The sequence below is a fragment of the Peromyscus maniculatus genome, chromosome 4 (assembly GCF_049852395.1).
Source record: "Peromyscus maniculatus bairdii isolate BWxNUB_F1_BW_parent chromosome 4, HU_Pman_BW_mat_3.1, whole genome shotgun sequence".
NCBI lineage: Eukaryota > Metazoa > Chordata > Mammalia > Rodentia > Cricetidae > Peromyscus > Peromyscus maniculatus.
This window is the reverse complement of record NC_134855.1, coordinates 53506654-53650020: the sequence shown is the minus strand read 5'-3', so window position 1 is coordinate 53650020 and position 143367 is coordinate 53506654. Positions and strand designations below refer to the sequence as shown.

At 44.4% G+C, this 143367-nt stretch overlaps 2 protein-coding genes and 3 long non-coding RNA genes across 9 annotated transcripts; 3 read left to right on the top strand and 2 right to left on the bottom strand.

Moving 5' to 3' along the window:
* Positions 1–37024: 37024 nt before the first annotated feature.
* On the top strand, positions 37025–42848 carry LOC143272900 (uncharacterized). Its single transcript, XR_013050533.1, has 2 exons — positions 37025–39087; positions 41918–42848. It is a non-coding gene; the product is annotated as an uncharacterized LOC143272900 (long non-coding RNA).
* A 23439-nt stretch (positions 42849–66287) lies between these two features.
* On the top strand, positions 66288–93464 carry Nfe2l2 (NFE2 like bZIP transcription factor 2). 4 transcript variants are annotated; one of them, XM_076569721.1, is made up of 6 exons: positions 66413–66604; positions 79110–79200; positions 89593–89859; positions 90482–90571; positions 91243–91431; positions 91787–93464. In XM_076569721.1, exons 3-6 carry the CDS (start codon positions 89596–89598, stop codon positions 93008–93010), a joined length of 1767 nt encoding a protein of 588 aa, XP_076425836.1. In that variant the 5' UTR covers positions 66413–66604; positions 79110–79200; positions 89593–89595; the 3' UTR covers positions 93011–93464. The 4 variants fall into 4 exon arrangements, with proteins under 4 accessions (XP_006972523.2, XP_076425836.1, XP_006972526.2 ...); XM_006972461.4 differs by lacking the exon at positions 79110–79200 and having other exon boundaries at positions 66288–66604; XM_006972464.4 differs by lacking the exons at positions 66413–66604; positions 79110–79200 and adding an exon at positions 67028–67686.
* On the top strand, positions 67693–72379 carry LOC143272898 (uncharacterized). The gene is made up of 2 exons (XR_013050531.1): positions 67693–69077; positions 69269–72379. It is a non-coding gene; the product is annotated as an uncharacterized LOC143272898 (long non-coding RNA).
* Positions 86764–89596, bottom strand: LOC143272899 (uncharacterized). The gene is made up of 2 exons (XR_013050532.1): positions 87265–89596; positions 86764–87136 (listed from the first exon to the last, which is right to left on the bottom strand). It is a non-coding gene; the product is annotated as an uncharacterized LOC143272899 (long non-coding RNA).
* A 9795-nt stretch (positions 93465–103259) lies between the features above and the next one.
* On the bottom strand, positions 103260–110246 carry Hnrnpa3 (heterogeneous nuclear ribonucleoprotein A3). 2 transcript variants are annotated; one of them, XM_076569718.1, is made up of 11 exons: positions 110089–110246; positions 107788–107910; positions 107555–107701; positions 107265–107475; positions 106754–106843; positions 106572–106667; positions 106402–106482; positions 105274–105417; positions 103881–104003; positions 103728–103797; positions 103260–103630 (listed from the first exon to the last, which is right to left on the bottom strand). In XM_076569718.1, the coding sequence occupies exons 1-10, from the start codon at positions 110158–110160 to the stop codon at positions 103745–103747; spliced, it is 1140 nt and encodes a 379-aa protein (XP_076425833.1). In that variant the 5' UTR covers positions 110161–110246; the 3' UTR covers positions 103260–103630; positions 103728–103744. The 2 variants fall into 2 exon arrangements, with proteins under 2 accessions (XP_076425833.1, XP_076425835.1); XM_076569720.1 differs by having other exon boundaries at positions 110155–110232.
* Between the last annotated feature and the right edge of the window lie 33121 nt (positions 110247–143367).

The window sequence follows — 143367 nt, the reverse complement described above, 5'->3', positions numbered from 1 at the left end:
ACAGCCAGGGCAACATTGAGAAACCCAGTCTTTAAAAACAAACAAACAAAGAGTTGGCTTGGTCATGGTGTCTCTTCACAGCAATAGAACACTAACTAAGACACATATAACTATTTCTTCTCCCACCACAGAGGGGAAAATAACCAATTCACATTTATACATTTGTGCAAATGGGTTTTATGGCATCTCTTTTATCTCCAAGCTAAGGGGCAAAATGCTTTATGTTTAAATTTTGTAATATAGCTAGATGGTGGTGGTGCACACTTTTGATCTCAGTACTTGGAAGGCAGAGGCAGGCAGATGGATCTCAAAGTCTGAGGCCAGCCTGATCTACAGAATAAGTTCCGGGAGAGCCAGGGCTACACAGAAAAACCCTGTCTCAAAAAAAAGGAAAGAAGGAAGGAAGGAAGGAAGGAAGGAAGGAAGGAAGGAAGGAAGGAAGGAAGGAAGGAAGGAAGAAAAGAAAGGAAGAAAGAAAGAAAAGAGAGAAAGAGCAAGAGAGAGAAAGAAGGAAGGAAGGGAGGGAGGAAGGAAAGAAGGAAGGAAAGAAAGAAAGAAAAAGAAAAAAAGACAGTACTATAGAGTCCTGGCCTCTGTCAGTGGCCGACTGTCTTCACAGTAATGTGCTTCAGATGTGATTGACAAGAGTTTGCGGGGGGGGGGGGGGGGGGAGGGGGGCGGGGGGGCATATACATGTTTGCACATTTATGTGTAGAAGATCCAGAGCCTGGGGAGAAGGATGCACGAGGAAAACATCTGTCAGTACTTCCCATATCATCCTGTGGCACACTCTTTCCAAATCACAATATTAAATGGGTAATAATTCACTTGCTTGGAGTTTCCCATTGCCTTCAGGATAAAATCTAGCCTTTTAAACTTGACAGACGAGTTAAGATCTACCACAAGGGACTGAAGAGTTGGCTCAGAGGTTAAGAGCACTTTTTGCGCTTGCAGAGGGCCTGGGCTCAGTTTTCAGAAACTGCATGGTCTTACAACCATCTGTAACTCCGGTTCCAGGGAACCCATGCCTTCTTCTGGAGGCAAGCACCAGGCACAAATGTAATATGCATGAGTACATACAGGAAAAACACTTATATACGTACAATGAATAAGTTTTTGAGACAGGATCTCACTGTCTAACCCTGGCTGTCTTGGCAATTACTATGTGGGCCAGGCTGGCTTTGAACTCACAATAAATAAATCTCTTTAAAGTAACCTGCCCTTGGGGGCTGGAGAGATGGCTCAGAGGTTAAGAGTACTGCTACTCTTCCAGAGGACCCGGGTTCAATTCCCAGCACTCAACATGGCAGTTCACAACTGTCTGTAACTCCAGTTCGTTGGGATCTGACACCTTCACACCAATGCACATAAAGTAAAGCTAGAACAAAATAAAATAAAAATATAACCTGATCAGAGATTACTTCTAGCTTCTCATTTCCCATATTTCCTGCCTCTTCCTTCAGGTCCAAGTTCTCTGTGGCCTCTGGACTGTCTTCACATTTCTAGAAGACTTTCTCCGGTTTTTACCTGAATGTGGCTAATTCCTGCATGTGCCCTTGATGTCAGGTTAGCGGTCACCTCCCAGGAAGTTCTTTCTCACCCTTGACAAATGTACCATTGCTGCACATTCCCAAGCATATGCCATGTGATAGCTGCTCGGAAGGTATGACAGCGCTCACTCCTAGCCTGCAGCATGTACTCCATAAAAACTTGCTAAATAATAAATTAAGTAAGTAAATAAGAGCGCAAGCCGAATGTTGCATGGCCTCATGGCACACACATTCCCCAACACGCCCCTGTCCCCAATGAATAAATGTAATTAAGAAAAAAACAGCAAGTCGGGCAATGACATGTAAGCTCACTGGCGATGGAAGTGAGTCAGGCTGGTGAGGACAGATTGGAGAGGAGAGTGAGAGACAAAAAAGGGGTACAGGGCCTGGATGCTGGGCTGGGGATGTGGCTCAGCAGTAGAGCAACTGCCTATCATGCTCAAGGCCCTGGGTTCAAACCTCAGCCTCGAAGGGGAAGAAAGGTGGAAAGAAAGAAAAAAAAGCACAGAAGAAGAGAGGATTGGATGTGTTGATGTGAGAAGGAACCCTGGCACCATCAGAAACAGGAAGCAGGACAGCGCATCGCCACGTCAGCCTCGATTGTATAGGGAACAGGAGTTCACAGCATCCAGGACTTAACAGAAAAACAAACCCTGGGTATCTTCTTCCTCTGAAATAAGACAAAGCAACAGCAACAACAACAAAAAAAATGGTGTTCTCTTTAAATATTTCTCAGCAGAAAAGAAGCAGGAGGAAGAATGTCAGGCTGGAAAATGTTGATAATCTTATATTAAGCAAGAGGGGAAGTTGTATGCAGAAGTTGGATGGTGCTTGAGGGAACTGGGAGACACATAGAAAGGGAATTCCGGGGAATGTGGTAGGAAGGTGGGGGGTTTTGGTGGTGGTGGTTTTTGGGGTGGGCGGTTGGTTTAAGACAGGGTCTAGCAATGCAGTCTAGTCTGGCCTAGAACTCACAGCCATTCCCTTGATTTAACTTCCAAGAGCTGGGATTGCAGGCGCATTACACCACACCCAGCTTAAGAAGGCAGCTTTGAACAAGCAGAGTTATCTGGTAGAAGTGAAAGCCAGAACAAATCAGTTTACACTGGCTCGAAGCCATTTGTGACCTTTCCTCCCGCAGGGCAGAGAGGGAAAGTGAAGGGCTTCCTTCAGTAGTGGAGTTTAGAAAGACGGGAGACTGTCAGGATGACTACTGAAAACATGGCCAACAGGAAAGACGAGAGCAAGCCAAGGGAGCAGAATCCTTGGTACCGTGAGCTGCTGGAGGGTGGGAGAGCAGAGAAGGGCCCTGCTCAGTGAAAGCTCTGTGAGCCTGATAAAGCAATTCCAGAATCTTCTGGCATTTTCTCCACGGAGTGAAAAGGTAAATGTCCTTTTAAATCATTAACCTAAGTGGCACTCACGTCTGGGCAGACTCAGCTGGGCTGGGTGATAAGATTATGTGATCACTCCAAGGCTAGAAAGGCATGCCCCACCGCAGGCTGTCTGGACAAGCCCAATTCACCTCCCTCTTCCTGCCAAAGCAGGTCAGAGGTCTGTGCCAGAATCGCCTGACTCTTGCCAATGACCACATCCCAGGATATAGGACTGCTGGTACCGACTTCAGGCTTTTTAGGGAGTCCTGCTCCGACCCTCCTTGACTCTGCCCCTCACCACAGGAGACAGAGGCCAAGGAGATGCTCTCAAAACTCACAGCTTCCTTCCAGACCTCACTAGGGCATTACCTCAGAACTGCTTGTTCAAATGTGCCAAGACTAATCCCAGGGCCTGCCTAGACTTCTTCCTCAGCCATCTTTCTCAGAAGAGACTACAATAGTAGGGTGTGTGATTGGCCCCAGGCTTGCCGAGCAGAACCTACTGCAGAGAGCATGGTGTGTGGCCTGGGGCATCCGCACACAGGATGGCGAGAGAAGAGAGGAGCTTCAGATTGGGTCCTGGCTCCCCCAAGACTCTACTTTCTGGCCCAGAACCCTGAGAAGTCCAAGAATTTTACATTCTAATCTGGCTAGTTCTCTAGGAAGATAGTTTTTAATCAAAGTGGGAAAAATCTTCTTGAACAATTTCACTGATTAACTTCCCCCCAGTCACACATACGGATTATATTGCTCCACTTGTCTCCTTACCTTTGACCCTTGATGGACCAACCTGACTCCCTCTTAAGATCAAAAGCCACCTTGTTACAAGGTCAAAATAAATTCATTTCCATTTTCTGTAAAACCTGGGTTTGACCAGGTCTTGACCCATTTTCTGGAATTTGACGTGTTCCACACCCTATACCCTGACAAGATGTTCTGCCAAATAATTTTGAAATGTTTAGTCAAGCCCATACATAACCAAAATTCCACTGGAAATCCCCCAACCCTTGAAAACCCCCTAGTTTTGGGGGGCTATATAAACCCCACTGCCTCCTACGTTTGGTGCTATTTTCTCAAGCTCCACTTGAGGGAGATAGCCCCATCTGCCAGAAAATAAAGCTCGAATAATTTGACCAAAGCATTTGAACAATGGTCTTTCCTCTCGTTTAGTGGGGTTAACACTTTATAAATGTTAAAGTGGTCTGATCCCTATAATGTATTATTTACCTGCTAGGAAAAAACTACCCTTTAAAATGATCATCATTCTAAGTTTACTTGACATCAGTTAGGTCTGAATTGCAATTCAAGATGGAAAAAAAAAAAAAAAAAAAAAAAAACCCAGAGATCCATTTAAAATCCTGTTTGGATTTCTCTATAGATTTCATAGCTTATATTCTCTCCCCAGATTTTGTTAGCATTTGGTACCATTTGGCAGAGTGTGATTCTGTGTTTTATTAAGCTGCTCTGTTTATATTTAAGTTACCCATCTTTATCTTCCTATGATATTTAAACTACACAACAAGCCTTGTATAGATGCCCCATTGGCCAACTAACAGAACATGTTCACAGTCTGTCCCTTTCGAGTCTGAGGCTTGTTCATGGCATCTTTTTTCACACTTTAGATGTTTAGATGACACAGGCAATCTGACCAGTGCCATGTCTGAGTCCTTTCCTACAAGTTCCTGAGACATCCTCCTTCGGACTTAAAGGCACAGAATCAAGAGAGACTGACAGCTGTCGTGGCTGAACTAGACAGAAGAGAAGAGTGAGTCACCGGATGGTCCTACAGGATCCAGTCCTCACTGTCCTGACCAGCCCTCCACTGCAGAGCAACCTCAAACTGGGAGAGGACCTCCTGGGAGAATCTAGGCCAGGACTCTTGCAGGGAAATCTGCCGACACATCTCGAAGCCCTCTTTGGTTGATATCAAATGGAGAAGTAAACGCTCAGCTTCTAAAGAGTGAGAAAAGAGCAAGTACCTAAGCTGGAGCAGACTGACCTTCCTGACTGGGCTGCCTTTAGTCACCACGACACCAAGTGAGGTCATGTTACATTTCTCTTCCTGTAACAGAGGGTCCCTGTTACAGCATTACAGTTTGAATTTCATTGCTGAGAAGAGTTCCTAGAGAAGTGGACCCCGAGAATCTATTTACTCTTTTACCTCCCTAGCCAAGAATTATTCCATCCTAATGTCAATATTGGTAAAGAGGTTGAGAAACTCTAGAGCAGATAAACTGCTTCTAAATCTTCTTTCCGCAAAAACTGAATGGGGTCTTCCTTCCTTCCTTCCTTCCTTCCTTCCTTCCTTCCTTCCTTCCTTCCTTCCTCCCTCCCTCCCTCCCTCCCTCCCTCCCTCCCTTCCTTCCTTCCTCCTTTTTTTTTAAACACACAAAATCATTTCTCTTTTACTCAAAATCACTCAGCTGTGGGCCTGGGTCTCCAGAACCTTCCTTCCATGTGTCGGCTTTGTGTTTCGGCTGCTTCTTCTTTTGGCATCTTCCTATCTGTGTATGCTTCCGCCATTGTGCTGGCAAAGAGGGAGAATGCGTATAGAATGATGTGCCAGATCGCCTGTCACTGAACATGTACAGATAGGTGTGGTCATCACCATTGATCAATTTTAGAACATTCTCATCACGCCTAAAAGAAAATCTGTACCCGATAGTAACTTCTACTTACCCTTAACTCCCCACTCTATCCCTAGGAAAACACTAATCAACATTCCATTTCTACACAGTTACCTATTCTGAACCTTACACTCATGGAATTGTAAAGCATGTGTCCCTTTGTCCTGGGTTTCACATAGCAAGCCTTCAATGTCCACATGAGTTATATCTACTTTTTAGATGTCATAAATAATGTTGTTATGAACATTTATAGTTAAGTTTCATGCGGTCATATTTTTATTTCTTTGGGGTTATACATCTAAGAGAGGAGTTGTTGGGTCATATGACAATTAGATTTAGCCTTTTGAGAAACTGCCACCTTTAGGACCAAGATGTCTCAGTGGGTAAAAGAACTTGCCACCAAGCCTGGCAGTCTGAGTTCCATTGCCAGGACCCACAAAGTCAGTTACAAGTTGTCTTCTGATCTCCACATGCGAGGTGTGGCACATGCAGACCCACAAACAAATTAAGTAAGTATAGCCGGGCGGTGGTGGCACACGCCTTTAATCCCAGCACTCGGGAGGCACAGCCAGGCGGATCTCTGTGAGTTCGAGGCCAGCCTGGGCTACCAAGTGAGTCCCAGGAAAGGCGCAAAGCTACACAGAGAAACCCTGTCTTGAAAAAAAAAAAAAAATTAAGTAAGTACAATAAAAATAAATTAATTGAAACTGCCCCATTTCCCCCCTATAACTGTACTCTTTCCCACACCTGCCAACAATACAATGAGGGTCCCTGTTACAGCATTACAGTTTGAATAGGAATTTTCTCCCCTCACCACAGGCACACACATAAATGTTTAAACTGTTTTAAAATAAAGCTCCACAGCACACACTTCCACCACCATGATGCTTCACCTTGCTATGAAACTACAGAGCCAAGGGCTGAAGTCCTTGGAACTGTGGGCTAAAAGAATCTTTCCTCCTATGTCATTCACTCGGTTATTTTGGTCATGGCTATGCAAAAACAACTAATCCAGTCCCGGTGTCCCAAACCCCGTTATTATGGCTTTTGTCTCTAGCATGGCAGTGGCTGTCTAGCCCTGACCATTACAGTTTCAATTTGCCTTTTTCTGAAGATTGCAGACAACAGGCATCTTTTCCCGTGTTTATTGCTCATTCCCACCGTCAACACAGATTCACCAGCAAAGAATTCAAGAAGGCTTAGTTTAAAAAACAAGCAGTTTCTGAGCCAGGGAAATTCAGACTTTGGTACAAAATTCAAGTGTATCCCAAGGAACAAAGAAAAGGTTGGCTTATACTGAGACCATTGCCTACGTTCTCACGCCAATCTGCTTATGCAAATTAGGCTGCAAACCCCAGGAACTGCTCAGCATTGATGAGCTGATTGTTCTGAGAGGTCATTGGCCAGGAAGCCAAACGGTCTTTCTGGTAGCTGTTTATTTTGGCAATTGAAACAAGAACATGCCCAGGCAAGATACTCAAAGTTGAGTTTGAATTTCACCAAGTATTTGTGATCCCTCAATCAGTAAATGGCCACCAGGCTCTTCCAAATTGAGACCCAGGGAGCCACAGGGAACTCTTCTTGGAGTTCTGGCTTTTTCTTAAAGTTCACTGTGTGTCTTCTTTCTACAAATGTCTATTCAGTTCTCTATCCATTTTCAGGTTGGGTGATTTAATCTCTTCATGTTACCAAGTTGTAAGAGTTCATGTGTATATTCCCACATCAAATGGGGAAGATAAAACCTGGGACTCTAATCTCACAGGTGAAGTACAAGTTCATGTGTATATTCCCACAAAACCCACATCAAATACGTGATTTGAACAGTTCCTACCATTCTGTAAATTTGAAATAAAAAAGTTTAAGGTTGAGGGTAGGTTGTTTGTTTGGATGGTTAGTTTGATGGCTTTTTTTCCTTTTTGAGATAGGAGTCTCCTACAGCCCAGACTGGCCTCAAACTCAAAGCCTCAAACTCTACAACCAAAGCTGACCTTGAACTCCGATCCTCCTACCTCCATCTTCCAGACTCAGGGATTAAGGCATGGGACACCCAGAAAAGCTTTAAATTTGATGGAATCTACTTTATGCTGTTTTTGTTTCCTGTGTTTTGGCATCCCTTCTTAAAAAAAAAAAACATGTGAATAAAGAGGTCAGTGCTTTCTCCCAAATTTTCATCATCTGAGCCTTAGCCTGCCTGAGGCCTCTGATTCATTCTGTGCTCCTTTGTACATCTGGTGTGAAGTAAGAGTCTTTTGTGTATGGATGTAGTCCAGTTCCTCTTGCTGCTCTTTACCTGACAAATTCTCTTGACACCCTTATTACAAAAATAGTTGACCATAAAAGTCAATGTGAGATGAGTTTTATAAAACTACTTTTATTTCTACAATTTTTAAGGAAGGACACCATATATCATATCTCAAGTCACTATAACTCTTTTAAATAAATAAAAATGTTCAGAATAGAAACCACGTCAATGCTTGCATGTTTCCTCAAAGCCAGTTAGAAAATTCTACTTACGTCTAGAAGCAGTTTTTCACCAAGACAGAACATGGAAGTCAATAAGCTGCGGCACTGAGGATGTACATAAGGCTTCCCTGGTTTACACATGTGTGTTCCTCTGTGTGTGTGTGTGTGTGTGTGTGTGTGTGTGTGTGTGTGTGTGTGTGTGTGCTCATTAACCTTGGGTTCTATTACTGAGCTACACCCCTAAGCCCCAGCATTGACTTGTTATAAAACTTACAGAGATTGATCGCTTCTCTAGTATTTCGGCCTAGAATGCATTTTTTTTCTTAAGATTTATTTTTTATTTATTTAACTGTGTATATGTTGGCACATGAGTGCAGGTGCAGGAGAAGACCAGAGCCACCTGACATGGATGCTCTTGGGACCCCTGCAAGAGCAGCAGACTCCCTCAACCATTGAGTCAACTCTTGGGGCCCCAGAATGTGTTTCTTGATTGAAAGACCTCTTTGTGGCACTTTGGCAGGTGAGCGGGAGAGATAAAACCTGGGACTCTAATCTCACAGGTGAAGTACAAGGGTTGTCTCCTCAAATAAGATAAGGCTCAGGATGACAACATGGATGCGGGCTTATTTGCTAAGTTTGTTGACTTTTGGCAATGCTGGGAGTTGATTCCAGGGCCTGTGGCATGCCAGGGAAACACTCCAGCATCGGCCTCAAGCACCAAGGTCCTCTGCCTGGACGGGACCTTGTTCTAGAACAAGTGTTTTGTTTTTTTGTTTTTTTTGTAGACCAATTGATTCCCATTTTAGACTTATTTTTAATTTAACTATCTTTAATTTCCACTCTTATTTTTAGTACTCATTGTATTTAATTTCTCTTCATACTTATGAACAATAGAGTTAATGGTGTTTTGACATTTATGCCATAAATATTTTCTGTTGTTTTTGAGTGCCGTAACATTCTTTTTCAAACTTGTGCAAACATTGGACTTGGCAGTGATGTAAGCTGATTAATTCATGTGTCGGCTGTTATCAAGGTCCAGTTATTAAAGTCTACCTTAGAGTAAGTTATTAACTCTGCAATTTAAAAAAAAAAAAAAAAGCCCTTTATCAAGATGTGATAGGAACACTATTGACTGTGAGCAATCACCTATGTACTTTCACCACGGAATGAGGGGGCCGAATGGATGCTGGGATGTTCAAGGACCTGGTTTGATTGGTCCTTGAATGCATTCAAGTTGATGGGGGTGGGGAGACGGTGCCTTTGAGTCTTGTTATCTTTGCAATACTGTCTCCTTACATTTTGTAAAGTCTACATTTTCTCTGTTCAAAATCCTTCAGCTTCCGCCGGGCGTTGGTGGCGCACGCCTTTAATCCCAGCACTCGGGAGGCAGAGCCAGGCGGATCTCTGTGAGTTCAAGGCCAGCCTGGGCTACCAAGTGAGCTCCAGGAAAGGTGCAAAGCTACACAGAGAAACCCTGTCTCGAAAAACCAAAAAAAAAAAAAAAAAAAAAAAAAAATCCTTCAGCTTCTAAACTCAAAACACCCTATTCCTAAAGCAGGCACCCTCTCAAGTAAAAGAAGCCGCCTCTGCCTGCAACTCTACCAGCCACAGTTCTAGGAAGAGCTAAGCTGCAACACTCTCCTCCTTGGGGGCCTGACTTTTCAACATGGGCCAAATTTCCAAGCTGCATGAGTCAAGAAGCTGGGTCTGTGTTTGCACAAGTACTCTGAATAATGATGTGACTTCACTCCGGGGAAGGGTCACAGGGCGTTGCTATCATCCATATTCTAGCATACACCCTAAACTGCTTAAAACAAATGGATTCGGGTCCTGGCCAAAAAGGAGTGGAGCTCAGTCATGGCCCAAAAGCATGAGCCTATTACAACACCCCCGCATTTTCTCAGGGCAGGGTGAATAAGGCGGGGTCTAGTGTAATTATCTTTGTGTAACTGAAAATTAAATGACTGATGATTGCATGATTTAAATATCTATTTAAATACCTTCCTTTTGTTGCACTTATTTCTGAAGGACATGCTACTAGCAAATAGGCTATTAGTCGTTCTAGTAGATTAAAGTCTGAATGGGTACACGAAGAATGAGCAATGTTCCGATAGGAACCTTTCTCCGGGGATCATTAAGAGGGTTCTTTTTGTTTACTCTAGCTCCTCACACAATCTGCTTCTATAAGACCTGTAATAATATAGGCCCTGCCCTGAAGAGGTCAGGTGTTCTATGAATATAATGTAGATGTTAAATAATAAAGAGAACACCTGTGGTGCTTGTTGCTCTGTGTGTGTGTGTGTGTGTGTGTGTGTGCGCGCGCGCGCGCGCGCGCGCATAATTCTGAGGCTTAAACTCAGGTTTTCATGCTTACTGGCCAAGATTTTACTGACTGAACCATCTCCTTAGCTCTGGTCTCCAAATTTTAACATGCATGTCAATCATCTGCAGAGGTCATGTTAAAACACAGGCTCTATTTGATAAGGCCTGGGGCCTGAGATCCAACAACGCTATCCAGCTACCGGGAATGCTGATGTTGCCAGTGGGAGCCACACCTAGCAAAGGAGGCAAGTTGTAAACCAGAAAGCACTAAACCAAGACCTGCAAACACATCAGAGCACAGGTTTCTGGTCTATGTAGCCTCTTTCTAACACCCACTCCAATTTGTGTACTCCCATGCTTCAATAATTCCTCTTCAGCCATCATGCAGTTTTAATTTGGGCTTCTGATTCTCAGTGCTCATGTCGGCTATGTTAGGCACTGTTTTCTATTGGAAATCTGGGTACAAATGCCATAGGCTGGCACATTTTTGTTCTCATTCTTTTACCAATCTACTTTGATCCATGGAAGTCTTGGCTGATGATAATGTGATAGAGGGTTGAGGTCATAAGCTAGACTTGAGTCAGCAGTAAAGGGCTTTAGTAAAATAAGCAAGTGAGAACTCAGGAGGATGTCCAAAAGGAAGGGATAGCTAATCCCACCAGAATAGGAAGTTTTCATGTGACAGGGCAAGATGGTACAAAGGTTCTTCCATCTTGTTTTCTTGCTGATGCCATTTTAGGTTTGACTAGAATTTTATCTTCTGGGAAAGAATCCCCATGGAAAATTAGCCAACTCTATTCTAGGAACCAGAGGTCAAGATACCCCAGCTAACTTACCTTAGCATCTCTTAAACTGCTTGCTTGTGTAGAATCCCCTCTCCCAATTAACTGCTTATCTCAGCTTCTGTTAAACTGCTTGCTTTTGCAAAACCTCCCCCCGAAGCTTCCAACCGAGATATCAGGATGTGGTTTTTGCCTTCAAAACACTGGCACCTTTCTTTAAACACTGACATTACACTTGGGTCCTGAATATATGAGTATAGTCTCAGTCAGCTGGAATAAAGACTTCCAGTTGGCTATCCATTGTGTTCATGTGGTCATCTCTGGTGGGTTCCCTATGACAATTAATGAATCCTTTATTCAAATGCCCACCAGTGGAAAGAACTGCGGGGCATGTAGAAAAGAGCAAAGGCATCTGCACTGGTTACCTGTAAAGAGAACACAAATGACGTCCGGATAATTGCTATTGAGTGGCACCAGAAACCAGCAGATCTGGTGACAGAGATGGCTGTATGGCACATCAGGTAGATTTAGGCTAGCTCTAAAGCCGAATTTTCTCCTGAAAATGATGACCCTAGATGGTAGAATTTCAGGTGCTAGTTCCCTTTCTTAGAGAGTCTTAGAACCAACCACCACCTCCTAGCCAGCTACCCATCAGCTTGCGAGCTGCACACATACCACAATTACCACTGAATACCAGTCATCATGTGCTGGAGAAACCAGGGGAAGGGCTGGGAGAACAGAAGTCAGAGGCTGTCCCTAAGCTTCCTGTTCACGATAGAGGTCAAGGAGCTCTCTGCAGAGCCACTGCTGACATCACTGCCACTTACCACCAGCACTGGTCAGGAGTGGAGGCCCGGGAAACCCCATTTGACATTTGACGGAGCAAGCACCTCAGCACCTGCTGTGACCTCACAGAGGGGGGAAAACACCCCTCGTCTTCCTTTGGCCTTCCGATCTCCCATCGTTCCATCTGGCTGACAAAAATCTCAGGTGCATATCAAATTCCCTAGGCAGGACAGCCTAAGAATGGCACCATTCCTGTTTTAGCTGCAGATCACTTTGCACTGAGGCAGAACAGCTGTGCGTGCAAATGTTCAAGTTGTAGTCGAGGAGATTCATGCATTTTCGTAAAGTGAGCACACCCCTGTGTAGTCAGCACCCCGTGAAGGAGACGGACACTATCAGAACACCAGAAGCCACTGCATGTTCCTAAGTTTTATTCCCCCTTGAATCACTACAGGGGCTGGGGTAGCTCAGTGGGAGAACTCAGGCCCTGGATTCAACCTCCACAACCTAGCAACAAATAATCTAATCAATAAATGCAAAGGTGAGCTGAATAAATAGTGCTCAAAAGAAGTGCTAATGACCAATAAATAAACACACAAAAGTTCAGCGTCCTTAGTCATCAGGGAACTAGAAATCATCACTACACTGAGATCCCATTTCACCCCAGTCAGAATGGCTATCATCCACAAAACAAACAACAAATGCTGGAGAGGCTGTAGGAGGTGATCCCTTATACATTGTTGGTGGGAAGGTAGGTTAGTCCAGCCATTATGGAGGTTTCCAAAACAAAACAAAGACTGTGTCATATTGTCCAGCTGGTCAATTCCTCTAGGTACCTAAAGGAACTTGTGTCCGAATGTCACAGATATATTTGCACACCCATGATCGTTACAACACTATTTCACAACAGCCATGTTGTGAAATCAGCCTGGGTGTCCATCAGCAGATGAATGGATTAGGAAAAATGTATTCAGTGAGGCATGGTGATACACACCTTTAATCCCAGCTCTTGGGAGGCAGAAGCAGGCGGATCTCTGTGAGTTTGAGGCCAGTCTGGTCTACAAAGTGAGTTCCAGGACAGTTAGGGATGTTACACAGAGAAACTCTGATGAGAGAGAGAGAGAGAAAGAGAGAGAGAGAGAGAGAGAGAGAGAGAGAGAGAGAGAGAGAGAGAGAGAGAGAAGGAAAGAAAAAATGGGATCTATATACTCAATGGAGCAATGGAGTATTATCCAGGAAAACTGAATCATGTCATTTGCAGAAAAACAGGTAGAACTGGGAGTCATCATGTTATATGAAAAAAAAAAAAAGCCAAACTCAGAAAGACAAACATTACGTTTCTCTCATATGCAGAATCTATGAAAGTAGAATGGGGATTACTTGAGGGAAAGGAAAGGAACCTTCGAGGTAGGGGAGAGTAGATAATAGAGGGGATGAAAATGATGAAAGCACATTACATATGTGTATGAAGAAGCATGTGAAGCCTGTGTATGTTAAGTACAATCAACACCCACTGACAAGCACAGCAAACAATCAGAATCCTGAGTTCTCACACCGTAGACGGATCTTGCCTGTTTGTGACCCATAAATGAAATGGGATGATACAGAACACACCCTTGCCTGCCTGACTTTCCTGACTCAACATCCTGTTGGGAAAATATATCCAGGTTGCCTTGGAGTAATAGTAAGAGTCTTCCATGTGGGAGGTTGATTTTGTGGGATTTAGCTCAGTGGAAGAACTTGTTTTCAGCACTTGTGATGCTAGGTTCCATCCACTAAATCACACACACACACACACACACACACACACACACACACACACACACACACACATGTTTAAAGTAAGAAGGTTCATTCATCGTGGATCTTAGCAACTTCAGAATAGATTTTCTTCTTCTTCTTCTTCTTCTTCTTCTTCTTCTTCTTCTTCTTCTTCTTCTTCTTCTTCTTCTTCTTCTTCTTCTTCTTCTCCTTCTTAAATCAAGAACTTTTACCTTTTTGTGTAAAGAAAACACTTCATGGAGTTGAGGGTGTAGCTCAGTTAGTCAGTGCTTATCTCGCAGAAACAAGCCTGGGGTTTGACCACCAGCATCACATAAATTGGGTGTGGTGGTGAATGCCTGTAATCCCAGCACTCAGGAGTTAGAGGCAGAAGGACCAGAAGTTCACGGTCATTCTTGGCTGCATAGCAAGTTGGAGGCCAGCTTGGGGTACATGAGAACCTATTTCAAAAAGAAAGAGAAAGAGGGAGGGGGAGAGAGAGAGGAGGGGGAAAGGGAGAGGGAGAAAGGGGGAGGGAGGGAGGGAGGGAGGGAGGGAGGGAGGGAGGGAGGGAGGAGGGGGGAGGGAAGGGAACTACTTCGTCACTACCCTTTGTCATGTGCAGTTGACAGATTCACTGCCTTCTTGCTTTGGAAACCACTATTAGAGAAATTAAGTGAAAGGATGAACGGCGCTGGTTGGTCAGTGGAAGAGTCAGGGGCCATGGTTACCAGAGTTAGAATGGGCTTTATTAGAGAGACGAGGGGATAGCGGGAGAAGTCAGGCCTGGGGGGAGGGGAAGCAGGGCAGAGCAGACAGCAGAGAGGAAACAGAAAAGGGAGGGTGGGGGTCTGCGTCCAGCTTTTTAAGCTGGTACATAGTCGTGCCGATGACGTAAGGTGCCAGATAAGACCCCAAGCTGCGCATGTACAGAATCCTAACATTAATAGCCACTTGAACACCATCCTGGATTCAGAGTCACTAGGCTGGCGACTAGGGACTGACTGGCAAGCGGTCTGGCATACTTCCCATCCCAGAAGCAGCAGAATGGGACACTGAGATTTTATCAAGCTGTTCAGAATGCCAAGCAATTTTAAGCTTATTTATTACTCATTTTTGGAGTTTCCCATTAAGAATATTTGAACTGGGGCCAGCAAGATGGCTCAGTGGGTAAAGGTACATGCTGCCAAGCCTGATGACTTGAGTTTGATACTCAGATCCCACATGGTCGAGAGAGAAAACAGACCCATGAAACACACAATACATAAATAAATGTAATTTAAGATTACATTGTGGGTTTGGTTCCTATTTTTCTCGTCTCTAAAAAGAAGGGTGTTGTTTGGTTTGTTTTTTGTTTGTTTGTTTGTTTGTTTTGTTTTGTTTTTAGATTTGCTTATTTATTATATATAGTGTTCTGCCTGCATGCCAGAAGAGGGCATCAAATCTCATTATAGATGGTTGTGAGCCATCCCGTGGTTGCTGGGAATTGAACCGGGACCTCTGGGAGAGCAGCCAGAGCTCTTAACCTGAGTCATCTCTCCAGCTCCAAAAAAGGTATTTTTTCATACGCTTATTGGTCACTGGATGACCTCGTCTATGAAATGCCATTTAATTTTTTTTGACTGATTGTCTACCAGTGTGCTGCGTTTTTTTCTTGTCTTCTGATTCATTCATTTTTACCTCTGTCCACCTTCAGAAGTCTTCGCCAACTTCAGTGACCTGGAGCATTCCCTGGTTTTCTCATTAAACTCTTCAATGTTGTACTGTTCACATTTCAGTTTACAATCAACGGGTGTTGACTTTCATGTACAGTGAAAAGTAGGTCGTGAGTGCACCACTGAGTTTCCAGTTGCTAGGGTGTGAGTGTACCACTGGGTTTCCAGTTGCTAGGGCGTGAGCGCACCACGGGGTTTCCAGTTGCTAGGGCGTGAGCGCACCACGGGGTTTCCAGTTGCTGCGAACATCCATCTTCATGGTATAGTAAGGGCAGGTAAGAGCTTACACTGTGCGGTCATGGACTAGGGGAACTTAGTCCTGGGCTCCATCCCAAGCACCACAGAAAGAAACAACAACAACAACAAAAAAAAACTCCCAGGCAAACTCCCAGCCCTTGGAACCCTTTTCAAAGACATACTGTCTTCTGTGAGGCAGTTCTCCACATTCCACACTCTCCCAGGGCAGCTGCTCTGCCTCTTCTTTCTCACCCAGCCTCTCGGAATGTCACCATTGTCCTCCAGCCCAGCCTGGAGTCCTAGCAGGAAGAGATCTGCTCTCGAATAAATTGCAAGAAGAGCAGGGTGAGCTATGTTGTTAAACACGGACCTTAGAATACTCTCACAGGTCCAGTCCCCTCCTCCCTGCACCAAGTTTGAGCAAAGTGTCTCAGCATAGGCACTAGGTTCCAAAAAGCCAGCTCATGCACTAAGGACAGGTCCCGGTCTCACTGCCCCCTAAACAGTTCAAGCTAAACAACTGTCTCCCTTATCCAGAGGGCCTAGTCCAGTTCCATGGGGGCTTCTCAGCTATTGGATCACAGTTCATGTGTTTCCACTAGTTTGGCTAGTTGTCTCTGTACCAGGCTCTGCTGACTCCCCAGGGGAGACCTTGCTTTAGAGAGGGTGGGGATGGGGGATGGGTTGGGGGGGAAGGCTGGGAGGAGGAAGGACAGAAGAATCCATGGTTGATATGTAAAACGAATAGAAACATCTCTTAATAAGAAAGAAAAGGAAAAAAAATACTCTCACAGAGTGTGGCTTTGGCCTGGGAATTATAGCTTAGTAATTGAGGGTTTGCCTACTCTTTGGGTTAAAAGAGAAGAGGAGAGGAGGGAGAAGAGGGGAAAAGAGGAGTCTTAGAGCTTAATCAAAGAAAGTAAGTACAAGACCAGAGGAAACGTTGGGCCTCTCACCATATCAAGGCTTCTGGAAGAGGAGGCATCTTAGTTGGTCCTTAATGAGTTTGCAATGATATGCAAAGACTGTGGACAAGGTGAGCTCTGGGACCCCCTTATGGGAAGGGCCCTCCATCATTTCTGGGCCGCCCCAGAGGTCTGACCCCCTGCATAACTCCTAAGATCTTGCCAATTCTGTTTTCCAAATACTCTACTAATTATTCTACATGCATTGTCTTACTTAAACCCCTTAATAACCCTGCATTACAGTTGTTCTCGCTGCCTACACTTTACAGATGGGGTTCTGGAGGTTAGGTAACACACCCCAGGCCTTGTGTCTCAGAAGTGGTAAAGCTGTCCCTGGGGATTAACTCCCTGACTCTTGTGTGAATGTTCAGCAGTACACTCCTGCTCTGCCTTGCAGAGCTGACGCTAACCACTTATTACCATCTCAAAGAACTCATCTCTGCAATAGCCCATTGCACCAAGGCATTCCAGTCATCTCAGTAAATCCCCTTATTCATTCCATGAAACAACCACTTTTGGGCACTGGCTGTGTGCCCAGCAGCAACTCTGGTGATCGGGGAGAGAGCAAAAGAAATAGGAGTGCAAATAGTGTCCACATTACCAATTTTCGCCCACTGACGTTAAATGACCAGGGAGAAGCCAAATCTTCCAGTCACTGGCCCGTGGCCTTGACCACGGGGACTCAGACAGACGAAGAGCTGATTTGGGTTTTGGTGTCCCTGACTTCTGTGTTTTCCCACAGAAACAACCTCAGTTTCCTCTTGAACTCAATTGAAGGTTTCCAAACTCAGAAGGAGCCAGGCTCATCATCACTAGGTTCAGCTGGCCTCAAGACTCAGTTTCCCGGCTGCGTGCAAGCCTTCTCTGAAGATGGACCCTCAGGGTACTTGAAAATGCCATTTTAGAGTGAAAACAGTGGTGTTTCTTTTTTTTTTTTTTTTTTTTTTTGGTTTTTCGAGACAGGGTTTCTCTGTGTAGCTTTGCGCCTTTTCCTGGAACTCACTTGGTAGCCCAGGCTGGCCTCGAACTCACAGAGATCCGCCTGGCTCTGCCTCCCGAGTGCTGGGGTGTTTCTTTTTTTAATTCATTAATTTCATGTGTGGTTTGCCTGCACATGTGTGCTGGGTGTCCTCAGAGCACAGAAAGGGGTGTCAGATCCGCTGGAACCAGAGTTACAAATGGTTGGGAACCAAACCTGGGTCCTCAGAGAGGGCAGACAGTGCTCTTAACCACTAACAAACCTGAATATAAGTTTTTATAGGAAAAAAATCTGTTCATGTCTGCAAACAGCAGTTTTGAAAACAGTCTCACACAGCCCTGGTGAGAACCATGGGACACTCCTTGTATTGCTCAGGTGCCTTAACCCTTGCAAGCCTGGCTACCCCAACATGGAACTCTTGCTATTCTCCCTGCTCTTTGCTCTTCCAAAGTAGATACCTCTGCCCTGACACCGGTTCTAAACCTGAACAGTGTGTGCCTTTCACACTTCTGGGGCAGACAGCACTCTGGTGTGGATTCCAGGAGATTTAATAGCATTGCTTTCCCGAGTTCTAGCTATCCCTTTTCTTAAAAAAAAAAATCTGGAATCTCCCGGAAATGAATCTGCGACTGGCTGAAAGTAGGAAAGCCTATCATGGGAACTAGAGCTACTGAAACAGTCTGTCTGAGGTTTCTGAGACTGTGTGTATATGCCAAGAGAGGGAACACGAGAACGTTCGCCCTGTGGCAGGTGGGTCTGGGAACTGTCGAGTTCACAGTTCTACTGGAGAGCATAAAATCCCTAGTTTGGGAGTTGCCGGTTGGACTACTTGCTTCTTTCTCCTTCAGCAGTGAGTGCCCGGATGTGGCACCCTGGCACACACGAGCACACACACACACACACACACACACACACACACACACACACACACACCCTGGACTTTGACCTCAGCAGTTTTTAACCTCCGTCCACTACAGTTTTGTGATCTGTAAAAGGCAGTCACATTGCCTATTCTGCAGGCTGTAAGAACACATGACTTCAGAGCTGCAGAACGCTGCAGGGGTTTTGAAACTTTGTTTTTATGTTTCTTTAGCTTTTCAGTCTAGAAAATACACTGACCAGTCATGGTGGCCCCATTACGTTTTAAATCCACTGCTACATCGCAGTGGGTGTAGTGTGGACAGTAGCAATAAAAAGAGGAAGGCGGGTGGCTTGAATCCTGTGTGCCGATGTTCCTAGGCTCGTGACAGCTAGGAGATGTTCAAATCATACAAGGAATGTACTCAGTGGCAATCCATGTAAGACTTACTGCCCAAATAGATGTCCACCCAAGTTCATCTAAAATAAACAACCACACAGGCTGGGCCTGTACCTCTGTGAGGCCTTGGTGTCTATTCCCAGCATCTTTTATTCTGTTTGCCACGTGGAGATCTTCCCCAGAGCCGTGTGCACTCCAGGTATAGGTCTACCATTGAGCAGCAAGCTCCAGTCCTCACTCTGGAGATTTTCCTCCCTTCCGTGAACTTGACTGCTCAAAGCAGCTCGTAAGATAAAAACTTAGCACGGCTCTGTCTTCAGAGACAAGGTGAATTCCAGTCTGAAAATAATAGAATAGACACCACTTTCCACTTCTATTTCAGTAGAACCTTTAGGCTGAATTCCACTTGTGAGAAAAAAAAAAAAAAGAGAGAGAGAGAGAGAGGAGAGAGAAAGGAAGGGATGTGTGTGGAGTCAGGAAGGGTGGAGAGAGGAAGCGGGAGGGTGACTCAGGCATCCTTTGAGAGCAGGATTAGGCCTCCACCCCCACAGCCTGATGCTGTCAACTCCCACGTTGGAAAGCAAAGCAGATCTTGACACGAAAGCAGTTTACAGTGGCCCAACCAAGCAAAGGAGCTGGATTTATTGTTAGCATCCAGCTCGCAGCTTGAATGTGGGAACACGCCTGGGTATCGGGACTCTGTTCCCAACGGCTAAGCTAAGCCGTCCGCTTAGGTGGTGAGCAGGGGCTGCGCAGAGGCAGACAGCGGTGGCGCATGCTCGCTGCGGGACACTAGCCTGTCTTAAAGGGGAACCGGATCCCGTCATCTGCAGCCAAGTGAACAGCGCTGGGAGACGCTATGCTAAGTAAAATAAGCCAGACATAGAAAGCCAAGGACCACGCGTTGTTATAACATGGGTGCTAAGAAGTTGATTGGGATGTAGAGCAGTGTTTGCTAGAGTTTGGGTAGAGGGGATAAAAGCAAGCTGGATTGATGATGGAATGCACTCGATGTTCGCACAATGGAATATCACACCACACCTCACTAATAATCCCTCTTTATAAATGTATTTAAAATAAAGAAAAAAATGGAAAACAACGTACATGCAAGAATAGTAAGTGCTGAAAGGCCTTCAAAATGCAGCTGCTGGGGAGTAGGCTGTGTGAGGCCAGTGCTCAGTCACTAGGTTAAGGGTGGGGACAAGAACACTTACTGTCCCATCTTTATTACTCTGTCCTTCGGAAGCAATTAAGGCAGCAATTAGGGAGATATTCGAGCTATGTTCATCACACAGAAAGAATAAAGCAACCTGAATCCACCAGTAAGAGTTCAACCAACACGTCCTTATGATGATACGCTCTTTATATTTAAAATAAGATTCCAAATATTTGTGCAGGAATAAGATGTCTCAGATGTCTGAAAGACAAACATAGGTACCAGTGTTTGTACTCACATGGCTTAATTCTGATAAAGCAAATAAATGTGTGAATATATACGTGTGGACTCCCTAAAGCTCCTAAAGAATTAGACATGGCGCTGTGTGTCTATAACCCAGCATTCAGGAGGGAGAAGAAGGAGAGCCCTGAAATCACAATCTGGGCTGTATACATAGTGAGTATGGCTAGTGAGACCCAGGATTGCAAGGCCCTGTCTCAAAAACAAAACGAGACAAATCAAAAACTCCTAAAAGCCCTGGAAGGGCTACAAGTTCAAAATGGTGGACTGAATTCATGATTGTAATCTCCCCATTTTCCAGTCCCTCTGAAATGCTCTAACCACCCCCCCATACACACACACCCACAGCCACCAAGAGCACAGTTGGTAAAAGTTCACAAGGGGAATCATCCCCACCCCCCCTTCCCCCAGCTCTGGCTCTGGGTCTTGCCTGCTCTGTAGTGGGTAGCCATTCCAGCTTGGATCTGGAAGTTCCAACCCCCACTGAGACTCTGGCAACTGTCACGCCTACAAGGTAGGGCCAGAGGAGGTGACAGGAGACCCGAGACCTGGATGGGCGAGTGCGCTCTCTGTTCCTGGACCCTAGACAGTGGAGGTTGACTGAGCAGAGCTCCAGAGAACACCGCTGGACTGCGATACACCTTCCCCAGACCCCCACAATCTACCTATTCCTTCATTTGTAAGTCACCCACTAAATAAATCTTCCTTTTAACTACGTGGAGTGGCCTTAATAATTTCACCAATATTTGGCGCCCAACGTGGGGCCCGAACCCACGACCCTGGGATTAAGAGTCCCATGCTCTACTGACTGAGCTTAATTTCACCAATACTGCTCTTTGAAAAGGAGAGGATACTAGGGACTGAGATGGAAGAATTTTTTTCCTGCTTTTTGTAATGTGAGAGCCTCTCCTTCCTGGTACTAGTTACACTCCAAGACCCAAGGTGAATGTCTGAAATGTCGGCCGGACCAAACACTAATACATTCTGTGTTGTTTCTACAAATGCACACATTGAATGCTTTTCTATCTTGTGGGCTTTCTATCTTGAATGCTTCTCAATCTAGTGAATTCACACTAGAATTCACCTAAACGTGAGAAGGGAAGGGTAGAAGGCAAATGAAAAATATTTTTTTAAAAAGGGGAGGGGGAGTAGGGCAAAGAGAGAAGGAGGGAGCAGGTGAGAACATTGGTTCTATGTCATTTCTTTCTTTCATCCATTCATACTGAAGATGGAACCTATAGCCTCACACATGCTAGTCAAGTGCTGCGCCCAGTTACGTCTGTAACTCTTTAAAAAAAAAAGTTTTCCACTAGGCCTGGCTCAGAGGAGATTTTTAAACAGCATAGTGATTTCTGCCTTGCAAGGAACCCAGACTAAATCTGAAGAGATATTGCAAACTCGATCCGCTCTGGTCCCATGGGCTTTTTCTACACTGAGCATCTGTCACGCTGAGCGAGTCCAGCGCTAACCAAACCTTTTCCTTTTGTTTGTTAGAACGTAAGTGACATGGCGTATACCCATTAGTTGTGCAAGGACAATGCAGTGTTCTCTCCCAACGCTGAGTGATCCAAGGTGTTTTCCAGAGTCATTCTTCTAAAAACACCAATTACATTTCAATTTTGCTGTGTGGAGGAGGCTGGGGGGGGGGGCACATGAATGGAGGTCAGAGAACAACTTGAGGAGCTGGTTCTCCCCTCCCATCCTGCGGGTCCCGGTCTTGACAACAGGTGTCTTTACCCACTGTTGTAGCAGGCTTTTTCTCTTACGCCACCAACCAGCTCCCAAATCATGATTTCTTCTATTTATTTATTTATTTATTTATTTAATGTGTATTGGTGTTTTGTCTGTGTGCGGGTCCCCTGGTCCCTTGGAACTGGAGTTACAGACAGTTGTGAGCTGCCATATGGGTGCTGGGAATTGAACCCGGGTCCTTTGGAAGAGCAGTCAGTGTTCTTAACCGCTAAGCCATCTCTCCAGCCCTCATGATTTCTTATTAGCTATGAATGCCCAGCCTAGCTTAGGCTTGTTTCTAACTAGCTCTTTTAACTTAACCTGTTTCTCTTCGTCCATGTTTTGCTATGGGGCTCTTTATCTTTCTTTCTATATGTCCTACTCTGTGTCTGCTTCTTCCAGGCCCTGGCTTCTGACCTCAGGCATCTTCCTCTCTCCCTCATTCTCTCCTCTCTCTTCTTCTGCCCTCCCTCCACCTGGATTTCTTCTCCTATTTATTCTCTTTGGCTGCCAGCCCTGCCTGTTCCTCCTCTGCTTAGCTATTGGCTGTTCAGCTCTTATCAGACCAATCAGGTGCCTTAGGCAGGCAAGGTGAAAGAGCAACACATCTTTTCATAATTAAACAAATGCAGCAAAAACAAGTGTAACACATCTTTACATCATTAACAAAGGCAGCAGAAACAAATATAACACACTTTTACACAGTTAAAGCAATAGTCTGCAGCATAAACAAATGCAATATATCTTTACCTAGTTAAAATAATATTCCTCAACATGCTGAGACCCCGGGCCACCAGGAAACCTTTCATTCTCTTGAGAATTTAGAAATAAACTTCTAAGAAAATGAGAAGTTGGGGCCCAAATTAATAATCCTTAATGATAATGATTCTCTCTCTCTCATCAGATTTTCTATTTTGATAACAAGAAGTGTTCATTTAGTAACAGGAAAACCATATGCACGTTGGATAGCCCTTATCCAAAAGCTTGCAAACAGAAGGAGACCAGATTTTAGAGGGTTCCAGATTTGGGGGTATTTGCATACACTTTACTTGTTAAACATTCCTAACTCAAAACTCTGAAATATAGATTTTGGAGCATTTCCGATTTTCAGATAAGGCATGCTCAAACTGCATTGCAAGAGAAAGAAAAGGAGGAAGGGAGAGAATACACATGAAATTGCTAAATATTAATGAAAAAGAGAGATAAAAGGAGAAGATAAGGCAATGGTAGCTGCTGCTGGCCCTCCACCTGTGCCTGCTGATGACCACAGTTGACTCATTTTTTAAAGACAACAAGATTGCCTAGTGACTAGATTCTCCTGACCAGCTCTTTTCCCACCTCTGCCCCATGGAGCTCTGTTTAGTGAGAAGACATCATGTCATCACATTTTATACTCTTCCTACCAGATACAAACTTCAGCCACAATCTGGGGCAAATAATGTTTGTTACCAGCCTGTTAATGGTTTTATTTTCCTTATGAACACAGAGTAATGTACCTTATGAACTTATATGAAGCTCAAATTTACTTCGATGTGATATTTTTTTTTCTTTTTCAGGATTTGAAACATACTTAAGAAATGAAATTTGAACCAGGCGGTGGTGGCACATGCCTTTAATCCCAGCACTCGGGAGGCAGAGGCAGGCAGATCTCTGTGAGTTCCAGGCCAGCCTGGTCTACAGAGCAAGTTCCAGGTGCAAAGCTACACAGAGAAACCCTGCTTGGAAAAACAAAACAAAACAAAACAAAAAACAAAAAAAAAAAAAAAGGAAAGAAAGAAAAAAAAGAAATGAAATTTGAGCCTGGTGGTGGCGGCACATGGCTTTAATCCCACCACTCGGGAGGCAGAGGCAGGCGGATCTCTGTGAGTTCGAGACCAGCCTGGTCTCCAAAGCAAGCTCCAGGGAAGGCGCCAAAGCTACACAGAGAAACCCTGTCTCGAAAAACCAAGAAGAAGGAGGAGGAGGAGAAGGGAAGGAAGGAAGGAAGGAAGGAAGGAAGGAAGGAAGGAAGGAAGGAAGGAAGGAAGGAAGGAAGGGAAGGAAGGAAGAAGAACATTTGAAAGAAAAAGAAAGAAAGAAAGAAAGAAAGAAAGAAGAGAGAGAGAGAGAGAGAGAGAGAGAGAGAGAGAGAGAGAGAAGAAAGAAAGAAAGAAAGAAAGAAAGAAAGAAAGAAAGAAAGAAAGAAAGAAAGAAAGAAAGAAAGAAAGCTAGTGGTGGTGGCACATGCCTCTAAGCCCAGCACTGGGGAAGGCAAAGGCAGGCATATCTCTGAGTTCCAGGCCAGCCTGGTCTACAGAGCAAGTTCCAGGACAGCCAGGACTACACAAAGAAACCCTGTCTCAAAAAAAAAAAAAAAAAAAGGCAAAAAAGCAGCAGTAATGTGAAACAGGCCGCTGCTGCATTGTGTAAGCTCAGGTCAGGTAGAAACCCCAGCTAGTATAGAAGAGAAATGCTCACGTGCCAGTAATTAGTAATCTGTGCTTCTGTGTGAACAATTGAGCAATTGTGGCTGGGTTATCCCCAAAGAATGTCTTTGAAAGCCTACATCACAACCAGGTGTTTATCTTTGATGTGTATGAAGCAACCAAATCCTTTGGATCTGTTTGAAGATAAGGAGTAAGAAGCCACTGAGCCAGGCTGAGCCCTTTGGAAAACTATCCAACCTGGCAGTCTAACTAGCCTGTGGACTACTGGTTCCAACCAGTAGAAGGATGAGACTGTATGGTGCTCACAGAGGAAAAAGACTTGGGCAGATGCAGTTATAGGCAAAGGAACCCTGTTGTAATATCTTTAATCTCACACTTTGAAACCTTCTTTTTTTATTTTACGTGTACAGGTGTTTTAAGTGCATGTGAGCCTGGTGTCTGTGAAAGCCACAAAAAAAGGCATTGGATCCCCTGAAACTGGAGTTACAGGCAGTTGTGAGCCACCATGTGGGTGCTGGGACGCAAACTCTGACCTGCAAGAGCAGCCGGTGCCCTAAACCACTGAATGATCTCTCCAGCCCCATAATCTCATAAGCTTTTAATGTTATAGGTTTGCAGTGGAAATAATTCTATTAATTCTTCAAATTAAATGAGAGGCTCCCTGTGGGCATGCAGTGACAGGGTCCTAACAGGCAAGGACAAGCTTTAAACCCATGTTTCTCAACATGTGGGTCATGACCCCCGTGGGAGTCAAACAACCCTTTCATGGGAGTCTTATTTCAGATATCCTGCATATCAGACATCTAGGTGACAATTTATAATAGTAGCAAAATTATAGTTATGAAGTAACAACAAAATAATTCCATGGTTGGGGGTCACCACAACTGAAGAACTGTATTAAAAGGTGGCAGCCTTAGGAAGGTTGAATACCACTGCTCCCCAGCAAAACACACACACACACACACACACACACACTGGATAAAACATCTATCTTTATCTATTGGTCCTTTTCAGTGTGAAAGGGGCAAACAGTTCCCAGTGGGAAGCCTAGAAACATCTTCACGTTTCCCTTTAGCATTTTGTCAATTGTTTACTTATTCTTGGCAACAAGAATGTCATTTTTCTTGCATGGACTCCATCTCTAAGAAAATACCCACTTGGAAGCCGTCAACAACAATGAGCTTGCCCAGTTGGAATGAGCCCATTGGCAGACTTGGCATGGATCAGCCTTAATCCTTTCTCAGGCACTGAAGCAACGTGTGCAAGCGGGTGCCTGTCAGGAGTTGTCAGGTGAGTCCCATTCTTCTTGGCCGTCCACGGAAGGCCACAGCCACATCCCGTGACATCTGCAGTAGGAGGGCTGGCGGTGCCTCACGGCAAGTCCCAGTGAGCCAGTTTCAAAGGATCTCAAACAGCGCAAGTCCAGATCTGAACCCTGAGAATTCTTCCCAGACCAAGTCTCTCTCAGATGCACCGCTACACCAGTTCCGCCAGGGTCTCTCTGTCATCACCTCTGTGACCTCAGCCTGGCGGCTAATCCTCTACATACCTTCCTTTCCACATATCACACTCACCCCCAAATTCAGCACAACTTCCCCAGGACATTCTGTCCTTTGTATCACTGCACCCCAAACTCTCAGGGACTCTAAAACGCGGCTTGGACTACGCTTAGCAATCTCACTGCCGTATGAATTTCCACTGCTCCCGCGCCCCAGGCCCACCGAACCTGCAAGGTGGAGACTATCCTACATCTCTAGGCCAGGCCCCCTTGAGACAGGCCAAAGTGAGCACTCACGCTTTGTGTCACTGTTTTGGCCGTGTGTTGAATACGGTCATGTGTTGACGTGTCCCTTGGAGTCTACAGTATTTGCTAATAAAGACAGAATGGGGGCACGTTTTCCACTCCCCCTGACTTTTCATGCCTCCTTCAGTCTCTGCTTCTGACAAGAGAGCTCACGGGGGAGTTATCAGATTGATCTGGAAAGGATGGGCTCTCAGATCATGGAGTCTGACCTCTGAGGGGAGGAATACGCGATACTCATCCACCAGTCTCGTCGTGATATGTAGTCATAAGGGTTAAACACTGGAGTTCGGAACAGCCAGGAAAATACCGGCCTTCTTATGAGAGCAAGCTCGTCCGAGGTCGCGGCTGCGGAAGTGCTTTGCAAGGGTAACTAACCTATTTGAAACAAATCATGCTAAATCTGAGGTGACTTGTTCTCCAAGGGAAGCAGGTCAAGACCTTGAGTGAGCGGAGGTCAGTAACCCCTCTCCTCTCACCGCTGCCCCCTCACTCCCTCACCACCACCCCCTCACCTCCACCCCCTCACCTCCCCACCCCTCACCCCCCCAACCCCCTTACCCCCCCAACCCCCTCATCACCCCCTAGCCCTCCCCCGACCCCTCCACTACATTCCTCAGCTCAGATCGCCTCACCTCCTCATACACCAGTAGAAACCTCTCAACTAGCTCCTGGGCTCATCATCAGGGCAGAGAAATTGCCAATGAAGGTGAGTGGAGGCTAATCCTTCTGGAACGTATTCACACTTCAATTCCGTTACATAAAATAATTTCATTTGGATGGAGAGAAAAGAAAAACTGAACTTTTACTTTAGGTTTTATTTTTTTCATATTTTAAATGAATATGTACTCCGGTCAGCAAAAAATGTATTGTTGTTTTTACCCCCCCCCAAAAAAAAGTATTGAAATATCCGTTGGTGCTTAATGTCCTTATTAATTCATAAAAGCACAAGCCAGAAACAACCTCGGTTTGTTTCTAATCACACGAAGGAACGCTATGCATCAAGGGCGATGAAGAAGCTACAGTCCACCAAGCTGGGATAAGGCTCACACGTGATGAGCCAGGCAAGCCCGATGCAGATGAGAACATGCTGCATGACTCCATTGCCGTGAAGTTCAAAATCTGATGGCACGAACTGATGACAGGTAGAGTCACGTGATGCTTATCTACGGGAAGGGTGGGACTGGTGAGTGAGGGTGGGCACAGACGAGCTGCAGGATGGTAAGTAGTGTTCTGCTCTTCATCTGGGGACCGGTGACTTGAGTGTGCCGATTTCATGAAAATTAATTGAGCTTTAAACATACACTTTATGCTTAAAAGTTTACTAACACCTTTAATCCCAGCACTCGGAGGGCAGAGCCAGGCAGATCTCTGTGAGTTTGAGGCCAGCCTGGACTACAGAGCGAGATCCAGGACAGCTAGGGCTACACAAAGAAACCTTGTCTTGAAAAACCAAAAAAAAAGTGAGGCTGGAGATATGGCTCAGGTTTAGAACACTTGCTTGTAGATGAATTGCTAAATGGTCTTATTAAATAAAAGCCTACAGCCAGAAATTGGGGTTAAAGCCTGAGAGAGATCAAAGGAATAAAGAAAATATTTGTTTTAAAATAAAGCTAACCTCACCTCACCAACACCTCAGTCTCCAAAGAGAGCTACTTCCTGTATATCCACACCTATATGCCTTTCTGTTCTGTTCTCTCATTGGCTCTCTCAGCCCAGCTATATCACTTCCTCTTCCTGCCCAGCTCTGTCACTTCCTGTCTGTCTGTACAGACCTCCAGACCTCTATGGTTAATGCTGGGATTGAAGGTGTGTGTCACCACGCTTGGCTCTATGCCCCAGTGTGGCCTTGAACACACAGAGATCCAGACAGATCCCTGCCTCCCAAGTGATAGAATTAAAGGAATGTGCTACCATTGCCTGACTTCTAGGCTTACTATAGTGGCTGGCTTTTCCTCTGATCCTCAGATAAATTTTATTGAGGGACACAATACATCACCACACTTGCTACTCTTCTAGAGGGCCTGGGTTGGTTTCCCGGCACCCACCCGGTGGCTTACACCCTTCATAACTCCTACAATGGAGAGACTTAAAAAGAGGAAGAGGAGCAGAGAGAAAGGAAACAGAAAACGATACACTCATAAGATGGCTAGGCGTCCATTCCTCTTATACCCACTGTTGCAGGTGTCTACACCACCTGTCTACACCAGCTGCCTGTCTGTATACCGGTCCAGGGAATCTGGAGCTCTTATCTGGCTTCCTTGTACCAGACAGCACTCGTGATGTGTAGACATGCATGCAAGAAAACATTTATACACACAAAATCAAAATAAATTAAACCTTTAGAAGTTGACCTCAAGTAGCAAAGCATGTTTTATAGAAAATGACAACTACTTCCTAGAGTGTAGGGGACACAGAGTGGTAAAGAGCTGTCTTCAAAGTGAGGCCACATTATGACCACATGTAAACATAACACGAATCGGGCCACGAATGTGCCTCGGTGCTGCAGGGCTTGCCTAGTATGCATGAAGAATTGCTAAATAAACACTCACAAAGATATCATTTCAAATGCTAATGAGAGAACCAGGAAGATGTTGAAGTCAGTTCAAATGGGATTTGATTTATGGGCAATGATACAGATCTAGATCTGGCTCTAGAATGTGTGTGTGTGCCCGTGTACAGGAGTGTGCATAGACGCCAGGGGTCTACACCACTGTCTTAAAGCTCTCCCCAACCATTTTTTTCCACACCATACTTTTTGAAACAGGATCTATCATTAAAGCTGGAATGCATTGATTGACTAGACGAGCCGGCAAGTGAACTTCAGTGATCTACCTGTCTATCTACACACACACACACACACACACACACACACACACACACACCACACACACATATACACACCACACACACACATACACACCACACACACACACACACACTCACACATACACACACACATACACCACACACACACACACACATTTTCTTTAAGTTTCCTGTTTTCATATTGAACCCATTTATTTTTCTTTGTTCCAGAAAAAGTCTGTTCTGGTTTCTGGTTATATTCTAAACTTTCTCAGAAGGGATAGTACTAGATCAGAAGATATGATCGTTTTAAGATCTCTGGTAGATTATGCCAAGGATTATAGGAAGACCTTGGAGAACGTGGCTGGATTGGAGGGTGGAAGGAAAGAAAGATCTTCCTGGCTGCTTAAATATTGGAATTAGTTTCAAATAAGATTTCCAGGCTTAGAGTTAATGTTTACTGTCTCCCAACGACCTGACTCCATCCCTCACTCACCTACCCCATCCCCCACTCACCCACCCCATCCCCCCACTCACCCACCCCATCCCCCCACTCACCCACCCCATCCCCCCACTCACCCACCCCATCCCCCCACTCACCACCCACCCCATCCCCCCACTCACCACCCACCCCATCCCCCCACTCACCACCCACCCCATCCCCCCACCTTCACCCTGTCTCTTTCTTTGCCTTTGGACTTTGTGCAGAACCGGTCCTTGCCTGAGGAAAAAGTGTGGTTTGGCACAGCAAACCACAAAAACTTCAAGTTCAAACCAAATCCCAGGCTACCACAGGTTCTCCCTGCGGATGGCTTCAATAAGGATTAGGGGACAAATTCCTGAAGGGATTTTTCCAGAACCAGATTTCACTCCCACCTCCTCCAGAGCAGGTCATGTGTTAACATGAACTTTCTGATTAGTCTTGTCAGTCTTGATTTAAAATCTTCATTAGCCACGTGCATCTCACCAAGGTACTTGACATCTCACCATGGCTTTATCGGTTGACTAAGTGTGAGGCACTCTGGTGAGGACACCTGGGCAGGCAAAGCGGTCTTGCTCCTGGCCTGTGCGGTCAAAAGGCATGTCTTTCATATAAAACACCCATATACGTCCAGCGAGCATTGTCTATCTCAATGCTGGGCTGTCTCTTACTTTGTTGTACGGGTTGACAGTTCTCAGAGGGCCGGTCCGAAGAGTCTTGTCTCTCCTCCTCTAACACCCACGGAAGTGCTGAACACTTAGCGCACACCTGGCTGAGTCCAACCCTGTTATAAATGTCAGTGTCTCTTATTCCCACCAACCAAGCTTTCCTGCTGGCCCCTCGGGTACTCTCTATGGGAGTACGTGACAAAAGATTCTAAAACAGGAAGTAACTTATTTACTGATCTAATCATTTTACATTACATATCATCACCTTCAGTAGGACCGCCAATTTAAAAATTGCGTTTTATGGTGGCACAGCCCCAAACTCTAAGTATTTGTGGTATTCATTCAATGGATACTTCTTAGGTTCCTTCTACACAACAGGGGTGGGTGAGTGGGGGGATGGGGTGAGTGGTGAGTGGGGGGATGGGGTGGGTGGTGAGTGGGGGGATGGGGTGGGTGAGTGGGGGATGGGGTTCCTTCTCTTCAGCCAGCCACTGCTGACATAGTGAGCGTGTAGATACTCTTACCATGCTTGTGTTTCCAGGAATAGGGCATGCATTTCCTTTTTTATTTATTTATTTATTTTTTATTAAGTCTTGTCTTTTTTTGGTTTTTCGAGACAGGGTTTCTCTGTGTGGCTTTGCACCTTTCCTGGAGCTCACTTGGTAGCCCAGGCTGGCCTCGAACTCACAGAGATCCGCCTGGCTCTGCCTCCCAAGTGCTGGGATTAAAGGCATGTGCCACCACCGCCCAGCTTAAGCCCTTGTCTTAAAAAATAATGTCTAGCCAGGCAGTGGTGGTACACTCAGGAGGCAGAAATGAGAGGATCTTTGTGAGTTCGAGGCCAGCCTGGTCTACAGAGTGAGTTCCAGGACAGACAGAGAAACCCTGTCTTAAAACAAACAAACAAACAAAAACAACATACAAAAAATGTCTAGCTGGGCATTGCACTTGGGAGACAGAGGCAGGTGGATCTATGTGAGTTTGAGGCCAGCCTGGTCTAGAGAGAGTTCCAGGACAGTCAAAGCTACACAAAGAAACCCTGTCTTGAAAAACATTATCATCATCATCATAAGAATAAGAATATCGAGGGGCGGTGGTGGCGCACACCTTTAATTCCAGCACTCGGGAGGCAGAGGCAGGTGGATCTCTGTGAGTTTGAGGCCAGCCTGGGCTACCAAGTGAGCTCCAGGAAAGGCACAAAGCTACACAGAGAAACCCTGTCTCGAAAAACCAAAAAAAAAAAAAAAAAAAGAATTAGAATATCTAGATGAATGTGGTAGCTCACATCTATAATCCCAGCACGTAAGAGTTCAAGCCTTTCTCAAAGAGGGGAAAACAACCTTGAAAAATAAAAATAGTACTATCTAGCCAGTAGTGGTGATAAAGACCTACAATCAAGAATTTGAAGACAACATGCTATACTGTGAGAGTATGTCTCAAAATAACAAACCAAATAAATGAATAAAATTTTTAAAAAATCTAAATCTTGGATTGTGACTCAAAAGCAATTTAACAATTTTGTCCCTGTGTATATACCAGCCCAACCTAAAATCTCATTTTGAAAAAGGAAGAAGAATAAAAAAGCCAACAGAAAAATCTGGGTTGTTTTTTTTTGTTTTGTTTTGTTTTGTTTTGTTTTGTTTTTGGAGGGTCTCTCAGCAGAACTAAATCCACGCTGGCTTTTAGTTACCACTGTTTACCACTTCTCAGTGAAAGGATCGTTCCTGTTCGGGGAAGATAAGGCAAGTGTGGACCACAGCTGGATCCCTTCCAGGGTTGCAAGGCTGCAGTACTCCATCTGGAGATGGCCAAAGGTCTGGTTCTCAGGTTTGCTTGGAGACAGCTGTCCCCTAAGCAACCTGAGGTTACAATTTCCGAGTGTTTGCCTGCTGCAGAGGGCTGGAGCCGGGGCACAAAGAGCAGGCATCTGCTCCCAGAACCTCTGGGAGTTCTTGGAAAAGAAAGTGACCCGACCACCCCTCCTGACAGCACTGTGTTCTGTACAGGCTGAGGACAGAAAGTGGAGCGGAGACAGGAAAAAAAAAATGGAGAGAATGGTGAGAAAATGGGCCCAAAATATAGTCCATACTGCCATGTAACAGTCACTAATTTCCTGGGTGGCTGGCGGGAGGAAGGGAACATTGACACATCCTGTGCTTCCTTTCAGAACTTTAGGGACTCGGGAGAGGGGTGGAGATGGAGCAAGCTGCAAGGACTTCCAATCTAGGAAGCCACAATTGTGTCTCAGGCAGTTGAGGCTACAAGTGTTGATTCACATAGTAGGTTACATAAGCTCTCCATGTCCCTGCCTCCTAACCTTCAAAACAGGGCTAATACTATGCCTCATGAAGTCCTCTGGAGGATTAAACAAGAAAACATGCCTGATCCTAGGGTTGCAGAAACAGCAGGATCTTGTAAGTTCAAAGCCAGCCTGGTCTACATACCAAGTTCCAGGCCAGAGCTTCATAGCCAGACTGTCTCAAAAAGAAAATAAATCACAGGAAAATGTTTAAAGACTTTAATAAAAGAGGGTGGGTGTGTAACTCACTGCTAGAGTACTTGTCTAGAGGACGCCAAGCCCTAGGTTTAATATCTGCAAACCAAAATCCAAACAAAAAGAAATGAACAAAAAAAATCCCCTAACTAAGGGATAGCTATTGTTATTAGTACAAGCAACTTCAGCACACACAGGAAAGGCTTTCATGAGAGAGGTCTGGAGAGTTCAAAGAACTCAGAGGCAGAGGGGGTAACTTGGTAGCTTGGACTAAGGAGACTGGGCGGAGCAGTCGGTGGTAGCTCCGTGAACGTACCCATTGGCGCTGAGCTCTCAAGGGTGAGCAGAACTGGAGGTACAGAGCTGGAGACCACGAGGAGCTAAAGGTGGTGAGAGGTGTGGTGTGTTTGCGGCAGAGGTGGTGGAATTTAACTGCTGTGATGGTCACATGAGGGGGAATGATATAAAAAAAAATTAACTGTGAAGATAGGCGTGGGCAGGAGGGCCTGGAGAGGAGGCTTGGTGCTTAAGGGCACACACACTGCTCCTGAGAAGGACTCAAGTTACGTTCCCTGTGTTCGCACCAGTGGCTCACAACCACTGCAAGTCCAGCGGCAGGAAATCCCATGCCCTCTTCTGGCCTCCTTAGACACACACACACACACATATGTGGCATACACTCACATGGATATATATAAAAATAAATAAATAAATAAAAATCTTCAAAAAAAAAAAAAAAAACAAAGAGGTTGGGGCTGTGTCCAAAGCATAGGCCAGACAATAGTCTGAACTTTGTGCTTCGGGCAAGAGAAAGAAGTTGGAGAAACTGTCAATAAGGGAAGAGTTAGCCGGGCAGTGGTGGCGCACGCCTTGAATCCCAGCACTGGGAAGGCAGAACCAGGCGGATCTCTGTGAGTTCGAAGCCAACCTGGTCTACAGAGTGAACACTACACAGAGAAACTGTCTCGAAAAAACAACAACAACAAAAAGCCACTGGAGAGATAACTGTAAGGAAGACAGGAAATGATTGGTTCAAGTGCTACAGAGGAGACTGGGAGTGAAAAATGAGGAGAAATGATTAGGCTGGCAGCTAATAACCAGCGATGCCTCTCAGTTTAGCCAGGACCCCATGGAGGCTAGGCGAACATTTCCCCATTCTTGTAAACCCTGCCTTTTATGACAGGATCTAAGTTGTTCAGGCTGGCCACGAACTTGCAATCCTCCTGCCTCCTGCTCTCAAGTATCTAGGATTGTAGCCATGCGGCCCCTCACTCAGCTGAGGCAAAGTATTGGTTTCAAACCAGGCGTCCTTCTTCGGCCAGGTGAGAATTTCTGCCATACTTAGCTGTGTGTGATGAAAGATTGCTCAGGCTTAGAAAGGAGCGGCTGTGGTCTGAGACGGTGATATTGCTGTCCCTGGGACAGTTAGCGGATGGACTGCGTCCTGTCCAGAGGTAGGGCTGGCTGCCTGGTTGCATGGGTCGGGAATGAGGGAACCAGGGGTGAGTATCAAGGTCTGGGTCAGTGTCTCTGCTGTAACTGGGTGAGGTTTTCTTTCCATCCATGGATTGGAAGTGTGGCCCTCAGAGTGAGGTTGGCGACGTAGAGGACCTTTAAGAGGAGGAGCTTGGACCCTTAAGAGGCGGAGCTTGGTAGACTTGTTCCTGGCCCCTCCCTGCTCAGGGGCTTCTTTTCTGCACTTGATCTTAGCCAAAAGGCCGAGAAGCGATAGGGGCTTCTTTTCTGGTTGGGGTTTCCCTCCTTCTCTCACACACTTCTGCCATTCTGTGATGTGATACAACCCATGGTCCTTTCCAGGACCCACACTATACTTGTTGGACTTTCAGCCTCCGAAACTCTGAGCTGAAATCGTCTTCTCTTTATAAGTCCCCATCCCTAGTTATCTCATGATCGTATCAGAAAAGTGAACTAATACGATCTTCCGAACAGGGCATAGCCCAGAACATGGCTGTCCATCCTTGCCTTAGCTTCCGGCGCTGCTGGAACAAAGCACTCCGTGGGTGACTTAAGCCAACCATCACAGGTACTGATCTGCTCAGAAATGAGAGGTTAAGGAACTTTTGTGTTTTGTTGCACACCCATCCTATTTGCATGAGTTTTTACTCTTTGGGGTGACCAGGGATTTGGGGAGCTGTGGAGATTCATCTCTAGATTATCCTGTCTTCTTGCTGGGCGTTTAAAAAGCCGATTCCACGCTGGTCAACAGAGAGAGACAATGTATGTTAGTGTTCGTAGCTGGTGGTCGGAGCACTGTACACAGCCAGCAGCAGCAGCCTTGCGTAATGGTGAAAGCATAGACCTTTGCTGTCCTTGGAAAAGGAAATATGAAACCCTACACAGCACAGCCTGGATTATATACAGTTGTATAACTCACACAAACAAAAGACACATTAAATACAGGAGCACAGCTGCTCCTAGGAAGAGACCAATGTGGGTGGAAAGACAAATAGATGGGTGATAGATGACAGACAGATACCATAAAGATACAGATAAAATGAGAGAGGCTAATGAGAGACTAAGGAAACAAACGAGAATGGATACTATAGTCTAAGGCATATTATTAATCAACTTTTGTGCACTTGAAGTTAAAAAATAGTTGGGGGTGTAGTTCAGTGGGAAAGCACATACACATAAGAATAAGTAAATAAAAGATCTTTTTATTATTATTTTTTATGGGTACAGGTGTTTTGCCTGCATGTATGTCTGTGAAGCATGTAAATGCCTGGTGCCCACAGAGCCCAGATGTAGCTAGAGTTTTCCTGCCTTGCCCACAGTCAGGACAAATCTTTGTCACCTGCCAGTCCCACAGTCGCTCAGACCCAACCAAGTAAACACAGAAACTTATATTGCTTACAAACTGTATGGCCGTGGCAGGCTTCTTGCTAACTGTTCTTATATCTTAAATTAATCCATTTCCATAAATCTATACCTTGCCACGTGGCTCATGGCTTACCGGCATCTTCACATGCTGCTTGTCATGGCGGCAGCTGGCAGTGATTCCTTCTGCCTTCCTGTTCTTTCTTTTCTCCTCTCTGTTAGTCCCGCCTATACTTCCTGCCTAGCCACTGGCCAATCAGTGTTTTATTTATTGACCAATCAGAGTAATTTGACATACAGACCATCCCACAGCACCCAGAAGATGGTGTCAAATTCCCTGGGACTGGAGTTACAGAGGGTTGTGAGCCAACATATGGATGCTGGGAATCGAACCTGGACCCTGTGGGAGAGTAGCCAGTGCTTTTAACCTCTGAGCCATCTCACCAGCCTGTAAATTAAATTGAGGGGGCTTGAGGGGGAAGACACGTAAAGTAGTAGGGTATCAGACTCACCCTGAAGATTCTAGTCTGTTTCTGGGTTCCCAAAGGGACCTGGCTAAACCTGACCTCCTGAGGAGGCCAGCCCCTGCCTGCCAAACTTAGGTTGGTGAGCCTGAGTGCTTCTTCTGTGACCACCTCTGGAACTAAGGGCTTGAAGAGCCCTACCTTCCCAGAAGAAACTTCACAGCCACCTACCTGGCTGTTGACTAAATCTCAGGTTACAGATCTCTCAAGTGGATCCGAGCCCACGGGGCAGTCGGGTTCTGCAAGAAGAATCAAAGCTAAAACAGGCTGCTGTTCTCCTTTGTTTTCCATTGCTGTGGTAAGCAGGCCATTCCGGAAGGAAGGTTTACTCCACCTTACACAACAGTCCTCAACCTGGCCTTCAGACGACCCTTTCATGGCGGCCGTCACCTAAGACCATCAGAAAACACAGATATTTACATTACGATTCGTAACCGTAGCAAAATTACAGTTAGGAAGTAGCCATGAATATGATTTTATGGTCGGGAGGTCAACACAACATGAGGAACTGGATTAAAGGGTGGTAGCATTAGGAAGGCTGAGTACCTTACAGCTTACAGCCCATGGTGAAGGGAAGCCAGAATAGAAACTCAAGCAGGAAGTGGGAGGCCGGGACTGAAGCAGAGCCCATGGCGGAACTTAATGGCTTTCTCCACATAGCTTGTTCAGCTTACGTTCTTATACTACGCAAGATCACCTGCCCAGGTGTGGCACTGCCCAGAGTGGGCTAGCTCCCCCCTCCCCATCATTAATCAAGAAAATTCCCCCACAGGCTGGAGGTTCCCAATTCTGAAATGGTCTAGTTTGATTGGCAGACAGAGAGAGGCTAATCCCCCAGGCTTTCCCTTTCTCATTCCATTTAGTTTGTTAAGGACAGTGAGTATCTCCCAGACCAGACATCTTCACAGTGTGGTCCCCAGACCAGTGGCACTGTCTGAGAAGCCATAAAAAAATCCAAATCCCTAGACCTACTCCAGACCTGATCCCCAAACTCCAGTGATGGACTCCAGAGATCTGGCTTGAATCCACCATCCAAGTGACTTTGGCACCTGTTAAAGCTTGAGAACCATGCTCCTAGGCCAATGGCTCCACCCAGCAAGCATTTCCAAATGCTGATGCGTGTGCTTCACGACATCTTAGAGACTCTGATTTAACTGGTTTAGCCCACACAGAGATCTTTTTAAAGCTCCACAGGTGATTGACCACTGCAGTCTAGACTTTCTGAAGCAGTGACTTTTCTCAGGAACAACCAAAGGCACCTTTGTAGTCTCATGAAGCTGCAGGGACTAGCAAGTGTGGGAGCATCCTGATTCCCAATGTTGAGTCCTAGCTCTTCGAGTCCACGCCTGCCCCAGGAGGCACAGCTGGAAATGCTCTTGGGCTAAGGAGGCACAAACTTAGTAGTCTGAGCACTTTCCTAAGCCTTGCTTCCTTTCAGCTCATAAATTTAGTCTTTAGTGAATGTTGAGAACATGCAGAGGAGAAAATACCAATCACCCTGGGAATAATTTAATAGAGGAAATGAGATCTGTACGTGGCGTAGTAAAAGGTTAATATTACCAGCTATTACCATCTCATTCTTCCTTAGATTTATGTGTTTTGTGCTAAAGCTCTTGTCACCTCACTTAGCACATCTCCGATATTAGTAGGGTCCAACCAACACTTGTCTAATGAGTGGATTCACTAATCAATCAATCAATCAGTCAGTCAGTCAATCCACAAATTGTATCCCTGAGGGAGAAGCTGAATCTGTCTTTATTTGGCGCCCAAAGTCCGACATGTCACTGCTCTTGGAGTGAAGCACAGGGAATGATAGATAGTCTTACAGCAAGGATTGTATGCGGATCAGTGCGCTAGGTCTGAATGTCACTGGGGGGATACTATAATCCCAGAGTGGGCAAGAAGGAGTAAGGAGTGTGGTAGTCATTAGAACCAGTGACTGATGAATTCCAGGTCTCTATTTCAGAATATGAGGATGCCCCCTTCCCCTTCCCTTGGATGCCTCCATGGTCACGTGAGTTGTCTAGGCCATTGAAATGAACCAACTGTTGCTTTGTCTCCATTGATAAGCTTTAAGAACCAAGTAGGGGTCTGGGGAGTAGTCTAGCAGTAGCATGCTTATCTAGGATGTGCAAGACTCTTGGTTTGACCCCAACACTGAAAGAAAAAGAAGAGAAAAAATAGATATGGAGAGACTAATTTTCCATAGGGTAGCTGATCATCCGGTTGACTTGAGGTCAAGGTATGGCATTTTCAGCGCTAAAACTGGCTTAGTTCCGGACAGCCCAGAATTAGTCAGCCACCAGGACAATTATGAGCCTTTTAGTTATCATCACTCCATCAGCATGGGTTCAGGTATGGAGGTGAGCAGAGCCAAACTGTTATTGGAGTCTCAAAATGTTTAAACAGCTTTCCTGTGGGCACGTTGCTGCTGAAGATCAGAGGGAGTAGATTCCAGACTGTATCTGCCTCATTTCAGAGATTATATTTTTATGTGTTTTTGCTCCTGGATACTGGTAGTGTCTATTTTTGGATTTTATTTGACTATTTGGGTATAAGATACAAATCTCTGTTTTGGGTATAAGACACAATGAGTACTTCCATTTTGTTTCTTTAAAAAAAAAATAAGTGTATGGTTGGATGTTTTGCCTGCATGAATATCTGGGCACTGTGTGTGTCTGGTCCCCGAGAAAGCCAGAATTGGGTAACAGGCCCCCTAGAAATGGAGTTACAGATGGTTATGAACCACCATGTGGGTGCTGGGAATCGAACTCAGGTTCTCTGTAAGAGTAGCCAGTGTTCTTAACCACTGAGTCATCTCTCCAGCTCATCTATCTTGTTCCAGCTTTTATAGACAATGTTCTACAATGGCGTAGAGAAGGGCTATCCTCTAATCACTGGATGTCACTCTTTTATGAACACATGGTCCTTGTGCGGCTGTTGTGAGCTCTACAGAGATGGAGGGAGGCCATGCTTCCCTCAAGAGCACACAAAGCAGGAAGAGATGTGTCCGTGGCTTCCTATATAACACAGAAGCTGGTGAGTGTTATTGAAATGTTTTATGTATGGCTATGTTTTGAAATTTTACTACAATAAGATCATATTAGTTTATTATTTATTTATTTGAAACTACATCCTGTAGGCTGGGGAGATGGCTCAGTGGTTAAGAGCACTGGCTGCTCTCCCAGAGGACCCAGGTTCAATTCCCAGCACCCACATCGCAGCTCACAACTGTAGCTAGAGTTTTCCTGCCTTGCCCACAGTCAGGACAAATCTTTGTCACCCGCCAGTCCCACAGCTGCTCAGACCCAACAAAGTAAACACAGAAACTTATATTGCTTACAAACTGCATGGCCATGGCAGGCTTCTTGCTAACTGTTCTTATATCTTAAATTAATCCATTTCCATAAATCTATACCTTGCCATGTGGCTCGTGGCTTGCAGGCATCTTCACATGCTGCTTTTCATGGCGGCGGCTGGCAGTGACTCCTTCTGCCTTCCTGTTCTTTCTTTTCTCCTCTCTGTTAGTCCTGCCTATACTTCCTGCCTAGCCACTGGCCAATCAGTGTTTTATTTATTGACCAATCAGAGCAACACATTTGCCATACAGAACACCCCACAGCACACAACTGTCTGTAACTTCCGGTTCCAGGGAATCTGACACCCTTACACAGACACACATATAGGAAAAACACCAACGCATATAAAGTGAAAATAAAATACTGAAAAGAAAAAAGAAACTATGTCCTGCATAGCCCAGTCTGGCCTGATTCGCTATGTAGCTGAGGATAACCTTGACTTCCTGACTCTCCTGCCTCCACAATAAAGTTTTCTGGATAGTTTTACAAATCCATCTGAGCCTTTATTTCAGTTCCTTGAATAAGAAGTCAAGAACTTTGAAACGCTTGGCCCAGACCCCAACTACAGGTAACAAGCAGCGTGAGCCACTACGCTTGGCTTAAGTGTATATTAGTTTGGGGTATTTGTTTTTGAAACAGGGTTCTCTCTATGCAGCTCTGGTTGGCCTGGTGCTCACTATGTAGGTCCAGCTATTCTCAAGCTCAGAGACCTGCCTCCCTCTGCCTTCTGAGTGCTGGTATTAAAGGAGTGCACTACCATGCCATATAAATATAAATATAAATATATATATAAATACACACACACATATATATATATATATATATATATATATATATATTCTCATTGCCATGATAATACCTATAGAAAGTGCACCAAGACCTTCCCTTTGTGAAGGTCAGTACCATTTGTTTGAAAGTGATATAACAAGCTGGGCCTAGTGGCTCATGCCTTTGTTCCCAGCACTTGGGAGGCTGAGGCAGACAGATCTTTGTGGGTTCAAGGCCAGCCTTGTCTGGATAGTGAGTTCCAAACCAGCCAGAGCTACATAGTGAGACCCTGGAGGGGAAGGGAGAGCTGCCGCACTTACCAGCCTTCTTCAATAGGAAGGGAGCTCAGATTGCCACTGTGTTATGGTTCCTCTTTTACCCTGTGTGGCCCAAGTCTGCACGCCCACTGGGCAGGAATCTCTGCCCTGGGTCAAAGCCAGCTAAGTGATCCAAACAAGAATATCTGTGACTAATGATTGCTTGACCCTCCCTAGGAATCCTTCCCACCCATCTGCAGGCATTCACAGAAAGAAAGCCTTATCTAGTGAGAGGTGGTGACCAGGCGTGTAGCAGGGGTAATTGGAAGCCTAGTCCTCAAAGATAACTGGGTTCTCTTTCCTGCTCTGGAGAAAGCACTAGTTGGGCAGCCTCCGGGATAGAGTGAGGTTCTGCTCACTGGCCTGAGGAGACAGTAAGGACCGAACACACGCGTGTTAAAACCATTTGGGGAATTCGTGAAACAATAAGCAAACAGGCAAAACCTGCTTTGAAATGTTTTATAACTTGGATGCTCCTTGCAGGATAGGTTTTCTTCATTGTCTGGATCGGGCATCCCCTGGGTCTTTCCCGTTAGAGTGGTGAGTGTCCTTGGAGAGTTTGAGATGAGGAGGGACTAATGCCGAAGATCGTGTCATGAAGAGCCACAGTAGCTAAGTATAGTGCAGAGGGCTGGCATGTCCTATTCCAGGCCGGAGGTCTCTCAGCTTCTTTTGTTTGTTTATTTGTTTGCTTGGTTGGTTGGTTTGGGTTTTTGGTTTTTTGTTTTGGTTTGGTTTTTTTTGTTCTTTTTGAGACAAGAGTTTCTCTTTGTAACAGTTCTGGCTGCCCTGGAACTCACATTGTAGAGCAAAACCAGGCTGGCCTCAAACTCACAAGAGATCCACCTGCCTCTGCCTCTCCCGAGTGCTAGGATTAAAGGCGTGTGCCGCCACCGCTCGGCCTCTCCCAGCTTTCTGGGTGAATATTTACCACTGATTAACCAGACACACACTCAAGTGTCATGTGTGTGGCATCTTTGCTCCAAAGCAGCACACAGTGAACCTTTGCATGGGTTGCTGAGCATCCGAAGTCCAGTCCTCACCTTTACAGCTAGCACGTCGTCCACTGAATCATTCCCCCAGCCCTCAATTCAATAATCGCAGTGACTGAATTTCCAGTTCACCGGGGGCCTGGTCGTCTCAGAAGACTTACGTCTATGAAAGTCTATCCACGGGCGATGTGGTTGTATCAAAACCTTTCCTTATGGCATTTGTTGATTTCATGTGGGCACACACTTGCAACAGAGCACATGTTGGTCAAAAGACAACTTGAAAGAACTGGCTCACTCCTTCTACAGTGTGAGGATTCCTTGGCTTTACTGCTAAGCCATCTCACCAGCTTTACACTGCACCCCTCTGCCCCCCCAATCTCCCCCCTTTGTCTTCCAAATATAAGAAAACGTTTTGTTTCTCGGGCTTTTTCAGGTGCTTCTCACTGCCTCTGCCTCAGTTGTGAGACATCCCAGAGTGGGCCTGTTGGAAGCAGTGGTGGGGTACGTCCACGGAGGCATGAAGACAGCTTAGCAAAGGGTGCTTGTAAGGGCGGGCAAAACCCAGACCGAGTAGCTAGTAGTGTGACACCCCATGGAAGCAAAACATTTTCGTTAAAAAAACAGACAAAACAAAACAAAAAAACCAGCCCTGAAATGTACCAGTGTACCATAATCTATTTATGAAATGGATTTTAAGATCATTTCAATGCATGCCAGACTTTCAAAAGATGTTTGTTTTAAAGAGTAGAGTTGGCTTTTAGTCAAAAACTGGAGTTTCGGTAATGCACCAAGACAATTGTAGAGTAATTATTGGCCACAAACGACCAGGTGCCCAACTAAGCCTTTTCTACTCTTGTAAGAGAGTGAAGCCAAGTCAAAAAATGCCCTGCCCACCTATAGTCAGAAGTTCAAAAGCCCAGCCTTTGTCATCAGGGAGGAATCAATTTAAAAAGCAAAGCCATTATTAGGGACAACCAGGCACCCTGTGGGAAATACCCACATTGAGAGCTGAACTTTCTCACGTTTGATAGAATCCTGCTGCCAAGAAACCTCAAACCAAGCAAGGTCTAAGGTTCTTTTCTTTTCTGGATGTCTGACATCAGCTCTGTGGGAGGTGCACGATGGGAAAGTACTGACTCTGGAGACCCATGGTTCTCCTAGCCATCATCTGCAAACAAAGGCCTGGGCCCTGTTCTCTCTTGAACAGCGTGTATTAGCATCAAAGTATGACCTTGAGAGTGTCCTGGGGAAGAAAAATATAACTTTTTCAGTCTACATAAGGAAGCTATTTCCTAACCCCTGAGCCATAAAAAGCCCAAGTAAATGTATTTGAGTTCATAAATTTTACTTAATTATGATGATGACATTGTAGTAAGTCTTTGTTTCTTCCTATTAGTGGAGAGAACTCCAGTGTGACACCTTTGCACTTTGTAATGACAAGGCTTTTGTATGTGTTTTCGGTGTGCTTGTCAAAGTGTGTATATTCTATATGTGTGTATAATTAAATTGAATAAGACAGCCTGTCACATGGTTGCTACAAGCAGATGTAAGGCTGGAGACCGGGCCCAAGATTAGAGCAAACCTCATTCTTGCCCTTGACCCTTGTCCTGTGAAGGGTTTGGATCTCCCCCAATCAGCTGGGGGGTGCAAAGGGTCCTGTGTGTTCTTTCACCAGTAACAATGGTGAGCTAGCTGGGCTCATCGGTTGTGAACTGTGAGTCAGGAGCTGCATGTGTGTGTTCTCTCAGAGACCTCATAGTGGCCTTTCTAGGTTGGTGCCTTTCCACGTTTCATACATGAGAAAGTCAAGGAAAAGAGAACAGGTTATTAAACCGAATTGTGCAGACCTCTCTTCTTGATTTACTTCTGTAAATCAAAAAGGGCAAGTATCAGCAAATTCATGTTCTTCAATCACCTACTTTCCCAGTAGCACAATGAGTGGGTACAGTGGGAGGAATTTTTTGTGGTTGTGGAGGTAAGAGGTTGGTGAGAGGGTATCTTCCTCAATCTCTCTACTATATTCTTTGAGATAATCACTCCCTGAACCTGAAGCGTCCTGATTCAGCTAGTCTGGCCGTTCACCACACCCCAGGGACCCTCCAGTCTCTGTCTTCCCAGTGCTGGGATTACAGATGGGTGCCGGGGGTCGAACATGGGTACTCACGCTTGTGCGGTAAGCACTTTACCGACAACCATCTGCCTACACCCCCAGCTCCAGAGTTTGAACTCTCAAGTTTCCAAAAAGAGAGAGCTCCATATTTATTCTTCAGATGATAGGCTGGGCTTGGAGCAAACACACACACACACACACACACACACACACACACACACACACACACACACACACACACACAGATACATGACTCTCAGTAGACTGCTTCCTTTCTTCTGCTCCCATGGAATCTTCTGATTGCAACTGCTCTCTCTATTCGGGTCCCTGTGTAAAAGTTGACAGGGATTACCCTGTCTATGGCTATCTTAGTTATATTTCATTGCTGTGAAAAGACACCATGACCAAGGCAACTTTTGTAAAAAAGCATTTATTTGGGGGCTTGTATACAGTTTTGCAGGGTTAGTCCATCATCATCATGGATGGGAGCAGGCAGGTAGGCATGGTGCTGGAGCAGTAGCTGAGATCTCACATCTGATCTGAAAGTTGCAGGTGTGGAGAGAGAAAAACTGGAGATACACCTCTTCCAACAAGTCCATCTAATCTTCCTAAATAATCCACAAACAAGCATTCAAATATATGAGCCTGTGGAGCCATTCTTATTCAAACCCCCACGGTGACCTTGTCTTGCCCTAAACTAGCCCATCAAATCAACTGTTAATCTGGTTCCCCCACAACCTGCCCATCTAAAATTATCTCCCTCTCACAATGGCACAGAGCCACAGCCTTATCCCCAGGGGAGCTTCCCACTGTGTGAGCCATCAGAGTGTAGCTATGACCACGTGAAGTCTTCCGGAGCCACTGTTGACAATTAACTTATAAACCTTACAACTCTCCTGCTTACACACTGCTGATTGATTTTGTGAACTCGGGATTTGGATCAAGTGACTGTTCCTTGGAAGTTGAGCTGTAGGTAGGTAAGACTGGAAGCATGGAGATAAATCAAGTCTCTCAGACCTGACAGTACCATTACAAACTGTACTAGCCAGTCCCAACACTTTGCGGATTAGGAAACTGATATTCAAGTACTAAATCCTAAGAGTCTTGATTTTAGGGTGACCATTCCTGTTTGCAGAGGCATGGGGTATAGGATTTCTAGTGTTCAAGTCAGAGAAAGTCCTGGACAAGCTATGGCGAGTTGCCCACCTTCAAAGATGTGAGGAAGTCTCGTACTCTTCTGCCTCTCTGGACAGATGGGGTCTAAGCAGGCTTGTCAGGCTCCCGAGTTGCACAGCATAGCTCAAATGCAGGTTGATAGCTCTGCTGAACAGCCAGTTCCCCAGGCATGGGTGTGGATGTCAGAGGGGAGCAGCCACACTGTGTCTGACTCACGACTGACCAGACTCTTAGCCAGGGCAACGACAACATGTGAGAAGGTTGCTTACATGGAGTCTGTCTCTCAAAATGAGGCTGTGGTCTCGAGTATTCATAATATGTTTTTTTTTTTTGGGGGGGGGGTGACTGCTTGCTGCTCTAAGTGGTTTCCTATAGGCCAGGAATGGAGAAGTGTGGAACAGAGAGACGGATCAGCAGGATGCCCCATGCTCTGACTTCCTTTTTCAAAAGTTTTCGTCATTTGGAGGCTTTGAGTCCTGCAATACTCAGTCCTCCTTGGCCAACTCTGGACTTTTTCCTTAAATGTCAAACCCCTCATTTTAAGTTTTTTTCCTGGTTTTACTTCTCCTCCTGGGCTATTTTACTCCTAGCCTTCGGTTGTTGGGTGGTTATTTCCTGTTCCCACAGCCTCCTCTGCTTTGTATGCTTCACATCCAGGCTCCACCTGATCCTCCAACTCCTATGGACTGAACAAAGCGAGGCAGAGGGGGACACGTGACAAAAATAATGCCAAGGCTTCAGGCAAAATGTTGACTGCTTGGGTTATCTGTATCTATGTCCTTTCTCTTCCTTACGAGCATCCTTTCAGATCATCTGAACATCCTAAATTCCATCCTTCTTCTCCTCGTTCTCCTCCTCCTCCTCCTCCTTCCTTTCTTTTTGAGACAGGCTGGCCTACGTCTTCTTATGTAGTAAGAATGAGTTTGAATTTCCTATTGTCCTGCCTCTGCCACCTGAGTTCTAAGATTATAAATGTTTGCCATGATGCCTAGTTTATGCTGTGCTGGGGAATCGAACCTATAGGCTTCATTATTGCTGGCAGACACTCCCAACTGAACATTATCCCCAGCCCCTAAAATCTAGCTACTCAATAATTTGTCCTTGTTGTCAGCTACCACCCAAATGTCCTTAGTGCCCATGTGACAGATTTACTAACCTGACAAATTAACCTTGGATAATGACTTCAAAAATGAACCTCAACTATGACCCACAAATTTAATACCCCTAATGGGCTATCTTAACGTGTTAATGAACCCAGCCCCAGAGAAGGGATTTTGGAGTTGGGAGAAAGGGAGGTGGTGGTGGAAAGTAGGCTTGGTTATTTTTGGGAAGAGGTTGATGACAGGGTTTGTCAAATTTAGCAATGAAAAATACGGAGCAGCCAGTTGAATTTGTCTTCCATCTAAACAGCAAACGTTATCTGGTCCAGGTATATCCATGAGTGCTACTTATTCTCAAAGTCAATTTTAGCTGCGCATCCCGTATTTTATTCGCAACCCTTTCGCCTGTGGTATAGAGAGCCAAGATCACTGTGGAGTTTGGGACAACTTCCAAGAGTCTGGCAGGAGAAGAACAACCCCATCGGTGAGGGGATCACGTGGTACAGTCGGGTGAAGTAGCCGCCCCCAAAGCCAGGCGAGCTGATGCAAGGGGGCATCTGAGGCCGGCCTGAACGGAATGCTCCTGGAGCCCGGCCTAGCTGCAGGAAGGCAGGCATGCTCGCTCTGCTGGATCCTTCCCAGACGGTGGAGTATCTGGTTCCAACAACTGAGCTGTCTGATAGGCACCGACCTAGAACGTTATTTTTAGGCCCAAGAAAGGAGTGGCAAGGTTTTAAAAATAAGGTAACAGATAAAGGGGGGCTGCATTCGGGCAGCTCACTCCTGAAAGAGAATTCAAGACCAGGAACCACAATTCAGGGGCCTACTCCAGTCAAATCTGGAAATGGTTAGTGCTGACAGCTTTCTGTCACGAAATGTCATTGACCCCACAATTTTCCTTCCCTTTTGTCACAACAAAGGTAATCGTACCAACTTCAAGAAAACTGCGTTTGCTGCCCGTATCCTTTTGTTTTCAACTAATAAAGAGGCTGATTTGCTATCTGTTGTGTCTGTGCTGGACACACCCAGCCTGTCCCTTCCAGATCTATCTCTTTGGCCCTCCCCAGCCAGCTCTGAATCCTTAGAAGGTACTTTTCCCTCCATGTGCTTAGGCCCAGCCAATGTCGGCCTTGTGCAAGCACTTGGAGCGTGGAACAGCAGAAGTCTAGAATGCTGTTGTGTGTGTCCATTAAGATGCTCCTGGTTGGGCAGGGTGCAGTGGTGCTATACACCTTTAAACCCAGGGCTTGGGAAGCAGAGGCAGGTGGGTCTCTGTGTGCTGGAGGCCAGCCTGCTCTGTATGGTGAGTTTCAGGACTGCTAAAGCTACATAGTGAGACCCTGTCTAGAAAACAAACAAACCAAAACATTGCTCATGGTTCAGCAGCCTGGTAAAAAGCTCACTTAGAAAGGAACAGATGAATACTTCAACGTGGATGAATAATCTCACTGCCTTGTGCTTGCTGGGGAGATGACAGCACTACCAATGGGCACGAGGACAGGAGTGTCCTCTGTCACTATTGTTTACCAACCTTTACTAAAGGCACTAACAGTCGTGGTTGGACTCTACAGGGACTTCATGGAGGTTAGGGTGCAGCTCAGGGGTAGTTAATATGCAGAAGGCCCTTGGTTCGATTTATAACAGTGTTCCTCCAAATTCCAAATAGAAAAAATGGAAAAAGAGGAAACATGTTTCTTCATCTTTACATAGGGTGTGAATATATGCTTTTGGACTTGAAACTCAACAGAAAACTGCACAAATAGTATGACAATTTGATAAAGCATGCAAAATTAATATGTAGACACAATCAGCCTCATACACACAAGCAAAAACCTGTCCAACAACATAAGGATGGGCCTTGCTTAAGTAGGAAAAAACAACAAAAAGGGAAATGCCTAGAAATGGACTTGACAGGAAATGCACAGTCCTAACTGGAGAAAACTTTAAAAGAAAAAAAAAACAAAGGCCTCAAAAAGTGTCAAATGAGTAGACAGACATACACGGATATGAAGTATTTTAATGGTTAAAATGTCACCTCTCTTTTAATGACTATTTTAACATGATCCCAATTAAAATACCAACTTATTTTCCCTTTATATTTGACAAGATGATTATTAAATTTTTTTTTAGAATGAGGGGGGAAAATAGAAATATTTTGGTTTGGGTTCTGTTTGTTTTTTGAGACAGGGTTTCTCTGTGCAGCACTGACGGTCCTGGAACTCACTCTGTAGACCAGGTTGGCCTCGAACTCACAGAGATTCGCCTGCCTCTGCCTTCTGGGTGGTGGGATTAAGGGAATACACCACCACTACTGGCTGCCAGAAGTATTCTGAGTGTTAAAAGTCTCTTATCTGCTTCCAAGGACTACAGCCTTTAAGTATACTACAGACTGTGGACACTAGTTTTCTTGTCTGTTCAAGGATATGGGAAGCTTATTTCCTACCTTACCTATTTCTGTATTATGGGAAAACTTATTTGTGTTCTGAAAGGTTCATGTGGCTCAAAATCTGAAAGCTATGTATTTTAAATTTGGGGGCTGGAGAAGTCACCAAGTGTTAGAGTGTCTAGCCACAGAAGGCCCAAGGTCCTAGGTTCAGTCCTCAGCACCATATAAGACAAATAAATAAATATGACTATGTGAAAATTTAGAATCATAAAGTTAAAAGGCATACTAGGAAAAGTGTCTTCAGCTCATATCCTACACAAAGCACTAATTTCCTTTATATAAAACACACTGCTAGAAATATTGTAAAATTAAATACTTTTTGTACACAAAACATTACCAGAAATAAATTAGATTAAAAATTGGCAATCCCATAGAAAAATGAGTAATAAGTGTTTATGTATCTATTGGTATATTCTAAAATCTGTCTGTGGTACTACAAATTAATACTATTCTATGGGAGGCAATTTTGCAAGATCCATTAAACTAATAACCACACATATTCTTGACTCAAACCTTTATAATTACTTTATCATTTGACTAGGCAAAACACTCATACACATAAAATAAATAAAAATTTGATATACATGCAAACAAAATGCAATTTGTAAAGAACTGCTTGAGTAAGATTTCTATTTGAATGTTAAAGCTTCAGTTCCCTCATAGAGAATGTCTTAGAGATAACCACACCATAAGTGTAAATGCAATGTGTTTCTGAGGTCTGCGTTGCTTGTCAGATGACTGGGTCCCATTAGCACCAATCATTACCTGTCTTATATTAAATGCAGTTCTGATCCCCCTGTTATACCTACCTGCCTTTTATCCTCAAAACTTCTTGGAACTTCATCTTTTCTTTGACCTGCTCTGCTCTATACCTTTTGAGTAGCCACTTCAAGTATGTTGTGTCTTTAAAGACACTATTGCGTTGAAATATTATTATAGTTTTTTTAAGGTACCTAATTATCCTTTTGTGTTTATATGTGTTCATGCCTTCTTCTCCATCTCTGTCTCTCCGTGTCTGTCTGTCTGTCTGTCTGTCTGTCTGTCTCTCTCTCTCTCTCTCTCTCTCTCTCTCGTGTGTGTGTGTGTGTGTGTGTGTGTGTGTGTGTGTGTGTGTGTAAGATATTACTCAATTGCTTCTCCACCTTGTTCTTTGAGACAGGGTCTCTCTCCGGACATGAAACTCAGCGGTTCAACCAAACCAGCTAGCCAGCAGACCACAGCGGTCCTCCTCCTCTGCCTCCCGGGTGCCAGGACTGCAGGTGTACTTCCCACCCACAGCTTTCGTGTGGTAGACCAAACTAAGGATTAAACGCAGGTCCTCAGACTCACACGGCAAGTCCTTTACCCACTGAGCCCTCTGCTTGGCCCCTGATTGTCCTTTTAACCACACTGCTGTATCTCCACTTACAACACGTTGTTTTCCCTCTTCTGCTCGAAACTTCCAAGACACAGTCTGTTCTTTTCTTTCTTTTTTTTTTCCTCTGTGTTTGTTTATCCATTTATTTTTGAGACAAGGCCTTATTATTTAGGCCAAGGAGGCCTGGAATTTGTCATCCGCTCTTGCCTTAGCCTACTGAGCTCTGGGATTACAGGCAAGTGCCACCACACCTAGCCAAGACATTAGCTCTTTGGTGAATTACCAATTCATAGTACACTCAGAACAAATGTAAATATGATATTTCAGATAAGAAATTGATCCTTAGCAATCCTGGAGCAAAGTACCATGATCCAATCTGGTATTGACTGGAGGTTGGCTTTGAGGACTTTGGACCATGGACTCAGACTATGAAGTTGGAATCAAGTTCCTTTGAGTGATATTCTTCAAATTCACCCATGAACTACTAACAATCAGATCCAGGGTTTTAGAGGCCCTTATAATTTCCTATTATGTGTTTACAGATTTGGCCAATGGCGGAGACTGACAAGCAGGGATCAAGGCAGGGTATAGGAAGCAAGACCCTTACGCTCTCCCAGTACGGCTTCTTTTGCTTCCCTGATGGAGTTCCCCTTACTATGCCCACCCCAAAAATAAATTAATAAATAAATGCCTACAGAGAAAAAGAAAAGGAAATAAAAGTAAATTTATGAGGATCTTAATTTGAATTTCAATATGAAAAACACAGCTATTATAGCTTTATTACACCCAATAGTGTAGAATTATGTTTCACCCTTCAAATTATGCCACATACTAAAGGGTCAGGGGCAAAATTATGGTATAGATCATGAGCTCTATGGTGTTTAATTATTCACAAAGCATTGGGGAGGTATTTCACGGCCTAGCCCGATCCCATGAAAAGAGCAAAGGCTTCTGGAACAAGCTACCCTAGGATTGCACAGGGGTTCTGCCTTGGAACTTCAGCTGAGTGACTGAATCACAGAACTATGTGACCTTGGCCAAGTTCCCTGATCAAACCGAACCAGGCTTTATCACCTGGAAACGGTCGGTCGTTGTGAAGATTAGTAACGGATTACTAAAGGCAGCAGGAAGCAGAGCTTTCCTCACAGTGCTCAAGGAAGCCAAGTCTCCCCAGACCCTTCCCACCACAAACATAACTTGATGGAGTCAAATTGAGTTTGAGAAGCCTGGCTGTTTGTATCTGACCTGCCAGCTGCAGTGGACAACCAAAAAGACAAATTTACTGCTGCTCAGAATTCAAGCTCCTCAATCGCCTGGAGTGGGTGAACTTCAGAAATGCCTCCCTCCCTAATGTTCCTTTTTAGAAGAATCAAAAGCAAAGTATCACTCAATATTGTCACAAAACATAAAGCCTTTTGTTGCTGTTTGCTGTGGTCCGAACAGCGTCTCACTTCATCACCAGGCGGACCTCCGACCTGCCATCATCCTGGCTCAGCCTCCCAGGTCCTGAAACACAGATACACAACAGCAAGCTGGGCTCGCAAAACATCTACCCATCTAGTCAACATTTAAAGCCTTTCAAGAAGATATAGCTGGGCCTGCTAGATGGCTCAGCATGTAAAGGTGCTTGCCACCAAGCCTGACGACCTGAGCTTGATCCTCAGAAGGAGAGAAGTGACTTCCGGAAGTTGTCATCTGGTCTCATGTGCTGTCTGTCGTGGCATGAATGTGAAAACACACACACACACACACACACACACACACACACACACACACACTAAATAAATACAATGCAAAAAGGATAACACCGGAAGTGATAGTGCAGGGTGCTTAGTAGATAATTTGAACCAATCTGATAAAAATTGTTTACTCTAAGAACAAAGAGTTCAGGAGGGATTAGATAGGAAAGAAAAAGAAATAGATAATAGGAGGAGCTTTTTAAAAAATACAGTTCAGGGGGCTGGAGAGATGGCTCAGAGGTTATGAGTACTGGCTGCTCTTCCAGAAGACCCAGCTTTGATTCCTAGCACCCACATGGTGGTTAACTACTATCTGTAACTCCAGTTCCAGGGAATCTGACACCCTCTTCTTGGAACTGGAGTTAGAGTCAGCTGCGAGCTGCCACATGTATCCTGTGCTGGGAACTGAACCCAGGTCCTCCGGAAGAGCCACAAGTGATCTAAACTGCTAAGCCGTCTCTCCAGCCCCAACAGTGGTTTGTTTGTTTTGCTTTTGAGGCAAGGTCTCACTGTGTAGTCCTGGTTGGCTTGTAACTATGTAGACCAGGCTGGTCTTGAACTCATAGAGATCTATCTGTCTTTACCTCTTGAATGCTAGGATCCTTTTTTTTTTTTTTTTTTGGTTTTTCGAGACAGGGTTTCTCTGTGTACTTTTGGTGCCTGTCCTGGATCTCGTTCTGTAGACCAGACTGGCCTCAAACTCTCAGAGATTTACCTGCCTCTGCCTCCCAAGTGCTGGAATTAAAGGCATGTGCCACCACTGCCCAGCCGAGTGCTAGGATTTTAAAAGGCATATACCACCATGCTCAGGCCCCCCAACAGCAGTTTTTTTTTTTTTTTTTGGTTTTTCGAGACAGGGTTTCTCTGCGTAGCTTTGCGCCTTTCCTGGAGCTCACTTGGTAGCCCAGGCTGGCCTCGAACTCACAGAGATCCGCCTGGCTCTGCCTCCCGAGTGCTGGGATTAAAGGCGTGCGCCACCATCGCCCGGCCAACAGCAGTTTTTGATAATGAAATTTATTGTAAGGATATAGTTCTTCCTCTCAGTCAATATACAGAAAATATTACATTATACACTAAAACTATTGTACTATGAAAAGATAGCCAACATCTTGGGAAATTAAAACCATAATTATGAGTATATATAGATACATGTGTAATGTTTGAGTATATATACTTTAAAATGACTACACCAGGTAGTCTTTTTAAGGGCGGAGAGGACTTTAAACTATTAATACTTTGTTGGTAGAAATATAAATTGGGACAGCATGGAAAAATGTCTGACACATTCTTCCAGAGTGAAAAACACTCATATCATCTAGTATTTACCCCAAACAAATGTCATGTGTGTTCATGTAAAGACTTGTACATGAATGTTTTATATAGAATCTGAAGCTTTACTTGTAATTTACTCCAAACATATGGAAATACCCCAATGTCTGTCAACAGGTAAGCAGATAAACACACGCTGACACACTCACACAGTGGAGTACATGAAAAAAGAGTTTACTATTGATATACGTAGTAACATAGCTGAATCTCCATGATGTGGTCAAAGAACCCTGATTAAAGAGAGGCCATATTAGAGGATGCTGTTTGTGGTATTCTAGAATATCAAGATAGACATAGTTACCTAAAGTAGACCAGTAGATACCTGGGAAGGAAAACAGGCAGGAAGAAGCAGGATTCAAACTGAGCCCAAGGCAAATGTCCTACCCCGGAAGTAGTGCAGTGGTAGAGTTCTTGGGTAGCAGTTCTGACGCCCTGAGTTCTGTCCCCAGCAATACAAAAAGAGCACACCTCTGGGATGCCGGATGATTTATTGTCTTGATTGTGGTAATGGCCTCATTAGTGTGTGTAGGTGTGTATGTGTACTTACCAAATTATGTACTTTAAATGGGTGTCATTTATTGTATGTCAGATATCCCTCAATAAAACCTTTTTTTTTTTTTTTGAAAGAAAAGTACCTTGCATAGGTAAGGCCCTGAGTTCAACTCCTAGAACCACCCAAAAGGGAAGAAAGGAAGGAAGGGAGGGAGGGAGGGGGGAGGGAGGGAGGGAGGGAGGGAGGAAGGAAGGAAATTATATCAGTTTTGTGTAAAAATTTAAAAAAGCCCAGCCCTCTGTCATGAGGATGAATATTCATAACTTCCTTACTATAGGCAATTGTGATGTTTTACTTCTGGATTGTTGGGCCTTAAAAGTAAAATCTTTATTTATTTAACTCAAGCCCCTCAAACCCTACCCTGTCCCAACCAGCAGGCTACTACTCACAAAATATTTGACTTGGTTTTTTTAATGAATAAAAAATTGTCTAGATACTTTTTTGGTAAAACATGCAAAGAAAAATTAAAACAGTGCTAGACAACTTTCCACTATCCCCTTGCAGTTGTTTGAAATGTCCATGGTTCGGTCATCATCACACATAAGAACATTAGTGGCACATGTTGTCCCAGGCCTGTAATCCCAGCACCTGGGAGGCAGAGACAGGAGGATCATTGCAAAGAGAGGCCAGCCTTGGCTACAAAGTCAGACTCTGTCTCAGAGACAAAAACAGACAAGAAGTGAAAGGCAGTGCTAAGCTACTTACTGCCTGAGCATAGGGGGGAAAATACATTTTTTTCCTATACTGTAGGCCTCAGTTTCCTTAGTTCTAAAAAAAAAAAGATGTATCGTGTGTGTGTGTGTGTGTGTGTGTGTGTGTGTGTGTGTGTGTGTGCCACAGTGCTTGTGTGGAACTTTCAGGAGTCAATTTTTTTCTTCCAACTTGTGAGTCCTGGGAATTGAACTCAGGTTGTCGGGGTTAGCAGCAAGCACCGTCACCCGCTGAGCCCTCTCATTCACCCCTGCTCAATTGTTAAGAGGGGTAATAATATACCATGTCTCTTCCCCCGCCTTTTTGAGTGTCTCAGAATGAACCAATTCATACAAAGTGATCAAGAAATATTTCTTTTTATTTTAGGTTATTATTACTATTCATAGGTCCATAGGTCCAGTATTTTTTTGTTTTGTTTTGTTTTTGGTTATTTCCTTCCTTCCTTTCTTTGTTTCTTTCTCTCCTTCCTTCCTTCCTCCCTCCCTCCCTCCCTCCCTCCCTCCCTCCCTCCCTTCCTTCCTTCCTTTCTCTCTTTCTTTCCTGTTTGTTGTTCAAGACAGGGTTTCTCTGTGTAGCCCTGGCCTGGCTGTCCTGGAGCTCACTCTAGACCAGGCTGGCCTTGAACTCAGAGAGATCCACCTGCCTCTGCCTTCCAAGTGCTGGGACGAAAGGCAGGAGCCACCACTGCCCGACAGGTCCGGTATGTTATAAAGAAAGAATCTTTAAAAAAAAAAAAAAAAATGTAACTATTCTAAAAACTGGTCAGCATACATAGCAAACATACAGTGGATGCTAGAAGAGAGAAACGCCTGTCCTCATATTTAGTTGCAAGTGAATGAACACATCTCTAACACAAACATTTTAGTTTATGAACTCTGCAGACAGACATAGCCCATCTTTCATTAGGAGAGGGGAAACATGAATGACGGTGACCTGAACCTTCCCCAGAGGAAGGAACCATTCCAAGCTGATATTGAAGTTCATCTGAAGGTTAGGCTTTCCAGAAGCATGCAACTAGAGGAATTCAATTTATTAGAACAATTGCACAAGGCGCAGTAGCTTATGGTCTTGTCAACATATTTTATACCTTGTCCTCAGACCTCTTCATGAGGAGAAAAATGAAAATCCTGCTGTTGACTTTCTCTTTGCCCTCCAGTTTGAAGTTCTTATGTGTGGAAATCCTCTTCTCAGATTTGTTTGCAGGTTTTCTCTGGTGAACAACACTATGCTGTTCTGTCCTCAGAGAACTAATTAAACAGAACGTGGAGAAGTGGAATCTTCAGGGAGCTCTGCTGTGGGTGAGCTCAGTAAATATAGCGTGAGCCAAGAGACTCCAGAGTCCCCCACCTCCCGTGGACTAAGCCTGGGCTTTGGAACCAACCGTTTTCAGTATCAATTTTTCTTGAGCTTTCTGAGTTACTTAAAAATAGTCTGTCATTGTCTAATCTGTATTAGGTCCAATCACACCTCCTGAATTTTTAGGGAACATTTATAAAATATATACAATAACTATTATCCTTAGTAAACCAGGTTATTAACCCCCCCCCCTCAAAATCCAAGATTTGATATGTGAATAGTATTTACATCTGACCATTTAAGTATGGTTCAGTACAGCTCATGTAAGTATGGCCTTCAAAGCGCAGCTCAATTTGTTTGTGGGAGATAAACAGAAGACCAGTAGTTGAGAAATTTCATTCTATTTCTGATCTGTGTGTAGCAGGTGGGTGGTCGCTGCTAACCAGTTGACCTCTCAGTCTCCTCAAATATAAAAGCAAAAGCTTGACCAGGATAAATGCCTAATAAATGCTACTAGTCCTATAATCGTTATGCCGTTGCAGACATTAATAATCAATCACCGGCCTTTTATACCAAATTAGGAAGCTAGGAAGCAGACTGCAGTATAGACAGCTAACACAGCTAATATAGATGCAGTGAATCTCTGGTGTGTGTGACGCTCTGGATTTGATTCTAACACAGGGGTAGTGGGGTTGAAGGGGGCTTCACGAAAGGAATGTTGGATAGCCAGCTGCTTCCAAACACTCGACAAAGTATTGTAGGCAGCCATTGTGTAACAGACTCGAGTTGACAATCTAAATGAAACCCACTTTCTTTGGTAGACTGGTGCCCACCTATCATCCCAGAACCGGTGAGGCTAATGAAGAAGATTACTGTGAGTTCAGGGATAGCCTGGGCTACATAGCAAGAGCCTGTCACAAAAATCTACAAGAAAGAAGAAAGGAAAGAGAAGGAGAGACAGAGAGAAGGGAGACAGGAAAAAGGAACAAAGACCAAAAAAAAAAAGAAGAAAGAAAGAAAGAGAGAAAGAAAGAAAGAGAGAAAAAAGAAACTAGTCATTCCTGAGATGCAAGATGGCTAAAATTTCTTTTAATTTTAATATCCAAAGAGCAAAGCCAGCCAGCCAGGCAGTAGTGGTGCACACCTTTAATCTCAGCACTCAGGAAGAAGAGGCAGGCAGATCTTTATGATTTTGAGGCCAGACTGATCTATAGAGTAAGTTCAAGGACAGTGAAACCCTGTCTCCAAATAAATAAATAATGGAAAATAAATAAAATAAAAAAACAAACAAAAAGGGCAACACCGTGGGGTAAAACCAATGACAGAGGACCCCTCCCCCACAGCTGTGTCTTCCCTTTACACCTTTGCCCACGCTGAGTCCTCTCTGCAGGGCCTGGTCACCCCGACACACTGCTCTCTCACTCCCTGCCTCCCGACTTCTATGTGTCCAAAATGGAAGCCATTTAATTACTTTCCCCTTCATTCTAAAATTATTTTCTGTAAAAATCTGTACCTAGAACAATATAACAATCGAGGCCAGCAAGAGAGCTCGTCCATTAAAGATGTTGTCACTGTCCCCAAGGACTCGGGTTCTAGCCCTGAACCTATGTGGCGGAAGGAGAGAACCACACGTTGTTCTCTGACCTCCACACACGGCGTGCACACGCCTGCACACAAAAGAAGTAAATGTTGGTGTGAAAAATGTAGGAAGGAAACTATGAAAGTATCTGGTCTTCTCCCCCGTTGTTGACTCCTGCAGAGCATCAAGGCAGACCTAGGTTCGCTTTCTCCACACAGCAGTGTGACACGTGGGATGTTCTGCACCTCGCTCTGAAGATTCAGTCCTTTGTCTCTGCTCATAAACCACCATCTTTATCCGGGAACTCCCGTTTTGCTGCACAAAACTTTGCAAATACAGCAATATATTGAAAGAGGAACGTCTCTTTAGGCCCTCAAAATATAAACACAATTCAAGAAATGATCCATTCTCTGGGCTCTATGCAAGTAAATACAGATTGAATGCATTTGCAAAGTCTGTGATTTAAATCCAGTCTGAAAATACAATAGGCCCAGTGGCTTAGGAAGAAAGGGAGCATTACCCTTCTCTCCTCTGCGTCTGAGCCCCCAACCACCACCCCATGCTTCTTTTCTTATGAAAGTAATTTATTAAGGAAACTATAAACAGGCAAAGAAGAAGAAGGAGAAGGAGAAGGACAAGAAGAAAATCATGTCTCCAGCTGACACGATTAATCGATGGACATTTTGGAAGGTATTGATTCAGTTCCTTTTCCATCCGTGTATATTTTTGGGTCAACAGGCGCAATTCTAAGAACTCTTTCAAACTTCTGCTCCCTTTCATTCCTCAATGCTCCTCCTGCAGGGCTCTGTTTCTACTGGGAACAGGAAACTACACTGGTTGGAACCGGCTTTGTAGACTTTGTAGACTTACGCAGCTCTTTGTACCGGCATAGTGAAGTGTCTTAAGTCCAAGAACCAAGGTTATGGGTGTGTTTGGAAGTTAACACCCCAATTATTTCGATCCCTGCCATGCTGGAGTTTAGTTTATCTGCTGGGCAGGCGGCTCCTCAAGTTCAAGTTTCCTTAGTCGCTGTTCACAAGCATCTTATATAACAGGTATAAATGAGGTCAAGCAGGGACATTTCCTTGATATACGTTTACATCACCATCTCCTACTAAGCTGATAGAGTCCATGCTCTGTAAGTGCGTTTTAATGAGGGTATCTCGCCAGCATCTGTCTATTGGACAGAAACTAATGCCTGGTGTCATGAGGTCATTTACTCTGTTGGTAGCAACAGGTATATATTATGGGGAAAATATTTCCCTCATTCTCAGAGAGGTTAATTCTTTTCGGAGGGTCTGAGACTCTGTAAAGCAATCGCTAAGATCAGTCCCTGTGCATGCTCTCAGTGGCAGTTAATAAACAAGGCGCCCAGGAGACAGGCTGCCTCTGAGGTTCACCATATGCTCTTCTAATCACCTACTGTTATGAAGCAAACTACCTCATACTTAGTAGTGGGAAGTAATTTATGTAATCTGCCACAGGTTGACTGGGCCCAAACAGGCAGGCTTCTGTTAGGTGGCAGCTGTCTGATTGTGCCTAGGGCTGGAATCCTCCAGGGACTGGAGATGGTAGGCATGGAAGGAGGGCCCGAGGTCCAAGGCAATTTCTTCCTTTTTTTTTTTAATCTAAAAAATACATTCCATTTTATTTAGTGTGTGTGTGTGTGTGTGTGTGTGTAGCATGCTGCCCACAGAACAAGTATAGAGGTCAGAGGTCGGAAGACAACTTGCAGGACACCTCTGAGCCACCGTCTGCCTCATTTCTTCCCTCCTTCTCCCTCCCCCCCCCACCTTTTTTTTTTGGTTTGGTTTGGTTTCTTTTGTTGTTTTTGGTTTTGAGGCAAGGTCTCCTGTGAGGATCTGGCAGGCCAGGACCTTAGATAGACCAGGTTAGCCTCAAATAGGTGACAACACTCCTACCTCTTGATTGCTGGGATAACCTTCCATGATGCTTTCTTCATTCACATCAAGTCTAGTTGACATAGCCTCCCTACTCAGGTTCACCCTTCACGGCTTCTCTTTTCCCCTAGTGAGTCAGACTTCTAACAAGATGGCCGACTTCCAAGAATCTAATACTGAAAGTTATCAGGCCTTTCTCAGGCTTAGGCTGGGATGTGGCATAGTGGTGTTTTTGGCCTTCTTCAGTAAATGAGCCTCAAAGCCAGCCTTGATTCAACATGTGAGGGATGGGGGCACATGCACCGTGATATTAGGAGGGCTTTCCATTGGCTGTTATTTGCAGACTTGCTACTCAGCATACTGGACCAAAGAGCGTTTCGATTGTAGTTCCAAAAGGGTCTGAAGATTTTCCAGCTCAAACACGACAGAATTGAGAGGGATTCTTCAAGCTTTGAAGCGTTGGAGGGTATGAACCAGTCCTGACTTTCCTCAGGCCTTGAAACTTGGTGGATCACAGCAAGTGGGAACGATGGGCCAGTGTGCATCACCGGCATCCGATCTTGGTGTCCTCGGAAGCCTTCTTTGATGACGCTTCCTGGGACACTGTGGACTGAGGTACAGCAGTGCCGACACATCCAAACTCAACAAGGAGTTCAGTGAACTCCTTGTTCCCAGTGAGTGGAAATGTGCGAGGACCAGCAGAATCAAACTAACTGGGGCCAGTTTGGGGTGAGGATGAAACAGTAGGACTAGGGTGTAGTTCGGTGACAGAGCACTTGCCCAGCATGCCCAGGGCCCTGAGCCGGATCCCAGCACTGCACCCACAAGGCCCTTAAAAAAAAAGTGGAGAGTCTGGTAGTAAATCAGCTCTCCCTATACCAGGACAGGGGGTGAAGCCAGCAAATCCTCTTTCCTGTTCCCCTGGTGCTTCCCAACAAGCAGCCTTGGTGCTCCCTCAGCACAGTGTGCAGCCTTGGTGCTCCCTCAGCACGGTGTGCAGCCTTGGTGCTCCCTCAGCACGGTGTGCAGCACTGGTGCTCCCTCAGCATGGTGTGCAGCCTTGGTGCTCCCTCAGCATGGTGTGCAGCCTTGGTGCTCCCTCAGCACGGTGTGCAGCCTTGGTGCTCCCTCAGCATGGTGTGCAGCCTTGGTGCTCCCTCAGCATGGTGTGCAGCCTTGGTGCTCCCTCAGAATGGTGTGCAGCTTTAGTGCTCCCACAGAACGGTGTGCAGCCTTGGTGCTCCCACAGCATGGTGTGCAGCATTGGTGCTCCCTTAGAATGGTGTGCAGCCTTGGTGCTCCCTCAGCACGGTGTGCAGCACTGGTGCTCCCTCAGCATGGTGTGCAGCTTTGGTGCTCCCTCAGCATGGTGTGCAGCTTTGGTGCTCCCTCAGCACGGTGGGCAGCCTTGGTGCTCCCTCAGTATGGTGTGCAGCCTTGGTGCTCCCTCAGCATGGTGTGCAGTCTTGGTGCTCCCTCAGCACGGTGTGCATCATTGGTGCTCCCTCAGCATGGTGTGCAGCTTTGGTGCTCCCTCAGCACGGTGGGCAGCCTTGGTGCTCCCTCAGCACGGTGGGCAGCCTTGGTGCTCCCTCAGTATGGTGTGCAGCCTTGGTGCTCCCTCAGCACGGTGTGCAGCCTTGGTGCTCCCTCAGCACGGTGTGCAGCCTTGGTGCTCCCTCAGAATGGTGTGCAGCATTGGTGCTCCCTCAGAATGGTGTGCAGCCTTGGTGCTCCCTTAGTATGGTGTGCAGCCTTGGTGCTCCCTCAGCATGGTGTGCATCGTTGGTGCTCCCACACACGGTGTGCAACATTACAGGACAAGGAGAGAGCCCGGGCTTTCCTGTGAAGATAACTGCATTTCTCTGTTCGCAAAGATTGGGAACCTCCTTGACTTGGGTGGTCTGAGACTGAGGTTTCCTTTTTTTTAAGCTGTGTTTAGCTTTCTTTCTTTAACTTGTTAAGACTCTTATCACACAGCTCTCCTCTCTTTGCAAGTGTGTGCTCTGCAGTTGCCTGAAATAATACAAACCCAGAAAATTTATTTTGTGAAGGCAATGGTTATTTCCTTCAGCCCAAGCTCAGTGGAAATACTGCTTAACAAGGAAGTGAAAATGCCCTGAAAATTCCTTCAGGGCAGTGGCTGTGTCACCCAGGACTTTGGTAGTCTACCTCCTGGGCTCATTGTCCACCTTTCCACCCGCAGTGGCTTTAATAAGTAACCTGAACCGTTAACATTATGCACTTACCTCTTTCTCTGATGCAGAAATGTCATTTCATTATTACATCGGAGCCCTCTTTTGTGTCAAAGTCTTCGCAAACAATTTCTCCCAAGCTTGTTTTCACTGTGCAGAACATTTTGCAGGCTTTTTATCTAACAGATGAAAGGTTTAATTCAAGTCAGAGAAGCTCGCTTCAATTAGAAGTAATGAATTTAGGCTCCATTTATCTCAAGGAGTATTTGAACATAAAGTTTACAAAGAAATCCTGGGAGTGTCAAATTGTGCAACTAAGAGAAAGGAAGTTGGCAATTTTCTGAGAGTTGATCTGCCATAGTAAGTGTGCTTACTCTGTCAGGTTTTTTTTAATGAAACAGTAAAATGACTGGCTTCAGTTGTTTTTTAATAGTTCCAAGAAGTAAAAAAAAAAAAACAAACTCTAAGTCACATTAAAGAGTTAGATTGTTAAAATTTAAAAACACAAAACCCAGGGGTTGGGGATTTAGCTCAGTGGTAGAGCACTTGCCTAGAAAGCACAAGGCCCTGGGGCAGTGGTGGTGCACACCTTTAATCCCAGCACTTGGGAGGCAGAGGCAAACGGATCTCTGTGAGTTTGAGGCTAGCCTGGTCTACAAAGAGAGTTCCAGGAAAGGCGCAAAACTACACAGAGAAACCCTGTCTCAAAAAACAAAACAAAAAAACACAAAACCCATCCTTTTAAAAGAATTTATGAACTCAAATTATGTTTTGAAATTATTAGTGTTTTCTATAGGCAATGATTTCTTTTCCCCTTTTAGACAGGGCCTCACAGCGTAGCCCTGGCTAAGAAGGAACTCATTATATAGACCAGGCTGATTCCAACTCACAGAATCCACCTGCCTCTGCCTTCCAAATTCTAGGTGTTGTGGTATTTACAGGGTATTTAAGCTCCGGTCCATAGAAGTGCCACGTGATTTCCCCCCCTCCCCCCCCCAGATCACCAGGGAGTGTTTTGCTCAGATTAAACTTGGTCCTTTACTTTTTAATTTGGCTTATTGCCTTAGCGGAGAAACCTGGTACCAGGGATTCAAAACATTTACTACCCCCCCACTGCCTGAACCCCAAACCCTTGGCCTTTGACTAGCATTTCAACCTTCATGGGTCCTGACATTGACATCCTGATCTCAGCTGAAAAGCAGTTACAGAAGAGAATAGGTTACCCTGTATCCTCAACCAAAGGCTGGAATGTTAGGTCTAAAGGAGACTAGGACCACACTGGAGGGGACTGCGCCTTGTCATCCTTACCACCCTCACTGCTGTCACAGTAGACCACATCCGCACTTGGATATATGTATGCATCACTTGCTACAGAAAAATGGACCGTCACCATGGCCTGAGAAGATCCACTAAAGATAAGACTGATGCAGGTTGTAAATTAATAGTGTTTTGTCTGACTATGTTCCACCGGCTCTTTCATGGGGTATATGTCTAGATGCCCCTTTAAGAGCAAATGCAAACTTGCCATAAACGTCTCACAGCTCCTGGCCACACCTTGTCAGGTGGACATCCCTTCCTTCACCTCTTCCGTTTGCATATGGTGATGGATTACATCCCTGCTTAGCTTTTTGGCATATGCATCAAGCCCCCCAAATTTTGTATCTTAGTGCTCCTGTTTCCCTGGATGTTTATATATGACAGTGTAGCATGGAGAGAGCACTTGTAGTCACAAATCTTTGCAGCCCCCGGGGCAGAAAGAAACATGCAGTTCCCCTTCTTACACTCCTCACAGCCATTCTTGGGGCAAGAGACACAGCCATGGTTGATGTCAAGAACAAAAACTTAGGACATCAAATAGCCCAGGATGTATTTGCATTAAAAAAGCCTACTGTAAAATTAGAACAGGTTGGCTCAGTAACTGAGGTAGCCTTAAACCATGGTAGGGTGTTGTGGGATATTTGTACACTGTGTGAAGATGTGTTGCTGTGACTGGTGTAGTCAAAAGCTGAGTGGCCAATAGCTAGGCAGGAGAGAGACTAGGTGAGACTTCTGGGCTGAGAGACGAAATCAGAGGGATGAATGTAGGTCTACATGAGAGGCCAGCAGGATGCGGAACAAGTAGGGCATGCGGGACTGAGAAAAGGTAACCAAACCATGTTGTAGAGCGTTGATTAATAGAAACAGGTTAATGAAGTTGTAAGAGCTAGTTAGAAAAAAAAAGCCACTGCCTCTCTGCACACCACTCAGGAATTATTGGGATAATTTGGCCAAACTTCAAAAACACCTCACAGAGAGGGAAAAGGCCCTAGGAGGAGGAAGTAAATGGCTCCCATTTTCTTTCTCAGGTTCTTCCTGGCTAGTAACCGCTGTCAGCCATCACAGGACCCTTAGCTCTCCTGCTCCTACTGATTACAGTTGGCCCCTGTATCATTAATGCTTTAACCAGATATTTAAATTCCCACTTAGGAGCTACTAAGCAGATGGTAATTAAGTCTTAGTATGAACAGGTACCCACCACAGAGTCAAGGATTTGGCTCAGGGTATAACTCAAGGGGGGTGGGCAGGGATGTGATGGCTAACATTATGTTTAAAAGTTTAAAATCGGGCCGGGCAGTGGTGGCACACGCCTTTAATCCCAGCACTTGGGAGGCAGAGGCCAGCCTGGTCTACAAAGCGAGTTCCAGGAAAGGTGCAAAGCTACACAGAGAAACCCTGTCTCGAAAAACAAAAAAACAAAACAAAACAAAAAAAAAAGTTTAAAATCTCTGTGCTTACGAGAACTATAAAGCAAAATTAGATCTCCAAATGGAAAGGGCCAATAAAGGTTATATTTTTTACTGCTATTTCTACTTCTGTAAACAAGCTTTTTTTTTTTTTTTTTTTCATTAGAGGACCTTCTGTTTGCAGAGAACAAATCAACCTTGTATTCTTTGCCTTTATAAACCCCTGACTGAGGTGGCGGGGCACTGCATTTGAGAATTCCCAGTCCTAGGTGTGTAGGGGTATAGACCGGCGCTACTGGCATCATTATCTGAATAAAAGCCTCTTGTTAAAATTTATTAATGGTGCCGGGCGGTGGTGGCGCACGCCTTTAATCCCAGCACTCGGGAGGCAGAGCCAGGCGGATCTCTGTGAGTTCGAGGCCAGCCTGGGCTACCAAGTGAGTTCCAGGAAAGGCGCAAAGCTACACAGAGAAACCCTGTCTCGAAAAAACCAAAAAAAAAAAAAAAAAAAAAAAATTTATTAATGGCCAGACTGGTAAATCTCTGAAGGACCACAGACTCATAGCAGGGTAATGGTTTTGTTTATTTATTTGTTTGTTTGTTTATTTATTTATTTTTATTTTTGTTTTTTTGAGACAGGGTTTCTTTATGTAGCCCTGGCTGTCCCGGAACTCTGTAGACCAGGCTGGCAGAGATCTGAACTCACAGAGATCTGCCTGCCTCTGCCTCCCGAGTGCTGGGATCAAAAGCATGGGCCACCACCACCAGGTGGGTAATGGTTTTTAAATTACATTTCGAAAGAAGATATTCATTGTGGATTTCAAACATACTTTTAAACAACAAAGAGAAAGATGGAAATCCGTGGGCTTTCAACTATTAACACATTAGTAAACATCCCTCGATTCTTTTTTCTAGGCCCTTACGAACTGTTTTATAGATTGAATTTTTTCAGGGGCTAGGAAGTATGTTTGTGAATGGATGTTGTAAAAACAATCACCACCACCACTACCACCACCTGAACCTGTAACATAGCTTATAATGGAGTGGTTCTCAACACATGGGTCGTGACCCCCGAGCCAACCGACTTTCACAGGGGTCGCATCTCAGATATCCTGCATATAAAATATTTACATTGCCGGGCGATGGTGGCGCATGCCTTCAATCTCAGCACTCAGGAGGCAAAGGCAGGCAGATCTCTGTGAGTTCGAGGCTACTAGCCTGGTCTACAAAGCGAGTTCCAGGAAAGGCGCAAAGCTACACAGAGAAACCCTGTCTCGAAAAACCAAAATATATATATATATATATATTGATTAATAACAGCAAAATTACAGTTATAAAGTAGCAACACAAATAATTTTATGGGTGGGGGTCACAACAAGAGAACTATATTATAAATGGTTGCAGCATTAGGAAGGTTGAGAACCACTGCTATAATACCAGCCCTTGGGAGGTGGAGGCAGGAGGATAAAGTTCAAAGCCACCTGGGCTTCATGAGACCCTCTCTCAAAATTCCAAAATAAAGTAGTAAAAAAAGAGGGGGGACTATATCATGAGTACACGGGAAGGAAAGGTGTGGCGAAGGATGCCTGCTTCGTGTCTGTTCTGGATGGGCGGCCGGGTCGCACACTCCTCCAGCCCGGGCCGCTAGCCGAGGGCACGTGGAAGCGCAGGGGAGAAGTAGAGGGCGTTCGCTTAAGTGAGCACGAGTTTGCAGCATGGCCGCATCTCCCCGGGGCAGAGCCGTCCTGCACCAGCATGAGCGGGACCGGGGGCCAGAGAGCAGTTGGCTGCCTGCACAGTCCGGGTCCCAGCCCAGAGCCCCAACCCCCGCGCTGGCGCCACAGTCAGCCGGTGGGGCGAGATAAAGCGGGCAAGGTTCTGCGGATCCGAATCAGGGAGGCGCAGCTCCGATAGCGGGGCCCGGGCCGGGGCTCCCGGCGTGTTTGCTCCAACTGTTTAAACTGCTTCAAAGCGACAGAGCCCGAACGACCTTCAGCAAACAGCTGCTAATCTCTAGCAAGGGAGAGCTGTCCCAGGGAGCCGCGGGCCTCTCGCCCGCCCCCCCCCGCCCCCCCCCCCGCCCCCAGAGGAACTCAGCCCACCAGACCTCGCCACACCCAGACCGCTAGAGGACGGTCAGCCGCGGATGCCCAGGGGAACGCGGGAACTCTGGCCGGAAGCCCTCGGGTCCTTGCCCCGCCCCCAGGCTCTTGCTCCTCCCTCTGGCCCCGCCCTGTCCCTCCCCTTATCCTTGCCCCGCCCTAGGTCTTTGCCTGGCCCGCGGGCCCTTGCACGCCAGACTCTTGCCCCGCCCCCGGACTCTTGCTCCTCCCTCTGGCCCCGCCTTGTCCCCCCCTCATTCTTGCCCCGCCCTAGGCTTTGCCCCGCCCTCGGGCCCTTTGCCCCGCCCCGGGCCCTTTGCCCCGCCCCGGGCCCTTGCACGACTCCAGGCCCTTTGCCCCGCCCTCAGGCCCTTTGCCCCGCCCCCAGGCCCTTTGCCCGGCCCTCGGGCCCTTTGCCCCGCCCCGGGCCCTTGCACGACTCCAGGCCCTTTGCCCCGCCCTCAGGCCCCTTGCCCCGCCCCCAGGCCCTTTGCCCCGCCCTCAGGCCCTTGCCCCGCCCCTAGCCCTTGCCTCTTGCCCAAGTCCTCACTCCGCCCTTAAGCTCTCGTCCCTTCCCCAGGTCCTCGTTCCGCCCCCAGGGGGCGGGGGCCGGGGCGGAGTGAGACCGGCCGGACACTCTAGCGAGCGGGCTGTCGGCTGGATCCCGGCAGCTCGGTCGAGTTACTGTCGCCGCCTCACCTCGGCAGCCAACACAGCCTCGCCGTCGAGGATTCCCCAGAGCAGCGCCCGCCCTCAGCATGATGGACTTGGAGTTGCCGCCGCCAGGACTGCAGTCCCAGCAGGTGCTGCCCCGGCCCTCGGTCCTCTCTGGGCTGTGCCATCCGGCGGGCAGGAGCTCGAGGGGACCCCGGGAGGGAGGGACGGTCGGTCTGGCCCCGGACTGCGACGGCCGGGCCGGGCAGCTGCTCCGCCGGGTCGGAAGGGCAACGGGGGGATGGTGGGGCAGCGACGAGAGTAGGAACCGAGCCTGAGGTCCCCCCACGGGGCGCCGTTGGGGTTGGGGTGCGGAGGAAGCCCGTGCTTCGTGGGGCCAGGGGGCGACACCAGCACCTCCGCTGGGTCGGATGCTCAGAGGCGGCGGGAGGGCTGGACGCTGGCTGTCTTCGCCGGCGCCGCCCGGCCCTTTCCGGGCCTGCGTGGTTCCCCAGATTCGGTGCCGGTAAAAAAAAAAAAAATGTGCCTAGTCACGGGGCCGCGCTCGGGGGAGCTGAGGTCTCCTCGGCGGCCGCTCCGGAGCCCGTCCCCGCCCCTGGCCGCGACCTCTGGCGCGCTGCGCTAGCCCACTTGGCCGTCTGTGGCTTTCTCAGCCCCGGGGCTGGTCGTCCGTGGGCTCACGCCAGTCCGGCTTGATCTAGAAAAGAGAAAAGCCCAGCCCTCCGGGGGCGGAAGAGAAAGTCACCGGTGGCCCTCGTGCTCCAGCGCCCCGACGGGCGGGCGGGCGGCCGGCCGGCGGGCAGGGCTCCTCCGCGCGCTTCCTCGGCCCGGGAGTCCCGGGTTGGCCTCGCGTCAGGCGAGGACGTGAGGACCTGGGCGGGCTCAGAGAAGTCCGAGTCCGGCCGCGCGCGGGGCTGCGTGTTCTGAGCGCCGTGGCTCGCGGGGGCCCCACGCTGCGTGCGTGCGTGCGTGGCGGTGGCCTCCGGGTGGGTGCCATGGGCCGGTTGGCAGTCACAGAGGCCCTCGGTTGGCCCTTTCCTGCTTTATAGCGTGCAAACCTTGCCGCTCTGGGGCCAAGGGACAAGTTGGAGCTGTTGATCTGTTGCGCAATTGTTATTTTCCCCTGGGCGGCTTTGTCTTTGGATTTAGCATTACAGAATTGGAATCCCAAAATGTGTAAAGCAGGATATTCTGTTCCTTGCCGTCAAGGGTAAGAGTTGTAGATTAGAATTTGTTGCTTTTTATACTGTTGGTGAAGTTTTGCTTTTAGCCATTCTCTCTCCCTTGTGTCTTTAATACATTTTCCTTTGCTGTGTGAGATTTTTGCCTCCTCGATTCCTTACATGTTACGCACTTTTATGAAGACAGAGAGGATGGGACGCTTGCGTTTCATAACCCTTTGTTGATAAGTTTTGAAGATTGTTATGTAAGTGAAAACCAGTTTCTGGTCATACTTCAGGCACTTTTAAAGAATGCTTATGTTGCCAAAAATTGTGTCGTAATTGGATTTTTTTAAAAAAGAAAACATTTAGCTCAAGGGACTACGTAACTTGGTACACAGTAAGTTAATTTAAATGTAAAATCTTAGGCTGACCCCGAAGGTCCTAATGTAAGCATTTAGTTACTGACAATGCATTAATTCTACTCCCCCTCTTGAACTTTCCCCCAGAAATGATTGGGGTTGTAGCCTGGTTTTCATTAGGATGAATAAGTAAACTGTACTTTCTGATCTTCTGTTCTTCATTAGTAATCAAAAGGAATGCTTGTCTGGCCACAGGATACACGATGCAAACGAACTTTGATTTGAAAGTTTTCTTCTGTTCTGTGCAGCGTGTGGCATAACATTTCATGTACAGAAATGGCAGATATACCGCTTTCTCTTTCATGTGAAAGTTTTCGTTTGCCAACAACAATTCTTGTTATTTTCAGACATTGATTTAGATACTTGAAGACTGAAAAAAAGAACTAAAAATAATAATTCGTCTTAAAGTCATTGTTTGGTAGTCCAGAATGATTTGAATTGAATTGAACAAATGTTTGGGTAGTTGTAGGAGGATATGGTTTTTTAACATGATCAATGATTCTTCATCTCAGGGGGAAAACCATCCATTACTCTGTCAGTGGTGTCTTGGAAAGATAAAATACTTTTGAAGACAAGAGATGAAGTTGATATTGAACGAGACAGATGAGATTATTTTTAAAAGCCGAACAAAAAGAGAAAGTGGACAGGCCTTTCCTCCAGAATGAATGTTAAGCAAGAACATCTTGACTTTTTAGATAGTGGAACATCTCTGAGACATTACAGCAGCCGAATGTAGGTTGATAAATGCATGACTACATCAGTCTTTTCTGCCTTAAAAGTAAGAGGGCCATTTTGAAATTCCATTTGCATCAACTTGGGTCCTTAAAAACAATGCTGGGAACAACCCTCTTTTTTAGGATTACCAGGGAGAGTTGAAGCCAGATACATGGTTTTTCTTAATATTTATTTTTATTTAGGATGAGTTATGCTCAGCAAAGCTTCAGGAGGAAGGAGCACTTGAGCAGTTACACTTATTTATGGATATTTCCTTCATCGATATTGAGCGTATTTAAAAGAAGGTATTCATAAATCCATCCTTCTTAGTTTTTCCCTGAATCAGGCTTAGCTTGAGGATGCAGGAAGAATTTGGGACTTAGATACTAGATAGTAGGTAAGCAAATAGACACTCCTTTGCAAGCCAAGCAAAATGGTAATTGCCTCGGATGTATAATTTCTCAGTAACTCCATGGGGATAACTTTTTATCTTCAGTTTTCAGGTGAGGAGAGAGGCATGCAGAGAGGCCAAGACTCCTCCAACTGTTTCATGTTAAGATCGAATTCAAGCTTAGCCTGGCTGCTGGGGCTCTGAATCTCCACTTCCAAACTGGACCAAAGGGAACTTGAAGCAGGGCCACAAAGCCTCCCTTTTAAGTGGGTAGATTTAAAAAATAAAACAAACAAACAAACAAACAGGGAGGAGAGGCTGGGAGAAAAAAGGCTAGTATCTGCACCTTCCCCTCTTACCTAGGAAGTTAATAACCATGTGAGAGGGAGCAGATCCTTTCAGTGATCCTCACAAAGAGTGAGTAAACCGTAAACCGGCAATGGGATGGTGCCTGTGGTCCTGTCCAGGAAGACACAGAAGCAGGCCTAGGCGGCTTTCATTTGGAGAAGCAGGGTGTTTTTTTCCTGTAATTATCATTTTAAAAACAGTGTCTGACAGTCTGCTTCACATTTTCCAATGACCATTTTCCCTTTTTCTTAATTAAATCTTTAAGCTGCCAGGACCTTTGCCTTTGTCTGCCTTGTTTTTGGTACGTTCTCCTGTGTTTGCTTGGGGGTGGTGATCAACATTACATTAGTAAGTAAGGGTATGTTGTGCAGTGTGACCGACAGGGTTAAACTAGTTTGATGGAAAGTGGATTTGGGATTGGGGGTGGGGTTGAAAACGGCCAACAGAAACCCATTGGCTCAAACTGAACACGAATCCTGTCTTGGTACCGTTGGTTGAAACCAGCATTAATAGCTCAAGTCTAGCTGGTGTGCCTGCAGCTTTGAGGCAAGTACATTCGGAGATTAACTACTTGGTTTCCTGGTCTTTATTGTTAAATCTTGTTAGGAATTATTATCTGGTTTATCTGAATTAAATATGCTTCAGGACCTTCGGAAGGGTTTAGTTGGATGATTTACCTGAATTTCGTGTAGGTGAGCCCAGATATTTGAACTCTTTGGGTTACCCACTTCAGAATGTGCTGAACACTGGGGTGGAGGCGACTTGCTAGAGGTAGTTAGTGGTTACCCTGCTTCACTCCATTGTGGCTGAAAAAGGAACCGTTTCACTGTGACACGGAAACCAGTTTCTATTTTGACAATGTGATCTCCAGAAATTTCATTACTGTTAGTGCCAATAACATTTTGCAAAAAAAGGGCTTTAAGGTACCACGCCAAGACTTGGACAAGTTAGCAATGGCATGGTTTATAAACAGGAGAGCAAAAATGTGTTGAAGTTTATGGAAAATACAAGTGCATTCTTATGAGAGTTTGTCCCTCAGAAAAACGAAAACAAAATCCTAAACTGGAGTCTACAACCTTAAAAAAATCCTAAATTGGGTTTCTCTGTATATGCCTTGCTATAATAATTTTAAGAATTTTGAGGGGCTGGAAAGATGGCTCAGCAGTTAAGAGCACTGGCTGCTCTTTCAGAGGACCCGGGTTCAATACCCAGCACACACATGGCAACTCAGTTGTCTGTTACTTCAGTTCCAAGAGATCTGATGATATCTTCACACTAATGCACATAAAGTTAAATAAATTATTAAAAAAAATTCAATAAATGCATCGGCCGGAAGCAGTACAATGCTAATCTATCATTTTTCTAGTGTATGAACAGTAACACTGTCGTCACAAAGCCTTGTTCTGAGGATGGATGGTTAGGGTGTTGGGGATCAGATCCATGTCCTTGCATGTGCTAGGACTCCACGATTGAGCTTACCTCTCCAGCTGTGAAAGTCCGTCTGTGCCAGAATGTAAGCACATTTTGCACAGACTGTTGTAGTGTGAAGACAAATCCAGGACTGGCGGCGGTGGTGGCACACGCCTTTAATCCCAGTACTCGGGAGGCAGAGGCAGGAGTTCGAGGCCAGCCTGGTCTACAGAATGAGATCCAGGACAGACTCCAAAGCTACAGAGAGAAACCCTGTCTCGAAAAACCAAAAAAAAAAAAAAAAAAGACAGATCCAGAGCCTAGGAAGGATTCTGAGCATCTTATCCAGGCCTCTGATGACCGACTCACTCTCAACATTATTACAGGCCAGCAACAGCTGCCTTCTGAAGGATCTGTTTAAGTGAAATATAATCCACCCACCACACAGTTCGCCCATTTAAAGCCCATTCAGTAGTCCAGGGTATTTATAGTTATGTAATCGCCACTAGGGTTAATTTTATCACTCCTAAAAAACCCCAGGCCCACTAGTAGCCACTTCTTATTTATTTCCTCCAGTTCCCTAAACCCCTGATAACCACTCATTTGTTTTTTTCATAGAAATGAAACATTGTATGACTGGGTTGGCATGATGCTTTGAAGATTCACCTTGTTCTAACATGTGTCCTGTGTCATTGTTCCTTTTTATCCTGAATACTATTCCATTGTGTGGACATACCACATTTCACATTGTGGAACATTGGAGTTATTCTACTTCTTATACTTCCAAACTTTGTTGTTTACCAGACTCACCTCCAGTATTTCAAAATTGATGCCCAGGCTGAATCCTCGCTGCAGCTGGAATCCAGTGGGATGGATGCCTTTAAACACAGCACTAATGCCTAAACCCATGCCTAGAGATTTTGAGTGAATAAAGAATTCAGCCTTGGGGACCTAACTCAGTGCCTGATGCACATTGGAGTTAGTATCCTCTGTGCAGTGATTTAGAAAGGCTGGTTGGAATGCTTTAGTTGTGAAAAGTTCTTGTGTTTGATCACAGCCTGTGTTTCAAGTCACCTGGAGAATGTTTGAAATGCAGTAAATATGGCCTGAGTTCCTTAATACCCCATGAAGATTTGCATGGTGACTTTGTTACCAACAGGCTTTCCCCAAAAGAACCAGTAGGACTTTTCTGTGAGGTTTTCAGGAGCATAGATAAGCTGCAATAAGATCATTGAGGAATGGCATATTAAAAAGCTGGGGGGGGGCATAGAAAGATGGCTGAGGAGTTAAGAGTGCTTGCTGCTCTTGAAGAGGATCCGAATTCAGTCCCCAGCACCCTTGACAGATGGCTCACAACTACCTGTAACTCTAGCTCCGGAGGACCTGAGCCTCCCGCCCCCACCCCCGCACCTGCATGCATTAGCATATACCCCTGCACAGACACATTTTATTTGAAAAGGCAGTGAGAGTCCGGAGTGTGGTGGGTCATTCCTGCAATTCCAGCCTCCTAGGGAGGATTGCTGGCCGTTGGAGGACAGTCTGGCCTGCAGTGTAGAACCCTGTCTCCAAACAGGAGGAGAATGGAATGCTCATGCTGGCGTGGGTGTCGAGTGTGGATCCCCCACACTTTTCATTCCTGTGCTTTGTTTTCTTTCTCCAAAGAAAACTCGAATCTCCAAGCCGACTTTTAACACCTCCACTCTTTGATTGTGCCTGACTGTTATAGGCAACTTTATAATCCTGACCACAGTGATCAGTACTTACATGGCCGAGCCATTTCTGATTCACACATCTGGAACTAGAGGCTGACTGTCCTTGTGGGTGCGTGAGGTGGGGTGGGGGCTACAGTTGTGCCCTCTGCGGCTGGCCAGGACACTCCTTGCACACTTCTGCCCTCACAGCTTCTCTCTCTCTCTCTCTCTCTCTCTCTCTCTCTCTCTCTCTCTCTCTCTCTCTCTTTTTTAAGATTTATTTATTATGTATACAGTGTTGTGCCTACATGTATGACTGCAGGCCAGAAGAGGGTACCAGAGCTCATTACGGGTGGTTGTGAGCCACCATGTGGTTGCTGGGAATCGAACTCAGGACCTCTGGAAGAGCAGCCAGTGCTCCTAACCATCTCTCCAGCCCCATCTCACATCTTCTCTTGCTCAGTGCTGCCCGGCAGAGCTGGTTGAGCTCCACCCCAGCCTTCTCATGGCTACTTGTTGGGGTATAGTTAGTCACCTGTTAGGAAGCTGGTAAAAGTTTCTGACTCCTGTTGCTTTAAAATTTTTGAAAAGTGGTATCTTATTTTACTTTTATATTTGTTCTTAAAAGACTTGACATTTGGAGTGGGTTAGTACCTCCTGGATTTGTTGAGAGGAAGGGCATGAATGTTGGGACTGTGTTGACTGTGTGTCTTAAGTGACTGACCCACTGAAAAGGGTAGTTGGAATTTTCCTTTGTCAAGTCTGACGGTCTTTCTGCCGTTTTAGGGGGAATGTGTAGTACTGCACATGGAGGCAGAAGCTAACCTCTGCCCAGCCCAAGGCATTGAATCAGAGGGGAAGTGGTTGTGGTTGGCGCCTGCTGGGAGCAGAGCCTTGCCGAGCTGTGACTGCCCCGTGGAATTACTCTGCTGCTGTGGTTCTTATGGGTGACCAGGAATTTGGACTCGGTTGGTTTGCTGTACTGGAGCCAGGGATTCCTTTGTTTTGTTTTTTCTTGAGACAGGATCTCACACTGTAGCCCACGCTGGCCTTAAATCCACTATGATCCTCCTACTTGAGCTCCCCATGCTGGGTTTACACCACCTTGTGAGCTCACCTTGCCTGGCAAGCCAGGGAATCTTCTTGTTTCTGTGAATAGAGAATGTTGGAGAATCATGAAATTTTGTTGTTAAACCATTAAAGTCTTGGTAATGAAAATCACCCAGAATTAACAGACCGTTTTTGTATCTGCAGTAGGAAAAACTGCCGAGTTTTGAAGGTTTTGTTTTTGCTGTTGGCAGTTCTCAATGAAACAATGAATATACATTCAAAGACAGCCTTAAAGGTCAGCTTTACTTTGTGCTGCTGGCTGGGGGGCCCTGCATCAACTCTTATGTTCCTAGTGGGTTCCCAGGCTGATAGCAGGCCTTCTCTAGGGACAGTCTCACATGTCACTAGAAAGTCTCTACCTGGTTTGAAGCAGTTGGTTCTGACTAATTCAGGGGCCACTCCCTGGAATGTGGGGGGAGGTGACTAGGCACCTTAACACTCTTCTCATTGACCTTCACAAGTACAGCCCTCTATCTCCAGAGATGTGGGTCAAAATGGTTTCCTTCTGTCCCAGCCTGCAGGAAGTCCAGAGCTCAAGGTCTGTGTCTTGTGTGATTCAGTTGTTCAAAGTCCATGTGATAAGGCCGTGGCTGTAAAGTGTCGGTGTGCACCGCAAAAGACAATAATAGAGAGAGGGGACACCTGTATCTCTGTCACTAACTCAGCCTCTCCCTGTGAAGATAGCCAATCTCAGGTGTCCTGAGGTGTCTCCGGGCATGTAGTTCTAGAACCTGGGGGTACTAAATTCCTCAGATATTCAGGGCCTCCTTGTAAAATATGCACGCTCTATACACATCCTTTCTTATTCTGTAAGTTATCTGTAACTCCCTGACACTGCCTAATGAAATGTAAATGCCCGTAAAGAGTTAAGTTGTTAGGGGACAATAAAACATGCACAGTACAGACAGGTTAAAGAATTCTCTCAGTTGAGGGTTGCTTGAATCTGCAGTGTGAAAGTCCTGGTTATGGAGGGCCAGCTACCCTGCAGCACTGGCAGTTTCCGGGATGGGGGAGATGAAACTCTTGTTTGTTGAAATCCTGCTAGTACCAGGCCCTAGATGAGTTTGGTACTTGCCCTTAACAAAAATCTACGTAGAAGCTGGCAAGATGGCTCCGTGGGAAAGGAAAGCATTTGCTGTGTGAGCCAGACATCATGAGTTCAGTCTCTGGAACCCATGTAAAGGACATGTCAAAGCTGTCCTTGACCTCCACACACGATGATGCACACACACATGTCTACAGACACACGTCATATGACAGTAATGATAAGTCTATGTAGATGTCCCGTTACAGGTGACAGAAGCTGTTTGGAGTGGTTAAGCTCTTTCCAGGATCACACTGGTGCATGTGACAGACAGGGAATTTGCATGACCCCAATCCCTGCTTTCTGGCTCCTGGTTCACTGCCTCACTCCTTTTTCATTTTGTCCTTCCCTAAAGGAGAAAGTACTTTCTTCTGTTAGCGGCCAGAGAATGAAGGACTCTTCACAGAGTACTGGAGAGTTCTGCCGAAGGGGCAGTGTGTGCGCCTGTGCCCGGCTTCTCCGTGGAGAGCAGAGCCATGGTACAGCAGCTACAGAAGGCCCCACCCTCTGCCCCCGGTACTCAGAAGACTCCTGGCTGCGGAACACTGATGGGCATTTACTGTCCTGTTTGTAGGGAAGCCCACCATCTCCTCAGAGATGAACTGCTTGTGCCTTTTTCTCAAGGAAAGGAGGCAGAGGAAGAGAGACCAGAGGTGGCTCTAGAGAGCAGGCACGTTTTCCTGATTCAAGAAGAGTGACTGGCCCGCTTCCTCTCCTACCGAGGACAGTGTCCCCTGGTTGGTTTGGACACTGACACAGGAGTCTACAGCTGCAAGGAGGCGGCCCTGAAAATAGGACTTAACATTATTGTTTAGTGTATAAGGAGAGTTAGGGGCTGGAGAGATGGCTCAGCGGTTAAGAGCACTGACTGTTCTTCCAGAGGTCCTGAGTTCAATTCCCAGCAACCACATGGTGGCTCACAACCATCTGTAGTGAGATCTGGTGCCTGCACATCTTCTGGCCTGCAGGGATACATGCTGTATACATAGTAAATAAATAAATCTTTAAAAAAAAGAGAGAGAGATAGAGTTAGAAACCATGCCATATTTGTTTTTCCTCGTGTTCTTTTCACCTGAAGAAGTCTGATACAGAGTGAGGTCAGAGCGAGGAAAGCTGTGAATGGCTGACTAGGTTGCGATAGCAAGTTAATGGCGAGGCCATGGTAATGGCGAGGCCAAGGCAACAGCTCAGTGCTTTAGAAAAAGCTAGTCTGTACCAAGTGAGTTCCAGGAAAGGCGCAAAGCTACACAGAGAAACCCTGTCTGGAAAAAACAAAAAAAAAAAAGAAAAGAAAGAAAGAAAAAGCCAGTCTGTGGGTGTAAGCTCCCGTTTCTGAGCACTGTGAGGGAAATAGCTTAAAGAAAATCACCTGGTCAGGACTGTAGACTGATGGATTAATTTATTTTCACTGCATCCCCGGATTGCACATGTCTGACGTTTGCTTTTTGAACAGACTCTCCATGGTGGCAAAGTTAGGCTTGAATGCTCTGTGAAATCCAGGATGGTCTTAAGCTCGCAAAGTCGTCAGGCCTCTACCTCCTGAATGCTGAGATTCCAGGTCTACAGCACGTGCTCAGCATCCAGAATTCTTTTAGTGGACATCCCAAGACTCTTTCACAGTTGTTCTCTTTTAAAAACTAGTGCTAAGGCTGGGAATCTAGTGGGGAACAGTAGAGTACTTGCCTAGCATGCACAAGGCCTGAGGCTGAGTCTCCAGCAGCATACCCTACTCCTCCCAGAAGATAATTGTTTGTATCTTGAAAGGTGTGTGCTGAAGGGGTTGTAGACTAATATTCTTAAGATACATTAGTTCTTAGACTCAATTATGTTCAAGTATTTCTACAAGAATGGAGTTGAATAATTTTCCTGTGACTGTTATTTGGTCACGAATAATATGAAAAATGTGCTTTGTTACTTTGGTAATTTGAACTGTAACCTCAGACCTCATGGTTTACAATGAAAATACTGGATTCTGAGACTAAATAAGGTATACTTATTGCACAAGTATTCGTGAGGTCTACGTCCGGACTGGCACGGCACGAAGGTTTGCTTTAATCTCTCAAGATAGTACAGCAATTGTTCTTCAGGGACGAGAGTTTCTGAAATTGCCCTTTCTAGTTACTCTAACCCTTTGGCTCTTTGTCCTACTGAATTACAGGGTGTGTTTTATGCGGTGATTAGTGTGATTCCATTAATGGTGTCTGTTCTGCTGGGGTATGCATTCTCAGGGTGCTTGGCGTTTGTTTAGTAGTTGCTCAGTAAACACGAGGAGGCAGGCTGAGCTACTGTCTTGACACTTGGTACTCTATACAAACACTGAGGCCTTGACAACATCACATAAGAAAATGTCACTTCTGCCTTGGTGCTGAGAGTATCTAGGAGGTGGTAGCATTTTGACAGGTTTTTGGATTTTCTAGCCTGTAGATTTCATGTTTTCAGCTTAGAGGCCCCTTAGTAAACCTGGGCATTTACAGCTCGAGCAGGCATGAGCTGGACTCCAGCGTCTAAGGTGCTGAGAAGGTTAACCTGGCGGGGTGGGGGGTGGGGTGGGATGGCGGGCCTCCAGTTCTCCTGTGTGCTACACCACACCTGGATCACAGCGCCCTAGCGGCCTTGGGAGGTTTTAGGAAGGACAGAGGACCTGAGTTGGGTTGGTGAAGGAAGCTCTTGTGGGTCAGAAGGCGGACGGGCAGGTCGGAGGCTAGGGGATGGTGAGAGAGGCCTGTGCTGTACAGGAGATGTGGATGATCTTCTAATGGCTTCGTCCATTTGCCAGCCCATGTACTGAGGAGCTGCGGTTGTGGCTAGGTTGCCCTTTTTCAGCTTTAAAACCAGAGATAATGGCACACGCCTGCATTTCCAGTATGTGGGGGTGGAGGCAGGAAGGCCTGGAGTCCAGGGCGAGGCTGTGCTACACAGCGTAGGCTGAACCATGTGAGCGCCTTTCTCAGCTCCTACCCTCGCTCCCAATTCCCCCAAAATACTCCCCTCCCCCTAAAGACAGGGTTTCTCTGCGTAGCCCTGGCTGTCCGGGATCTCACTCTGTAGACCGGGCTGACCTCAAACTCAGAGATCCACCTGCCTCTGCCTCCTGAGTGCTGGGATTAAAAGTGTGCATCTGGCCAAAAAATACTTTTTAAAGCGAGTAGATTGTCTTCACAGTCACAACATGAAATCAGCTGTCCCTGGTCGGCCTCACAGGGCCCACGGTTGCATGTTCGAGCAGAAACCCACATTCGTCTCTTCCTGAAGTGAGTTGTGGTCTGCCATAAATGTCCTGTTTTCCGCATCCTTCCCTATGTGCTCTCTGGCCTTATTATAGAGCCTGGTTGGAAACTAAGTCTCCAGAGACTGAATGCCAATCCCTGGACAGGCCTTTTGAGCCCAGCAAAGGTCACACACTGGCCAAGCTCCCTTGAGGACCCTCCAACCTGTTACTGGATTCCTTATCATTAAATGGGTTAATAAGCCATCATATAGGATGCCTCCCGATCCTGTCTCTTCACTTGCACAGAATTTCTTACTCGGGATCCTGACCTAGGAACCCTGGGTCCTGTCCGAACAACTGGGTAGAGAAGTTTGGAGAGCAGCAGTGAGTTTGGAGGGAGGTTAAATCCAAATGCAAAGAGAGCAAACTCATCTCCTTGTCCTCTCCTCACCCCCACCCCTCCTCTAAAGGCTTGAAAGTATTGTTTTGTAATGTCTTTTCCAAAATAACTTTGGCCTTTAAAGTCAGCAGAGCCGTGGAGACAAAGAAAACCTCCTGGGATCCCGAAAGAGAGCTGGCCCAGCTGAAAGGCATTTGTGTTGCCATAAACAAGTTATGGTCTCACCTTCTATTTTTCATGCAGTAGCTAGACCCGGAAGCCTAAAACGTAGCTGCTTTCGGTCCCTGACATTTGTTACAGGAGATAGACTTATTAATAGTGTTGCTGTCATGCCCTGGCCTTCTCCTTTACAGTTTAAAGACTCATTTACATACTTTTTCATGGAAAAGATGGTTCTGTGAAGACTGGAATCATCTTGGCTTTCTGTTGTGTTAGACCCCACTGTGAGGGTGGGTGGATGGGCACCGCCACCTACACGGTTACTAGCAAAGCTGCTCAGTTCTTCCAAGCCATAGGGTGCTGTCCATTGTCTGAGCAGCCTCCCCAAGGAAGGGGGCGGGGAGTTCAAGCCTTGTGTTCTAGAGTGGGTGAGAGCTCTGCATGATCACTTGCCTGCTTTGGATCTCACTGTCACTGTATGAGATGTTTGCTGGCAAAGTACTAAAGCTCTTTGTGCTTCCGTTTCCTTACTCCAGAGTGACGATGACGTACTGCCCACTTGGTGGATTGCTGTGCATCCAGACGAGGCGGTACACATTTGGAACACGGTTTTTGAGCACGTAGAAAGTATGTGGTCAGTGGTGGCTGTTATTGTTGCAATGTAATGCCTACTTTATTGGGACTATCCACTACTGTAACCCTCCATTTTCAAAGCTCAGTGTGACCAGTGTCTCACGCAACTATAGAGTGGGTTTAATTAAAAGATGGACCTCAAGGAAAGGATGCCTACATTAGTTTTAAGAAAGTGAACCTTACATACTTTAATACTCCTTTTTTAAATTTATTTTTATGTTTATGGGTTGAGTGTTTTGCCTGTATGTGTGTCTGTGCATCATATGTGTGCCTGATGCCTGCCGAGGCCAGAAAAGAGCATCAGATTCCCTGGGAATGCCGTTACAGCTGTTGTGAGCCGCTGTGTGGGTTCTGGAAGAGAACCTGGCCTATCTGGAAGTGCTCCTAACAATTGGTTTAACTGACTCTCCATCCCCTAATAATCCTTTTTAAGAGACCCAAATTGCTTTGTAGCAATCAGTAACAATGGTGAGTACCATAATGCATTTTCAAGCGTACACCTCTGAAAGTAGCTGAAATAGAATTTCCAAGCTCAGGGTTAGTTTATGTCTTCCTTGGGGACAGAGTGTAGGATACCAGCCAGTTAGTCATTAAGAGCCCGCTTTGTGATTCAGATTAATACCGGCTCTTTGAGGTAGTTGCTAACAGATACCTGGGGTGTTTGGAGGGCCTGGTGTCCACACTTGTAGCACACAGAAGCATCTGCCCAGATGGAGGACTCCTAAGGAGTGCAAGGGCCCACGGGGGGGGGGGGGGGGGGGAGCACCGCAGAGCTGTGCTGCTCAGCGTGGCAGTCACTAGCCACTTGGCAGGCTTGAGGTGCGGTGGTAAGGGAGATTGAGAAGCTGGAGTTTTCGTTTTAATGAACTTGGCGTTTGCAGAGAGTAGAGACTACTTTTCTGTTACTATGCCTTAGGCAGCGCTCCACAGCTCAGGAGTGGGGCTGGGGTCCTGGAGGCACACACCTTGGTCGTTTGGCTAGATTGCATTTCCTGCTGGCTTGTGGGTAAGATTATTGCCTTGTGCTGGAGTGTGTTTGCCACTTCTAATATCACAGTAATTTTTGTTACATGTTAAAATGATATTTGAGCAAATTGGATTAAATACATAGTTCAAATTAAATTTATTGTGTTGTTTTTGTTAGTGTGCCTAAGCTGCAAACAATACCATTACATATTACTCACATTATATTTCTTTTAGAGTTACTTTAGTGCATCCTGTAAGTACTTAAAATTACTGTATTTTTACATTAAAAAATAATTTTCAGTTGTATTTGGACATCATAAAATCAGAAACATTTAGAGGAATGTGTTTTAGAGGTCTTACAATCCAACCCCATCCTTATAGGCGCAGAAACCAAGGCCGAAGGTTTCTATAAGTCAGTGGCTCCCAGTCCCAGGTAGGGCTGGAACCTGGTCATCTTTACTGTGACTAGGCAACAGAGCAGACTGGAGCGTCAGTCATTCTCTTCCCGTTACAAACTGAAAACGGGTCCTTAACCCATTCCTTACCACACACAGCATTGCGGGTGATAAGGAATGCTGCCCCCCTGCCGTCCCCCCCCCCACCTGCACCCCCACTACCAGTGAAAGGATGGTTGTGTTCAATAGGTGTTCACCACATGTGTCATTCCTGGGCAGCAAAACACATGAGGGATGGGGGCGACAGTAATGTTCATATTCCCACATTTTGATCATCCACTTTGGAGAACTCCATATTGGTTTTCCTATTCTAACTTCTTAAGTCACAAAGTCAGAGATTTTTGTTTGTTTGTTTGTTTTTTTGTTTTGAGACAAAGTTTCTCTGAGTAGCCCTGGCTGTCCTGAAACTTGCTTTGCAAACCAGGCTGGCCTCAAACTCAGAAATTTACCTGCCTTTGCCTCCTGAGTGCTGGGATTAAAGGCTTTGAGCCGGGGACTGCACCATGCCTGACTCAACGCCATAGATTTTTAACCAGAGCCATAGCTTTAGTCTTGAGGGAAAAGAAAAGAATGGGACTTCGTATGCTTCCATGCTGTCATCACTTAGCAGTGTAGGCCTGGTTTTATGGTGCTGTTTGCAGAACTGGCTGAAGAGGTCGTCTGCAGCTCCATTGAACAAACCTAAGGGCAGATTAGAGGTTTACTTTTTGAGGAGTGAGAGGAAAGAGAACGGATGTTGTTCTGATTTCCCAGGCCGGACTTTTTTGATATCGCTGACCCGAGCCCTCAGGTGTGGAGATGGGCAGCTTGAGCTGCAGGCCCAGCCCGAGTGCACGCTTCCTCTTTCTGTTTTCTTCCCCTCACCCTCTCACAGGGAGGCAGAGGAATTACATGACGTAAGATGCAGGTGAATGTTTGTGGCTTTCAAGCTCACGAATGTCAGGGCCAGTGCCCAAGAGCTGTCTTTCTCAAGGAAGACAAGGACTGTGCCTGATCCCCACTTTGGGGGAGCTGCGGATCATTGAGCAGTCAACTTTGGTTGCTGTTAGTGAGTAGTGGCCTGCATCGCCTGACTGGGGTCCACACAAGCGAGTTTCAGGCAGTTTGTTGGAGGTCAGCTTACTCTTGAGGTAGCCGGGCTGTGGAGGCCGAGGGTTGAGAGGCTCGGCTGGGTTAAGCGGTGGGGGAGCCTTGGAAAACCACGTGCCCTTCAGAACTGCAGGTGGGGAAGACAGGCCTCCTTGGAAGAGTCAGGGTTCACGGAGGAGGCTCCTCGGATCAGATGTCAGCTGGGTTTCTGGTAACACCATTTCTCTCTCAGGCTGTTAATTTAGCTTCCCAGGTAAGTGAACAGCCGGGTTTTGCTTTTTGTTTTCTATTTTAATTGTTTTTTTGGTTTTGATGTTGTCCTGTTTGGATTGGTTTTTGCTCTGTAGCCCAGGCTGGGCTCCAGTTTACATCAGTTCTTCTTTCTGCCTCTGTGTCCTCGAGTGCAGGGTGACAAGATGTGTGCCAGTACACCTGGCGACAGTGTTATCAGTGTCTTCTCAGAGAGATGCACGGCAGTTGTTGAGTTTCCTTTTTTAATAATTTATATAGGCCGGGCCGCGGCGGTGGTGCACGCCTTTAATCTCAGCACTTGGGAGGCAGAGGCAGGCAGATCTCTGTGAGTTCAAGGCCAGCCTGGGCTACAGAGTGAGTTCGAGAAAAGGCTCCAAAGCTACACAGAGAAACCCTGTCTCGAAAAACATATATATATATATATATATATATATATATATATATATATATATATATATATATATAATTTATTTTATGTGCATTGGTGTGAAGGTATCAGATCCCCTGGAACTGGAGTTACAGACAGTTGTGAGCTGCCATGTGTGTGTTGGGAATTGAACCTGGGTCCTCTGGAAGAACAGCCAGTGCTCTTAACTCCAGCCCCTCCTCCTACATTTTTTGCCTGCTTTGGTGTGAATATCCAGTTACCAAGGTACCGGAACATGTGGAGAATCCATCCCCCCTTTCTTCACCCACAGAAGTTCCTGGCTGGAGTCCTAGCTCTGTTGGTTGCTAAACTTGTGATTTGAGAGCTACACCCCAAAGCCTCAGTGTGCTCATTAAGAAACGAAGGTGACAGTGTCATGGAGGAACCCAGGGGCTGGAGAGATGGCTCAGTGGTTAAGGGTGATTGCTGATCCACAGCTACGAGGACCCCAGTTTGGAATCCAGCACTCACAGAAAAAGCTGGCATGGGCTTGTGCTTGCCTGTAACCCCAGTATCTTGGGGAAGGATTACCAGAACTTGCTGACTGCTAGCCTGGCCAAAAACCATGAGCTCCAGATTCAGGGAGGGACCCTGCCTTAGAGTAGTAAGGCTGAGTGATAAGTAGTGATAAGTAGTAAGACACGCTCCTCTCACATACATCTGCGTATGCATCCACACACAAAAATATATTAAAGGCTCGGGCCTTTAATCCCAGCACTCTGGAGGCAGAGCAAGGTGGATCCCTGAGTTCCAGGACAGCTAGAGAAACCCTGTCTTGAAAAACAAAAACACAACAAAAAGCACAAACCATGGAGCTCATTGAAAAGGAATGGTGAAGCAGAGAGGTACATCTTCTTTCTCTGCCAGCTTGATAGGAAGGATAAGATTCGAAAAGTAGACGAGGTCGTTTGGAACATTTTGGTCCTCTGCTCTGGGCAAGTTATGTCACCCTCTTTGCAAAATGAGAGGGATCATCTAGGTAATTCTGGCAGCCCTCTCGGTGGTAGCTTTTCCGTGCCGTGACTGTGTGGCATAAACAGTGGTTCCCATGTGATCTGAGTCACACGTACCAAAAAGTCCAGATGAAAGGAGGAAGTCTCGGGATGAGAATTTTCCTTGAGCTAGAAAACTGGAGCCTCTTTTGGGGTGTGGGCGGGGAGTTGGGGGATGCACACAGTTGAGAATGAGAGAAAACATTGCCCCTGTCAGAAGGGAGACCAAGGACACAAGGGTGGAGCTGTGGTGACTCTTGTGTGTTCTTACTGCCTGGAATAGCTTTCTTGTTTTTGTCGTTTTGGGCTCAGGCTAACCTTGAACTCATGATCTTGCTCTGGCCTCCTGAGTGCTGTGATTACAGATGTGTGTGACCATGCCTGGCACCTGTTACTTTCAAATACTCACTTGAGTGGGGCCTCGGGAGTCCAGACTTAACCCGTGTTTGTGGTCAAGGCATTCATGGTCATGACTGCTCTGTTTGAGGACAGTCACTGCTTTGGTTGTGTCTCTGCGGACCTAGTGACCCTTCTGTGCTGCCCGAGGTCCCTCGTGATGCTCATCGTGGTTCATAACTTGAGTCAGAGACTGCTTGTTTATCTTTGTGTCCTGGCACCTTAGATGGGACCTGTGTGCATGTATCCAATGGGTACATAGACTAATGCCCACTTGATTCGACTGGACACTAAGCTTGACCACCCCCGTCGTTAACAAGCACTTGTTGACAAGAGTTTTAGCCATTAGTCCGTATTACTTCAGGAAACAGTGCTCGCTCCTGCTGTCTTCAGCATCCCGTGAAGGAAAATCAGACCAACACAGGTTGCATGCCCTGGTGCAAATTTGTGAGGTGTTCCTTGTGTTATAGAGTCAAAAAACAACTTACATTTGCTGGGTGGTGGTTGGCACATACCCTTAATCTCAGCACTCGAGAGGCAGAGACAGGCAGATCTCCGAGTTCGAGGATAGCCAGGACTACACAGAGAAAAACTTTCTCAAAACAAAACAAAAAAAATTCATACTTAACAGTTTATAGTTGAAAAAAAAAAGTTAGTAGACCTTTGGGAAGTACCCTAAAGGTGCCTGCAGTTCATTTAAAAAAGCTTCTTAAGTGTTGTAGTCTAAATATAATTCATGACATCATATTCATATCTAAAATCCCTCAGCACTGACATCACCACAGCCATGTCTTCAGATCCCAGGGTCTCTGTCTCACTGCAACATTTAGTTCTTACCCATCCTTCAGGCCTCGGTGGACTGTCCCGACTGTTGCTATTTTTAGCTATGTTAGCTGAAAATGACCTTGAAGGTTAAACTAAATAATTTAGTCTGGGGACCCTAAGAGAAGATAAAGGAAAACCCAAATCACTTAGAAGCATCCAAAGTTTCTGTGAGGAGCCTCTGTGACTTGAAGTCTCCCTTGTTGAGCTGACTCTGTCAGAGAGGTCAAGGGTGGAGACAGCAAGGCCCTCAGCTGCCTGCCTGGTCTCCTGAGCTTATTTCCACTTGATGACGACGTGAAGTAGGCTAGGAGATGGAACCAGTGTGCCTGAAGGTTCCTTGGGCAGTGGGGTGTGCATGTCATTCTAACAGTGCCTGGAGTGTTCATCAGGTGCTTTCCCCTACTCTGAAGATCAAGCTGTTCTGACAGTAGCAGCCACCCTTTGGTATCAACCCCTGTAAAACCCTGGCCCTGCTCTGCTCCAGCACAACCACGGTAACTCTCGAGAGCCAAGAGTGGAACTTCTCATGGAAAAGTCAGAGCTGTGTAGGCTCAACAGCGGTGGGGTTCCCCACCGTTTGGAAGTAACTAAATGTTGCTTGTGATTTCATTTTGACCTCTGGAGAAAGCCCGGGTTCTGACCGCCTTCACTGTCCAGTTTTGCTTCGTCTTGCATCATGCGTTGCAGGCTATGGACAGCAGAATGGGTGAGAGTTCCAGTAAGCTGGCCGGATCACATTTCTTAGGTCGAGTGAGTCATTGCTAAGAACCGTGTTTGAGAACAGGAAGCAGCCCGTGAAAGTGCCTGCACATGGTGACCTGCCAGACTCAGGAAGCAGACCACTCTCTAGCCTGAACAGTAGTGGAGGCTGCTTCACAGCCCAGGGGACGGCACATCCGGGGTCTAGGCTTTAACCCTGCAGAGTCATTCGTGCCTGGTGTGCACAGTTTGGGAGTTTTATGTGGTTGGAATCTCTACTTGTTGGTTATTGAGGGAGGATTTCTGTAGGAGGAAATCGTGGGTCAGTGCTGAGTGTCAAGAGTCTGCCAAGTATATACGAGTTGCTTAACCAGGTCTTTCTAATGTTGCTGTGGTTACAGACATAAACGTAGCAGTATTTGTGCTTGATTTAGATAGCTGTAAGGCCCGCTTTGACCCCACACTATTCTGTATTTTTAACTGTTCTGTGCATTTTAATCACCTATTTCACAGTAGTAACACAATTAAAAATTAGAAAAGTAATCCACTAGAGCCAAAAAGCTTGGGTGTGGGGCCGACTGCTGTGAATGCTTGGTCTCTTCGGCCGCCGCCGCTGGAATGTTGGTTGAGAACAATTGGCATTGTTTTGTCTACAGTGTAGTGCAGTGTGGGACAGGAGCCTTGAAAAGTAAGTGGGTAAATACATTATAGTTTCTGATAGCTCTCATCTGGATGCCTTTCAGACTGTAGAACAGGGGTCATGTTTTCTATGTGATTTTATTCAAAAGCATTTGGGTATTGTCTATGGGGGGTGCTAAACCAGATTTACTTTCTAAGTGAATAATATGCTCACCTGGACATCATAATGAGGTATCTGGGAAGACAGCACACCGAGTTCTCACTTCGGGAGTTCTAGTAACTAATATTTGGATGAGGGAGAGAATGCGGAGAAACAGATGTTTAAACTGAGGTGGTTTTCTTAACGAAAATGCATGAGAATGTGTGTATTTCAGAGTGTGTAAACACCTGTAACCCCAGCATTTTGGGAGGTTGAGTCAAGAGGATGAGGAGTTTGAGGTCAGCCAGAGCTTCATAGTGAGATCCTGTCTCAAAGAAAGGGGGCGGGGGGAAGGAAGGAGTAAGAAATTTTCCTTAAAAGTTGGAAGCAAAGATCAGTGTTCACTTTAGGCTGACAGTACAGTTTATGAAGGATTTTCGGCAGTTTATGAAGATACTGTTCCTGTGGGCTGCAGAGACCAAATGGTGGGTACAGGCACCTGTTCCCACGCTGACAGCCTCAGCTCAGTCCTTGGTACCCACATGGTAGAGGGAGAGAAACCCTCCAAAGCTGTCCTCTAACTTCTAGTCATACTCTGTGGCACATGTGCCCCCTCCCCATAAAATGTAACAGAAATTAAGATATGATTTAAAATATTTTCAATGATATACCAAAGTCTCAGTTTACTGAATAGCTTTAATTTAGAATGAGAATATCATTTTTGCTTAATTTTTTTTCTCTTTTAAAATTGTCTAAGCATGTTAAATGTTCAAAGTACTAAAATTGTCTTGAGACACATTATGGCTCCGGTGTTCAGGGTCTCTATCCTTATACAGAGATGTTTATTTCAAAACGGCATGAATTTGTTGTCCAACTGAAGAGTTCCCTGAAGCCTGTGATGGATTACCCAGATGGCAAATGATGAGTACACATTCTGAATATAACTTTGTTAGAGCAGATGGCGATTCAACACGAGTTGTCCAACATTTTGTTTCTTACTGTCTTTTGTGTAAGCCAAGTCTGTAGCAGAGTTTGGAACACACTCAGGAATCTATAAAGAACAAACAAAACTTGAAACAGTAAGTGGCAGGCAGCATTTGTCCCGTGAGCACGAGACTCACCACCCCGCCCGGGTGCTTGTATTCCCCTTGGGCAGCGCTTTGCAGTCTAAGGAAATACCTGTTGGAATGCTGTGCCAACTCTTCCCTGCCCTTGATTTCCTCCCCAGACTGTCTCTGCGGCCGTCCCTCCGGGGGACCCACAAGGTGGGGTAGGCAGCTAGCAGCTCTTCAAAGCTTTGGCGTTTTAGTTTTAGTTCTCCTTAGGCACTTCCCTTCCCTGCTGTCTGCTGTCATGCTGTCGCTTGTTACGGGCGGGCGGGCGGGCGGGCGCCACCCTCGTATTTCCTCTTAGATGATGGTCGAGCTTCAGAACAGTGGGTCAGGGATGGGGCTTTGTGGTGTAAGTCATGCGCCAGTCACAGGGTTCCTTATGGGAACTGCTCGGTGCTTATTTGGTCATTACAGAAAACAGCACTCAGGCTGTGGCCCTCCCAGGCAGTGCTTTGGGTTAACAAACTTTTGTGTAATGCTTTTCTCCAGTGTTATGCTTTGAATATTTCATACAGTATCCAATATCTGAAGCCAGGTCATCGTGGCACACACTTTGGGAACCTGGGGCAAGAAGATTGCTGTGTATTCAAAGCCATCTTGGGCTCAATATGAAACCCTGTCTTAAGAGGAAAAAAAAAATCAAATTTCAGACATTTTCCTTCTGAAACTTGTGTGGAAATCTAAAACAACAAAACATGTTAGGCACAAGAAGAAACTCACCGCTGCCACATTCTGACCAGAATGTCTGAATTCAGGCCTATGTATGACCAGTATCACTCTGAACATGGCCAATCTGTTTTGATGCTAAGCAGGATCAGCCCTGGCTTGTACTCATATATCACGTGCATCCAAGTGCCCACAGAGGCCAGAAGAGGGCATCAGATCCCCTGAACTGGAGTAACAGACAGTTGTGAGCCTCCATGTAGACGCTGGGAATTGAACATGGGTCCTCTGGAGGAGCAGCAGATACTCTTTACTGATGAGCCGTCTCTCCAGCCTCATTTTATTGTTGTCAATATAGGTGATATAATAAATGGAAATGGACTTCGGCTTATGTGTCAGAAAAACTGCTTTGAGGCTGGAGAGAAGGCTCCAGTGTCAGACACATGACACATACCTTAATCCCAGCCCTTTGTGGGTGGAGCGGGGCTGCTTAGGCTACAGAGTGAGACATTATCTCAGAGTGACAATGCTGATTCAAATGAAATCTTGGCCTCTCTTTGTAAGATTTCCCCATGCCTTATATGTGATGTCTTCAGTCTTGCTAGAACAGTAGTTGTTCTAGAGAGACTTTGAGGTGTGAGGGCCTGGGTCAGAGGTGTGGTGGGTTAGCACAGGCTGCCTTGATACTTGTGTAGGTAGTAGGCAGTCTTCCTTACTAATTTGTTCATGACTTAGAGACTAAAGCTCTAGCAAATCAGTTTCTCTGTAAACTGGGTATTTGCTGAACAAGTTAAAGTCAAATCCTCTCTCAAACCTGAGTGGCTCCGTGTATTTGCTATCATTAAAAAAAAAAAAAAAACACTAATGTAAAATGTGCATAATTTGTCTATTTCTATTGTTACTTAGTGTAGCTTGATTTTTTCGCCTTGCCCACAGTCAGGACAAACCTCTGTCACCCGCCAGTCCCACACCCGCTCAGACCCAACCAAGTAAACACAGACACTTATATTGCTTTCAAACTGCATGGCCGTGGCAGGCTTCCTGCTAACTGTCCTTATCTTGCTAACTGTGCTTTTATCTTAAATTGATCCATTTCCATACATCTATACCTTGCCATGTGGCTGGTGGCTTACTGGCGTCTTCACATGCTGCTGGTCATGGCAGCGGCTGCAGTGTCTCTGGTCATGGCGGCGGCTGCAGCCTCTCTGGTCATTGCGGCGGCTGCAGCGTCTCCTTCTGCCTTTCTGTCCTTTTATATCTCCTCTCTGTTAGTCCCACCTATCTTTCCTGCCTAGCCACGGCCGATCAGGTTTTATTTATTAACCAATCAGAGCAACTTGACATACAGACCATCCCCCAGCACAGCCAAGTGCAGACCATCTCAAACACCTGCACTCAGGCTCATGGTCCTAATCATCCTCTATACGGACCTGCTGGGTAACGCCACAAAGAACCTGAGAATGGGCTCCCACAGGACCTACAGAACATCCCACAGCAACTTAGTCATTAATGATTCAAGTTGTGACTGGAATGGGTGGCTGTAGATAGATACTGTTTCTTTGAGTGAATAGATTGAGTGAACAGAATTAGCAGTGCTCTTCTATAGAGCTTGCTAGATCTGTGTTCTCAGTGAGTTTGTATTCTCCCCGTCATTGGTGGCATACAGTGAATTAACCATGTGGACCACATTAACCATGGTTTCTCCTTCCTTCCTTTTCTGTCATAAACACAGGACATGGATTTGATTGACATCCTTTGGAGGCAAGACATAGATCTCGGGGTAAGCCGAGAAGTGTTTGACTTCAGTCAGCGACAGAAGGACTATGAGCTGGAAAAACAGAAAAAACTTGAAAAGGAGAGACAAGAGCAACTCCAGAAGGAACAGGAGAAGGCCTTTTTCGCTCAGTTACAGCTGGACGAAGAGACAGGAGAATTCCTTCCAGTTCAGCCAGCCCAACACATCCAGACAGACACCAGTGGATCTGCCAGCTACTCCCAGGTACACTTAGTTCTGAGGAAAAGTGTATGGTGGGATCTAAGGAAAACTCAAAGTGGACCACCTGGATTTGAGTTCTTAGTCCGCTTTCTACCATGTCTTTTGTGACCAGGTCAAGTTCCCAAGCTTAGCTTCCTGAGTTCAGTACCTGAGCTCCTCTTAGGGAATCCTTGTGATGATCAAGACAGGATCGCGGGGAGCATTTTGTGAATTACAGAAACATCCTAGTTTTAGGATATACTGTTGGTAGTAAAGCCAGTAGGCATGGCTCACAGGGTTGTGGCAGGCATGGCCCTAGTTGTATGAATAACTAATTTAACTTAACTGTGTTAAGTACTGATTCCTGTGTTATGTGTCAAAAGGATTAAAACATTTACCCAGATCACTCAGAAAGTTAGGGATGGTTACTGCCTAGCACAAGGCCCTGTGTTCAGTCCCCCAGCACTGTTTGTCAAGGGGGTAAGGGGCACTAAGATTTGAACCCAAGTGATCTGGTTGGAACTTGTTCGACAAACTGATTTCTGAAGTATCGTTGGTTTATGAACAATTCTTGATGTTAGCAGGACTCTTGGCTCAGCAGTAGAACGTGTAATAAATTCTTCTGTGCCTTTCCCTCTTGATCCAGGTGGCCCACATTCCCAAACCAGATGCCTTGTACTTTGAAGACTGCATGCAGCTTTTGGCAGAGACATTCCCATTTGTAGATGACCATGAGGTATAAAAATGTTCACTTAACAGCAAAACTCCCTTATCTGGTATAAGTCACTGTCGTGTGTCCCCGATTATGAGAACAGAAGAAAATTTGAGAAGGAAGAATTTGATCAAAGACGTTCTTTATCAAGGGAACTGTACAGGACAAGGACAGCTAGAAAAATGAATCAGAAGAATTTTCCATAGACATGGATAAAAGTATATAAAATATTTTGGCTAGTAAAGAGCAACTATTAGCCAGTACTTCAGTTAACAATCTTTTTTTGTTGTTGTTGTTTTTGTTTTTCGAGACAGGGTTTCCCTATGTAGCTTTGAGCCTTTCCTGGAACTCACTTGGTAGCCCAGGCTGGCTTCGAACTCACAGAGATCCACCTGGCTCTGCCTCCCGAGTGCTGGGATTAAAGGCGTGTGCCACCACCGCCCGGCAACAATCTTAATCTATTGTTAGATAATATAGATAGAAATAGAGTCCTGATGATTATTTTTATCCATTTTGAAGTCTACCCTTAAATACATGGATAACAGCCTAGTAGACTGTCAATGTGGAGTCACTGGGGAAGAAGAAATGTTTTGTTTTATAGAAACAGTAATCAGTAAGCAGGGACCTGCAGACCCCGCTGCGGTATGCTCTGCATGCCTTGGCTCTCACTCATGTAAATGCCTTGTCCATCTTAGGTTTCTTCACCCACATTTCAGCCGCTCGCCCTGGATATTCCCAGCCACATTGAAAGCCCAGTCTTCACTACACCGGATCAGGCGCAGTCACTCAGCAGCTCCCTGGAGGCAGCCATGACTGACCTGAACAGCATACAGCAGGACATGGAGCAAGTTTGGCAGGAGCTCCTTTCCATTCCTGAGCTACAGGTAAGTGAGCTCTGTGAATGTGGTGTCTTCCATGCAGCCCTTTTGAATTAGTCATCCTGGTTATTTATTATTAAAGTGTCACCTACTTAGAGGAAGAATTGGGGGTGTGTTTAAATTACTCGTGAGAGCTTCCCAGGCTCACTTAACACATAGAATTTTTAGTTAAGCAGGCTGAATATTTCAGGATAGATTCTTTCTAAGCCTGAAAGCTAATTTAGAACTCTGACAGTCATGTCTACCTATTGAAAATGAGAGTTATTGGAATTACTGAAAAGAACACCTTGGGAATGGGTGTAGAGAATTGATCTAAAAAATACCTAGCTTCTATTCATACCATATGAACTTCTTTTTCTAGTGTCTTAATACTGAAAACAAGCCGCTGGTTGAGACTACCACTGTGCCCAGCCCAGAAGCCAATCTGACAGAAATCGAAAGCAATTACCATTTTTACTCATCCATCCCCTCCCTGGAGAAAGAAGTGGGCAGCTGCAGTCCGCATTTTCTTCATGGATTTGAAGATTCTTTCAGCAGCATCCTCTCCACAGAAGAAGCCAGCCAGCTGAACTCCTTAGAGTCCAGTTCCGCGTTAAGCACAGATTTTGGTGATGACTTTTACTCTGCTTTCATAGCAGAGCCCAGTGGTGACAGCAGCATGCCTTCCTCTGCTGCTGTCAGTCAGTCACTCTCTGAACTCCTGGGCGGGCCCATTGATGGCTGTGATCTGTCCCTCTGTAAAGCTTTCAGCCAGAAGCACCCTGAAAACACAGCAGAATTCAATGACTCGGACTCCGGCATTTCACTGAACACTAGCCCCAGCCAGGCATCCCCGGAGCACTCTGTGGAGTCTTCCATTTACGGAGACCCACCGCCTGGGTTCAGTGACTCTGAGATGGAAGAGCTAGATAGTGCCCCTGGGAGTGTCAGACAGAATGGTCCTAAAGCACAGCCAGCACATTCTTCTGGGGATACAGAGCAACCCCTGTCACCAGCTCAGGGCCACGGTGCTCCTGTGCACGATGTCCAGTGTGAAAATACAACCAAAAAAGAAATGCCCGTGAGTCCTGGTCATCAAAAAGTCCCATTCACAAAAGACAAACATCCAAGCCGCCTGGAGGCTCATCTCACAAGAGATGAGCTTAGGGCAAAAGCTCTCCATATCCCATTCCCTGTTGAAAAAATCATTAACCTCCCTGTTGATGACTTCAATGAAATGATGTCCAAGGAGCAATTCAATGAAGCGCAACTTGCATTAATCCGAGATATACGCAGGAGAGGTAAGAATAAAGTCGCCGCTCAGAACTGTAGGAAAAGGAAACTGGAGAACATAGTGGAACTGGAGCAAGACTTGGGCCACTTAAAAGATGAGAGAGAAAAACTGCTCCGAGAAAAGGGAGAAAACGACAGAAACCTCCATCTACTCAAGAGGCAGCTCAGCACCTTGTATCTTGAAGTCTTCAGCATGTTACGGGATGAGGATGGAAAACCTTACTCTCCTAGTGAATACTCCCTGCAGCAGACCAGAGATGGCAATGTATTCCTGGTTCCCAAAAGCAAGAAGCCAGATACTAAGAAAAACTAGGTTCGGGAAGATGGAGCCTTTTGTTTTGAGTTAGTGTTTGTTTTGTACTGCTAAAACTTCCTACTGTGATGTGAAATGCAGAAACACACTTTATAAGTAACTATGCAGAATTATAGCCAAAGCTAATGTAGAAATAATATGAAACTTTACAAAGCATTAAAGTCTCAATGTTGAATCAGTTTCATTTTAACTCTGAAGTTAATTTCTTAGGGCACCATTTGGGCTAGTTTCTGTGTAAGTGTAAATACTACAAAACTTATTTATACTGTTCTTATTTGTTACATTCATAGATTTATATGACATCTGGCTAAAAGCAAATTATTGCAAAACTAACCAAACCACTATACTTTTTTATATACTGTATGAGCAAAAAAATGACCTTTTTATATTAAATTGTTTAGCTCTGACAAAAATTAAAGGAGCTGGCACTAATAAAGGAATATCATGACTTAAATTACTCTGGGTTGAGTTTATTCATAACAGTGTTTTCCATAGGAGAATCACACATTTACCACATTTGGTTCTTTTACATTTTCAGAATGGTTTTGAAAATTCAAAAGCATTTTATAACCAGGTGTGGTAGTACATGCCTATTATTCTCAGCATTCAGGAGGCAGAGGCAGGCAGCAGATCTCTGAACTCTAGGCCAGTGAGGACTACATAGTGAGAGTCTGTCTCAAAAAAACGCAAGTAAAACCTTTTTATACTAAATGGTTAACTGGGATTGTCATCCCAAGGAAATGGTATATGTTGCCATGAAAATTGGTTTATTCACAATAGTGGTATGCCTGCTGTGCCGTACTGTGGCACAAAGGTCAAAACCAGTAATACCTGTGTTCTTAGAAGTGGCATTCAAAGAGGGGTTAGGAAGCATACTACATTAAGAAAAAGGATTGAGGGCTGGAGAGATGGCTCAGGTTAGGAGCACTGGCTGTTCTTCCAGAGGTTCTGAGTTCAATTCCCAGCAACCACATGGTGGCTCACAACTATCCATAATGAGATCTGGTGCCCTCTTCTGGCATATGTGCAGGCAGAGCACTGTGTACATAATAAATAAATCTTTTTTAAAAAAAAGGGGGGGGGGATTGAGAGAACCAGTTTAAAAAAAAAAAAAAAAAAGTTGGGCATAGTGGCTCATGTCTTTAATCTTGGCACTCTGGGGCAGGGACTAGCTGGTATCTTCAAGTTCATGGCCAGCCTGGTCTACATAGAGAGTTCCAGGATAGCCAAAGCTATGTAGAGACTGTGTCTCAAAAAATCCAAGTAAATTAATGCTATTAAAAAAAAAAAAAAAAAAAAAAAACATTGCAACTTTAAGCTTGGAACGTCTGAAGGTGCAGGTCAATCCGCTCTCAGCATTGCATGCTAACATAGAAACTGCAGACCAAGACTGAGCCACAGGCATGGAAACGATGGGAAGAACAGCTATGAAAAGTGTAGGAGTGGGTAGTCTTTAGCAGGGAGAATTAACACGAATTCAGAAGTAATACAAATCTTAAATGCTCTTGTTAATAAAAAAATAAAAATAAAAAAAAAACTCAGAGCCAGATATTGGGGTGAATGCTGAAATATCAGAGAAGCAGAACAAGCCACAGCCAACCTCAATTTGACAACTCCTCATCTGATCCTGTTTCCACGAATCCTCAGACTGAAAGCTTCTGAGTCCTTACCGGAATGGATCTCAGCTGAACTGCTGCTAAAAGCTTAAAAGCCTCTAGTTCCTGGTCCTCACACCTTATATACTTTCCTGCTTCCTGCCATCACTTCCTAGAATTAAAAGTGTGTGTCACCATGCCTGGCTGTTTCCAGTGTGACCTTAAAGTCACAGAGATCCAGAGAGATCTCTGCCTCCCAAGTGATAGGATTAAAGGTGTGTGTGCTACTGTTTTTTTCTGGCCTCTATGTCTATCTAGTGGCTGTTCTGTTCTCTGATCTCAGATAAGTTTATTAGGGTGCACAATATATTGGGGGGCACAATATCACCACAAGAGACACTAAGGTTGAAGTGGGATATGAGCCTATTCCCTCGGGTTGTGGGCAATCTAGAAGGCAAGAGTGGGACCAGAGACCAGTGTGAGGTTCATAGATGCAACTGTATTTTTTTTATTTCTTTGGGTTTTTCTGTACCCCTGGTTGTCCAGGAACTCTGTAGACCAGGCTGGCTGTGAACTCAGAGATCTGCCTGCCCTTGTCTCCTCATATCTGGGATTAAAGGTATACACCATCATTTTCTAATAAAATCAAGGAATCGAGTTACCCAAGAATGAAAAAATTCTAATGGTGGGAAAACTGGCTCACATGTGTAGACAAGTTGAGACCTATTAGACATCTGAAGGGTATAAAAACAAAGCTCCTAAAATTTGAAAATGTGCGTTCCTTTACAACAAAAACACTAACACCAGTTCAATTTCATCTAATCACTGTAGTTCATGCTTATTTATTCCTTTATAAAAGTTGGAGCAAGGTATGGCTGTGAACCCGAGAGAATTATCCCAAGTTCAGACCCAGCCTGAGCAGTTCCAGGGCTACATAAGGAATTTGAGGAAGGGGTTCCTGGAGATGCACTTGGGAGATGTGCCTGTTAATAAGCACGACTCCTCCAAGAGCAAGTTCCTGCCAGTACACTGAGACCAGTCATGACCTTCTCAGCCCTGCCTGGCACCAGACTGACACTATTCTGGTCATTTCCTAGAGAAAGGCCTCCATCTACTCACTTTAGCACTCAGCCTTGTCCCATCTGTGATGGAAACATCTGTAAATGGATGGTTTGTTCATCCTCAGACCTTATTTTTTTGGGGGGTGGGGTGGGAGGGAAGGGCTGGAAAGATGGCTCAGTGGTTAAGAGCATTGGCTGCTCTTCCTGAGGTACTGAGTTCAATTCCCAGCAACCACATAGTGGCTCACAACCATCTGTAATGAGATCTGGTGCCCTCTTCTGGCCTTCAGACAGAACATTGTATACATAATAAATAAATCTAAAAAAAAAAAAAAAAAAATCTTTTTGATTGAAAGTGAATCTTGGATCTAGGATTAAGATACTTGGTCTTGAGTTCTCTTTCATGCTGTCCATCTCCTCTGGAGGACATAGGACTTTACTGTACTTAAATTTACATTGAGTAATTGTGTAATTGTTTAAAATTTCAGATAGAGGGGTTGGAAAGGTGGCTCATTGGTTAAGAGCTCTGACCGATCTTCTAGAGGACCTGGATTTAAATTCCAGCACCTGCATGGCAGCTCACAACCATCTGTAACTGCAGTTCCAGGGGACCCAACCCCCTCTTCGGGCCTCTGTGGGCACCAGTTACACAGACAGGCATGCAAATAACCCATACACATAAAGGTTTTTTGTTTGTTTGTTTGTTTGTTTGTTTGTTTGAGACAGCGTTTCTCTGTGGAGTTTTGCACCTTTCCTGGAACTTACTTTGTAAACCAGGCTGGCCTGAAACTCAGAGAGATCCGCCTGGCTCTGCCTCCTGAGTGCTGGGATTAAAGTTGGCCTCAAATTTTATTACATTTTTTTAAAGAACATATTCTTCCCACTTTAAAAGACAGCAGTTTAGGGCGTGGTAGGGCATGCCTTTAATCCTGGCACTTGGGAGGCAGAGGAAGAGGCAGGCTGATCTCTTGAGTTTGAGGCCAGTCTGGTCCCCAGGACAGCCAGGGCTCTGTCTTGAAAAACAAAAAAGTAAAATAAAGACCAGCAGTTTCAGTTGATAGACTTCAAGAAAACTAATGACTTCAGTTCTTAGAAGAAGAAAAAAGAAAACCAAGATCCTGACTTAACTAGTCTCCATTAGACTTTAGGTATGCTTTGGATATGTTACAATGATCACCAAAGTCACTCTAGATAGGCACCCTTTTAGCCAACTCTCACACTTAACCTCAGACAGCACGCATAGTTCTTAACATTAATTTGGGTCTTGGAATCTCCTTGTGGTGTATATGCACATGACCCGAAGACATTGCGTGCACTGCCTTCATCGTTCCATCCCTTGAAACATGGTCTCCTCACTGAATCTGGAGCCAGGCTAGCAGCTAGCAAGCCTCAGTGGGCATGTGACCACACCTGCATTTGACATTGTGCTCGAGATTTAAAGCAAGGTCCTCATGCTTGCAAAGCAAGAGCTCTTATGCACTGGGCCATCTTCTCAACAGGTCTCAATATTTTAATCAAAGTTAATTTTGATAACAATGAAAAGTAACATTTCCTTTAATATTTTGTTTGTTTGTTTGTTTGTTTGTTTTTTTGTTTTTTGATACAGGGCTTCTCTGTGTAGCTTTGCGCCTTTCCTGGAACTCACAAAGATCCGACCGCCTCTGCCTCCCGAGTGCTGGGATTGAAGGCATGCGCCACCACCGCCCGGCCTCCTTTAATATTCTTCACAACAGCATTGACAATGCTTTTGACTTCAGTTTAGATCACTGGATTATTGGAAACTCAAAAGATCCTCAGGCAACACTCTCAAAGATCTAAGACCTACCAAATGAAATAAAGATATAATGTATAAAGCACCTAACTATTGTTGAGCCAGAAGATAGTATCAGACCCCATTATAGATCAAACAGTTGTCAGCCACCCTGTGAGTACTGGGAATTGAACTCAGGACCTCTTGAAGAGCAGCCAGGGTTCTTAAACTCTAAGCCATCTCTCCAGCCCAATTAATACTTTATAAACATTTAAACTGCCCATGTTTAAGCAGTTTAACGTTGAGTCAAAATAGATGTTCAAGGCTATAACTCCAGTTTGGGAATGCTTTGGCCAGATGGAGGCAGACCAAGCTGTCTCTGAACAAACCAAGCCCAATTTAAAAAAAATATATAACCCCCCCCCATGTCATTGTATAATCCTGGCTCTCCTGGAAGTGAGAAACTCATGTGCCCGTCTCCCAACTGTTAGAATCAAAAGGCATACACAACTCCCAGCCAAAGCCAACATTCAAAAAAGTCAGTCTATGGGTGTTTCATCTGCCTACCACTCGTTGCCTGATATCAGAAAAGGCACTGGGTCCCCGGGACTAGAAGTACAGACGGCTGAGATGTGTCCCATGTAGGTCCTCTGGAAAAGCAACAAGTACTCTCAGCCACCAAGCCACCTCAACCCCAAAACTCCACTTTAAGCTTTCTTGTTGGCAATATCAAACAGGTGGAAAGGCAGAAAACCCAAGTAAATTGTCCGAGCCTACATGACTACGTTCACACTCAAACTTGATAGGCAAGGCTTAAAGACTAAACAGAACCTAATTGCATCCTGTTATTAAGTGAGGACATAAGACAGCTAAAATTAATTCATAGCAGGTAACCTGATGCTTGAAGGATGTCTCCATTTACCACAGGAAAATACAATGTCTATAAGGCTACCCATTATAACCTCCATACAAAGCCAACTATTTTAAGCCATTAAAAATTGCGATGTAAGGGGGCTAGAGATGGTTCAGTTGTTAAAGGCACCTGCTGCTCTTACAGAGGACAAGGGTTTGGTTCTGCAATGGCTACACAAAAAGTTATGTCATAAAAACTACTTAATATATTTGGCATTTCAAGATCCATCTGCCTCTGCCTCCCGCTGGTAACAGGTGTGATCAGATTTTAAAGCTCAAAATTCTTGACTTTGAATCTGTTCACTGGTAGTCTCTCAAGTCTAAATAGGATGGACATATGCTTACCTTCTAGTTCCTGGAACTGAGGCTCTGAACATGCAGTTAACACATCCCTACCATTGCCTGTTTTTTTAATGTGACAGCCAAAATTGGTGCTTCCTCCAATCTTTAGTCAACCTAAAGTTATGCCAACTTACTGCTTAACAGGATCCTGATCTTGCTAAAGTGGAATAGGCTTAAGCACATTATGGGTTTCCTGTTTAGCAGGTTTGTGAACAGGGGAAGAGGTTGAACCCAGGACCTTAGGCATGCTAGGCAAGTATCAAAGGTTAACTTTGTATCTGGCACTTCATAGCTATTTCCATCCCGATTAGTAAAGTATATATTTTGGTGAAAATCCAGGCCAGGACTTACTATGGTAGTGTGTGGTTGCTACTTACACAAATCAGTATGTAAAACAAGTTTAGAAATAAGAACCCTTACCTGGAATCTACTTACAAAGTAACTTACTTTCAAGCGTGTGGCTAGGCCTCTTCACAGACCCAGGAAGCTGCGGAACCATCAGTGGGCCTGGGTTTAGAACTCAGAACCCAATGTTACCAAACGAATACCCACCTGTCTTGGGGGAACCTGCAGTATAGATCAGGACTACCCTCAGACACTTCTTTTCCTTATTTACCTTCAAAGTGATCACACGTGGACACACTCATTTTTGCCCAGCCTTTGATTTCACTTGTCTAATTATCTCACCCACTACCCAAAATGTCTGTAAATTCCACATACACCAATTATCCCATGTTGCCCTTGTAGTGTGGCAGTATATTTGTTTCTATCCCATCTTTCAAAACAAGCTTAACTGTATCAAGGTTCACCCCAAACCTCATTTTGTTAGTCTATATTCAAATAGGACAAAGGAATATTCCAAGGTGATAAAAACGACACACACGTTTCTAAAAATATTTTAATGAAAAAGTCATCTCTGTAACATTTCATTATACTACAAATGAAACAATTGAATCCAGTACAGACCACCTCTGCTGTCGTAAATCACACTTAAAACTGAGTACTTGGATGGACTACCAGTTCTCACATTACCCCAGATATCCCCATGCTTACCCTCTTGCCATGCCAATTACGGATACCTTTTAAGTGTTTTGGATTATAACATAATAGAACCCTCAAAAACCAAGCCCATTTCTCTGCAGCCCCACCAGATGATTTTCTTCAACACAAGTGTGAATGCAGTTTTTTGACATGTAAACTGGGAGCAGTATCCTACAGGTCAAACAAAATCAGTCACCCTCAATTGTTTCCTGTTTTGCACAGCCACCTTTTGTATGTAAAATGTTTTTGCAGAAACGACAGTGGAAGCACATTAAGTAAAATCATTTTATTTCAGAAAGGAAATGAAATGTAAATGCCTGTTAAAAAATGCAGTTCTCCAAATCTGTATGAAGAAGGAATCACCATTGAAAGACTGCTACCTTACTTATTAGTAACTATAGTTTGTGTAAATTCAGTCCTGACTGAAATGCCAAGCAAATCATGTAGGGCATCCCTGTATGGAAAACAAGATCTCTAACTTAGTAACCAGTATTTTGCAAACTTCTCCTCTGAGAATATATTAAAAAGTAACCTGAATTAAGCAATTTTCAAAGCCCTTTCAAGGCAGCAAAAATTAGCCCTTATGAACAATCAGCAACCTATTTGAATAGTAACTCAACTGTTCTTTGGATTTTTTTTTTTTTAAGGAGCATGAGTGACAATTAGGCACCACCCTTTAATCATCCCAGCATTTGGGAGAAAGGCAGGTGGACTGAGTTCCAGGTCAGGACAATAGTGAAACCCTGTGTGTATTTAGGGGATGAGGAAATGGACAGACACAACTAAAAACTGACTCTTCCTACTGATCCCTAGTCATGAACTGATATGCAAGAGAACTTTGAGGAAGACGATTATGCTGGTAATTGTAAAAGATCCCCATTTTCCCAAGGGTGGGAACTAACAGCTTATTGGAAGTTGATACTTCAAAACTTTTCTGAACAGCCAACATGACTTTCTTTCCCTTACGGAAAGCTGATTTTACCACAGATGCTAACAGTGAGTGGGGTTTGTACACACATGAAAAGACCACACCTGGCTCATGATAAATACCCATGGCCACTGTAGAATGTGACCACCTGAAGTCTTAGAACTTGTTCAACAGGGTACCCAAAATAAAACTGAGCTCAACAATTCTGTCAATGTACCTACTAATGGGGGTCATGTTTCAAACTGTGGCATTGATTTGTAGGGAAACCAATGATGTCATCAGGCTTTACTGTGAGCTACAAACCTTACCCAGCCAGAAACCTTCGTATTTAAGATGGTAGGAAAGACATTCCTCATTTAGGCAAGTAGGGTTTCTCATTCACCTGCAAATCAAAAAGATTACTCTTACCTTGCTTTACAAAAAAGTACTCTTTAATTAGTGAAAAAATTCAAAGTCAAGCCTTACCTAGCTTATTGCCCTTCCTTGCAGGTCTAAATGCTAGACCTAGTGACTGTGGCAACTATCTCATTGATGTTCCAAAAGGCGGAGCTCCTTCCTGCTACTTTCTTCGACATTTCAGTTGCAATAAGCAGATTTAACTAGCTTTTGGAATGCTGCTCACTATCATCACCATAGAATCTTATGCCTCCACTTCTCTGTAGTTGAAGCTCTTGCTGGGGCTGCCTTCTCATTCTTTATTTATGCTGACTTGTCCATACACAAAAGGCTGCTGAAGTCCTGTCTTAGTGGGTTTCCTTTGATCCAGTAGTGCTTAAATAGCACAACTTAGGTCCTTTTAAAGCTGGTTAAATCGCTCATGGCTTACTTTTCCACACTGTTCACAAAAGCTAACCCAGTACAACTTATAAACAGGTCACATACAGATTTCACCTGATTATAGGTTGTAAACATCAACTTACTGAAAAAATGTTTCACTATTGTACTATTCCAGAACATAAAAAGTTGGTTAACAATACAATTGACCTCATAACATTAAAGGATACTGTCAAGGTTGTGTCCAACAATTTTACAAACAAAACCAGAAATGTTACCTCCCCAATTCTTTCAATCTTTATTATATGAATAAAAGGACTTGAGACAATTTAGCTCAGTTTTAATATTTCCTAAGCATTTTGACCAGGTACCCAGGTTTAAACTATGAACATTGACAGTGTCCATTTATATAACCACACTTTAGTTATGAAAGATGTAACCATTTTCTAACATGAGCCTATTTTCTACACTGCTTATTCACATATGCCCATTAACAAATGGAATGTTGTCTGTTACATTTATTGGTTTGTGAATGTTTTCTGGAAAAACTGTAGTATTTGTGAAGACCAAAGTTCCATGCTAGCATTGCATGCATCCAAATATTAATAATGCACAGAGGCACAGAATTAGAGCAACAAGAGAGCATATTCAAACACTAGCACGTCCCATTCCCCGTTTTATTGCTTGTTTTGCTTGTACTTCAAAAACCAAGTAAAAATTTGAATTCAATGTTCAACTGCCAAAGAAAGCAACAGCAGAGCACACACTTAGGGCTTGAATGAAGTTGTTAAGCACTAGCTGGCGGGCGCAACAGTAGACATTTTTCATATATATGACCTTAGTATCTAGAACTCTCCTCAACCAGGGTCTCTGAACAAACACCAACATGTTTTAGGATGGAATATATACAAAGAATAACCGTGTGTTCTTTGGGGATTTAAGCATTCAGGGCTATCCAAATTTGAATTCAGACCTTTGGGAAGTGAGGTGCTTATACTAAGTAACTATGCTACATTTTCTGCTGCTTTGTTTTGGACAGTGACACCTTAACTATCCTTGGCTTCATCATCCAGCAAAATGTATAGGGTATAAACAGAAAAGCATGCCAGCCAGTGAGGGGTTCAAATGAGTGACTTTTATTCCTGTGCCCTGAAAAGCTGTGTGTAGGGGGAGACTAAACCAAGGAAGTGACTAGGTCAATGTGCTTGGGACTTGGAATTTTAAAAAGCAGAACAGACCAGGCATCCACCAGTTTGCTCAGACACAGCAGACTTAGTGGTCCTGTATTAAAGAGACTGTTAAACTGGGAGATGAAATATATCCACCACCCTTTAGTAGAGGGCAGTGTAAACACTTTATACCCCAAACTATTGGCAGCAGTTTCAATGTGATCAAGGTAAATGTGGAATGGAGATGTTCTTAACACGGCTAGGACTCTAACATACTAAAATCATGATTACATTTCGAAAGAAAATGCACAAAAACCAAATAGGAACTTTTGAGATCTTTTTCATTTGAAAGTAATCTTAATGCTATTAAATTCACAAATATGCTAATTTTTATTACCCAATCCTAATTATCTAAAACACACATTGCAAACATACAGATATCTATTCTCTCCACATATCAGCGCCCATTCATCATGGTTTTGGAAATGGGGAGAATAGATTCCCCTTAAATTGCAAGTCAGTAGGTGTTTCTTTACAGTTAACTTTAGCAAAATTCATACAAAATAGTAATTAACAATGATCTTCTTTACTTGTTAACTCACAAGGAAACACCTTCAAAACTGCATTTTTGTTAAAGTTTCTGTACTAAAATGTAGAAAAACTGAACTACACAAATATTGAAAAGTTAAAAATTCCTTAATTTTTTATTCCTGGTACCACTACCACAATTTACAGGGCAATATACCTGATGTAATGAAAAGAAAAAGAAAAAGACAAAGCTACAACAGATAAAAGACCTCAGGAATGTACATCTAATTGACACTACATTGCATGAATCAATAGCTGCACTTTTTGCAAACTGTGGCTATGACAGTCCTGAACAAGAAGGGTTTCCTGTTTAAGCTGCAGTAACTTTTCTGACTATGGATCATCGCTCCTTCTGTGGCAGATTTTTACAGTTCCTCTAATGCATTTAGGACGACTGTCTCAAAGTAACCTGCAGCTTTCCTGACAACTCCTCGCTCTCTCTCCTGCTAAGAACTGTAGCCTGTTGAATAATACAGGATAAAAAAATTATTACACTCAGTGAACAGTTCCATATATTCTTTTATCATCATGATTTAAAAAAATTAAAAGATACTTACCCTTTTCTGCTTTTTTTTTAAAACCTTCTGCTACCATATCCACCACTTCCACCACCAGATCCATAGCCACCTGGAAAATAACAGACGGTTCTAAATACACGTACCATGTTAACCAGGATGGTGCTAAAGAATTCTGACGAAAAAAGGACTTACCACCATAGGGACTGCCTGAGCTTCTTCCACCAAAACTGCCCCCTTTCATGGGCCCATAATTTGATTGCTGTTGTCCACTATAATTTCCAAAGTCATTATAGTTCCCACCACCACCATAGTTACCTGAAATCACAAAGATTTTATTTGTAGTTTACCAAAACAATTATTTACTCCTTTAACTGGACAACCACAGAAGCAAGTATTAATTACTTTTATTCAAACATTAACAGCAACCTTGGGCACTAACTCCCTTTACCAGAAGCCTAAGTAATCTAATAAACAGATTTTAAAAAGGGCACAGTAAGTGGATCATGTCCAGAAGAACACATTTCTAAGAAGCATATCAAATTTCAGCATGAGGAATTCTCATTTTTTTCTTTGATATTGTATCATAGCTACACATTGCTACCATATCATTTAGAGCACCAAAATTGTTGGTATTCAATGTGATTCTGATGCAATGCAGTTTTTAAAGCAGCAACAGAAGGTATTCTAAAAAAAGTTAATTATCAGCCACTCACATTTATGAGTTAGGTTCAACAGTTTCCTAACAAAGCTCTACATTACCTGTAACAATTGTGCATGTTCAAGTATGTAGTGTGTTAGTACATAACACATTATTAATATATAATATAGTACCACCCAAAGTATTCCAAGAGCTGATATGGCATCCTATTTGCTTAAAAGTATTCCAAAGTATTCAAACAAATTATACATCCCACTTACCTAGTTTAAAAGTACCCCAAGCCACATTTTAAAACTTCCCTACCATTTGGGGTTGGGGATTTAGCTCAACGGTAGAGCGCTTGCCTAGCCAAGTACAAGGCCCTGGGTTCAGTCCTCAACTCCAGTTAAAAAACTTCCCTTGTAATTTACTAATTACTAGTTGTCTGTTTTACTATACTAAAGTTCCTTTTACCAATTTAGACTATGCACTAACACTGCAAAAAAATTTTGAAAAAATCAAATTGCCTGGTGTGGTTGGGAGGTGGATGCAAGAAGGTTCAAAGCCCGAGTCCAATACATATTTGAGGGCAGCTGGGTCCCTACTTGGAACGATGAAAATGTTTTGGGAACAGTGATGAAGATTGTAAAATACTATAAATATGCATTGAATTGTACACTAGAAACCTTTATTTTCTATATTATTCACACTGATCTGAAACTCAACATCCCCCTGAATACATTTAAAATAGTATTTTAATAATAGTGAATGTATGCAGTGCTCATTTTTTCCACAACTTAGAAATAATGGACATGGCAGATGAGCTGCGTTTTAATATAGCTATTCACTTAAAGCCTCTTTTCCAGTCTATCTTTTTAAGCATTTCTGAGTATTGCTGAGAATTAATTTAAATGCTAGTTTGCATAAATCGGAACATCTGTAACTTACCTCCACCAAAATTTCCTCCTTCATTGTAACCATCGTATCCTCCTCCACCACCACCATATCCACCACCTTGGTTTCCATATCCTGGTCCACCACCACCATAGCCTCCTCTACTACTGTAACCAGGACCACCACCATAGTTGCCACCTGAAAAGAAAGCCACACAGAAACAAGTACAGGGCAGGCCCAAATACTTCTGGTTTATACTGCACTGTCACTGGCAATAAACCAGTGAACCATTTAATACTCTCAAATCTAATCAGAGCCAAGCAAATCTCCATAGCTAAAATCCACCCACCCCCACCCCCACCCCCACCCTGGTGCTGAGGACCGAACCCAGGGTAAGTGCTCTACCACTGAGCTAAATCCCCACCCAGCCCCAATAGCTAAAATCTTAAGATGAGTATTTTTTTTCAAACAAAAGGTTTCATTAAAAAAAAAAAAAAAAAAAATTCAGGGGTGGGGTGGGGGTGGGGGTGGCGCACCTTTAACCCCAGCACTCAGGAGGCAGAGGCAAGCAGATCTCTTTGAGTTCAAGGCCAGCCTGGTCTACAGAGTGAATTCCAGAAAAGGAACCAAGTTACACAGAGAAACCCTGTCTGAATGGTCCCCCCCCCTCCATTTTTCACTAAGGACAATATAGCCTTACACAAAGCAATTTTTTTCTTTTTGGCTTCTTCTGAGACAGAGTTTCCCTGTGTAGCATTGGAGCCTGTCCTGGAACCCACTCTGTAGATTAGGCTGGCGTCAAACTCACAAGAAATCTTCCTGTCTCTGCCTCGAACGTGCTGGGATTAAAGGCATGTGCCACCATCTGCCCAACTACACAAAGCAACTTTAGCTCAGCTGCTGGTCCAAATAAATCTTACTGACTGAAGAGGTCTAGTTAATATTTTACTTCCATCCTTGGAAAGAGGATTTGAATTATGTAGTACTAGTTAGGAACTATTATTTCATCAATCCATTCAAAGTTTTAGGATTGGAAGATGTGACAGTTTTAATGTGGTTGTTAAACAACCAAATGTCACCTACCGTATCTGTATTTAAGTTTTACTGCCTAGTATGAGGCCATGTGTCTGATTTCTAGCAATGCAGAAATTAAAGACCAAAATTCAGTATTTAAATACTTACCATCACCTCCAAATCCATTATATCCACCATCACCACCTCCATAACTACCTCTGCTGCCACCACCTCCACCACCATAGCCTCCTGAGGAAAACCAAAGTTTGAATTAAAACTTACTAGTATTTCAACTTGCTAGTAAATTTATGAATTAATACTTCAAATGAGTGCCTTACCTCGTCCACCAAAGTTTCCACCACGACCAAAATTACCTCCACCACCTCCAAAGTTTCCTCCACGGCCCATGAAGTTTCCAGATCCACCTCCACGACCTGTAAAGCACAGGTTGAAGTGAAAGTTTCCTAATCTTTCAACTACTGTTCATGCCTATTATTTATGTGTATATGCTCCTACTTACCTCTCTGAGATCCAGCAGACTGCATCTCTTGTTTAGAAAGGGCCTTTTTCACTTCACAATTATGCCCATTAATAGTGTGGTATTTCTGAACTATAAAATTTTAAGTAAAAAACTGAAGTTATTGTTTTGTTTGGAAAACCATGTAAGTACAACCCTTTGTTATTATGCAATTAATTAAAATAATGTTAAAATGATAGACTGAGAAGGAAGGATATTTGGAGAAGTTAATGTTTCTTAATCTAGATGGGTTGTGACCTCCACAGGGATCACATATCAGATATTTACATTATGATTCATAACTCAAAAAATTAGTTATGAAGTAGCTACAAAAATAATTTTATGGTTTGGGGTCACCACAACATAAGGAAATGGCAGGTATTAAAGGGTCACAGAATTAGGAAGGGTGAGAATCACTGATCTAGATAATTTATGAAAACACCTTTCACAAAATGTAGTTAGTGAATTCAGCTGAACACAGAAATCACGCATGTTGCAACGAAGGGTTACTTACCAACAATTTTATCAACTGTGTCATGATCATCAAAAGTTACAAAAGCGAATCCTCTCTTTTTTCCACTCTGCCTGTCTTCCATAACTTCTATGGTTTCGATTTTGCCATACTTTTCAAAGTAGTCTCTCAGATTATATTCTTCTGTATCTTCTTTAATACCACCAACAAAAATTTTCTTCACGGTTAAATGGGCACCAGGCTTTACAGAATCCTGCACATAAAATAATTTTTAAGTCAAAAAAACCAAACTCTCACAGTCCCATGCATTATACAACATGTTATTAAAATACCTCTCTAGAAACAGCTCTCTTTGGTTCCACCACACGCCCATCAACCTTGTGTGGCCGAGCACACATTGCAGCATCCACCTCTTCAACACAAGAGTAGGTCACAAAACCAAAGCCCCTGGAACGTTTTGTTTGGGGATCTCTCATTACCTACAAAATAAAGGAACAAAAATATTTAAATAGTCCTATATAGGTCCCCATCCCTTCCTAAGACCATCCTTATCCCAAGGACTCACCACACAGTCTGTAAGTGTGCCCCATTTCTCAAAATGTTCTCTTAAGCTATCATCTGTGGTTTCAAAGCTCAGACCACCAATAAACAGCTTCCTCAACTGTTCTGGTTCCTTTGGATCATGGCCCTGAGAAAAAACATCAATATAGTTTTTTAATTTTTTCTTGGAGAAAATGAATTAAATCACATAAATCTTGTAAGATAAATACTCCAATTAAAAAATCTGCTCTACGCTGGGCATGATAGTACATACCAGTTAATTTCAGCGTTTGAGGCAGAGGCTAGTCTGGACTACTTATCCAGTTCAAAGCCAGTATGTACAGTTTATCAAGAACATAGGTGAGTTGTCTTAAAAATAAAAAACTCACTAAAATGGTGCCCGAAGTCACTTTAAACATTATGTAACTAAACTGACCCCAAAACAATCCCATATTTAAAAAAAAAAAATTTTTTTTGAAAGCTACAACTGAAATATATTTCAGATGTTTGTAACAAGTCATTCACTAGAAAAAACCCGAAGTCAGCATCATTCATCCCATGCCATCTCCACTATCAGTCTGCAACACCAACAAACCCATAATTTTAAAACAAGATCTATGAAATGCAACTTAAAACTTTAGAGTGGCAAATTGAGGGAAATTCAGATTTCCTGCAAATTATTTAAAAGATATTCCTAGGCAAAAACAAAAACAAAACCAGACATATCCTACAAAAGAACGAAACAAAATATGGCTAAGACTTAACCCCCTAGTGCTTGGGGGTGGGGGTGGGGTGGGGTCCTGTTGAGGCAGGGTCTCAAGGACAGGCTAGGCTAGACCGGAACTTGAGGCAGTCCTACCTCAGCTTTTCATGTGTTAGGATCACAGGTGTGCATCATCACACCTGGATGCACCACTTAGCTTTCTGTAGTCAACTTAACTTGGTGCATGCCCATTTACAACATATAGTTAAATGATTGTGAACACTACCCCTACATTCACAAGTATATAATTTGAATTTATGACACATACAGCATATACTGTCTGCCAGAGGAATTACAACACAAAACCGTAATTGACTTAGAAATTAAATATCTAGTATGAATTTTTCATTTAAGGTTTAACATTCAAGTGAACCGCTTTTAATGCACGCATTAACACAATTCAACACAAATGGTTAAAGGAGACTCATTCACATTTAAAAACGTCTTCAATCTTCTAGAAGTAGAGGTGTTAAAGCATTCAATATAAAAAGACTGCCACATACTGAAAACACGTTAAACGACCAACTGCCCAAAGCATTAATTCACTTAGTCCCATTTATTCAAGCCTCGGATAAATGCACGACAATACACAAAATCAACAACCCTGGACACACAAAATTCCCGTAGTCGTGAAATTCTCAACTGCGGTCGCAGTTCTCTAAAATCAAAATCCAGAAAAACCACAACCGGTGCCAATCCAAAGAACGAGAAATTAGGTCAGTAAAGGTATTAAGCTCCAAATAAACACTTAATCTACACGCAGACCCCTGAAACAGTTAATACTTGGACCACAAGACGCTGTAAGCCCTTTCATTCCGAATCCTTGAGCGAACGTAGCGGGTTAGGAAGCACCTTAAAGCAGCAAGCTTTTTTTCAGTAACGCATCCCCGACATGAGCGCTGAGAAAACCCGGCCAGACAACCGCACGGGTTTGTCGTCACCGAGGCGGCCCGAAGGCCCGGATACGCGCCGGCGGCAGCACCCCAGCGGAAAAGCACCGCGCGCCCGAGCCTCGAGGCCATCTGCGGCATTTTCCTGCCCCGGCCGCCTCTCCGCCGCTCCCTCCGATCCCACGCACGCCCTGGCGGCGTAAGCAGGCGGCGGCCATGGCGGGGCCAATGCGCCATTTCGTAACGCGGCAGCGGATCAATGTCAAGGTGGCCGCCGCCCGCCTGCTCGCTCGCTCGCCCGGATGTGCTCCTCCCCTCCCCCACCGCCTCCTCCCAACCGCTCCCGCCGAGGCCCGCCATGCCGCCCCGCGGCCTCGCCAGGCGGGCCGCGCAGGCCGCGGGCTCCTCGCCGGGCCGCGGAACCTCCGCCCCGGCCGCGCCGCGTCTCCGAGGGCGGCTGGTGGCGGCCGACCGAGCGGGCCAGGCCGGCGGAGGGGCCTCGACGAGGCCGCTCGGCCTGCTCCCCTCCCCCCTCCACCGCCCTCTCAGCGCAGAGCGCGGGACGATCGTCCCGGTTCTTCCCCCCCCCAGCCCCGGCCTCCCCGCTCCCATCGAGCCAAAGCCCCCCCCAGGCCGGCAACTACCCAGCAACCCCCCGCTCTCCCCCTAATACCTCCTCCCCCCGGCGGCGGCGGCGACGGCCGGAGTCAGGCTGGGGGCGACCGGGCGGCGGTTTTACCTCCATTTTGAGACCGGACTCGCCTCTTCCAACTCGAGTTCAATATGGGACCGAGAGGAAGAGGCGGGGCCAGTCCTCACGTGACGCGCTTTCCGCGCGCCGCCCGCCCACCGGGGGCGGGGCCGCGCCGAGGCGGCGCGCCATTGGGCGGGCGGGTTGGCGGGCCCAGCGCGGAAGGCGGGGATTGGCCGGGCCGCGGGGGCGCGGGGGCGCGCGCGCGCCCCGCCAACTTCCAACGCGGCGCCGCTCTCGCCGCGGTTCGCGCCGGGCAAGGACGGCACGTCAGCGGCCGCTCGGCCAATGGCAAGCGCCCACGTCGGGGAGGGAGCCGCGTGACCGCGCGTCAGCCCCGAGGAAGGCCTTTCCCTTTCTTTTGGCGCCTCCCGCCCCTGCCCCGAGAGCGCGCTCTGGGGGCCCCCGTTGCCGAGGTCGCCCTGCTCCAGTGCCTGGAGGAAAACCACGCTTTTCTTAAGTCTTGCGACTTAAGGCGGCCAGCAAGCCCGCCGACCCCTTCGCCTCCCTGGCGGGAGTCCGAGGGCCGCGGGCCGAGGTGTGGAAAGGGCGACTCCGCTTCCTCCCTGGGAGGCCCAGGCTGCCAGCCCTGCGGCACTGACGTTCCTAAACCCGGCACGTCGCACGGGCGGGAAAACGCGGCTGACTTTAATGAGATGTTCCCTTTAGGCCACTCCGAGATGTAAAGAATTAGGACTTTATCCATCCGAGGGGAAGGAACAGAATCATTTGTTTAGGGTACAGAATGGAGAGATTGCCCAAGTTTCTAAAAAAGGCTTTCTGGCCAGAGAGGCTACCTGTTGGCGAGTGATTTGTGTCTTTTTTAAATGACACGCTTCCTGTTTTATTGTGAAGCACATGAATGAAATGGAAATCGAGTCCTTTCTCTACCTGGCAAAAGGGGTTTGAAATTATTTGGACTTTATAGTTTTTCAAATAAAAGTGAACAAAGGGTTAGATGATCTCCCCAACACCCATAAATCAATAATCTATGCATGGATTTGCTAGACGTGGTATGGCACACCTCTGGCCCACTCTGAAGGCAGAGCAGATGGGTCTCTGACCTACATGGAGGTCCAGGGCAGCCACAAAACACACCTGTATTCTGCTTTTCAGGTTCTGAGAGCCACCAACAGATTTGAAACATTAGAAAAAGGTTTACACTTGGTGGCAGGTTAAGTGCTGGGATTGAGACAGTGAGACCCTGTCTCAAAACACACACACACACACACACACACACACACACACACACACAAAACCCTGCAGATCTCTATTTAAATAAAATTACTAGAGGAAAGAAAAACACAATTTGACAAGCCTTCTTTTCCTGCAACAAATCGTCTTTTTAACGTTCTGCATAACAAACTCCTCTGTAATTGTCTATCTCTCCCTGTGAAAGATTACAAATGGATTCAGGAGTGGCCCGTGCCTAAGGAGGCAGAGGCCAGTGGATCTCCAAGTTTGAGACCAACCTGTTCTACAGAGTGAGTTGTTGTAGGACAGCTAGGGCTACACAGAGAAACTCTATCTCGAAAAGAGAGAGAGAGAGAGAGAGAGAGAGAGAGAGAGAGAGAGAGAGAGAGAGAGAGAGAGAGAGAGAGAGAGAGAGAGTCAGTTATGTAGTAACTTGCTTGCTTGCATGAGGCCTGGATGCTGGATGCTCATCTCCTCAAATTGGGCAAGGTGCCACAGCCCCTAATCCCAGCATTTGTGGGATGGAAGTGGGAGATTGTCAATTGGGAACAGCCAGGTGTGGTGCCTGAGACCTTTAATCCCAGCACTCAGGAGGCCGATGCAAAAGGATCTCTGAGTTCCGGCCCAGCCTGGCCTACACAGCTAGTTCCAGGACAGACACAATTAGACCCTATCTCAAAAAGAAAACATTCAAGGACATCCACAGCTACAAAGGGGAATGTGTGGCCTCACTGGGCTACAAGACCGCCCGGTTCTAGTTTGCTTTCCATTGCTGTGATATCATGACCAAAAGCAATTTAGGAGAGGAAATGGTTTAATTCATTTTATACTTCCAGGTCACGGGCCACCATTGAAGGAAATCAGGGCAGGAACTGAAGCAGAAACCGTGGACGATCTTTGCTTGCTTACTGGCTTTGTTCTCAGGCTCATGATCAGCTAGCTAGCTTCCTTTTTCTTTTTTTCTTCTTTCTTTCCTTTTTTTTTTTTTTTTTTTTTGTTGTTGTTGTTGTTTGATTTTTCGAGGCAGGGTTTTTCTGTAGATTTGGAGGCTGTCCTGGATCTCGCTTTGTAGTCCAGGCTGGCCTTGAACTCACAGAGATTCTCCTGCCTCTGCCTCCCAAGTGCTGGGATTAAGACGTGGTACACAATGCCCATCTTTAGCCAACTTTCTTATACAACCCAGGCTCACAGTGGGCCTGGCCCTCCCAGATCAATCATCAATCAAGTTAATTCCTCTCAGACATGACTACAGGCCAATCTGATAGAAGCAATTCCACAATTGAGGTAATACTAGTTTATATCAAGTTGATAATAAAACTTAATAAACCGGGCAGCTGTGGCCCATGCCTTTAATCCCAGCACTCGGGAGGCAGAGACAGGCTGATCTCTGTGAGTTTGAGGCCAGCCTGGTCTACAAAGTGAGTTCCAGGACTCCAAAGCTCCAGAGAAAGCCTGTCTCAAAAAACCAAACAAACAAAAAATTTAATACACCTTGTCTTTACAAACAAATAACTCTACAGGATTTGTTTTAACAAGTAAGAAGTAATAGGCTTATGGTTTGGAATAAGGATGTGAAGAAAGTAAGACTTTGCTGGCTCTCAGAATTGTCCATAAAGGATAGACATTATATTTGGGAAACAGGAACAAATACTCTTGGCTAGAAACCAGTCACTAAGCCTTAATGTAACTGGGGTGAAATAAGTGATCTTTACTTTTTTTCTCTGATTCCATTACCACAAACAAACCTGTATTCTGCTTTTCAGGTCTTCCTGAGAGCCACCAACAGATGTGAAACATTAGAAAAAGGTTTACACTTGGTGGCAGGTTAATACTAGGGTTCTGTGAGCCTGATTACTGTGAAGTATTCCTTATATCCTGACCAATGCTGAGTTCACAGGAAGGAAATCTCCCCCGCTGCCCATCCCCCACCCCCACAGAATTTCTCTGTATAACAGCTCTGACTGTCCTAGAACTTGCTTTTGTAGATCCAGGCTGGCCTCGAACTCACAGAGATCTGCCTCTGCCTCCTCTGCTGGGATTACAAATGTGTGCCACCCCCCACTGGTTAAAGAAAGACCTTCAAAATAAGATATTCAGGCCGGGCGGTGGTGGCGCATCCCAGCACTCGGGAGGCAGAGCCAGGCGGATTTCTGTGAGTTCAAGGCCAGCCTGGACTACCAAGTGAGCTCCAGGAAAGGCGCAAAGCTACACAAGCTACACAGAGAAACCCTGTCTCTAAAAAAAAAAAAAAAAATATGATATTCAGACTGTACTTCCCTAAGAAAAACTGCAGACTTACCTGGCTTCAGAATAGGACATTTTATGTTGTCTAGGATTTTTTTCTTTCTTTCTTTTTGAAGTTTGACCATTTTAATAGAGTTTGAGAGAAAAAAGTATGAGCAGGCAAGCTGTAAGTCCCAGAGGGACACAGAGAAGGGGACACTCCTTTTGAGTTGGGCCAGCATCTGTAGAAAAGTGGGGTGTGGGGGTAGGTTCTTCATAGACACAGGAGGTCCAGTGTGTGGGAAAGCATGGTCACAGGCTCTGGCCAGTATCCAAAGAAAGAGAAAAGAAGATAAACTCTGAGTGAGAACTCAGGAAAAGGGACAGGCTTAGCAGTGAAGATCTGCAGTCATCTGTCTGTCTGTCTGTCTGTATGTTGTCTGACCAAATTGTTTCTAATCAATAATTTTTGTTCTCATTCTTTGAGTTGTATTATATTTTTTTTTTTAAAGATTTATTTATTTATTATGTATACAGCATGTATGACCAGAAGAGGGCATCAGACCTTATTACAGATGGTTGTGAGCCACCATGTGGTTGCTGGGAATTGAACTCAGGACCTCTGGAAGAGCAGTCGGTGCTCTTAACCTCTAAGCCATTTCTCCAGCCCCCGAGTTGTATTATATTTTTATGTTAACTTGAGAAATAGGGTGAGTTGATATACTAAATCTTCTATCAGGGAAGAAGGTATGTCATCTTTTGGATTGTCCCCTGATTATAAATGGTTTTTAGATACTTTTTTTTTTTTTTTTTTTTTTTTAAAGACAGGGTCTCATTGTAGTCCAGGTTGGAGTGGAATTCATTATGAAGTTCAGGCTGACCTCAAACTTGAGATCCTCCTGGCTCGGCCTATCAAATAAATTACAGACATTAGCTACCATCCCTGACATACTATTTTCTATTTTTGATTTGTTTTGCTTTGTTCTTTAGAGTTTTGTATTTTGGTGGGGTATTTTTCAGTTTTTTTTTGTTTGTTTGTTTGTTTTTTTTGTTTTGTTTTGTTTTTTTTTTTGTGGGGATGGGGCAGGGAGTTCAAGACAGAGTTTCCTGTACAGCCCTGGCTGTCCTGGAACTCACTCTGTAGACCTGGCTGGCCTTGAACTCAGAGATCCACCTGCCTCTGCCTCCCAAGTACTGGAATTAAAGGCTTTGCCACCACGCTCCTTTGGGTTTTGTGTTTTTTGTTTTTGTTTTTGGTTTTTTTTCTTTTTGTTTTTGTTTTTCGAGACAGGATTTCTCCATGTAGTTTTAGTGCCTGTCCTGGATCTTGTTCTGTAGACCAGGCTGGCCTTGAACTCACAGAGATCTGCCTGACTCTACCTCCTGAGAGCTGGGATTAAAGGTGTGTTCCACCGCCCAGTGGGTTTTGTGTTTTAAGACTGGGTCTTATCACACAACTTGTGTCTTTAGAGAATCTTCTGCTTTTTAAATCTTTGGCCTCCCAGTCAATCCCAAGTTCAACCAACTTTTCCGAGTTCTGGTAGTTACCTGGACCACTGAGGCATTGCCACAAGACTTCTTCTCTTTTGAAACATCCTTTTTCTCTAGATATTAGGATAGCTACACCAGCTTGTTTCTTCTGTGGTGTATGTTGGTGTGGGATTATCTATTGCTTGATTTTTCATGGATGTGTTTAGCTTCTTTGGGTTGAATTTTCCCTTCTAGTGCTTTCTGTAGGGCTGGGTTTGTAGACAGGTATTGATTAAATCTGGTTTTATCCTGGAATATTTTGTTTACTCCGCCTATGGTGATTAAGAGTTTTGCTGGATATAATAGTCTGGGTTGGCATCCGTGGTCTCTTAGTGCCTGCATGAGATCTGTCCATGATCTTCTAGCTTTCATAGTCTCTATTGAGTAGTCTGGTGTTATTCTGATGGGTTTACCTTTATATGTTACTTGGTCTTTTTCCTTTGTGGCTCTTAATATTTTTTCTTTGTTCTGTGTGTTTAGTGTTTTGATTATTATGTGGCGAGGGGACTTTTTTTTTGGATCCAGCCTATTCGGTGTTCTGTAAGCTTCTTGTATCTTCATATGTATTTCTTTCTTTAGGTTAGGAAAGTTTTCTTCTATGATTTTGCTGAATATATTTTCTGTGCCGTTGAGTTGGTATTCTTCTCCTTCTTCTATCCCTATTATTCTTAGGTTTGGTCTTTTCATGGTGTCCCAAATTTCCTGGACGTTTTGTGTTATGACTTTTTTGTCTTTAGTGTTTTCTTTGACTGACGAATCTATTTTCTCTATCATGTCTTCAGTGTCAGAGATTCTCTGTTCCATCTCTTGCAATCGGTTGGTTATGCTCGTTTCTGTAGTTCCTGTTCGTTTTGTCAGGATTTCTATTTCCAGCATTCCCTCAGCATGTGTTTTCTTTATTGTCTCAAATTCATTTTTCAGATCTTGGAATGTTTCTTTCATCTGTTTAATTGCTTTTTCTTGGCTTGATTTGATTTCTTCCCATTTTTTGTTCGTTTTTTCTTCCATTTCTTTAAGGGAATTTTTAATTTCCTCTCTAATGGAGTTTTTCATTTCCTCTTTAAGGGAAGTTTTTATTTCCTCTTTAAGAGTGTTTTTCATTTCCTCTTTAAGGAAAGTTTTTATTTCCTCTTTAAGGTAGTTTTTCATTTCCTCTTTAAGGAAAGTTTTTATTTCCTCATTGAGGGAATGTTTTATTTCTTCTTTAAGGGCCTCTATCATCTTCTTAAAGTCATTTTTAGGGTTGATCTCTTCTGGTTCTTCTGTCATGGTATGTTTAGGTCTTGCAGGTATAGAATCACTAGGTTCTGATGTTGCCATATAGGTCTTTATGTTGTTGCCTGTATTTTTGCACTGGCGTCTACTCATCTTTTCCTCTGTGCGGTGCAGGTGGTGTCTGTGTCTGAGAGTGCCTCTCTTGTTCTAATTTTTAGTCTTGGTTTAGTAGGGGTTCTTGGTTAAATTGGTGCTATTGGGCTGTTTCTTCAGGGACAGCTGATTTCAGTCGGTGAATTATATACTTATGATTCTCGTGATCTGGTTTGGTGACTGGGTAGCGCCTTCTTCTGTGTTCCCAGGTCACGTTTTGTTCATTTGTCAACTCCTCAGCTGATCTTGTTTCTTCAGACTTCAAACTGTGATAATAGTGTGTTATGTGTGTGTTATGTGTGTGTGAATGAGAATTTGTAAATGCTGAATTCTAGGCTTCGACAATCATTGTCAGTGCAGATTAAGCTGCAAGTATTTATGCTTTAAAACTTAAATTATAAAGCTAGTTACGTCTTTCTAACAACTAGTTTTAATGTTTATGAGCATATTTTACCTACATTACCTTTTCAGGATGTTGAGAAAGATGCATCACAAGCAAAGGCTGGAGGCTGGGGGCTAGATGGTTTTGAGGAAGAGGTCTTGGTGGACTCTTTCATAGAGCAAAGGGAAGCAATGCCTTCTGGGAAATGAGTTAAGTTTTAATCTAGTCTTTAGGATTAGAAGTAAAAAACAAAAATATTAAGGAAAGGAAAACCTAATTGATGTTTGAAGTATTGTTATATGGAATTGAGTGGGACTTTTGAGGCCTTTCTTCCAGAAAACAAGGACTTGGTTGTCAGGCCTATATTAGGCCTAAACCTTGGTGCCATGTAGTTGTACTTAAATCATTTCAATGGAAAGTGTCTTAGTGATTGGAACTTCTAGTGCAGTTTGGAGTTCTTCCATTTGAAAAATGTGATATTTGCATGGGATTGTTTGAATCTTGTTTTCTAGTCCCTCCCCATCACCACCCTCATAGTCTGAAGGTAGATTTTTCTCTTGATAAAGAAACAAAAAAGGTGAACATCTTGTTTGTAAATAGGTATCTAGTAACTAGTGGTAAACTTGAAATGGTAGAATTCTTTAAAGCCTAATTCTAGATAGCCTTAAGAAAATATATCTTAATTACTTTTGAACCTGTATTCACCTTGTTTTTTTTTTTCAAATATCTTAAGTTATATTTTCTTTTTCAGAGCTGCTTCATATTCGGGGCTACCTTTTTTTTTTTTTTAATTGAGGCGTAATTCATAAAAGTGTATATTGTTTTGATGAGACTTTTTACAACTGTGGCTGGATGTCTTTCTTTAGTCTTCCAAGAAGGGCCATTTTACTTTTTTAGAGTTACTTTTTAAAGTCATGAGGTCAACAACTTGGACTACTATGCATGTAAGTGCTAATGCAAATTAAAGCCCAAGTTGACCTCCAGCAGCAGTTCATTCTATGTTGACAGTGAGAGAACACTTTGCCTGTTAGGATACTGTTACTCGTGGACTGAAATGCTGAAGAAACCCCTCCCCCTGTTTTGTTTTTTTGCAAAAATCAAGGTATATTCTAGGGTTTCCTAGTTGACCTCAACAGATAAACTGAGATGATAGCCTTAGTTCAGAAATGATCTGAATGTAGATTTACAGTCTACGTGTACAGCTGGCTAAGTGAGATCGCTTTCACAGTTCTGCATGTATCCCATGGGCTCCCCATTAGTCACTGAACTCTTAAAACTGGTATTGTAACATTATTACAATGTTTTGCACCAATTTTATAAACTTTACAGTATAATATGTGTTCCTTTTCTGAGGCAAACCAAAGGTATATTTCTCAAGGTTCTGCTGCTATCAGCAGCGTTGATGGAGGATTTCTTATACATTTGTAATAGATAGAAATAAACCAGAAAAAAAGAAGAAAACAAAAGTGGTGGAGGAAAAGGTGAACACTGCAAGAATACTCAAAAGGGCTGAGAGTTGCAAACGCCAAGATTGGCTTTGCATAGTAAATGGAATAGAACAGCTTTGAACTATAGCTTACTTTTTTTGGTTTGGTCTGACAGAATGATTGAATGCTTTTGTACTAAAATCAGAGCCTTAAAAACAAGGATTTGGTGAGATTGCAAAATGGTGTGCCACTTTGGCAAAACAGTCTGGTGGTTGGTCAAAATGCAAAACATTGTTACTCTGTTACTCAACAATTCTACCCTTAGGAATATAACCTCAAACTACTGAAAATGTGCACCTATGAAACATGTACATGAAGGTTTACAGCAGTGTGTTGCTAATAGTAAAAAAGATAAAACAACTCAAATAGCTATCAAATACTGGAGAGAAATAAAATGTGGCTTATTCATATAATAGAATATTATTAAGACATAAAAATGAATGAGAAACTAACAGATTAAATGACTTTGGTGAACCTTCATAATTTCATTTGTAGATCTTTCCATTTCTAATTTATAAATACATTTGGGGTTATAAAATATAAATGTACTGCCTCCTGTCAACATTGTATACTTCTATTTGATGATTTCTGTGTCAAACATTATATGGAAATGTTTCCAAGTATTTTCTGTATTAACTGTGAATGAATAGAACAAAATAAATTGCCTGTGATGGGAAAAAAAAAAAAAAAAAAGACTGGGTCTTGCCGGGCGGTGGTGGCGCACGCCTTTAATCCCAGCACTCGGGAGGCAGAGCCAGGTGGATCTCTGTGAGTTCGAGGCCAGCCTGGTCTCCAAAGTGAGTTCCAGGAAAGGCGCAAAGCTACACAGAGAAACCCTGTCTCGAAAAACCAAAAAAAAAAAAAAAAAAAAAAAAATTACCAGGCGGCGGTGGCACTCGCCTTTAATCCCAGCATTCGGAGGCAGAGGCAGGTGGATCTCTGCGTTCAAGGCCAGCCTGTCTACAGAGTGAGTTCCAGGACAGCCAGGGCTACACAGAGAAACCCTGTCTCGAAAACAAAAAGACTGGGTCTTGCTATGTAGTCGTGGCCTAGAGTTCACACTGCTGAGCAACCTGGCAAAGCTCCCATCTATTCCAGTGAGCAACCATGCCTAGCTATTTTTCTATGCTTCCCCGCCCCCCTAAAAGTACCTCCAGTTCTCAGGCCCAGTAGATCTCAGATATGATACCCCAATCTAGCTGCTGACCCTATAAAACGTAGCTCAAACCTGTTGAACCTTGTCTTCTGTTCATCCTTGTAGCCCTAACTTTCTTTGAAATGAGGGAGTGTAGGGTGAAGTGGGGGACAAGGAAATGGGGTGCTAGTGTAAAAGGATGGCCCACAGACTTAAAGGAGGGTCTTTCCACTTTCACTTCACAAGGTACATTTTTTTTTTTTTTGAGGCAGTCTCATTAGGTAGTCCTGACTTTCTTGAAATTCATTATGTAGACCAGGTTGGCCTAGAACTCACAGAGATCTGCCTGCCTCTGCCTCCCAAGTACTAGGATGAAAGGCATTTACTATCAAGCCTAGAAAATAAGAAAAAAATTTTGAGATGGGATTTTATGCAGTCCAAGCTGTCTTTGAACTCAATGTGTAACTGAGGGTGACCCTGAACTTAGAAAATCATCTTTGAAAGCACAGTAGGGTAAGAGGCAAGCGATTTGGAGCCATCTAAGTAATGGCTGATTTAAAACTTTCATAACATTTTCTTTATATAATTGTGATTAAAAAATAAGATGCAAATTATTAGGGGAGATATTGCAAATGGAATTTGCATAAAACTTTCAAATAAAAATTTCCATTTTTTAATGATCACTTTGAACTTGGTCCTGTAACTATATTTTAGTATTGAATTTTATGGTTGAAATGGCTTTATGCAGTTTTTGATTCAGACTTTTTAATGATGAGTTTCTCATATTCTGACTACTCATTATCATTGCGGGACTCTGATCACATAAGTGGGTGATAAAATATTTAAAACCACTTTTCACTGCCATTCAAAATTTACAATTATAATTTTATCTAAAGAATCAAACAACTTCTCTTTTTATTGACAAATGTAATGTCATTTCATGTGAAAATGCAAATAGATTTCAAACCCAATAGGACAATTTTATATGAATATCTCTACCCTGAGCCAGACACAGTAGCAGCATACCTGTAATCCCTGTACTTGTGAGGCAAAGATAGGGAGATAAGAAGTTCAAGGTCAGCCGGGCAGTGGTGGTGCACACCTTTAATCTCAGCACTCAGGAGGCAGAGGCAGGTGGATCTCTGTGAGTTTGAGGCCAGCCTGGTCTACAGAGTGAGATCCAGGACAGGCACCAAAAACTACACAGAGAAACACTGCCTTGGGGGAAAAAAAAAATTCAAGGTCAAGGTCATTCCTGGCTACATAGTAAGTTCAAGGCCATCCTGGGCTATGTGAGATCCATGCCCCCCTGCCTCAATTAAATGTATGTTGAAGCTCTAGCTTTCAGAGCAGCTCTGCACTGACAACAACCTGGGTGCCACTGAAAGGCATTGCCAGTGTGACTGCAGTTCAGTGGTAGAGTACGTGCCTACGCGCGGGCACACACACACACAATGGTTAAAAGGCATTGACTATGCCAGGTGGCGGTGGCACACACCTTTAATCCCAGCACTCGGGAGGCAGAACCAGGTGGATCTCTGTGAGTTCGAGGCCAGCCTGGGCTACAGAGTGAGTTCCAGGACAGGCTCCAAAGCTACACAGAGAAAAACCAAAAAAACAAAAACAAAAAAGAAAAGAAAAGAAAGAAAGACAAAGAAAAGGCATTGACTACTCCAAATGAATAGAAATTGTCACTACATAGTCTGTTAGCTACTTAGAGCATTTTATGGAGTTAAGCCCATCAGAAACTTGATCTACTCAGCCCTTCTCTTCCTGTGTACGTAAGTCTTGGGAACCTGATTTACAAACTCTTGCATTGGCGCTAGAGTCTGATCTGCAACAGTCACTAGGATGCCTCAATCATATTCAACTCAGAGCTTTGTGTATACCAAACAAACTCTCCATCATACCAATTGAGCTACTACGTCCCCAGTCCTAATTCCCATAACTACTTTAAGAGGTGAGTTTTGTTATTAGTCTCATTCTCTTTAGGTAAAGCTAAGTTAGTAAGTAAGCTATCCTTTTTAGGTAAGTAAGCTAAGGGAAATGGAGTGAATTGGCCAGATGGACCCGACTCACTCTGTTAGCTGCTCCTGAGACTTTTGTCTCCACCTAAGTGTTGGGATCACAGGCTTCTGCCACCACATCCAGCCCCTTTATATTTTGTTCATATTCAAACATAGATACTGACGTTTCTCATTCTAGTCTTCCACCTGCCAGAGACAAGTCTGATGAGCACTGTGGCTCATGTCTCTACTCCAAGCCTTCAGGAGGTTAAGACATGCATATGGCCATGAGTTCAAGGCCAAACGGATTACATAGTAAGTTACAGTCTAGCCTGGGCTACAGAGTAGGACTGTGTCTCAAATAAATACCTCGGGAGTGGTGGTGCACCACCTTTAATCTCAGTATTTAAGGAAACAGAGGAAGGCAGATTTCTGGGGATCTGAAGCCAGCCTGTCCTACAAAGTGAGTTTCAAGCTTACCTAGGCTGCAAAGTGAAACTTTGTCTCAAATAATAAATAAATAAAAATATAAACCTTTGAAGATATTTAGAATTTTCAAAAGAATCAAACCTTTATGAAGGACAATGAGAATATTTTATGGCTGCAATGAGTTTTACAGGACTTTTTTTTTTTTCATTTGACCTAGATGGGTAAGGTAGCTTTATTTTTCTTTTAAATTAATTTATTTATTTATTTTTCTATTATCAGCTTGATACAGCATAAATTCTTATCCTAATAGTGAAATGTTTTATTGCGGCTTGCCCAGTAATTGAGTAAGACCAAAACTTATTATAAGTCACAGTCATCCTAGGGTCCCCCCTGCTATATAGCCTCCTTGGTTCTCTGGGTTGCAGTCTGATTGTTCTTTGTTTGGGTTTTACAGGACTTTTAATTAAATTCTGAAGAAGAGTAAAACAGAAGCTGACAAGGGAAATTAGTGCTTTGGGTCCTCCAGGGGGCATGGATCTGAGCTCTGCGTCTTTGTCTGGGCTCCTAAATTCATAGAGCCCTCAAGCATTCTAGCAAATAGTGGCCGTGAATGGAAGAAACAGGGCTGGGCCCTTCAGTTGGTAGAATATTTGCCTACCAGGCATGAAGCCCTGGGTTTCATCTCCAGGACTTCATAAAGCCAGGTGTGGTGGCACTGGCTTGTGACCTTAGACTAGGTGGTCAGAAGTTCAAAGTTATCCTTGCTACATGGCTAGTTCTGGGCCAGCCTGGGATGCATGAAACCCTGTCTTTTTTTTCTTTTTCTTTTCTTTCTTTTTTTTTTTTTTTTGGTTTTTCGAGACAGGGTTTCTCTGTGTAGCTTTGCGCCTTTCCTGGAACTCACTTGGTAGCCCAGGCTGGCCTCGAACTCACAGAGATCCGCCTGGCTCTGCCTCCCAAGTGCTGGGATTAAAGGCGTGCGCCACCACCGCCCGGCTCAAAACCCTGTCTTATAACATGAAAGCAGAGACCAAATCTAATGTGCTTATTTAAAGGTTTTCCTTCCTTGTCATTCAAGTATTTTAACAAATGTCTATAAAATTGACGTTTAACATGGAGCATGTCACTTACTCCCTAGGGACCTCAGTTCTTTTGAGTGACTATAATTCCTTTTAGAACGATGAAGTTTCATGTAAATTTAAGCCTATCAAATAAGTGCCTAATTGGATGACTGGAAGGAATTCTGCACCTAGTGTGTTTCCTTAGTTCACTGATTCTCTGATTATGTTTTTCCTCTTCATTGTCTATGAAATTTTATGATAGAAATTAAATATGAAAGAAACTTTAGAAATTATGTAGCCCAAATCCTTTAATTAACACATCATTTTAGTCTTCCAATGCACTAAAAGCATTCATTAATTAATTGTCTCATCTTGACTGTGGATATGACTTCAAGCCCCTGCCTTGATTTCTTAGTAATGATGGGTTGCAACCAGGAATTGTAAGCTAAATAAACTCTTTCTCACCTAAGTTGCTTTACGTCGACATATTTTATCACAGCAACAGTAACCAAACTAAGACAGCATAATTATCTCCTGAACACTTGGGTAAGATGTATTTTTATTTTAATTTGTACTATCCAGAATCAAAATATTCATATACGGAATGGGTGGCCATTCCTATGATTTCTGTTACAGCAAAGAGAACCAACTTTGAACTGATTCTTTGACTTTTATTATCAGCAAAGCATTACATACTAAATTTAATAGATATTAAATATAGCATTGGCATTGAAAAAAAAATTTTGTTTATTTGTTTTTGTTTTTTTGAGATAGGGTTTCTCCATTTAGCCCCGACTGTCCTGGAACTCACTCTGTAGACCAGGCTGGCCTAGAACTCAGAGATCCACCTGCCTCTGCCTCCTGAGTGCTGGAATTAAGGTGTTCACCACTATTGGCCAGCTGACATTTTTATTTTGTAGAAAAGCCTTACTTTTTTTTTTTAACCAGAAACAATTTTCTTTATCTTCCAAGTGAATTCACATTCTCTGCTGAGCAAGTAGTTTTACAATTTCTTAAAGGAAAAAGAAAAGCCTTACTTTTTATGTTTTATTCTTCTTGTTTTCAATAACAAATGATTTATTTCTACAATATAATCATTAAATATTGATTTACTCTCTTGAATAAGATATCTCAACTATCAAGAATATGTAGTATAGGGCTGGAGAGATGGCTCAGCCGTTAAAGGCTAGGCTCACAACCAAAAAAAAAAATAAGAATATGTAGTATAAATTGGGTGTGGTGACATGTGCCTTTAATCTCAGAACTTGGGAGACATAGACAGGAGGAGCTTTGTGAGATCAAAGCCAGCCTAGTCTACATAGTGAGTCCAAGATAGCCAGGGATGCATAGAGAGACCCTGTTTTTGTTTGTTTGTTTTTTTTTCTTCGAGACAGGGTTTCTCTGTGTAGTTTTGGTGCCTGTCATGGATCTCGCTCTGTAGATCAGGTTGGCCTCGAACTCACAGAGATCCTCTTGGCTCTGCCTCCCAAGTACTGAGATTAAAGGCGTGTGCCACCACCACCCGGCTAGGCAACCCTGTTTTGATATTTACTTACTTATTTATTTATTTATTTATTTATTTATTTATTTATTTATTTATTTATTTGGTTTTTCGAGACAGGGTTTCTCTGTGTGGCTTTGGTGCCTGTCCTGGATCTCACTCTGTAGACCAGGCTGGCCTCTGACTCACAGAGATCCACCTGGCTCTGCCTCCCGAGTGCTGGGATTAAAGGAGTGTGCCACCACTGCCTGCAACTCTGTTTTTGAAAACAGAACAAAACAACAACAACAACAAAACCCTAGCCAAACCAAATTAAACAAAAACAAACAAACAAAGGAATTACGTGTTGAAATCCACAAGCTAACTTCTGTGACAAACACTTCAGTCTTGTTCCTACTTTCATGGCCACACGCCTTTCACAAGCGAAAGGAGCTTTTCAGCTTCTCGATGGAAAGGACAGCCACTAGGCTAGTACCAGGTGCCAAGAATATCGCATTCTTTCCGAGACGTTTTTTACACCATAGTAGAAATGAAGAGGGTGATATTAAAGTACTCCTTACTCTGTGGAACAGAGACTGTTTCTAAAAACTTTCAAAATGTCAAATTCCTACATAGTGACATATACTTTAAAAACATAACTAAAATTAATTTGTTGTTGTTGTTGTTCCTTTGAGAACTTGTTTGTCTGGAGTCGAGCAATTCCCAGGGCAGCTAAGGCAGCCATCTTGCCTTCCTGGCTCTCCGTCAATTCCAGCATTAGATTCTGTACTGTTTCCTGTGTTGTGCACTTGAATTTCTAAGCAACAAAGATAACAAAGTAGGAACAGTGTGGTTTCCTATTTCCACTTCTATTTAAAAGATGGAGGTGGGTGGAAACTTTGATGAAGAGCCCATCCCTTGTCAAAAGTGTTTATATACATTGCTGTAAATCAATCCTTTGGTTGACCATAGGTAGGTTTATTATTTCCATGGAAGATATAAAGTTACTGAGAGTCAGAGAAGCTAAGTAATTGTTTATAATCACATAGCTGATAAAAGACTGGACGTGAATTTGAGGTCCAGTAGAAACAGAGAGCAGGGTTCACTCTGTAAGTAACTCCCCCGTTCCTGACCCTGCCATACTGACTGGCTCTGGAGGCATCCCTGGGCCTTTGTGCAGGAGGAAGATGATGGCTACCAAGCAGAGGCTTCGCTAAATGACAGCCACAGCTGACCCAAGAGACCGGGGGAAATATCATAAATAATGTAAGTTTCTAGGTATGGTGACAGACACCTGATTCCTGTGGTCAGGAGGCTCAGGTGGGAGGATCATGAATCTAAGGCCAGCCTGGGCTACATGGTGAGATCTCATATCCGGAAGAAAAATAAGGTATACTATTGAATCCCTCTTTTACTGTTACGTTTCATTAATTTTAATGTTTTGAAGATTTAAAAAATTAATTTATTTTTATTTTGTGTGTATGGATGTTTTGCCTATATTGTATGTACCATGTGTGTGCCTGGTGCCTGCAAAGGCCAGAAGAGGGCGTTGGAGTCCCTAGAACTGGTGTTACAGCTGTGAGCCACCATGTGGGTGCTGTAAATCAAACCCGGGTCCTCTGGAAGAGCAACCAGTGCTTTTGACTGTTGAGACATCTCTCCAGCCCTTTTAAAAAATTAATTAATTAATTAATTTGTTTATTTATGGTTTTTCTTTTTTCCTTTCTCTCTTTCTTTTTCCTTTCTTTCTTTCTTTCTTTCTTTCTTTCTTTCTTTCTTTCTTTCTTTCTTTCTTTCTTTCTTTCTTTCTTTCCTTCCTTCCTTCCTTCCTTCCTTCCTTCCTTCCTTCCTTCCTTCTTTCTTTCTTTCTTTCTTTCTTTCTTTCTTTTTCTTTCTTTGGTTTTTCGAGACAGGGTTTCTCTGTGTAGTTTTGGTGCCTGTCCTGGAACTCGCTTTGTAGACCAGGCTGGCCTCGAACTCACAGAGATCCGCCTGTCTCTGCCTCCCGAGTGCTGGGATTAAAGGCGTGCGCCACAGCTGCTTGGCCCCTTTTTACTTTTTTTTAAACTTTATTATTATTTGTGTGTGTGTGTGTGTGTGTGTGTGTGTGTGTGTGTGTGTGTGTGTGTGGTGTGCATGTAGGAGGACCTGTGTGTATGTCACAGTGTGTGTGTGGAGGTCAGAGGACAGCTTGGTAGTCAGTTCTCTCCTCTCAACTTTATGTGAGTTCTAGGGTAGAATTCAGGCCTTCGGGCTTGCACAGGGATCTCTTTTATCTCAGCCATCTTGCCGGCCCTGAATTACCTCTTATCAGCAGTGTGGTTGGGAAACCTGTGCCGTTGCTGTAGTTGAGAGGCACAGTAATTCGGGCACTTCCCCCTGGGCCTCAAACCTTACTGGGCAAATTGGTGAACTTCAGGCCTTTTTCTTTGCTCTTCCTACTTAGAGGTTTTTGTCCCCCACCCCCCAGAGCTGAGGACCGAACCCAGGGCCTTGCGCTTGCCAGGCAAGCGCCCTACCACTGAGCTAAATCCCCAACCCCTCTACTTAGAGGTATTATTTTTTTCTCTTTTAGACCTCACACTGGATTTTACCAAAGACTTTTTTCCTCCTAAATAGTGTGAAATTTAGATGATACTTGTATTTACTCACCTAATTAGATGTGTGGCTTGAGTATAAAGTAAGTCACTGGCTACTTCCTCACAAAAGATACTGTCTCAGAGAAGAGTGAAATGGGATAACTTTGTAATGAAAGTTATATCTATCATTTGTGTCGAAGGAATGAGCTCTTTCTGAGGGTTCTCCCAAGGAAATGTGGTTGAAAGATGGTTTATATCTTCCCAGCCTCTACCTGTCTCTCCACATAAACACAAAGGGCATTTTGCAGTTTGAAATAAAGCTGAAATTATCTTCTTCTTCGTTTTTTTTTTTTTTTTTTTTTTTTTTTTTGGTTTTTCGAGACAGGGTTTCTCTGTGTAGCTTTATGCCTTTCCTGGAACTCACTTGGTAGCCCAGGCTGGCCTCGTACTCACAGAGATCCGCCTGGCTCTACCTCTCGAGTGCTGGGATTAAAGGCGTGCGCCACCACCGCCCGGCTGAAATTATCTTCTAATCATCTCTCTCCATAGAGTTCTTTTGGGAATTTTTTTTTTTAAAGAAAAGGATCTCACTATCTCACTATATAGCCTTGGCTGGCCTGGAACTCACTATGCAGATCATACTAGCCTCTAACCCAGAGAGATCTGCCAGCCACTGTGCAATTAAAGGGTCGGCATTTTTTTTATTTAAATCACACACAGTTTCCTTTTTTTTTTTTTTCTTTTTCTGGAGCTGAGGACCCAACCCAGGGCCTTGTGCTTGCTAGGCAAGCACTCTACCACTGAGCTAAATCCCCAACCCCACAGTTTCCATTTTGTTGTGTCTTTTGCTATTCAAAATATGCTGTTCAGTATCAGCTTTTGAATGTCAATTACTTGGCTAGATTTTATAGTAAGATAATAAACCAAAAATGTTATGTAACAAACGTGAAATCTTTGATTTTCTTTTTCAGAAAAAATATGTACAGTTCGTCACCTCCCAAATGCCAGTGTATCACCTTGAGACAAGAAGTAATCCTCATACCACCCCTAGAAACTCTTGGAAAGGGACAGAAATAAGAGAGTCAAACCCATTGTTCTCAGCTGTCTACAGCAAGATGCACAAGTTTTTGATTTTTCATCTAAATAGTTCTCTGGCTTTCTGGGACTCCTAAATTCTTTGACTAAATAGCCTTGAAGACCCTAAGAAGCCTGTCATGTCTTTTCTCTGTTTCTGTTCTTCCTGAGTGTGTTATTTTTGTGTATATGACCCCTTACAATCTTGAAAGGTGTAGAGGGGCCCTAAAACAGCTTGACCACACAGCTGCCATGACAGGCTTAGGGGCCCAGACACAGCTTCTGTGACAGGCTTCCTGGCAGGCAACACCCAGACCCAGGAAAAGCCATAAGTTGACCCCACCCAGGGAGGGTCTACATCTAAGGGGAAGTATCTGACATCCCAGACATTCCAACCATTAGATAGGTGGCCAGATGTCCCTGAGTCTTGCTCACACCTATTTCTATTTTAGAGATACCCCTAGACAAATGTCAGCCAATCAGGGTCCTGAACCCTGGAAATCCCCTCATCCCAACCACTGCTATGATAAAAACTCTACCCCACCTGGGCTCAGGGATCTCTGCTCTCACTGCTGCATCGGACAGAATCTGACAGAATCGGACAGACAGAGACATCAAGCCCCGGAGCCTGAAGGTAATAAAGGCTCTTTGATTTTATATACGGGATTCGGTCTCCATGGTGGTCTTTTGGGGGTCCCCGAGATCTGGGCAAAACAAAAGGACTCCTGGTGGGGACCTGAGTGGGAGGAAGAGAGAGGTGGGAGCAGCCTATGAGCATGGAAGTAACAGGCCGGCAGTGAGTAGTTGTCGTGAACAGAGAAGTTGGGACACGTTGCTTTCTTCTAGTGGTTGCTTCTTTGGTTTTCGTTTTGACAAGGTCTCATAGGGCATCCTGGTCTTGAACTTGTAGCAGAGGATAACTTCGGGCTCTTGATCCTTTTCCCTAAACCTCCCAAGTGCTGAGATTATAAGCATGGACCACCATACCCACCACCACTGTATCCTGAGAGATGATTAGGTGATAAACCCAGCTTTACTTTCAATTTTATATTGCAAAATAAATTAGCTTTGTTTTTCTACAGAGTAGTTAACCAATAGTCTACTTCTATGTGAAAGCTGCACATTTGAATCCATCATCATTATTGAAGGGTTCAGGAATATAGAAATAAAAAATTATAAACTTAAGGAATGGAAACTGACAGCCATCATCTTGGCTAGCAAAAAAAAAAAAAAAAAAGGATTAACTTTTAACTCCATGTTTTATGATGGGCAGCTCTGTCAACAACCTAAATGTTAGTTTTCTTTTACTGAAGATTGCCCTTTGCAGCCCTGGGGTTAGCTATTCTTTGATGACCCCCTACCACTCACTACGGAAACCAAAGTTAACTTTTAATGAGTTCTACGTGACAACCTGCCTTGCATTCTTTCGTATTCCCCACCCATAGGAACCCAGCTGTGTCAGGAAAAATTGCAGGTTTGGACAAACATCCATTAACCGTGTCAGGAAGGGCTGGAGGGATATACAGATATTGTTTAGATAAACCCCCTAAAACCTTGTTAATGGAAAGTGTAAAAACATAGAACAGTGATTTCGCCGCACGCCTTTAATCCCAGCATTTGGGAGGCAGAGGCAGGTGGATCTCTGTGGCTTCGAGGCCAGCCTGGGCTACAGAGTGAGTTCTAAAGACTCCAAAGCTACAGAGAGAAACCTGGTCTCAAAACAAAACAAAAACAACAAAAACAACCAAAACCTAGAACAAGTTGTCTTTAAAAGTTTAACTTCAAAATTGTAAAAATTCCTTTGTCTATGTCTCATGCTTACCCCTTACTATAAAAAGCGGTTCATAGCCCCCCCTCCAGGAGCCAGAGCCTCAAAATTCCCAACATTGGCTATGATTTCAGCTAGCTGATAAGTTTTTGTGCCCCGAGATGTTTTATTTTTTAATTTTTAATTTTTAATTTTTCTGGAATAGAGTTTGCTTCTGGTTTAATACTTTGGTGGTCTGTCCTCCATTATCCCCCGTTACTGTGAGACCCTGGACCCAACATTTATTATTATTTTGTGTGTGGACCGTATGGCGACCACTGCTGCTGGACAAAGTTCCAGCATTGTACCACTGCAGACCACACTTCTCCAGCACTTTTTACTTTCATTTTTAATGATTCTCAGTATTAATGCCTTTCCCTTTGGGAAATTCTTTGTGGGCTTCGGTAAAGGATAAAAAAAATGTGTACAATGGTAGCCTCTCTAAACAAAGTAATTCTTTGGGGAAAAAAAATCTCCATCATTGTGCTCTCCTAATTACACCAAGAATAGGAAAGTTAGAGATTTGCAAGATACACCTGACCCCAGGATGAAATGCCTAAGATTCAGATCCAGCGCCTGAGGCCATTAAGGGCGAGAGTTCAGTTAACGAGTGTAGAGAAATCAGAACGGTGCGGTATAATGGGAATGAGTAAGCCGTCAGGACCCTCCCTTCAGGGAACGTTAGGAGGGGAACAGGCCCAGACAGAAAGACTAAGAAATTGTAGTGTAGGGTCTGCTCCCCAGAAAAAGTCCTTTTCCCAAGGTCAGGCATTTGGATAAGGATCTCCATTTCCCTTGGGCTTGAGGAAAGTTCCCGCTTGCTGAAAAGGGAGACATTCTTATCTCAGCAAGAGGAACTCATTCATCAGCACTGACTGGTTGGTGCCGGTTGCCAAGGTCAGCGCTGGATTCCTCAATCCCTGATCAAGCTACACCTCAGCTCACATGCTCCCTTTAATCCTATGTGCAGCCATAGACTGTAAACGGTATAGGCTTTTTTCAATTAAAGGCTGCTGGCAGCCATCCTGATTCACCCTCAGAGGGTGCCTGTACCGTTGTCCCCTAGCCCACTCCACACATCCTCTCTGGGACCTGAACAACCCCGCCACCACTACCAGCTCTACCCGCCCTGTAGCAGGTGCCTGGCAATTTTGGTTTTTCGAGACAGGGTTTCTCTGTGTAGCTCTTGACTGTCCTGGAATTCACTCACTCTGTAGACCAGGCTGACCTTGAACTCAGAGATCCACCTGCCTCTGCCTCCCCAGTGCTGGGATTATTTAGGACTTGTGTTTTATTAGGAATGGAATCATCTAGTTCTTACTGCTCAGCCCTATGTGACAGGGGTGGCCAGAGAGGTCCCTTGTTATCACAGACACTATGTGCCACTTTTTTTTTTTTTTTTTTTTTTTTTTTTGAGACAGGGTTTCTCTGTAGCTTTGGTGCCTGTCCTGGACTAGCTCTGTAGACCAGGCTGGCCTCGAACTCACAGAGATCCACCTGCCTCTGCCTGGAAGTGCTGGGATTACAGGCGTGTGCCACCACCGCCTGGCTATATGCCATTTCTTTTAAGTGATTTTGTTAGAAACACATAAAGTGAACGTTGCGCTGGGGGGGGGGGAGGGGGAGAGGGGGGATGTGTTTACTGCATATCTCACTGCTTCTGAGAGTGGCGGGAAAGAACTCAGAGAGCAGAACTTCTTGTCCTCTGCACCTTAGGAGGATGGCCATGCATCCACCAGAGACATTTCACCCTGCACACTCCCTCAGACTTCCCAGCCCCCGGGGGCTGGCTGCTCTGACTGGGACATCATCACAGTCGCCTGACTGCTCTGGGGCCATGGTTCTGCTGCCTGGGGCTGGCCAGTTATGTGTCCGTGTCCGGGATGTTGGTTTTTTTTCTTGGCAGCTGCTGTAACAGTCATGCCTTTGGAATGCCTGGCTTCTGATGAAACACCACATCAAAAAGCAAGGTATCCAGTTTCACAGATGGTTGCCCAAGTCTTTGGATGATGCAATGCAGAGGACTAGGGTGTTAACCACACCCAGAATGAACTCTGACCAATAGAGATAGGGTTGGGGGGCGGGGTATGTGCTATTTTGTTCACTAGTCTTCCCTCATTACCTCACTGCTTTCCATGTAGCTAAAGTTGTTCCCCATCCGTTTCTGCCACTTCTCCCATTTCCCCTCCCTCCTACCTTCTCTCCCTCCCGTCTTAAAAAATAGATATATTTATTTTTAAGTATATATACATTAATGCGTCTGTGTAAATGTCTACCGTGTGTGGAGGTCCCATGGAGGTCAGAGGTGTGGGATCCCTGGAGGTGGTGTCAGAGGCAGTTGTGAGCTGCCTGATGTTGGTTCTGGAAACTGAAAGAACCAGGGTCACCAGAAAGAGTGCTACTTACTCTTAACCACTGAGCCATCTCTTCAGCCCCTGCCCCCTTTGAGACAGGGTCTCCCCTGTACTTCAACTTCACTCATGCCTTTCTCTCCCAGTGTGCTGGGTGCACCCCTTCATTTCTTTAAAAAAATTATTTTATATGTAAAGAGGATTTTTTTGTTTTCTCCAGACAGGGTTTCTCTTGTGTAGTTTTTTGGTTTTTCGAGACAGGGTTTCTCTGTGTAGCTTTGTACCTTTCCTGGAACTCACTCTGTAGACCAGGCTGGCCTCGAACTCACAGAGATCCGCCTGTCTCTGCCTCCCGAGTGCTGGGATTAAGGTGTGCACCACCGTTGCCCGGTCTCTGGTCTTTAAAAAGAAAAAAAAAGACCCTTCAAAACCCAAAAGCTACAGGAGGATTGTGAGTTCAAGGACAGCTTAGCCTGTATAATAAAAGCCTCTTAAATTATTCATTCATTCATTCATTCATTCATTCATTCATTCATTCATTCATTCATTCGTTTGTTTGTTTATTCGGTAGAGGTTTTGAGAGAGGAACAGCTTGCAATGATGGAATGAAGAGAGGCAGGAGCTCCTGGCCACAGCTCCCCACAGTAACTTCTCCGCTGCTAGCTGCTCCCACCATCAATCACTGCCTCTGAGAGACGAGGGCAGTGCCTCCCACCGGTGTGGATTTTGGCAAATCCTCCAGGAACATCTTCACCAAGGGATGTGGACCTGGCTTAAGAAAACCTGGTTTGAGAGTAGATTGGAATGTACCAGCTCAGGCTCATCCAACACAGAGCCCACCAAAGTGAATGGCAGCCTGGAGACCAAGTACAGGTGGATCGAGTACGTCCTGACGTTACAGAGAAGTCGAACACAAATGGCCGCCGGACACCGAGATGACCGCGGAGGACCAGCTCGTGCTGAACCTGAACTTGACCTTTTATTCTTTCTTTTCACCTAACACTGGGGGAGACGCTAAAACACCAACCGGGCATCCACAGGCTTGGACTTCAAGCTAAACGAATACTGTACGATCATTCATTTTAAACTATTTTGCCGAAGAGCCACCTTCGGAATTTAGTGTACCTTTTAATATTTATTGTATGATAGGATGCAAGCATTCCTAACCACCATGTTAGATCCAGGTTAAGGATGATTTAAGACGTTACCATTTCAGAGGTACAGAAGAAACCTCGTTTCAGAAAAGCCCTTTCAGCTACTGACATGGTTTCGGGAAGGGCTCTCTAGAGACGCCCGCTTTCCCTTTCAATCTAGAATGGCCGCAAGAGAAAGCTGATGATGCGTAGGCTCTTGGTCAATCTGTACCGAGTCCACCGATGAAACTGTGACTCCCTGGGCATCCAACCTTAGTGCTGTAACCCTAACTGCTAAAAAGTATGTAAGCACCCATCTGAAAGGGACTTTCTTTTTTTTTTCTCGAGACAGGGTTTCTCTGTGTAGTTTTGGTGCCTGTCCTGGATCTCACTCTGTAGACCAGGCTGGCCTCGAACTCACAGAGATCCGCTTGCCTCTGCCTCCGAGTGCTGGGATCAAAGGTGTGTGCCACCACTGCCCGGCCTGAAAGGGACCTTTTAAGGCAAATCCCTATGTCCTCTTCTCACCCTAGCCTATCAGTACCTATTTTATACCAAAAGTAGCCTGAGAGTGTGGTTAGAGGTGAAGAGATGGAATGGGGAGCTAATCATTTAGGACTTAATTCTTCCTTGTGCTGTGGTGTTTGGTTTTGTTTTTTAGCAGTTTAATGGAAATATTTTAGAGTTTTCCATTTTGTGTGGCATTAGATCCTCCACTTCAAATGCTGTAATTAACATCACTTAAAATTAAACTTGAATAAAATGTTGGGGAGGAGGGAAGAGGACAAGAGCCGAGGCTTCTGCAACTGAGTGGATGGATGGCAGCGGCAGACTCATGGGGTGCGGTGATGAACGCTGGGCTGGGCTGGGTTTGAGGCACATAAAGGATATTCTGTTCATCCTGCCTATATTTAGCTTTTTTTTTTTTAAACCTTGAAATAAATGTCACAGTCTTTTTTTTTTGATTTGACCTATTCCTTGAAGTTTTGAGAGTTGTCCGTTCTTTAAATGGTTGGTACAGTCTCCTGTGGGCAGGCAGCCTTAAATCAGGAGCCTCGGCTTTCCTGCTTCCGAGAAAACACTGCTGTATTTTCAAGACTGAGAAATTAAATGTTAAACTAGGTTTAGTGGTCCTTGCCGATGATAACAGCCCTGAGGGGACAGAGGCTCGGGACTCTGAGACCAGCTTGGGCTGCATATGAGTTTCAGGACAGACCATGTTCCAAAACCGGAACGAAACAAGAAAGAAATGAAATGTTTCTAGTGCTTGGGAGGCAGGGGAGTGTATTTTCTGGTGCCAGAGTATGTACTTACCCTATACACGGCTTTGAACTCAGTTCCTAGCATCTAAAAATGAAATCCATCCACTCAGTTATCTTTTTCAACATCAACTGGGTAAAAGTGTACACTTTTATGAACATAATAAAAATGTTTTTTTAAGAAATGAAGCATTTTATTTATGTCCAATCACATACACATTATTTGGTAATTGAATACTTTACAATTATTTCCTCCCAGCTCAATCAAAATCAATCTTCTGTTTGTAATTTGAGTAAATTGGATCAAAGTCTAATTGCTCACCATGGGCAAAGTTCAAGTTGAAACTCCACGTCTGTGGTTCTTATCTATTTTGCCTTTTCTTCATAAAATATCTCCACAGTTATCGTAAAGTAATAATAAAAACCTTTGCTGGGTGTGGTAGTATATGCCTGTGATCTCAGCACTTAGAGGGTCGTGCAGGAAGATCACACGTTCAATGCCAGCCTGGACTTTTCACAACGCTAAACACGTCCATGAAAGTGTCCGCAGTGTGGGTTACTTCTGCATTGCTTTTTTTGCACCAGGGCCCTGACAGGGATCAGTGGCTCCCATCCTCCCAGTGAGTCTGCAGCAGGATCCCCTCAAGCCATCAGTTCATATTCTTGCAGTTAAGACATTTTGGTGGATTACTATTATTTTTTTATGGGAGGAAAGATTTATTGGGTTATAGTTTTAGATAAGAGTCCACAGGGTGGGAGAGGCATGGTGGCAGGAATAGGAAGCTGAGAGCACGTCTTCAAACTCAAGCAAAAAGCAGGGAGGGCAAACTGGAAGCTACTTTCGGCTTCAAACTCTTAAATCGTGGTGGATTATTTTTATATATTCCTGTGGTGGCTTCTTTCTGCAATTCTGTGACAATGCCCCGGTACCAACCACTACCACCCTCTCCTTCCCCTCCCCCCCATGTAGCCCTGGCTGTCCTGGAACCCTCTAGGTCAGTGGTTCCTAATGTTGGAACCCTTTATACAGTTCCTCATGCTGTGGTGACCCCCAACCATAAACTTATTTCATTGCTACATCATAACTGTCATTTTGCTACTGTTAGGACACATAATGTAAGTATCTGATATGCTGGATATCTGATAAACTACCCCTGTGAAAGGGTCCTTTGACTCCGAGAGGGGTCATGGTCCACAGGTTGAGAACCTTTGCTCTAGGTAGACAAGGCTAGCCTCAAACTCAGAAATTCTCCATTTCCTGAGTGCACACCCGGCCCTCATATCTCTTAAAGAAAAAGTGCTATAAATATCTGAATTCTTTTTTTCTGGATCTGAGGACCGAACCCAGGGCCTTGCGCTTGCTAGGTAAGCACTCTACCACTGAGCTAAATCCCTAACCCCCTGAATTCTTTTTTTTTTTTTTTTGGAGACAGGGTTTCTCTGTGTAGCTTTGCACCTTTCCTGGAATTCCGTTTGGAGACCAGGCTGGCCTCGAACTCACAGAGATCCGCCTGCCTCTGCCTCCCAAGTGCTGGGATTAAAGGCGTGCGCCACCACCGCCCAGCTCCCTGAATTCTTAATACTAGGTAAAATATAAAATTTGATTTTTAGATTTATTTCCTTCTTTAGCTTTTTAAGAGAAATTTTATTTAAAAAAGAAGGAAAGAAAAACAAAACAGTCGGTGAACTTTGGAAATCCGGCCTTTGATGCAGAATGGAAATGAGTGGCCTTCTTTCCTCAGTTTTTATGGGTTTCCCATACACGACTTCATTCTGACCGAGGGGTCACCAGGGAGATAGGGCAGCTCCTCAGCACCCCTGTTGCTTCTTTGGTTTTGGCTTTGGCTCCACACCCTTCTGTGGTTGCAGGTGACTGAGGAAGGTCAGGTTCTTTGGAGGTTGTGTACAATTCTAGTCTCAATTTTGCTTTGAGACCTGATTGGCCACGTGAAGAAATATGGAAAGAAGGAGAGAGAGCAACTTGAGGCTTTCGGTAGGTTTGATTGGTTTGATCTATATGGAGAGAGAGGAATGAACGTGGCCAGCCAGCCACTCGGGAAATCTCTTCAGCCATGAACTTGTCACAGTGCACAGTCTCAGGCTCAGAAGGATCCTCTGCTTCCTCTTGGAGGAAAGAAGGGAAATCAGGGGAAAGGAGCAGAAGCCCTAACAGCACACATAAGGAGACTGAATACAGTAGATGGAGGAGGTGGAGGCTGGAAGATGACGGTACTAGGGACAGAGTTGGAATAACAAGCCTGGCTGGGTAGGGGAATAACAAGCCTGGCTGGGTAGGGGGATCCCATGCATCAAGATCTTACCAAGTGGATCCCTGGTGGGAATTAATGCTGAAGAGAGAGGAAGGGCCAGGAGAGGCAAACAGTGCTTGAGAAGATTTTTACCAGGCTAGATCTTCTGATACATTCATTGTCTTTGGTGGAGATGATACATAACAATGAAAGGTCTGATTTATTCCACCACCATTTTAAATCATTGTAAGTCTTATACTTATTTACTTATTTAGTTCAGTACTGGGGATTAAACCTAGGGCTGACAGGCAAGTGCTTTATCACTGAGCAATACCCTCAGCCAATTATTATTTATGTATTCTAAAAATTATTTTTATTTTACATGGATGGGTGTTTTACCTGCTTGCATGTCTGCACAGCTCTTGTGCCTGTGGAGACCAGAAGAGGGTATTAAACTCCTGAGAACTGGAGTTACAGTTATGAGCCTCCGTATGGGTGCTGGGGGTCAAACCCTAGTCCCTGCGTCCAGCCAGTGTTCTTAACTGCTGTCAATTCTCCGGCCCCTCCCTCTATTTTTTTTTTTTTTTATTTAATGTCCTACTAAATTACCCAGGCTACCCTTGAACTCACCCTATGGTCCAGGTAGACTTTAAGTTTGTAATCTTCTTGCTTTACGTTTTCAAGGAGCTGGGATTACAGGCCTATACTCCCAGGCCTGGTGAGCCATGTAAATTTTAATCAGAAAATATTAGGAAGCAAAACACAGAACAAGTTAAGTTACATTGTGTTTTGTTCCGCTTGTTTACAATGCTAAGGACTGTACCCAGGGACCTTACATGTTAGGCAACCAAGTCACCTACGTGCTGTAGTCTCAACCTCTAGAGTTCTATTTTATTCTACTGATGCTTCAGCTCTTTAAAAGCCAGAATACTGGGATAATTGAAGATTAATTTTTCAGGAAGATGTGCAAATCATTGGTGGCTAAGAGAGAGCATTTGGTGTATCATCACCAGTAAGTATAGATCAATTAAACAAGGATTTACGGTGTTCCCACTCTCCGTTAACAAGGTGAGTATATGGATTAGTCTATACCATAATTCTTGCCTCAATAATAATTCTGAACCGATGATCAATCTTTTATTTTGCCCTGCAAATGTTCACAAGTCATCTGTTTAACTAGGTACACTCTCTGTTGACCTTTGTCCAGGGAAAGTATTAAAATCATATATCTTTAGCATTGATCATGCCTTGGTTTTATTCTCTTCACAGTTTCCTGATCTGTCCACCGCCACCCCCACCCCCCCTTCTTTAAATAGCATCTCACTGTGCCGCTAGGAAGCTCACGCCGGTCTGCACTAGACCTCACCGTCCTACTACTGCGGGGTGAGCCACGGGGCGCTGGGCTTTGTCTGCATCTTGTTTATCCTCTTTACTGATGTATGTGGGTGTGTGCATGCCCCGGCAGGAGTGTGGAGACCAAAGGACAATGTGTGGGAGGCACACCCGAGGGTAGATAGAGCTCAGCTTGTCAGACTTGGCGGCAACTGCTCCCCAACTGCTCGCCTCTGCCTGTCGTCTTCCCAGCCGCTTTGTTGGCTTTGAATCTATCTTTTTATTTAAAGCAATGAACAAGTTCTTTAAAACCCTCTTTAGCCGGGCGGTGGTGGCTCACGCCTTTAATCCCAGCACTTGGGAGGCAGAGGCAGGCGGATCTCTGTGAGTTCGAGGCCAGCCTGGTCTACAGAGAGAGTTCTAGGAAAGGAGCAAAGCTACACAGAGAAACCCTGTCTCGAAAAACAAAACAAAACAAACAAACAAACAAAACAAAACAAAAAAACAAACCCAAAAACAAAACAAACAAAAAAACCTTTGGAATTTTTCTGATCTGTTTTTTTTCATGTTTGGGTTTAGAAAATTTCGAATTATTACAACACTATTGTAATTTCAAAGGTGGAATGATATTGCTTGGAAAGTTGAGTTTAATTTTGAACTTGGGCTGATGAATAAAAATGTTCCTAGAAAGACCTATGGTGCTAATGTATACTTTTCAAAAGGTTTAAGACATAATTTTCATGCAGCTGTGAAATCATCCACAAAATGAAGAAATATTAAAGATTTCCTCAACTCATGAAATAAGGAAATCAATAAGATATTAAGAGCAATTCAAAGGATAATTTATAGACAATATATTTTTATTACATGTATTTATTGTGTGCATATCTATATATTTTATTACACATTTTTATACATATTCATTGTGTGTACCTATGTATATATTTTTATTACATATATTCATTGTGTGTGTATGCACATGTGCATGTGTGCCTGAATGCCTCAGCACACATAAATAAGTCAGAGAAATGTTAAGAAGCTTTTTCTCTCCTCCCACCCTGTGGGTCCCAGGATCAAATTTGGATTGTGGACTTTGGAAGCAAACACTATTACTCCATGAACCATCTTGCTGGCTTGAATTTTTTTAAAAAAAAAAAACAGGGTCTCACTTTGTATCCCTGACTATCCTGAAGCTAACTCTGTAGACGGGCCTGACTTTGAACTCACAAAAATGTACTTGCTGGGATTAAAGGCATGTGCCACCACACTAGACAGTGTGGTACAACGAACCATACCTGTGATCCCAGAACTAGGAAAGCTGAGGCAGGAGAATCATGAGTTCTGGGCCAGTCAGAAAAGCCAAAGTGAATTTGTGAGTGACTTGCAATTATTTCATTGAGCCCAGTGGCTTCAGAATACTGTCCTCGTACAACCTCTCCCTGAATCATGTCGAATGTGTCAGTTATTTGTCTCATCACTTGACAAAACTTTAGGGAATGAGAGGTTGATTTGGCTCACAGCTCAAGGGTGCAGTCTGCAATGTGGGGCGGTCACGGCGGCAGGAGTGTGAGGCAGCCTGGCACACTGAGTCTTCACTCAGGAAGCAGAGACACCACCAAGTCTAGCTTACCTTCTCTCTTTCATTCAAGTCGGTTCCTCAGTCCGTGGGATGGTGTCATCTACATTCAGATTTCAAGTCCATGGCCAATATTAATCATTACAGAGGGCATATTGGATGGGAGAGGAAAATCTCTCCTCAGGGTTTTGTTTTGTTTTTTTTTTCCCCAGGACCCCAGTCTATGAGATAACCCAATAGGAAAGCTTCTCTTTCCTCATTCTGGAAAATTCTTAGCCTCTCCCTCCCTCCTCAATTTGTCTTTACAATTTTACATTGATTTTTACTTTGTGTGCAGATGTGTGTGTGCCCACATCCATAGTGGGAGTGTGGGCACCTGCCTTCCATGGTAACATGTGTAGCTCAGAGACACTTGTGCGACTCAGTTCCAGCTTTTCACTGTGTCAGTCCTAGGATTGAACTCTGGCGGTCAGGTTTGGCGGCAAGTACCTTTACCTGCTAAGCCATCTTGCCGGCCCTAAAATTTGTGGGATTTTTTTTTGGGGGGGGGGGGGCGGGTTCCATTTGTACTGAATTTTACAAGAAGGAAAACTTGGTGCTGAAGAGATGGTTAAAAGTGTTTGCTGTTCTCTGGAAACAACCTAGATGCCCGTCAACTGAAGAATGGATTAAGAAAATGTGGTACATATACACAATGGAGTACTACTCAGCAGAGAAAAACAATGAAAGCATGAAATTTGCAGGCAAACGGATGGAACTAGAAAAAAAATCATCCTGAGTGAGGTAATCCAAACCCAGAAGGACAAACATGGTATGTACTCACTCATAAGTGGATTCTAGATATAAAATAAAGAACAATCAGACCACAACCCATAGAACCATGGAGGCTATATATATAGCATGGGGGACCATGGGACGACTGTGGCTTATAATAAGTTTTGTATTTACTCAATTACTGAGCAAGCCTCAATGAAACATTTCACAATTAAGATGGGAATACATACTGTACCAACCTGATAATAGAAAGGTGGATAATTTGATTAATTTGAAAAAGTGAAAAATGAAAAAAAAAATTAAAGAAAAATTTGAACTGTTAAAAAAAAAGAAAGGGGGCTGGAAAGATGCTCAGTGGTTAAGAGCACCGACTGCTCTTCCAGAGGTCCTGAATTCAATTCCCAGCAACCACATGGTGGCTCGCAACCATCTGTAATGAGATCTGGTGCCCTCTTCTGGCCTGCAGGGACACATGCAGGCAGAATACTATATACATAATAAATAAATAAATCTTAAAAAAAAGAAAGAAAGAAAGAAAATCAACCAAGCAAACAAACAAACAAAAAAACCTCCAAGTTTGCCAGACTAGGCTTTTACCTTCACAATTTGGAAGGTGAAATCAAACATCCACAGACACTTATAATGCAAAACATGCCCCCTCTTTATATATTACAACTTTTTCATAATAATTAAAAAAAACCCACAAAATCTTCAATAAGGAAAATTGTAAACAGGAAAAAAAGTAGAACAATATTAAGAAATATAATAATTATTAATATTCTTATGAGAAATCTCACTTAGCTCCGTGTGCTTGTGTGTGTGTGTGTGTGTGTGTGTGTGTGTGTGTGTGTGTATGTGTGTTGTTGGGGATCAAACCCAGGGCCTTGTGCATGTTAGACAAGCGCTCTACCATTGTGCCATACCCTGAGTTCCATACTTGTCTTTTTTTTTTCTTTCTGTTTTTCTCAGAGCTGAGGACCGAACCCAGGGCCTTGCGATTGCTAGGCAAGTGCTCTACCGCTGAGCTAAATCCCCAACCCCTATACTTGTCATCTTAATGAACAATATTTCATGGTTTATTTTATTTTTACTTTGAAAAATTAAAAACTGTGTGTGTGTGTGTGTGTGTGTGTGTGTGTGTGTGTGTGTGTGTGGTGTATTTATTTGCAGGTCTGTGCATGTGGGTGTATGCACGGAAGTCATAGGCACAGCATTTCCTCTTCTATCCCTCTCCACCTTGTTTCTTTGAGGCAGAGTCTCTCAGTGAACCTGGTGCTCACATTTTTTTTTTTCCTGCTGTGCTGGCAGTCTGCAAGCTTCAGGATTCTTCTGTCTTCCTCTCACCCTAGTCTTGGGGTTACAGGTTTGTGTGGGAACATACTCAATTTCACATGGGTTCTGGGATCTGAACTCTGTTTCTCACACTTGTGCAACAGGCGCTCCTGCCCAATACACCATCTCTCCAGCCCTGATTGCATATTTATAAATAACTTAATAATATCTATCTATCTATCTATCTATCTATCTATCTATCTATCTATCTATATCTTGGTTTCTCTGTGTAGCTTTGTGTCTTTCCTGGATCTCACTCTGTAGCCCTTGAACTCACAGAGATCCGCCTGCCTCAACCTCCCGAGTGCTGGGATTAAAGGCTGCGTCACCACCGCCCGGCTTAATGTTATATTTTAAATCCTTTGCGTGGTTATAGATGTCTGTCCAGAATAACCTGGTCCCAGTATAGGAGAACCACCAACTCCAAACTGTTATGGGACAAAAAAAAAAAAAAAAAAAGAAGAAGAAGAAAAGAAAGAAAGAAAGAAAGAAAGAAAGGAAGAAAGAAAGAAAGAGAGAAAGAAAGAAAGAAAGAGAGAAAGAAAGAAAGAAAGGAAAGCAAAAACAAGACTGCATGGCAAAATTCACTAACAGAAGCGTGGCTGGGGCAGGCAGCAAGGCTAAGGACAGGGCCTGGGGATTCAGCTCAGTGGTAGATGCATCAGCCTCTGCGTCTTGGTGGGGTAGGCAGCCTACTCCCTTACAGGAATGACTGCGAATACGGTCATTTTGCTAGGTGTGCTAAGAATATAGTCTCTGCCGGATGGAGCAATGTCATCCCTTTGTTAGAGCCAGGAGTTATCACTTGGGGAATCCCACTGCCTTCCTTCCCAAGGGAAGAAAAACTGGTTCTCCAAGTCTTTGGTCTTTCTCCAAGTTGTGTCTGGCTGTTTTTGCAGGCCAGACAGGCTGCTGTAAACCCCAGTCCACTCTCATTCACGGACATTCGCTCCAATCTCAGCATCTCAGCGCGTCTACCTGGCAACTTGTCCTGTCCGCTGATCGCCACCTGTGTGCAGGTGGAAAGACAAACAGCCTCCCGTACTGCTGTCCTTCTCAGACTGGGAGTTGAAGTTTCCCCATGGAGGTAGTGTCTGTCTGTCTGTCTCTTCCTCCTCTTCCTTCTCTTTCCTCTTCCTCCTTTTTCTTTCACATTTTTACTTTTATTTTTATGTGTATGTGTACGAATGTTTTGCTTTCATGTCTCTGTGTGTACCCATGCATGTGTGATGCCCTCAGGGGCCAGGAGAGGCTATTGTATGCCTTGGAATTGGAGTTGCAGCTGGTTGTGAGCCATCACGTGGGTGCTGGGAACCAAACATGGATCTTTTATAAGAACAGCCAGGGGTCTTTAACCACTGGACCATCTCTCCCTCCCCTATAACGTCCTTCTTAAGGGAGTATCCATTCCTAGAATGTTTTCAGAGCCCAGAGAGATTA

Coding starts and splice junctions, on each gene's coding strand:
- Nfe2l2 (XM_006972461.4), top strand. CDS start 66,560: ATGATGGACTTGGAGTTGCCGCCGCCAGGACTGCAGTCCCAGCAG. Junction 66,605..89,592: donor CAGGACTGCAGTCCCAGCAG/GTGCTGCCCCGG, acceptor TCATAAACACAG/GACATGGATTTGATTGACAT. Junction 91,432..91,786: donor TTTCCATTCCTGAGCTACAG/GTAAGTGAGCTC, acceptor TTCTTTTTCTAG/TGTCTTAATACTGAAAACAA.
- Hnrnpa3 (XM_076569718.1), bottom strand. CDS start 110,160: ATGGAGGTAAAACCGCCGCCCGGTCGCCCCCAGCCTGACTCCGGCCGT. Junction 104,004..105,273: donor AGGAGGAAATTTTGGTGGAG/GTAAGTTACAGA, acceptor TTGTGATTTCAG/GTAACTATGGTGGTGGTGGG. Junction 103,798..103,880: donor CTCAGGCAGTCCCTATGGTG/GTAAGTCCTTTT, acceptor GTTATTTTCCAG/GTGGCTATGGATCTGGTGGT.